Source organism: Cherax quadricarinatus, unplaced genomic scaffold, assembly GCF_038502225.1.
Source record: "Cherax quadricarinatus isolate ZL_2023a unplaced genomic scaffold, ASM3850222v1 Contig1196, whole genome shotgun sequence".
Taxonomy (NCBI): domain Eukaryota; kingdom Metazoa; phylum Arthropoda; class Malacostraca; order Decapoda; family Parastacidae; genus Cherax; species Cherax quadricarinatus.
Window position 1 is genome coordinate 1 of NW_027196222.1, and position 101,759 is coordinate 101,759.

Sequence of the window (101,759 nt, forward strand, 5' to 3'; positions counted from 1 at the left end):
AACTAAGCAATGATGAAATCAGTGATAAGACATTATGGTAAACAGATAACTATAAAATACAAATGAGTATTACAAAGACAGGTCATATGGTTGCTTGCATTGTTGTACATTCAGTAGAATGGAGTATTCTGTTAGGTAGTGTATTTAAAAAATAATAAAGTTAGATTGGGTTTTAGGTTTAACATTTATGTGATATAATTGTGAGAAACATTTAAGATATACAATTTATAAGGTTCAGTTATTCAGTATTTATTTGGTTTTGGGTGAGTAAGTGAACTTTGAGAAGAGACTTGAATTTATAAACAGGTAGTGTTTCTTTTATATTTACAGGTAATGAATTCCAGATTTTAGGGTCTTTTATGTGCATTGAGTTTTTGCATAGTGTGAGATGGACACGAGGAACATCAAAGAGTGATCTGTGCCTTGTGTTATGGTCATGTGTTCTGTTGAGGTTGGCAAGGAGATGTTTGAGGGGAGGGTTAATGTCAGAGTTAAGTGTTTGTATACCTTGTACATGTACTTGTATACCTTGTACTTGTACTTGTATACCTTGTACATGTACTTGTATACCTTGTACATGTACTTGTATACCTTGTACATGTACTTGTATACCTTGTACATGTACTTGTATACCTTGTACATGTACTTGTATACCTTGTACATGCACTTGTATACCTTGTACATGTACTTGTATACCTTGTACATGTACTTGTATACCTTGTACATGTACTTGTATACCTTGTACATGTACTTGTATACCTTGTACATGTACTTGTATACCTTGTACATGTACTTGTATACCTTGTACATGTACTTGTATACCTTGTACATGTACTTGTATACCTTGTACATGTACTTGTATACCTTGTACATGTACTTGTATACCTTGTACATGTACTTGTATACCTTGTACATGTACTTGTATACCTTGTACATGCACTTGTATACCTTGTACATGTACTTGTATACCTTGTACATGTACTTGTATACCTTGTACTTGTACTTGTATACCTTGTACATGTACTTGTAGAGGTAATAATAATAATATAATTATTACTGCCTATTTTTCGGGTTCGTCCCTGAAACTGAGCATTTCTAGCGCCTGGTTATAGCCTGTTGCCGACTCAGTGTTCAGGTCCAACTACACGAGACTTCAGTCATGAAATCCACGTTATCTAATTGGGAATTTATTATTCCAAAGTCTGTTCTCGATGAGAATTTCTGTTCCCCGCCAAATTACCGCCTGAATTTGGGAAATATTCCTTTCTCAAACACTGGCCCCGTAGCCTGACTGGCAAAGCTCTCTTTTCACACACGTAGGGTCCGGGTTCGATTCCCTGAGAGGTAGAAATATTTCGACGCGTTTCCTTACACCTGTTGTCCTGTTCACCTAGCAGCAAGTAGGTACCTGGGTGCTAGTGGACTGGTGTGGGTGGCATCCTGGGGGACAAGACTGAGGACCTTGGGTTATCCTGGGTGGCTAACACTCCTCACCCTGTGTTACCCTGACTAGCTAACCCTCCCTACCCTGTGTTACCCTGACTAGCTAACCCTCCCTACCCTGGGTTGCTTTGACTAGCTAACCCTCCCTACCCTGGGTTACCCTGACTACTTAAACCTCCCTACCCTGGGTTACCCTGACTAGCTAACCCTCCGTACCCTGGGTTACCCTGACTAGCTAACCCTCCCTACCCTGGGTTACCCTGACTAACCCTCCCTACCTGGGGTTACCCTGACTAGCTAACCCTCCCTACCCTGGGTTACCCTGACTAACCCTCCCTACCCGGGGTTACCCTGACTAGCTAACCCACCCTACCCTGAGTTACCCTGACTAGCTAACCCACCCTACCCTAGGTTACCCTGACTAGCTAACCCACCTTACCCTGGGTTACTCTGACTAGCTAACCCACCCTACCCCGGGTTACCCTAACTAACCCAGCCAACCCTGGGTTACCCTAACTAACCCAGCCAACCCTGGGTTACCGTAACAAACCCAGCCAACCCTGGGTTACCCTAACTAACCCAGCCAACCCTGGGTTAGCATCAGTACACAGTCAAGCTAGAGCTTCAGGGGCCCTCAAGTTAGAGCTTCAGGGGCCCTCAAGCTGCTCCGTCAACAACATCTGCTGGACCAGCAGCAAATATTTCATCATTTCTCTCCTTATTTACCATTTTTGTCCATATATCTGGGATCTTCTGGTCGCTGAAGTGAGTACCATTGTACCAGTGTTGTACTAGTGTTGTACTGGTGTTGTACTAGTGTTGTACTGGTGTTGCACTAGTGTTGTACTGGTGTTGTACTAGTGTTGTACTGGTGTTGTACTAGTGTTGTACTGGTGTTGTACTAGTGTTGTACTGGTGTTGTACTAGTGTTGTACTGGTGTTGTACTAGTGTTGTATCAGTGTTGTACCAGTGTTGTACCAGTGTTGTACTAGTGTTGTACCAGTGTTGTACTAGTGTTGTACCAGTGTTGTACCAGTGTTGTACCAGTGTTGTACTAGTGTTGTACCAGTGTTGTACTAGTGTTGTACCAGTGTTGTATCAGTGTTGTACTGGTATTGTACCAGTGTTGTACCAGTGTTGTACTAGTGTTGTACCAGTGTTGTACCATTGTTGTACCAGTGTTGTACCAGTGTTGTATCAGTGTTGTACCAGTGTTGTACCAGTGTTGTATCAGTGTTGTATCAGTGTTGTACCATTGTTGTACCAGTGTTGTATTAGTGTTGTACCAGTGTTGTACCAGTGTTGTACCAGTGTTGTATTAGTGTTGTACCAGTGTTGTACCAGTGTTGTACCAGTGTTGTATCAGTGTTGTACCAGTGTTGTACCAGTGTTGTATCAGTGTTGTACCATTGTTGTACCAGTGTTGTACAAGTGTTGTATCATTGTACCAGTGTTGTACCAGTGTTTTACCAGTGTTGTACCAGTGTTGTACTAGTGTTGTTCCAGTGTTGTATCAGTGTTGTACCATTGTTGTACCAGTGTTGTACCAGTGTTGTACCAGTGTTGTACCAGTGTTTTATCAGTGTTGTATCTGTTGTGCCAGTGTTGTACTAGTGTTGTACCAGTGTTGTACCAGTGTTGTACCAGGGTTGTACCAGTGTTGTATCAGTGTTGTACCAGTGTTGTATCAGTATTGTACCAGTGTTGTATCAGTGTTGTATCAGTGTTGTACCAGTGTTGTACTAGTGTTGTACCAGTGTTGTACCAGTGTTGTACTAGTGTTGTACTAGTGTTGTACCAGTGTTGTACTAGTGTTGTACCAGTGTTGTACCAGTGTTGTACCAGTGTTGGATCAGTGTTGTACCAGTGTTGTATCAGTGTTGTACCAGTGTTGTATCAGTGTTGTACCAGTGTTGTACCAGTGTTGTACCAGTGTTGTATCAGTGTTGTACCAGTGTTGTATCAGTGTTGTACCAGTGTTGTACCAGTGTTGTATCAATGTTGTACCAGTGTTGCACCAGTGTTGTACCAGTGTTGTATCATTGTACCAGTGTTGTACCAGTGTTGTACCAGTGTTGTATCAGTGTTGTACCAGTGTTGTACCAGTGTTGTACCAGTGTTGCACCAGTGTTGTACCAGTGTTGTATCAGTGTTGTACCAGTGTTGTATCAGTGTACCAGTGTTGTACCAGTGTTGTACCAGTGTTGCACCAGTGTTGTACCAGTGTTGTACCAGTGTTGTACCAGTCTTGTACCAGTCTTGTACCAGTGTTGTACCAGTGTTGCACCAGTGTTGTACCGGTGTTGTACCAGTGTTGTACCAGTGTTGTACCAGTGTTGTATCAGTGTTGTACCAGTGTTGTACCAGTGTTGTACCAGTGTTGCACCAGCGTTGTACCAGTGTTGTACCAGTGTTGCACCAGTGTTGTACCAGTGTTGTTTCAGTGTTGTATCAGTGTTGTACCAGTGTTGTACCAGTGTTGTACCAGTGTTGCACCAGCTTTGTACCAGTGTTGTACCAGTGTTGTACTAGTGTTGTATCAGTGTTGTATCAGTGTTGTACTAGTGTTGTACCAGTGTTGTACCAGTGTTGTACCAGTGTTGTACCAGTGTTGTACCAGTGTTGTACCAGTGTTGTATCAGTGTTGTACCAGTGTTGTATCAGTGTTGTACCAGTGTTGTATCAGTGTTGTATCAGTGTTGTATCAGTGTTGTACCAGTGTTGTACCAGTGTTGTATCAGTGTTGTATCAGTGTTGTACCAGTGTTGCACCAGTGTTGTACCAGTGTTGTATCAGTGTTGTACCAGTGTTGTATCAGTGTTGTATCAGTGTTGTATCAGTGTTGTACCAGTGTTGTACCAGTGTTGTATCAGTGTTGTATCAGTGTTGTACCAGTGTTGTATCAGTGTTGTACCAGTGTTGTATCAGTGTTGTATCAGTGTTGTACCAGTGTTGTATCAGTGTTGTACCAGTGTTGTACCAGTGTTGTATCAGTGTTGTACCAGTGTTGTATCAGTGTTGTATCAGTGTTGTATCAGTGTTGCACCAGTGTTGCACCAGTGTTGTACCAGTGTTGTACCAGTGTTGTACCAGTGTTGTACCAGTGTTGTACAACTGTTGTACCACTGTTGTACCAATTTTGTATCAATGTTGTTTACCACAAATTGACCTGTGTTTTACAAGGAATTCAGTGGAAATAAAGGGTCCCAATGGAAATAAGTCAAGGGTCCCAATGGAAATAAGTCAAGGGTCCCAATGGAAATAAGTCAAGGGTCCCAATGGAAATAAGTCAAGGGTCCCAATGGAAATAAGTCAAGGGTCCCAATGGAAATAAGTCAAGGGTCCCAATGGAAATAAGTCAAGGGTCCCAATGGAAATAAGTCAAGGGGCCCAATGGAAATAAGTCAAGGGGCCCAATGGAAATAAGTCAAGGGTCCCAATGGAAATAAGTCAAGGGTCCCAATGGAAATAAGTCAAGGGGCCCAATGGAAATAAGTCAAGGGGCCCAGTGGAAATAAGTTAAGGGTCCCAATGGAAATGAGTTAAGGGTCCCAATGGAAATAAGTTAAGGGTCCCAATGGAAATAAGTTAAGGGTCCCAATGGAAATAAGTCAAGGGGCCCAATGGAAATAAGTTAAGGGTCCCAATGGAAATGAGTTAAGGGTCCCAATGGAAATAAGTCAAGGGGCCCAATGGAAATAAGTCAAGGGGCCCAATGGAAATAAGTCAAGGGTCCCAATGGAAATAAGTCAAGGGGCCCAATGGAAATAAGTCAAGGGGCCCAATGGAAATAAGTCAAGGGGCCCAATGGAAATAAGTCAAGGGGCCCAGTGGAAATAAGTTAAAGGTCCCAATGGAAATAAGTCAAGGGTCCCAATGGAAATAAGTCAAGGGGCCCAATGGAAATAAGTCAAGGGGCCCAATGGAAATAAGTTAAGGGTCCCAATGGAAATGAGTTAAGGGTCCCAATGGAAATAAGTTAAGGGTCCCAATGGAAATAAGTCAAGGGTCCCAATGGAAATAAGTCAAGGATCCCAGTGGAAATAAGTTAAGGGTCCCAATGGAAATAAGGGTCCCAGTGGAAATAAGTCAAGGGGCCCAGTGGAAATAAGTCAAGGGGCCCAATGGAAATAAGTTAAGGGTCCCAATGGAAATAAGGGTCCCAGTGGAAATAAGTCAAGGGGCCCAATGGAAATAAGTCAAGGGGCCCAATGGAAATAAGGGTCCCAATGGAAATAAGTCAAGGGTCCCAATGGAAATAAGTCAAGGGTCCCAATGGAAATAAGGGTCCCAGTGGAAATAAGTAAAGGGGCCCAATGGAAATAAGTTAAGGGTCCCAATGGAAATAAGGGTCCCAGTGGAAATAAGTCAAGGGGCCCAATGGAAATACGTCACTTATTTTTTTTTTGTTGGGGGGTGAAGGTTATACTATATAATTTACATATGTTACCGGGTATGATATTTGTAATTATGTGTACATGTACCTAATTAAGCTTTTTTACTTACCTATTAAATACATTTGTGGATTGGTAGTGTCTTCACCTCACATACTTAGCAGTGTGTAGGTACCTGGGTGTTAAGTCACTTTATACCTGCTGTCACTCTTCACCTAGCAGTAAGTAGGTACCTGGGTGTTAGTCACCTTATACTTGCTGTCACTCTTCACCTAGCAGTAAGTAGGTACCTGGGTGTTAGTCACCTTATACCTGCTGTCACTCTTCACCTAGCAGTAAGTAGGCACCTGGGTGTTAGTCACCTTATACTTGCTGTCACTCTTCACCTAGCAGTAAGTAGGTACCTGGGTGTTAGTCACTTTATACCTGCTGTCACTCTTCACCTAGCAGTAAGTAGGTACCTGGGTGTTAGTCACCTTATACCTGCTGTCACTCTTCACCTAGCAGTAAGTAGGTACCTGGGTGTTAGTCACCTTATACCTGCTGTCACTCTTCACCTAGCAGTAAGTAGGTACCTGGGTGTTAGTCACCTTATACTTGCTGTCACACTTCACCTAGCAGTAAGTAGGTACCTGGGTGTTAGTCACCTTATACTTGCTGTCACTCTTCACCTAGCAGTAAGTAGGTACCTGGGTGTTAGTCACCTTATACTTGCTGTCACTCTTCACCTAGCAGTAAGTAGGTACCTGGGTGTTAGTCACCTTATACTTGCTGTCACTCTTCACCTAGCAGTAAGTAGGTACCTGGGTGTTCGTCACCTAACACCTGGGTGTTCGTCACCTTATAACCATCATCACAATCATCTCCCACGCATTTTATGACCCCTATGGATTTATTTATCAATAATATCTGTATTTTGTTCCTTTAAACTCTTGGTCAGATTTATGACCTGGTGGCCTGGTGGTTAACGCTCTCGCTTCACACGGTGAGGGCCTGGGTTCGATTCCCAGCCAGAGTAGAAACATTGGACGTGTTTCTTTCAACCTGTTGTCTATGTTCCCCATCAGTAAAATGGGTACCTGGGTGTTAGTCGACTGGTGTGGGTCGCATCCTGGGACACTGACCTAAGGAGGCCTGGTCACAGACCGGGCCGCGGGGGCGTTGACCCCCGGAACTCTCTCCAGGTAAACCAGTCACAGATGACCTATGTTCTCCTCATTGAAGCTGCGACCTGTGATTTACTTATGACTGACTTTGAGGAGTTTTCTTCCTTATGTATCTGGTCATCGTTCCAGCTTCCCTTTATGATAAAATAAGGTTTGTTTGGACTTTTAACCTGGGGTAGGTAGCATTAGCTACCCAGGATAACCTGGTCCTTGGCTTCGAATTATAGACCAATAAGCGTTACCTCCATAGTGGGAAAATTTATGGAATCAATAATTGCCGAAGCAATTCATAGCCATCTTGATAGGCACAGATTGATTAATGAATCTCAACACGGTTTTACAAAGGGGCGTTCCTGTCTTACGAATTTACTAACTTTTTTCACTAAGGTGTTTGAGGAGGTAGATCATGGTAATGAATATGATATTGTGTATATGGACTTCAGTAAGGCTTTCAATAGAGTTCCACATCAGAGGCTATTGAGGAAAGTTAAGGCATACGAAATAGGAGGAGAAATTTTTTCCTGGGTAGAGGCATGGCTGATAAATAAGCAGCAGAGAGTTTGCATAAATGGGAAGAAATCAGAATGGGGGCACGTCACAAGCAGTGTTCCTCAGGGGTCAGTGTTGGGCCTGTTGTTGTTCACAATTTACATAAACGAGATAGATAAGGGAATAAATAGCGACATAAGCAAATTTGCTGATGACACCAAAATAGGCCGTCCAATTCATTCTAATGAGGACACTAGAGCACTCTAGGATGATTTGAATAGACTGATGCAATGGTCGGAGAAGTGGCAGATGCAGTTTAATATAGACAAATGCAAAGTTCTAAATGTTGGACAGGAAAATAACTGTGCTACATATAAACTAAATAATGTAGATCTTAATACTGCTGATTGTGAAAAGGATTTAGGAGTTCTGGTTAGCAGTAATCTAAAACCAAGACAACAGTGCATTAGTGTTCGCAATAAAGCTAACAGAATTCTTGGCTTCATATCTAGAAGTATAAATAATAGAAGTCCTCAGGTTGTTCTTCAACTCTATATATCCTTGGTTAGGCCTCATTTAGATCTATGCTGTTCAGTTCTGGTCACCGTATTACAGAATGGATATACAGTGGAACCTCAAAAATCGAACTTAATCCATTCCAGGAGCTAGTTCTAAATTCGAAAAGTCTGAAACTCAAAGCAATATTTCCCATAAGAAATAATGGAAATACAATTAATCCGTTCCACAAAATTAATCCGTTCACACAAAAAATACATTTTATAGAGATTAATTACAGTTTTACATACAACAAATACTATAGTTTTTAATTATGTATAGTAATACATATAAAATAACATTTTTACTTACCTTTATTGAAGATTGGTGATGGCATCTGGAAGATAGGGAGGAGGAGAGAGGGAGTTGGGGTTAGTGTTTGGAAGGAGAATCCCCCTCCATGAGGACTTCAGGTGAAGCCCTCTCTGTAGTGTATGCCACTACGCTTCTTAAATCTGTCAAACCAGCCTCTGCTGGCCTTAAATTCACTATCAGCATCGGTTCCAGGAGTTTTCTGTACCAGATCGGCATGCAACTTTCTTGCCTTTCCGCAAATAATCGTCTCTGAAACACTATCACCTGCAATCTCTTTATCCTTGATCCACACCAGCAACAACTTCTCAACCTCTTCAACTATTTGTGGTCTTTTTTTGGTTAGCATATTAACACCTTTCGCAACATCAGCTTCCTTGATTTGTTCTTTCTTTGACAGGATAGAACTGATGGTCGACTTGTTTTTCCCATACATCCTGGCAAACTCAACAAGTCTCACACCACTCTCATACTTCTGTATTATTTCCTTCTTCACATCTATGGTGTTTCTCACTTTCTTTACCACAGGGGTACCACTAGCAAGTTTCTTTGGGCCCATGGCAGCTTATTTCACAGTCCCACAAGCACTATACACAACGAAATAATCGTAAAATGCGTGAATGAGAGTGCAGGTTAGTGTTCACTCAAGCATAAACAAAGCTAGACTGCTCACGGCGCCTGCGCGGGGACGCAGACAGAACGGGCGGCAGACAGGTCCCGTACCCGGCGGTCCGAAAATACGGGCGCGTTCGATAATAGGGACACAGTTTGTCCGAAAAAATGGTCCTATTTTCGAAAGGTTTGATATGTGATACGTTCGATTTTTGAGGTTCCACTGTAAATGCTCTGGAAAACATACAGAGGATGACAAAGATGATCCCATGTATCGGAAATATTCCCTATGAGGATAGACTGAGGCCCTGAATCTGCACTCTCTCAAAAGGCGTAGAATTAGGGGGAATATGATCGAGGTGTATAAATGGAAAACAGGAATAAATAAAGGGGATGTAAATAGTGTGCTGAAAATTTTCAGCCAAGACAGGACTCACAGCAATGGTTTCAAGTTGGAAAAATTCAGATTCAGGAAGGATATAGGAAAGCACTGGTTTGGTAATAGAGTTGTGGATGAGTGGAACAAACTCCCGAGTACAGTTATTGAGGCTAAAACATTGTGTAGTTTTAAAAATAGGTTAGATAAATACATGAGTGGGTGTGGGTGGGTGTGAGTTGGACTGGACTAGCTTGTGCTGCTGGGTCTGGTGCCGTGCTCCTTCCTTGAGTGGAGGTGACTAGACTGGGTGGGTCATTGGGCTAATCCGGGGGGGGGGGCGGGGGTGACATGGACCTGCTCCGCATGGGTCAGTAAGCCTGTTGCAGTGTTCCTTCTTTCTTATGTTCTTATGTTCTTATTGTCAAGGACAGTTTGTCTGATAACCATTGGAATTGTTTAATCTTGTCTCCCAGGATGCTACCCATACCATCTGGATAACACTCATATACCTGCTTGCTTTTCGGTGAACAGGGACAGCAGGTTTAAGAAAAGATACCCAGTATTTCCACCCAGCTAGGGATTGAGCCACAGATACTTGGTGTGTGAGGCTAGAGTGTTGCCTACCAAGGCAATACCAATATTGTACCATGGTACTGTGGTATAGGGGAAGTCTTCTCCCACTCTTTGTTAAACAACAGTTTGACATGACCTGCTTCTACTGTTAGGCCACACTCACCTGTGATGTCACCTCCAGCTGCTTCATCTCTTTTCTAGTATACGTAAGGTCTGGCTGCATGCCTGTGCTGTAGGCTTGAGGAACTGGAGTTTACCTGGAGTTTACCTGGAGAGAGTTTCGGGGGTCAACGCCCCCGCGGCCCGGTCTGTGACCAGGCCTCCTGGTGGATCAGCGCCTGATCAACCAGGCTGTTGCTGCTGGCTGCACGCAAACCAACGTACGAGCCACAGCCCGGCTGATCAGGAACTGACTTTAGTTGCTTGTCCAGTGCCAGCTTGAAGACTGCCAGGGGTCTGTTGGTAATCCCCCTTATGTGTGCTGGGAGGCAGTTGAACAGTCTCGGGCCCCTGACACTTATTGTATGGTCTCTTAACGTGCTAGTGACACCCCTGCTTTTCATTGGGGGGATGGTGCATCGTCTGCCAAGTCTTTTGCTTTCGTAGTGAGTGATTTTCGTGTGCAAGTTTGGTACTAGTCCCTCTAGGATTTTCCAGGTGTATATAATCATGTATCTCTCCCTCCTGCGTTCCAGGGAATACAGGTTTAGAAACCTCAAGCGCTCCCAGTAATTGAGGTGTTTTATCTCCGTTATGCGCGCCGTGAAAGTTCTCTGTACATTTTCTAGGTCGGCAATTTCACCTGCCTTGAAAGGTGCTGTTAGAGTGCAGCAATATTCCAGCCTAGATAGAACAAGTGACCTGAAGAGTGTCATCATGGGCTTGGCCTCCCTAGTTTTGAAGGTTCTCATTATCCATCCTGTCATTTTTCTAGCAGATGCGATTGATACAATGTTATGGTCCTTGAAGGTGAGATCCTCCGACATAATCACTCCTAGGTCTTTGACGTTGGTGTTTCGCTCTATTTTGTGGCCAGAATTTGTTTTGTACTCTGATGAAGATTTAATTTCCTCATGTTTACCATATCTGAGTAATTGAAATTTCTCATCGTTGAACTTCATATTGTTTTCTGCAGCCCACTGAAAGATTTGGTTGATGTCCGCCTGGAGCCTTTCAGTGTCTGCAATGGAAGACACTGTCATGCAGATTCGGGTGTCATCTGCAAAGGAAGACACGGTGCTGTGGCTGACATCCTTGTCTATGTCGGATATGAGGATGAGGAACAAGATGGGAGCTAGTACTGTGCCTTGTGGGACAGAGCTTTTCACCGTAGCTGCCTCGGACTTTACTCTGTTGACGACTACTCTCTGTGTTCTGTTAGTGAGGAAATTATAGATCCATCGACCGACTTTTCCTGTTATTCCTTTAGCGCGCATTTTGTGCGCTATTACGCCATGGTCACACTTGTCGAAGGCTTTTGCAAAGTCTGTATATATTACATCTGCATTCTTTTTGTCTTCTAGTGCATTTAGGACCTTGTCGTAGTGATCCAGTAGTTGAGACAGACAGGAGCGACCTGTTCTAAACCCATGTTGCCCTGGGTTGTGTAACTGATGGGTTTCTAGATGGGTGGTGATCTTGCTTCTTAGGACCCTTTCAAAGATTTTTATGATATGGGATGTTAGTGCTATTGGTCTGTAGTTCTTTGCTGTTGCTTTACTGCCCCCTTTGTGGAGTGGGGCTATGTCTGTTGTTTTTAGTAACTGAGGGACGACCCCCGTGTCCATGCTCCCTCTCCATAGGATGGAAAAGGCTCGTGATAGGGGCTTCTTGCAGTTCTTGATGAACACAGAGTTCCATGAGTCTGGCCCTGGGGCAGAGTGCATGGGCATGTCATTTATCGCCTGTTCGAAGTCATTTGGCGTCAGGATAACATCGGATAGGCTTGTGTTAGTCAAATTTTGTGGCTCTCTCATAAAAAATTCATTTTGGTCTTCGACTCTCAGTCTGGTTAGCGGCTTGCTAAAAACTGAGTCATATTGGGACTTGAGTAGCTCACTCATTTCCTTGCTGTCATCTGTGTAGGACCCATCTTGTTTAAGTAGGGGCCCAATACTGGACGTTGTGACATACTGATCACATCAAAACTATTGATCCTGCTTCCAATGTTGCATTTACCAGTACAGTGGACCCTCGGTTATCGGCCGGGTTTTGGGCTTCTGGTTATCGGCTGTTATTTCGCTTATTGGCTGTATGAGATGCATCAACCAGCCGTCCGCCACGGCTTGCGCATCAGTCAAGCTGTGTCTCTGGGTGAGTGAGGAAGATTGTGCTCGTTCATCCAAACATTTCCATTGTTTTGGGTTTTTTTTATTAAGTGCAACTGCAAAATAAGTTACCATGACCCCAAAGAAAGTTCCTTGTAAAGTTCCTTTTGGTAAAAAAGTGAGAAACACCATGGAATTTAGGAAACAAGTTGTTGAAAAATATGAGCGTGGCCTTTGAGTGCTCGAGCTTGCCAAAATGTATGGGAAAAACAAATCAACAATTACTTCTATCCTAACAAATCAAGGATGCTGATGTGGCAAAAGGGGTAAATGTGCTAACAAAACAAAGGCCACCAATAGTTGAAAATATGGAGAAGTTGTTGTTGTTGTGGATCACCGAAAAAAATTAGCGAGAGACAGTGTTGTGGAATCCATTATTTGTGAGAAGGCAAGACAATTGCATGCGGATCTTGAAAAAAAAAATGCCTGGAACAAGTGCTGATGTTAGTGAATTTAGGACCAGCAAAGGCTGGTTTGAGAGATTTAAGAAGCGTAGTGGCATACACAGTGTGGTAAGCCATGGCGAGGCTGCAAGTTCTGATAAATGTATGGCAGAAAAATTCGTACAGGAATTCCAGGGGTACATAAAGGCTGAAAGTTTCAAACCCCAACAAGAATTCAGTTGTGACGAAACAGGACTGCTTTGGAAGAAAATGCCAAAGAGGATCTACAGGAGGAAAAGGCAATGCCAGGCCACAAGCCTATGCAAGACAAGCTTTTCCTTTTGTTCTGCGCTAATGCTAGTGGGGATTTCAGAGTGAAGCATTTACTGCTATATCTCTCTGAAAATCCCAGAATGTTCTAGAGAAACAATGTCTTCAAGAGTAAATTGTGTGTGATGTGGAAAGCTAATCATAAGGCATGGGTCACAAGGCAAATTTTCAAAGAGTGGGTCAATGATGTGTTTGGCCCAAGTGTGAAAAAATACCTTCTGGAAAATAAATTGCCACTCAAGGTCCTCCTGGTACTGGACAATGCTCCTGCTCATCCTCCAGACTTGGAAGACCAGTTGTTTAGGGACTTCAGTGAAGTTCTTGCCTCCTAACACCACTCCTCTCCTCCAGCCCATGCACCAGCAGGTCATTTCTAACTTCAAAAACTCTATACCAAAGCAGTGTTTCTAAGGTGCTTTGAAGTGACGTCGGACACAAATTTGACCCTAAGAGAGTTCTGGAGGAATCACTTCAATATCCTCCACTGCATAAACCTTATAGGTAAGGCTGGGCAGGAAGTGACTTCCAGGACTTTGAACTCTGCTTGGAGAAAATTGTGGCCAGGTTGTGTCCAAGAGAGGGATTTTGAAGGGTTTGAGGCTAACCCTGAGGACTCTATGCCTGTTGTGGATTCTTTTGTGGCATTAGGGATGTGGAAAAGTTGGTGGACGACCACAGGGATGAGCTAACCACTGAAGAGCTGCAAGAGCTTCAACTCGAACAGCAACAGACTGCAGCTGAGGAACCTGCCTCAGAGGAGGAAGAGGGAGTGAAGGAGGTGCCTTCAGAGATTAAAGAGATTTGTGCAATGTGGACAAGGCTGAAACAAGCCATATCTGCAAATGTTCAGTGACAAAACTTTGTCCCACAGGGAAATCTTAAAGAGATGCCAGAAACAGAGCACTCTTGACAGTTATTTTGTGTGACAGGTGTGCAGCGGCTCTCAAGCTGGTCCTAGTGGCATTAAAAGACAAAGAAGGGAAGTAACCCCAGAGAGGGACTTATTACCTGAAGTCATTATAGAAGGGGATTCCCCTTCCAAACAATAACCCCAACTCCCTCTCTCCTCTGTATCTTCCATAAGTCAAGAAGAGTCATCAATAAATGTATGTAATACTGATTTAATTGTTAATGTATTTATTTTAATTCATTAATAAAGCATTATTTTTTGTGAATATTTTTGGGCATCTGGAATGGATTAATTGTACAGTGGACCCTCAGCTAACAATATTAATCCGTTCCTGAAAGCTCATTGTTAGCTGAAATTATCGTTAGCTGAATTAATTTTCCCCATATGAAATAATAGAAATCAAATTAATCCGTGCAAGACACCTCATAGCATGAACAAAAAAATTTTACCACATGAAATATTAATTTTAATACACACAAACTGACACTTACCTTTATTGAAGATCTGGTGATGATTGATGGGATGGGAGGAGGGGAGTGTGTGGAAGTTGTTATTGTTTAGAAGGGGAATCTCCTTCCATTAGGACTTGAGGTATCAAGTCCTTTTCCGGGGTTACTTCCCTTCTTTTAACCATTTGAGGGTTTCGGCCGTACTAGTACGGCTTACGATCCAGGGTTTGTGACGTACTAGTACGCCTAAATTCTAGTGCCCTCAAATCTAGTGGGAGAAAGCTGGTAGGCCTACATATGAAAGAATGGGTCTATGTGGTCAGTGTGCACAGTATAAAAAAAATCCTGCAGCACAGTGCGTAATGAGAAAAAAAAAACTTTGACCGTTTTTTTGGAATAAAACAGCGACTTTGCACTGTATTTTCGTATGGTATTTATTGTTGTATTCTAGTTTTCTTGGCCTCATTTTATAGAATGGAAGACATATTATAGAAATTGAGATGATTTTGATTGGTTTTACAATGAAAAGTACCCTTAAATTGAGCTCAAAGTAGCAGAAATGTTCGATTTTTACCAAAGTTCAAAAGTAAGCAAATCATGCCAAGCGTCCAATACACGTCAACTGGTGAGTCTAATATTCTTTTGCAAGTGCGCCAATATTATTTATACCATTTTTTACACTAATACAGTAGTCTGCATAACAGTAAATCTTCTATTTTTTGTGATAATAAAAATTCAAAGTGGAAAGCAAAAGAATGCAAGAGGGGCCTTGAGACGTGACTTATGAACAGAGGAAATGTCATTTTAGTGCCAGGAATGTCTTTCTTGTTTATTCTGGACCCTTTTCGGAAATTGGCATCTTTTGAAATTTGTGTGAAATTGGCAAAATTGCTAAATTCTGACCACTGTACTGGATAGTTGAAATTTATAAATGGGTGGTTTCTTGCACTCATTCAATAGAAAAAATGGAGTTCTAGCGAAATATTCATGTTTTTTGTCGACTAGTACAGTGGAATTGGCCGAAAATGGGGCTCAAAGTGGGCAAAATCGCCGATGCGTAAACATCGTCGAGACTGCTAACTTTGCGAGAGCATAATTCCGTAAGTTTTCCATCAAATTTCAAACTTTTGGTGTCATTATGATCGGAAAAAGATTCTCTATCTTTTCATATGAGAAAATTATTTTTTTTTTTAAATTTGGCCGACCCTGAGAACGAGTCTCCGAGAGGGCCTGTCGACCCTCAAAGGGTTAATGCCACTAGGACCAGCTTGAGAGTCACTGGACCTCTGTCGCACAACAAATCTGTCTATAGAGGTCTGTACCTCCCGTTCCTTTAATATTTGCCTAAAACGGGCCACAACATTGTCATTGTAATAGTCACCAGCATGGCTTGCAATAGGTAAGACACATATGCAACAGTTAGACAACTTTATTCCGAAACGTTTCGCCTACACAGTAGGCTTCTTCAGTCGAATACAGAAAATAGGCAGGAACAGTAGAGATGTGAAGACGATGTAATCAGTCCTTCACCCTTGTAGTCGTAGAATTTGAGGTTGTCAGTCCCTCGACCTCAAATTCTACGACTACAAGGGTGATGGACTGATTACATCGTCTTCACATCTCTACTGTTCCTGCCTATTTTCTGTATTCGACTGAAGAAGCCTACTGTGTAGGCGAAATGTTTCGGAATAAAGTTGTCTAACTGTTGCATATGTGTCTTACCTAACAACCTGTCGGTATTGTATACCATTTTGATGTTCATGGCTTGCAATAGCTGTGTTAGGGTGCTTTTCATCCATAAAGGCTTGCAGTTCAACCCACTTTGCACACATTTCCTTAATCTTTGAAGCAGGCACAATTGGTTCCACAACTGGCATAGGCATCTCAGGGTTAGTCCCAAACCCTTCAAAATCTTTCTTAATTTCCATACTAATTCTCACCCTTTTTATCACCGGATTGGCACTAGAAGCTTTCTTGGGGCCCATGGTGACTTATTTTGCAGGTACAATCACTAAAAACGCTGTGATAATATGAAATGTTCCAATTGTATACGTGGATGCGACCACACTGGCTGGCTTGTAAACACTGGCACCCACGGGACAACTGAGGCACGCTCAGGCCACATGTGGACGCGTCTCGAACGTATCACGTTGGGTGAGTTTTTTAGCGTTAGCTGAGGCAAAATTTTTGCGTTAAAATGTATCAGCTGGATTTAACGTTAGCTGATGCCATCGTTAGCTGAGGGTCCACTGTATTTACATTAATTCTTATGAGGAATATTATTTCGGTTTTAGGCCGAGCTTCTGGAACAGATTACGGCCGATAACTGAGGGTCCACTGTATTCTACTGAAGTAGTCTGTTGTGGAGAAAAAAAGTGTCATCAGTAAAATACAATTCACTGGTCAGCAGCCAAAATGTTTCTGAGACCAGAGTAGGAGTTTCCAACTAAATTTAGCTCATTGATAATGAATATCATGGTTAAAATTATTTGTTAGCTCTATTTTTCAATATACACGTGTCACAACAGGTTCCAACAGGCTTGCGGCAGTGTGTTTCTTACCACACTCACAGTCTCACTGACATTCAGTATTGTTCCAGCAGTCATAGAAGGTGGTTGTGCTGTGCAAGTTTATATTTTGAGGTGAAAGGTAGGTGATTTTCTTAGCCAAACATTTTTTAAACTTACAATAAATATTCACTGAGGAAGCTACTGATATGCATGTGAGGCATATTATATTAATTTCATTTTCCTACTGAATGATATAAATCTGCTTATCTGTCATGCTCTGTATTATAATAAATTAATAAATTTTCTGTTTGTCTTCTAATTGTTTGTTTTCTACTTTTAGACGCCTCGTACTTGTGTGAATAGGGCAGACAACTTCTGCTACATTTGTGGTGAGATGACCTTTGCATCACAGAAGCACTGTATAACTGCTATGGTTAGAAAGGCATATCACCTATATTTTGGATGCAAGATTGGTGACCAGGATAAGAATGGGGCTCCACACATATGCTGCAACAATTGTGCTACTATCCTTCGTCAGTGATTGAACAGGGAGAAGAAAGGAATTCCTTTTACTGTGCCAATGACATGGCAGGAGCCAACAGACCATACCAACAATTGTTATTTCTGCATGGTTCCTCCAGTACAAAAGGGCTTGTCAAAGAAAAAAAAAGGTCCATGGTATATCCAGACATTCCATCAGGTATTCGTCCAGTTCCACATGGAGAAGGTGTGACTTTGTCAATGGTCCAAGTCGGACCAAAACGTCGTCGTAAGCTTCTCTCTTTTATGTGCGGGTTATTTGTGTATCGTTCCAGTCACGGTATTGTGCCTTTTTTGTTATTTTTGGAGAAGGTCTACCTGTTCCTATGCACCAACTTCAGTATCCTTCGAGTCAGATGAAGAAAGTGGTGAGGAGGGAGAAGAGAAGACATTGGCAAGAAATGATTCTTCAGTACACTATAAGTGTCAAGTAAAAAGGCAGAGAGTAGGTACGGATTAGAGTTTAAAACCTACTGACACATATTGTACGTTATAATAAAATAATAAAATATTACATGTCTTGTATCTTTAAACCTATAGCCAATAAGCATATATCAAGGTGATATTTGGATTCAGGACATGAAAATACATCATTTAACCCTTTGAGGGTTGAGAGGCGCGCTCCCAAACTCGTTCTCGTCAAAAAATTTAAAAAAAAAAAAAAGAAATTTCTTGTGAAATGCTAGAGAATCTTTTTCTAATCACAATGACACCAAAAGTATGAAATTTGATGGAAAACCTATGGAATTATGGTCTTGCAAAGTTAGCGGTCTTGACGATATTTACGCATCGGTGACTTCGCCCAATTTGAGCGCTATTTTTGGCCAATTTCAATGTTCCAGTCTACTAAAATCATAGCTATTTCACTAGAACTCCACTTACTCTATCGATTGAGTACAAGAAATTGCCCATTTACTAATTTCAAGTGCCCAATAAAGTGGTCAGAAATTGGCAATTTGCGCAATTTCACACAAATTTCAAAAGATGCCAATTTCAAAATAGGGTCCAGAATAAACAAGACAGACATTCCTGCCACTAAAATAACATTTTATCTCTTAATGAGACATGCCTCCAGGCCACTCTTACATTACTTTTGCTTTGCATTTTGAATTTTTATTCTCACAAAAAATAGATTTACTGTTATGTATACTACTGCATCATTGTAAAAATGATATAAGAAATATCAACGCATTTGTGAAAGAATATTAAACTCACCAGTTGATGTGTATTGGACGCGTGGCGTAATTTGTTTACTCTTGAACATAGGCAAAAATTGAACATTTTTACTAATTTGAGCTCGATTTCAAGGTACTTGTCATCATGAAACTAATCAAAATCATCTCTATTTCTGTAATATAACTTCCATTCTAAAAATGAGACCAAGAAAACGAGAATACAACCATAAATACCATACGAAACACACTGGAAAGTTGATGTTTTAACCCTTTGAGGGTCGACAGGCCCTCTCCGAAACTCGTTCTCAGGGTCGGCCAAATTTAAAAAAAAAAAAAATTATTTTCTCTTATGAAAAGATAGAGAATCTTTTCCCGATCATAAAGACACCAAAAGTTTGAAATTTGATAGAAAACTTACGGAATTATGCTCTCGCAAAGTTAGCGGTCTCGGCGATGTTTACGCATCGGCGATTTTGCCCACTTTGAGCCCCATTTTCGGCCAATTTCACTGTACTAGTCGACAAAAAACATGAATATTTCGATAGAACTCCATTTTTTCTATCGAATGGGTGCAAGAAACCACTCATTTATGAAATTCTACTATCCAGTACAGTGGTCAGAATTTAGCAATTTTGCCAATTTCACACAAATTTCAAAAGATGCCAATTTCCGAATAGGGTCCAGAATAAACAAGAAAGACATTCCTGGCACTAAAATGACATTTCCTCTAGTCATTAGTCACGTCTCAAGGCCCCTCTTATATTCTTTTGCTTTCCACTTTGAATTTTTATTTTCACAAAAAATATAAGATTTACTGTTATGCAGACTACTGCATTAGTGTAAAAAATGGTATAAATATTATTGGTGCACTTGTGAAAGAATATTAGACTCACCAGTTGACGTGTATTGCACGCTTGGCACGATTTGTTTACTTTTGAAGTTTGGTAAAAATCGAACATTTCTGCTACTTTGAGCTCAATTTCAAGGCACCTTTCTTTGTAAAACCAGTCAAAATCATCTCAATTTCTGTAATATGTCTTCCATTCTATAAAATGAGACCAAGAAAACTAGAATATAACAATAAATACCATACGAAAATACACTGCAAAGTCGCTGATTTATTAAAAAAAAATGGTCAAAGTTTTTTTTTTCTCATTATGCACTGTGTGCTGCAGGATTTTTTTTAGACTGTGCACACTGACCACATAGACCCATTCTTTCATATGAAGGCCTACCAGCTTTCTCCCACTAGATTTGAGGCCGCTAGAATTTATGAGTACTAGTACGTCAAAAAACCCTACGCGTAAGACGTACTAGTACGACGAAAACCCTCAAAGGGTTAAATTAAAAACACGGTCGGAGTTTTCTTTTTCTCATGCACTGCGTACTTCAGGATTTTTTTTATACTGCATACACTGGACACTCAAACCTATTCTTTCATATGTAGGCCTGCCAGCTTTCTTCCACTGGATTTGAAGGTGCTAGAATTTATGCATTCAAGTATGTACGTGCCTGACCCTGGCTGTAATGACGTACATGTACGTGACCGACCCTCAAAGGTCTAAGAAGAATTCAATTTTAACCCTTTGACTGTCGCGGCCGTATATATACGTCTTACGAGGTACCATGTTTGACGTATATATACTTATAAATTCTAGCGGCTTCAAATCAAGCAGGAGAAAGCTGGTAGGCCCACATGTGAGAGAATGGGTCTGTGTGGTCAGTGTGCACCATATAAAAAAAATCCTGGAGCAGGCAGTGCATGTGAAAAAAAAAACTCCGGCCGTTTTTTTTAATTAAAATGCCGACTTTGTGGTCTATTTTCGTATAGTATTTATGGTTGTATTCTCGTTTTCTTGGTCTCATTTGATAGAATGGAAAACATATTATAGAAATAGAGGTGATTTTGATTGATTTTACTATAAAAAGAACCTTGAAATGGAGCTCAAAGTAGGGGAAATGTTTGATTTTTGCCAATGTTCAAAAGTAAACAAATGATGCCATTGTCCAATAAATGTCCAACTAGCCATTCTAATATGCAGTCATGAATGGGTTGATGTTATTTATACAATTATTACAGTATTGCAGTAGTCTGCATAATAGTAAGTCTTCTATTTTTTGTTTGAATAAAAATTCAAAATAGAAAGCAAGAGTAATATCAGAGGGGCCTGGAGACATGACTGATGAACAAAGAAAATGTTATTTTAGAGCCAGGAATGTCTGCATTGTTCATTCTGGACCTTATTTTGAAATTGTCATATTTTTTAGTTTTTGTGAAATTGGCCAAATTGCAAATTTCTGACCACATTATTAGGTAGTTGAAATCGGTAAATGGGCAATTTCTTGTACTCAGTCGATAGAAAAAATGGAGTTCTAAAGAAATAGCTACGAGTTTGGGCGACTGGAACAATGGAATTAGCCGAAAATAGGGCTCAAAGTGGGCGAAATCGCCGATTTGTAAAGAGCGCCGAGGTCGCTAACTTCGCGAGAGCATAATTCCGTCAGTTTTCCATCAAATTTCATTTTTTTGGTGTCATTACAATCGGGAAGAGAATCTCTGTCATTTCATAAGAAAAAATAATTTTTTTTTTGTAAATTTTGCGACACCAGGAGACACCTCAGGATTGGGGGTTGCGACAGTCAATGGGTTAAAAAATTGTCGACCAGTGATAACTTGCACATGTTAACCCTTAAATGCTCCAAACGTATATATACGTTTTTTCAACATTTGAAAGTATGTAAAAAAATGTACGTCATCTTTTGTTTTTTTTTTACATTTGAAAATGTGTAAAAAAACTTTTATCTACATTTTTTTGTTATATTTGAAAATATTTAAAAAAACATAGATCTACTTTTGGAGCACTACCGATGTGAATGTCGATCTATTTGGACCGTTTAAGGGTTATAGTGAAACTTATGTTAACGTTTTGTTCCGACTTGCACGGTTAACTAGTCACACGTTGGTCTAGTTAACCCTTTCAGGGTCCAGACCCCCAGTCTGAAACCTGTCCACAGGGTCCAAGAATTTTCAAAAAAAAAAAATTTGTTATTTTTTGTTATGAAATGAGAGAGAATCTTTTTCTGGAGGTAATAAAATGAAAAGTATGAAATTTAATGGAAAATTGACAAAATTACACTATTGCGAATTTTGCTTTGTCAGCAATGTTTACATATCGGTGATTCTGCCTAGAGTCCTAATGTTCCAATCGACCAAATTCCATTTTATTGATTGAGCACTATTTCAACTACCCAATAAAGTGATCAGAAACTGGTAATTTAGACAATTTCAAAATATTTCAATTTCAGAATACCTAGAGTATACCTGGAGGGTGTTTCAGGGGTCAGTGCCCCAATGGTCCGGTCCATGACCAGGCCGTGTGGTTGATCAGGGACTGAATAACCAGGTCCATGATGCTGCCCACTTCAGTGTTGTTACAGGTTTGTATGAGGGAACATGTCGTGCATCTTCCTCACTACTAAGTGAGCTAAATTTGTCTTTAGTAAAGTTTGAGGTACTGGAAGGAAGTCACAATGTCTGAGGTGTTGATATTAAACTCGTAGAGACTCGTATTTTTTCATATTGCAGTTATAATGCAATTTATATATCCCCCAAGCATAGGGCCCAAAATAAACATGCAGACTTTCCTGGCACTAAAATAACATTTCCTCTGTACATTAGTTATGTTTCTGGGCTTTACACATGAATTCCATTTTGAATTTTTACTCACACTAAAAAATAAAAGATTTACTGTTATGCAGTATTGTAATACAGTCCCTCCTCACCTAGCGATGTATTCATTTACCAAAGACTCGGACTTACGACAGGTTCTCTGACAAGTATGCATACCTAAATAATGTATATTAGAGCTGATTTCCTCTATTCTGTGTATTACAATATACAGTACACTAGTGTATAAGCATTTAAGAATATACCATAAGTGTTATAAATGGTGCAAAGGTGGCATTAAAACAAATCAAGCATGGTTGACACAAACCCACTGCCATTACAGTACGCTCCTCACTTAGTGACGAATTCATTTACCGACGTGGTCTTAGGAATAGAACTCTGTCATTAAGTAAGGAGCGGCTGTAATTGTATAAATAACATCAGCACATTTGTGAAAGCATATTAGACTCACCAGTTGACGTGTATAGGACACAGGATATGATTTGTGTACTCGTGAACATCAGCAAAAAATCAAACTTTCACTACTCTGAGCTCAATTTCAAGCTATTTTAAGTCCAAAAACCAATCAAAATTATGTTTATTTCTGCAATATATCTTCCATTCTATCAAGTAACACCAAGAAACAGTGAATACAACCATAAAACCATACAAAAATACATCACAAACTCACTGTTTTAAACAAAAAATGCAATTGCAGTTTTTTCTCATTTTACACCATACTGCAGGATTTGTTTTATATGGAGCACACTTACCACATAGACCCATTCTCTCATATCTATGCCCAAATTTACCACTCACAGCTTATATGAGTGAGCTGAGCTCATGGCATAGAACTACCACACTGACACTGGCTTCAAAGCTGTAGAACTACGGCACTGACCCTGGAAGGGTTAATGTTCCAAGTCAGACTATAACGTCATCCTAAGTTTATTCTCCTGTGTGCGGGTTATTTGTGTATTGTTCCAGTCACAGTATTGTGTCTTTTTATTTTATTTTCAGCAATAAAGACATGCAAGTGTTACATGTTTGTTATTCATTCCATTGTTGAGAACCTCTTGGCCAATACAGTGGACCCTCGGTTGTCGGCCATTTCTGTTATTGGCCAACTCGGTGATCAGCTGGTTTTTTGGCTCCCAGTTATCGGCCGTTATTTCGGTGATTGGTCGTTTTGGACACTTCCATCTGCCGGCTGGGACCGCTTGCCTGTCAGTTTGGCTGTCTCTCTCAGTGTGTGTTTTTTTTGCAGTGCAACTGCAAAATAAGTAACCATGTCTCCAAAGAAAGTTCCTAGTAAAGTTCCTGTGGTGAAGAAAGTGAGAAACACCATGGAATTTAAGCATGAAGTGTAGCAGACATGCAGGGAGTGTAGCAGACATGCAAGGAGTGTAGCAGGCATGCAGGGAGTGTAGCAGACATGCAAGGAGTGTAGCAGGCATGCAGGGAGTGTAGCAGACATGCAAGGAGTGTAGCAGGCATGCAGGGAGTGTAGCAGACATGCAAGGAGTGTAGCAGGCATGCAGGGAGTGTAGCAGACATGCAGGAAGTGTAGCAGACATGCAGGGAGTGTAGCAGACATGCAAGGAGTGTAGCAGGCATGCAGGGAGTGTAGCAGGCATGCAGGGAGTGTAACAGGCATGCAGGGAGTGTAGCTGGCATGCAAGGAGTGTAGCAGACATGCAAGGAGTGTAGCAGACATGCAGGAAGTGTAGCAGACATGCAGGGAGTGTAGCAGACATGCAAGGAGTGTAGCAGGCATGCAGGGAGTGTAGCAGGCATGCAGGGAGTGTAACAGGCATGCAGGGAGTGTAGCTGGCATGCAAGGAGTGTAACAGGCATGCAAGGAGTGTAACAGGCATGCAAGGAGTGTAACAGACATGCAAGGAGTTTAACAGGCATGCAAGGAGTGTAACAGGCATGCAAGGAGTGTAACAGGCATGCAAGGAGTTTAACAGGCTTGCAAGGAGTGTAACAGGCATGCAAGGAGTGTAACAGGCATGCAAGGAGTGTAACAGACATGCAAGGAGTGTAACAGGCATGCAAGGAGTTTAACAGGCATGCAAGGAGTGTAACAGGCATGCAAGGAGTGTAACAGGCATGCAAGGAGTGTAACAGACATGCAAGGAGTTTAACAGGCATGCAAGGAGTGTAACAGGCATGCAAGGAGTGTAACAGGCATGCAAGGAGTTTAACAGGCTTGCAAGGAGTGTAACAGGCATGCAAGGAGTGTAACAAGCATGCAAGGAGTGTAACAGGCATGCAAGGAGTGTAGCAGACATGCAGGAAGTGTAGCAGACATGCAGGGAGTGTAACAGACATGCAGGAAGTGTAGCAGACATGCAAGGAGTGTAACAGGCATGCATGGAGTGTAGCAGGCATGTAAGGAGTATAACAGGCATGCAGGGAGTGTAACAGGCATGCAAGGAGTGTAACAGGCATGCAAGGAGTGTAACAGGCATACAAGGAGTGTAACAGGCATGTAAGGAGTATAACAGGCATGCAGGGAGTGTAACAGGCATGCAAGGAGTGTAACAGGCATGCAAGGAGTGTAACAGGCATGCAATGAGTGTAACAGGCATGTAAGGAGTATAACAGGCATGCAGGGAGTGTAGCAGGCATGCATGGAGCGTAGCAGGCATGCAAGGAGTGTAACAGGCATGCAGGGAGTGTAACAGGCATGTAAGGAGTATAACAGGCATGCAAGGAGTGTAACAGTAATGCAAGGAGTGTAACAGGCATGCAAGGAGTGTAACAGGTATGCAAGGAGTGTAACAGGCATGCAAGGAGTGTAACAGGCATGCAAGGAGTGTAACAGGCATGCAGGGAGTGTAACAGGCATGCAAGGAGTGTAACAGGCATGCATGGAGTGTAACAGGCATGCAAGGAGTGTAACAGGCATGAAAGGAGTGTAACAGGCATGCAAGGAGTGTAACAGGCATGCATGGAGTGTAACAGGCATGCATGGAGTGTAACAGGCATGCAAGGAGTGTAACAGGCATGCAAGGAGTGTAACAGGCATGCAAGGAGTGTAACAGGCATGCATGGAGTGTAACAGGCATGCAAGGAGTGTAACAGGCATGCAAGGAGTGTAACAGGCATGCATGGAGTGTAGCAGGCATGTAAGGAGTGTAACAGGCATGCAAGGAGTGTAACAGGCATGCAAGGAGTGTAACAGGCATGCATGGAGTGTAACAGGCATGCAAGGAGTGTAACAGGCATGTAAGGAGTGTAACAGGCATGCATGGAGTGTAACAGGCATGCAAGGAGTGTAACAGGCATGCAAGGAGTGTAACAGGCATGCAAGGAGTGTAACAGGCATGCAAGGAGTGTAAGAGGCATGCAAGGAGTGTAACAGGCATGCAAGGAGTGTAACAGGCATGCATGGAGTGTAACAGGCATCCACGGAGTGTAAGAGGCATGCAAGGAGTGTAACAGGCATGCAAGGAGTGTAAGAGGCATGCAAGGAGTGTAACAGGCATGCAAGGAGTGTAACAGGCATGCAAGGAGTGTAACAGGCATGCAAGGAGTATAACAGGCATGCAAGGAATGTAACAGGCATGCAAGGAGTGTAACAGGCATGCAAGGAGTATAACAGGCATGCAAGGAGTGTAACAGGCATGCAAGGAGTGTAACAGGCATGCAAGGAGTGTAACAGGCATGCATGGAGTGTAACAGGCATGCATGGAGTGTAACAGGCATGCATGGAGTGTAACAGGCATGCATGGAGTGTAACAGGCATGCAAGGAGTGTAACAGGCATGCAAGGAGTGTAACAGGCATGCAAGGAGTGTAACAGGCATGCAAGGAGTGTAACAGGCATACAAGGAGTGTAACAGACATGCAGGGAGTGTAACAGGCATGCAAGGAGTGTAACAGGCATGCAAGGAGTGTAACAGGCATGCAAGGAGTGTAACAGGCATGCAAGGAGTGTAACAGGCATGCAAGGAGTGTAACAGGCATGCATGGAGTGTAACAGGCATGCATGGAGTGTAACAGGCATGCATGGAGTGTAACAGGCATGCAAGGAGTGTAACAGGCATGCAAGGAGTGTAACAGGCATGCAAGGAGTGTAACAGGCATGCAAGGAGTGTAACAGGCATGCAGGGAGTGTAGCAGGCATGCAAGGAGTGTAACAGGCATGCAAGGAGTGTAACAGGCATGCAAGGAGTGTAACAGGCATGCAAGGAGTGTAACAGGCATGCATGGAGTGTAACAGGCATGCATGGAGTGTAACAGGCATGCAAGGAGTGTAACAGGCATGCATGGAGTGTAACAGGCATGCAAGGAGTGTAACAGGCATGCATGGAGTGTAACAGGCATGAAAGGAGTGTAACAGGCATGCAAGGAGTGTAACAGGCATGCAAGGAGTGTAACAGGCATGCAAGGAGTGTAACAGGCATGAAAGGAGTGTAACAGGCATGCAAGGAGTGTAACAGGCATGCAAGGAGTGTAACAGGCATGCAAGGAGTGTAACAGGCATGCAAGGAGTGTAACAGGCATGCAAGGAGTGTAACAGGCATGCAAGGAGTGTAACAGGCATGCAGGGAGTGTAACAGGCATGCAAGGAGTGTAACAGGCATGCATGGAGTGTAACAGGCATGCATGGAGTGTAACAGGCATGCAAGGAGTTTAACAATCATGCAAGGAGTGTAACAGGCATGCAAGGAGTGTAACGGGCATGCAAGGAGTGTAACAGGCATGCAAGGAGTGTAACAGGCATGCAAGGAGTGTAACAGGCATGCAAGGAGTGTAACAGGCATGCAAGGAGTGTAACAGGCATGTAAGGAGTGTAACAGGCATGCAAGGAGTGTAACAGGCATGCAAGGAGTGTAACAGGCATGCAAGGAGTGTAACAGGCATGCAAGGAGTGTAACAGGCATGCAAGGAGTGTAACAGGCATGCATGGAGTGTAACAGGCATGCAAGGAGTGTAACAGGCATGCATGGAGTGTAACAGGCATGCATGGAGTGTAACAGGCATGCATGGAGTGTAACAGGCATGAAAGGAGTGTAACAGGCATGCAAGGAGTGTAACAGACATGCAGGGAGTGTAATAGACATGCAGGGAGTGTAACAGACATGCAGGGAGTGTAATAGACATGCAGGGAGTGTAACAGACATGCAGGGAGTGTAACAGACATGCAGGGAGTGTAACAGACATGCAGGGAGTGTAACAGATATGCAAGGAGTGTAACAGACATGCAGGGAGTGTAACAGATATGCAAGGAGTGTAACAGACATGCAGGGAGTGTAACAGACATGCAGGGAGTGTAATAGACATGCAGGGAGTGTAACAGACATGCAGGGAGTGTAACAGATATGCAGGGAGTGTAACAGACATGCAAGGAGTGTAACAGACATGCAGTGAGTGTAACAGACATGCAGGGAGTGTAGCAGACATGCAAGGAGTGTAACAGACATGCAAGGAGTGTAACAGACATGCAGGGAGTGTAACAGACATGCAGGGAGTGTAACAGACATGCAAGGAGTGTAACAGACATGCAGGGAGTGTAACAGACATGCAGGGAGTGTAGCAGACATGCAGGGAGTGTAACAGACATGCAGGGAGTGTAACAGGCATGCAAGGAGTGTAACAGGCATGTAAGGAGTGTAACAGGCATGCAGGGAGTGTAGCAGACATGCAGGGAGTGTAGCAGACATGCAGGGAGTGTAACAGACATGCAGGGAGTGTAACAGACATGCAGGGAGTGTAACAGACATTCCAGAAGCCAGCATTAGTCTTCAATAAGAGTATGTAATACTGATTTAATTGTTAAAAAAAATATTTTCTGTGAATTTTTTGTCTGGAATGGATTAATTGTATTTACATTAATTCTTATGGGAAATATTTCGGTTTTCAGCCATTTCAGTTTTAGGCCGAGCTTCTGGAATGGATTATGGCCGATAACCGAGGGTCCACTGTATAGCCATCACAGTCTGGTTGATCTAGCACTTACACAAATTTTATTTCCAAAAATATAAATCATTGTTACACTTGATAATTAAAAATTTTACATTATATTTCCAAAGCTACATGCTGTTAAGATTTTTCTCCAGTTTTTAACCCAGATGTTATCCATCCGATAAAGTCCATTAGTCATCTTGGATGGTCGGCCTTATTTTTATTGGGGTCCTTTAATCTTCATCCCCAGGGTGCAACCCACAATAGTCAACTAACATCCAGGTACCTACTTATTGCTAGGTGAACAGGGACAACATGTGTCGGGCAACATGCCCAGTGTTTCACCTGTGGCTTCAGTGATCCTTGGTCCTTCAGAATACAGTGGACCCCCGCCTAACGATATTATTTCAATCCAGAAGTCTGTTTGGGTGCCGTTATAGACCGAATTTGTTCCCATAAGAAATATTGTGAATTAGATTAGTTCGTTTCAGACCCCCAAAAATACACCTACAAAAGCACTTACAAAAATACACTTACATAATTGGTCGAGTTGGGAGCTGATGGTTAGGCGGGTTCCACTGTATTAGCTGAGGATTCAGTCAACTGAGCCACATTTGTATACAGTCAAATCTTAATTTAACAGCCCTCCATGTAAGAGATTTATTTTTATTCAGCGGACAAAGCTTTCTAGGTAGAAAATTATTCAGTTTTGTAGCTTTGCAGAGTTGCCAGTAAGTGGCAGCTCAGTTTGTTGTTGCCGACGCACTTAGAAGTAGAGTTGTTACTCAGTCTCTGTTTTCTCTGGATTTACTGTACAGGACGGCCCCGTGTATTTTGTACCCTCTTTTTGATGTTCCACATTTTTGTTAGTTTTCAATCGAGCCATCATTCATTATGTTTGGTGTTTTTTCTGCTTTTCTGCCGTTTTTGCACAACAGTTGTGTAAGGGACGGGCGACCAGCACCATATTTTAAGGTAAGTATTTTATGTGCTGTGTATTTATTTTATGTGTCTTTTTTGATGCCTAGCTATATTCAGCATTTAATAGATGATTGTGTAAACACATTATCAGGCATTTTAAACACATTGAATATTGAAAAAACTACTCTTTTTACACCTGCTGGCAATTTCCGCATATCAACAGAGGGTTGAGAACCCATAAACCATAGAAACATAGCCCTCTCTATTTATCTTTCTGTGTTACAGTATAAATGACACTGTCCTTCATCATGAGGGTGGCCCGGTGGCCTGGTGGCTAAAGCTCCCGCTTCACACACGGAGGGCCCGGGTTCGATTCCCGGCGGGTGGAAACATTCGACACGTTTCCTTACACCTGTTGTCCTGTTCACCTAGCAGCAAATAGGTACCTGGGTGTTAGTTGACTGGTGTGGGTCGCATCCTGGGGGACAAGATTAAGGACCACAATGGAAATAAGTTAGACAGTCCTCGATGACGCACTGACTTTCTTGGGTTATCCTGGGTGGCTAACCCTCCGGGGTTAAAAATCCGAACGAAATCTTATCTTATCTTATCTTATCTTATCTTATGACCTGTCAAGCAAGTTTAGGAGTTATGAGGAAGAAACCAAAAATGTCAGTTGTATGAGCTGCAGTTATTCTCATTAGTTACATCAATGTTTTTGACCAAAAAGATGAGCACTAACACATTTAACCCGTAAACGGTCCAAGCAGATCTACGTTCACATGTGTAGCGCTACAAAAGTAGATCTACGGTTTTTTTATATATTTTCAAATATAACAAAAAAAAAATGTAGATCAAAGTTTTTTTTACACATTTTCAAGTTAAAAAAAAAACAAAAAGAAGATCTGCTTTTTTTACATACTTTCAAATGTTGAAAAAAACGTATATATACGTTTGGACCGTTTACGGCTTAAACAAATTGTCATAAGCAAGCAGCATCAACCATTTACAACAAGGCTGACAGAATTTCACTGCTCCTTCAACTCAAAATAAATGCTCAACCCATGGCCAAAGATAAATACAATAAATACTGTACGTTTAACTCGTGTATTTTCAGTGCTTTGTGTCTGTAAATTGTAAGTGTTCCATAATTTACAGAAGCTCCTCTTCATACATATGAACATCTGTGTTGCGAACTTTTGATAATACGAACAATTTGCACTGAAGTCACATGACTCGGATATGGAACAGAACACCAAGGTTTCAAAAGTTGTCCATGATGCAGTTTACTGCTACCGTCTCATATATAAAGAGAAGAAGACCACCACCCACACAGTTCTAGACCGCTACTTCAAGAGAGTACGCCATGGTAATGAGTCTCCCCAGGAGCCTGAATCAGTGCCATCCACCTCAGATGCTATAACATTCAGGCCAATGCCTCACTGTCTGTTTTATTAAATTTATATTATTTACAAATGTTATAATAAATGTTATAAACTTTATTTAATTTATAACACGTTTGTTTACTAGTGTACAGTATGCAATTTTCTTGTGTTCATTTATACTGTATATGTATATATAGTGGACCCCCGGCTTACGATATTATTTCATTCCAGAAGTATGTTCAGGTGCCAGTACTGACCGAATTTGTTCCAATAAGGAATATTGTGAAGTAGATTAGTCCATTTCAGACCCCCAAACATACACGTACAAACGCACTTACCCTTACATAATTGGTCGCATTGGGAGCTGATCGTAAATCCACTGTACAGTGGACCCCTGGTTAACGATATCACTCCAGAAGTATGTTCAGGTGCCAGTACTGACCGAATTTGTTCCAATAAGGAATATTGTGAAGTAGATTAGTCCATTTCAGACCCCCAAACATACACGTACAAACGCACTTACATAAATACACTTACATAATTGGTCGCATTCGGAGGTGATCGTTATGTGGGGGTCCACTGTATATTGGACTTAAGAATGACTACTTGGAACTGAACCTGTTTGTAAGTATGGGAGTGACTGTACATGTACAGTTGACTGTTAATTAACACGCAGTCCTCTGACATGCTTACACTATTGAAAATTGCGACATTTTTGATGAACCCTGCATAGCACAGTGCCACTTCTGGAGAAAAATTTGGAGTGCCGTGAGCTGGCCCACAGGAGTCTTTCCCTCCATCTGGTGGCCTCACTGGCACCCTGCCTGTGGGTCAGACCATTGCCTGTTTTGAGAAGGCCTAGCTTCCTCCCCTGCCTCCTTCGTCCCACCTCTCACATCTCAGTGGTCCATACAAACATGTCCCATATGGTTCTCAGATCGTATGGGACAAACCATACCATGGGTGGGGATTGAACTTATGGCGTGTGAGTTGTAACACTCCAGGCCAGTGAGACTCACTCACCACGAGTTCAGTCCTCACCCATGGTATGGTTCGTTTGCAATAGTGTCATTACGATTTCATGAGTTGTATGGGACACATTTGTGGTTCTATGATAGTGTAAACATGTCAAGCATTTATGTGCATTTAAAAGTGAAAAAATGGTGACTCGCTCTATGGCGGTAGCCTGAAACCTAACCCACTGTATAAGTGGGGCCTTCCTGTAATAATCATACTGCTTGTCATATGTTTGCACATCAACTCTACCCATACTTTTCCATATCAACAAGGAATGACAGCTACATGGAATATAAATAACAAAAAAGGCACAATACCATGACTGGAACGATACACAAATAACCCGCACATAAAAGAGAGAAACTTAGGACAACGTTTCGGTCCGACTTGGACCATTTACAAACTCACACTGTGTGACTTTGTAAATGGTCCAAGTCAGACCGAAACATCGTTGTAAGCTTCTCTCTTTTTTGTGTGTGTTATTTGTGTAAATGGAATATGTTCTCCATCCTAGAGCAGCTTATGATACTTTACTATCAGCGACTTTCTGTATAGTAGTATGTCACTGATGTCAGCTATGGTCTGTATACCTTGTACATGTACTTGTAATGAATAAAGTATTGCAGGGTAAAAGAGACCAGAGACACAGAATTTCTCATTACTCCAGTACACCCAACAGCTGTAGTCCCAAAGCTTCAACCATCCACCTCAGCAAACAATCCACAAACAATCCACAAACGAACACCTCAGCCCAGTAGGACCACAGAATCCCTCACCACTCTGTTCATAAGAATCATTGACATACCAGCAACCGCAATTATAGATAAACATAATTTCTGTAACATTTATAGGCTTAAGGAATGCATTGAACATAATACACCACAACAATAAATTACACTTCCATTATTATTTTTATTTTTTTAAGATTTGCTGACCTTAAAAAGTTGTTTGGCATTTTCAGAGGGTACAAGGAATGTAACCCTATTTTTCCTGCAAGTTCTTCACTTTCTTTTACACTATTTTGTCTTACACTCAATTTTCAGGACTAAGTACCATGTTAACGCTTTCAGGGTCGAGAGGCCCTCTCCTAAACTTGTTCCGAGGGTCAAAAATTTTTGGGAAAAAAAATTATTTTTTCTTATGAAATGATAGAGAATCTTTTCCTGATCATAATGACACCAAAAGTATGAAATTTGATAGAAAACTTACGGAATTATGCTTTCGCAAATTTAGCGGTCTCCACGATGTTCACACATCAGTGATTTCGCCCTCTTTGAGCCCTATTTTCGGCCATTTCAAGTGTACTAGTCGACAAAAATCATAACTACTTCACTAGAACTCCATTTTTTCTATCGAATGAGTACAAGAAACTACCCATTTACCAATTTCAACTATTCAATAAAATGGTCAGAAATTGGTAATTTTGCCAATTTCACACAAATTTCAAAAGATGCCAATTTCCAAATAGGGTCCAGAATAAACAAGACAGACATTCCTGGTACTAAAATAGCATTTCCTCTGTTCATTAGTCACGTCCCCAGGCCCTTCTTACATTTCTTTTGCTTTCCACTTTGAATTTTTATTCTCACAAAAAAAATAGAAGATTTACTGTTATGCAGACTACTGTATTAGTGTAGAAATGTTATAAATAATTTCAGTGCACTTGTGAAAGAATATTAGACTCACCAGTTGATGTGTATTGGATACATGGTATGATTTGTTTACTTTTGAACTTTGGCAAAAATCGAACATTTCTGCTACTTTGAGCTCAATTTCAAGATACTTGTCATTGTGAAACCAATCAAAATCATCTCAATTTCTGTAATATGTCTTCCATTCTATAAAATGAGACCAGGAAAACTAGAATACAATCATAAATACCATATGAAAATACAGTGCAAAGTCGCTGTTTTAAACCAAAAACACGGTTGAAGTTTTCTTTTTTTTTCTCATTATGCACTGTGTGCTGCAGAATTTTTTTTTATACTGTGCATACTGACCACATAGACCCATTCTTTCATATGTAGGCCTACCAGCTTTCTCTCACTGGATTTGAAGGCGCTAGAATTTACACGTACTAGTACGTCAATAACCCTGGTGCGTAAGACGTACTGGTGCGTAAGACGTACTAGTACATCAGAAACCCTGAAAGGGTTAATTGATATTCTACTGTATTAGGTCGAGTAGCTTTTTCTAGTTTTTCTCGTTATCACGAACAGTCAAAAATTAATGGACAAACTCTTTCACTTATAGATCCACTAGATATTTTACTGTAGAACAGTGCATTATTTTTTTTTTTTTTTTGAAATCTCCTTGCTATGCGAAGCATTTTGGATAGAGATGGAAAAATTCCAAAATATTTACTGATACTGATACCAACACTTTTCCTATGTATATTTTTTATTTTTAAAATTATGGTAACTATGTTCAATATACAGTAACGCCCCGCTTTACAGTGTTTCGCCTTACGGCGATGTCAAATTATGACCAAAATTTGCTATACGGCAAGCGGTCTTTTAAATACGGCGCCCCCCACCCGGTTTGCTTACATTTTCCGTGACCACATCTATTATGTCAGGAAACTTTCCAAAGTTTCAAGTGTTTTAAAGTTACTGCATATTTTATATGTACTCTGATAATTATACTTATGTGTACCTGTATCTAAATATACTTACACACTGTGCTGGTGTGCAGGTACACATTAAAATCGCTAAATCTCTCTCTACTCATGACGCCAATACAGTGGACCCCCGCATAACGATTACCTCCGAATGTGACCAATTATGTAAGTGTATTTATGTAAGTGCGTTTGTACGTGTATGTTTGGGGGTCTGAAATGGACTAATCTACTTCACAATATTTCTTATGGGAACAAATTCGGTCAGTACTGGCACCTGAACATACTTCTGGAGTGAAAAAATATCGTTAACCGGGGGTCCACTGTACTACGTAATAATAATCACTCTTGGGCACACTAAATATCTTATTTTACGTCAATATAGGCATTTTTATTAATCCATCTATGATATTTTCCTCAAAATTATATATGAAACCCATTACATAGCATATAAACATGATACATACACTCAGAATAAAAATTGATGTAAATATGAGATTTGTTTACAAAGCAGCTGTGTAGGTAGTGTCGGAAGAATTACGTTTTCTCTAATCAAACACTGGGGGGTAACTGTAGAAAAACATTCTTTTTGTATGCCTTTACTCTATGTATAGCAATTCACAACCCTTGTGGGTTTAGTGCTTTTTATAATAATAATAATAATTATTATTATTATTATTATTATTAATATTAATAATAATAATATTATTATTAATATTAATAATAATAACAATATTATTATTATTATTATAGACTGTTGAAGAAAGTAGCAGCTCATGGCATTGGGGGAAGGGTGCTCTCGTGGATCGAGTCATGGCTCACAGACAGGAAGCAGAGAGTGTCCATAAATGGGGTTAAATCCGAGTGGGGATCAGTAACAAGTGGCGTTCCACAGGGATCAGTCTTGGGCCCGTTGTTGTTTATAATATATATCAATGATCTTGATGAAGGAATTACTAGTGATATGAGCAAATTCGCCGATGACACAAAGATAGGTAGGATAATTGATTCAAACGTAGATGTTAGGGAACTTCAGGAGGATTTAGACAAACTCTACTCTTGGTCAGAAAAGTGGCAGATGCAGTTCAATGTAGATAAATGCAAGGTTCTGAAGCTCGGGAGTGTCCATAACCCTAGCACTTATAAGTTAAATAATGTAGAACTTAGCCATACAGATTGCGAAAAGGTAAGCAGCAACCTTAAACCAAGACAGCAATGCCTAAGCGTACGTAATAAGGCAAATAGATTACTGGGATTTATATCAAGAAGTGTAAGCAACAGAAGTCCAGAGGTCATACTGCAGCTTTATACATCATTAGTAAGGTCTCACCTAGATTATGCAGCTCAATTCTGGTCTCCATATTACAGAATGAACATAAATTCGTTAGAAAACATTCAGCGTAGGATGACTAAATTAATACATAGCATTAGAAATCTTCCTTATGAAGAAAGATTGAAGACTCTTAAGTTACATTCACTTGTTAGACGAAGAATGAGGGGAGACCTGATCGAAGTGTATAAGTGGAAGATAGGTATTAATAAAGGGGATATTAATAAGGTCTTGAGGATGTCTCTCCAAGAGAGAACCCGCAGTAATGGATTTAAATTAGATAAGTTTAGATTTAGAAAGGACATAGGAAAGTATTGGTTTGGAAACAGGGTAGTTGATGAGTGGAACAGTCTACCTAGTTGGGTTATTGAGGCTAGGACTTTGGGTAGTTTCAAATTTAGGTTGTAGGTAGTAGGTTGGTAGACAGCAACCACCCAGGGAAGTACTACCGTCCTGCCAGATGACTGTGAAACAAAAACCTGTAACTGTTTTGCATGATGGTAGGATTGCTGGCTTCTTTTTCTGTCTCATAAACACGCTAAGATAACAGGGATATCTTGCTACTCCTACTTACACTTTGGTCACACTTCACAGACACGCACATGCATATATATATATACATACATCTAGGTTTTTCTCCTTTTTCTAAATAGCTCTTGTTCTTTTTTATTTCTTCTATTGTCCATGGGGAAGTGGAAAAGAATCTTTCCTCCGTAAGCCATGCGTGTCGTATGAGGCGACTAAAATGCCGGGAGCAATGGGCTAGTAACCCCTTCTCCTGTATACAATTACTAAAAAAGAGAAGAAGAAAAACTTTATAAAACTGGGTTGCTTAAATGTGCGTGGATGTAGTGCGGATGACAAGAAACAGATGATTGCTGATGTTATGAATGAAAAGAAGTTGGATGTCCTGGCCCTAAGCGAAACAAAGCTGAAGGGGGTAGGAGAGTTTCAGTGGGGGGAAATAAATGGGATTAAATCTGGAGTATCTGAGAGAGTTAGAGCAAAGGAAGGGGTAGCAGTAATGTTAAATGATCAGTTATGGAAGGAGAAAAGAGAATATGAATGTGTAAATTCAAGAATTATGTGGATTAAAGTAAAGGTTGGATGCGAGAAGTGGGTCATAATAAGCGTGTATGCACCTGGAGAAGAGAGGAATGCAGAGGAGAGAGAGAGATTTTGGGAGATGTTAAGTGAATGTATAGGAGCCTTTGAACCAAGTGAGAGAGTAATTGTGGTAGGGGACTTGAATGCTAAAGTAGGAGAAACTTTTAGAGAGGGTGTGGTAGGTAAGTTTGGGGTGCCAGGTGTAAATGATAATGGGAGCCCTTTGATTGAACTTTGTATAGAAAGGGGTTTAGTTATAGGTAATACATATTTTAAGAAAAAGAGGATAAATAAGTATACACGATATGATGTAGGGCGAAATGACAGTAGTTTGTTGGATTATGTATTGGTAGATAAAAGACTGTTGAGTAGACTTCAGGATGTACATGTTTATAGAGGGGCCACAGATATATCAGATCACTTTCTAGTTGTAGCTACACTGAGAGTAAAAGGTAGATGGGATACAAGGAGAATAGAAGCATCAGGGAAGAGAGAGGTGAAGGTTTATAAACTAAAAGAGGAGGCAGTTAGGGTAAGATATAAACAGCTATTGGAGGATAGATGGGCTAATGAGAGCATAGGCAATGGGGTCGAAGAGGTATGGGGTAGGTTTAAAAATGTAGTGTTAGAGTGTTCAGCAGAAGTTTGTGGTTACAGGAAAGTGGGTGCAGGAGGGAAGAGGAGCGATTGGTGGAATGATGATGTAAAGAGAGTAGTAAGGGAGAAAAAGTTAGCATATGAGAAGTTTTTACAAAGTAGAAGTGATGCAAGGAGGGAAGAGTATATGGAGAAAAAGAGAGAAGTTAAGAGAGTGGTGAAGCAATGTAAAAAGAGAGCAAATGAGAGAGTGGGTGAGATGTTATCAACAAATTTTGTTGAAAATAAGAAAAAGTTTTGGAGTGAGATTAACAAGTTAAGAAAGCCTAGAGAACAAATGGATTTGTCAGTTAAAAATAGGAGAGGAGAGTTATTAAATGGAGAGTTAGAGGTATTGGGAAGATGGAAGGAATATTTTGAGGAATTGTTAAATGTTGATGAAGATAGGGAAGCTGTGATTTCGTGTATAGGGCAAGGAGGAATAACATCTTGTAGGAGTGAGGAAGAGCCAGTTGTGAGTGTGGGGGAAGTTCGTGAGGCAGTAGGTAAAATGAAAGGGGGTAAGGCAGCCGGGATTGATGGGATAAAGATAGAAATGTTAAAAGCAGGTGGGGATATAGTTTTGGAGTGGTTGGTGCAATTATTTAATAAATGTATGGAAGAAGGTAAGGTACCTAGGGATTGGCAGAGAGCATGCATAGTTCCTTTGTATAAAGGCAAAGGGGATAAAAGAGAGTGCAAAAATTATAGGGGGATAAGTCTGTTGAGTGTACCTGGTAAAGTGTATGGTAGAGTTATAATTGAAAGAATTAAGAGTAAGACGGAGAATAGGATAGCAGATGAACAAGGAGGCTTTAGGAAAGGTAGGGGGTGTGTGGACCAGGTGTTTACAGTGAAACATATAAGTGAACAGTATTTAGATAAGGCTAAAGAGGTCTTTGTGGCATTTATGGATTTGGAAAAGGCGTATGACAGGGTGGATAGGGGGGCAATGTGGCAGATGTTGCAAGTGTATGGTGTAGGAGGTAGGTTACTGAAAGCAGTGAAGAGTTTTTACGAGGATAGTGAGGCTCAAGTTAGAGTATGTAGGAAAGAGGGAAATTTTTTCCCAGTAAAAGTAGGCCTTAGACAAGGATGTGTGATGTCACCGTGGTTGTTTAATATATTTATAGATGGGGTTGTAAGAGAAGTAAATGCGAGGGTCTTGGCAAGAGGCGTGGAGTTAAAAGATAAAGAATCACACACAAAGTGGGAGTTGTCACAGCTGCTCTTTGCTGATGACACTGTGCTCTTGGGAGATTCTGAAGAGAAGTTGCAGAGATTGGTGGATGAATTTGGTAGGGTGTGCAAAAGAAGAAAATTAAAGGTGAATACAGGAAAGAGTAAGGTTATGAGGATAACAAAAAGATTAGGTGATGAAAGATTGAATATCAGATTGGAGGGAGAGAGTATGGAGGAGGTGAACGTATTCAGATATTTGGGAGTGGACGTGTCAGCAGATGGGTCTATGAAAGATGAGGTGAATCATAGAATTGATGAGGGGAAAAACAGTGAGTGGTGCACTTAGGAGTCTGTGGAGACAAAGAACTTTGTCCTTGGAGGCAAAGAGGGGAATGTATGAGAGTATAGTTTTACCAACGCTCTTATATGGGTGTGAAGCGTGGGTGATGAATGTTGCAGCGAGGAGAAGGCTGGAGGCAGTGGAGATGTCATGTCTGAGGGCAATGTGTGGTGTGAATATAATGCAGAGAATTCGTAGTTTGGAAGTTAGGAGGAGGTGCGGGATTACCAAAACTGTTGTCCAGAGGGCTGAGGAAGGGTTGTTGAGGTGGTTCGGACATGTAGAGAGAATGGAGCGAAACAGAATGACTTCAAGAGTGTATCAGTCTGTAGTGGAAGGAAGGCGGGGTAGGGGTCGGCCTAGGAAGGGTTGGAGGGAGGGGGTAAAGGAGGTTTTGTGTGCGAGGGGCTTGGACTTCCAGCAGGCATGCGTGAGCGTGTTTGATAGGAGTGAATGGAGACAAATGGTTTTTAATACTTGACGTGCTGTTGGAGTGTGAGCAAAGTAACATTTATGAAGGGATTCAGGGAAACCGGCAGGCCGGACTTGAGTCCTGGAGATGGGAAGTACAGTGCCTGCACTCTGAAGGAGGGGTGTTAATGTTGCAGTTTAAAAACTGTAGTGTAAAGCACCCTTCTGGCAAGACAGTGATGGAGTGAATGATGGTGAAAGTTTTTCTTTTTCGGGCCACCCTGCCTTGGTGGGAATCGGCCGGTGTGATAATAAAAATAAAGTACATGAGTGGGAAGGGTAATAATAATAATAACAATAATATTATTATTATTATTATTATTATTATTATTATTATTATTATTATTATTATTAATATTATTATCTTCATTCACTCTAAAAATGGTGTGTTGCTGTTTGTTTATTCTGAACTAACTTATACAACTTGTACACAATGTAAGAGTATTTGTATTGTGAGGTAATTATTATTATAATAAAAAAATATTGAGGTAAATGTTTTACAAACTCTTACAAATGGACGTGAATGAACTAAAAGTAGACACATATTAATACGCATTTATTTCGCCTGACCAAGTGATCGTCCATTACCTGTTCAGTTTGTGTTCTTTCATTGTCTCAACTCTGTATTTCGTTCTCTCTCTCGTTTACTCTTTCGTTAACTAGTTGGCTCTCATTGACGATGGCGTCTAAGGTTAGCTGTAATAAAAAGAGAAGTCGTAAGCCTCTTGCTTTAAGTACCAAGTTAGAGGATGATGGTGTGCCATTCTGATTTTATTCAATAAACACCCTGCCACTCACCTCTCACACATTAATATTAATATTTTAAGGTAAGTAATAAGTGTACTCTGTGTGCATCTTACCTTTTATTGTGTTTTTAATGCCTATTTCTATTGCTAACTTAATATAAGTTAGTGTAAACTTGTTGTCTGGCATTTATTGCATATTTTATGTGTGCTCTGATAATAATACTTGTGGAGCCGGGTGGTAGCCAGGTGGAGGGACATTACGTTTTCTCTGTTCAGCCATCAGAGAAAACGTGTATGAATCTGCGTTTGGCCCAGCCACTCCCCCACTCTGCTTTTGTTTACAATTTTCGGCATGAATTATTCATTACTTCTACCTTCGTTTATGATGGCATCTAAAGGTAGTTGATAGAAATTATTAAATTCAGTGAACAAGGCATGTCGATGTTAATAATATGGCTCTGGGCCACAGTGTAGGTAGCCGGTAGGTGTAGCCCAGGCTACACCTACCGGCTACCTACACTGACTTTATACAAATAAATACTACTCACCTCTCTCCCTACATTAAGATTACAAATACTTCAAGATAAGTAATAAATTTACTGTGACTATTTTACTTTGTGTGTTTTTAATGCCTAGTTCTATTACTAACTTAATATAATATGCATTTATAAATGGAAAAAAATGGAGTTCTGCCTTCCGGCGATGTCTGCTTTCTGGCGACAGCCTGGAACCTAACCCGCCGTATAAGTGGGGCCCTACTGTATAAAGAAATGTTTATTGCTTAATAGATATTAATAGGTATTATTTATCTAAAACCTTAAAAGTGTTTTAAAAAATGAGAAACATACATTATTGTAATACAATGGTCTCGGTAGCTACGACAGGCTGGAGCTGTGATAATTTTGAGTTACAATATGCCCTCATAAAGGAATTTATTTTTGAGTTACGATGAAAAATTTGAGATATGCCATCTTTTATGTTACCAAATCATCTTGGCCTCTAAACTGCACAGTAAACAGGCAGTGTCTCTGAAGATCAAACACAAAATTGTGAAGAAACTAGCTACAGGCATTAGAATTAGTGCATTGGTGTGCGAGTATGGCTTTCCATAATTTAAATTCAAAATTTAATTTTTATATGACACATTGTTTGCACAGAAATGGGTGTCACTTGGTTATGCATATAGAAAGCCAATGTTGAGTGATCCTGGATTTGGGTGGGGGATGACAAAAGTTGTGTCGTCAGCAAAGAGAACAGGTCTGAGTTGTTGTGATATGTTTGAAAGGTCACTGATGTATAAGAGGAAAAGCAGGGGGCCAAGGATGCTTCCCAATGTTCATAAATAAGTCGAGAAAATCATCAGAGATAAATTCTTATTCTGTGTATTCCTTCACTAAAATTCTATATAAGTACAATCTCTCCTCACTTAGTGATGTACTTATTTACCAATGCCTTGGAGTTATGACGGGGTCTCTGACATTAAAACAATATCAATTTGGTTGACACAAACCCACTACCATTATAGTATGCTCCTCACTTAGTGACGAATTTGTTTACTGATGTGATCTTAGGAACAGAACCCCGTTGTTAAGTGAGGAGAGGCTGTATTTAAACTACACCTACCATCCGACTTACGACCAAGCTTGGTTCCGACCAACCGGTCGTAAGTCGAAATGGACGTAAGTCGAACCTTTGAAAATTGCCGACATATTGGGTAGGGCATAATGTCAAAACTTTGTATCTCTCTCTCTGTATCTCTCTCTCTGTATCTCTCTCTCTCTCTCTCTCTCTCTCTCTCTCTCTCTCTCTCTCTCTCTCTCACTGGTACACGTAAGTCAAGTCATCATACATATTATAAATTACCTAGGATAACCCAAAAAAATCCAGACAAAGTGCTATACAGTGGATCTGTGCTCCAGTGACCTAAATTAATAATATTAATAATCATTATTATTACAATAACACATATGTACTAATATTAATATTATTATTATTAAGCTATAATATAATAATCGTGTCCACTCATTACTTACCTTAAAATATCTGTAGTTTTAATGTAGACTGAGAGGTGAGTAAATAAGATTAAATGAATAAATGAGAGAGAAAATGTGAATGTAGAATGTTCACGAGTTATGTAAACAAACGTTGTTGTTGTTGTTGTTACCAGCCCTGACACGAACAGTTCCTGTTCACTGTCAAGCTGACCAGAAAAACATCTCATATTTGTTAATATATATGTTATGTAGCATGTTTATTATATAATTTTGAAAAAAAATCATAGATGGATTAAGCAAAATGTCTATGTTAACGTTTTATACACATTTAATGCACCTCAGTGATTATTATTGTTATCATTATTAATATGGCGTCTTCAAGACCAAGTACACTCTTAATGAGTGGCTCTGAGACAGACAAGCAGACAAAGACAGACACACAGGTAGACAGACAGACAGAAAGACAGACACACAGGTAGACAGACAGAAAGACAGACACACAGGTAGACAGACAGACACAGGTAGACATAAAGACAGACACAGGTAGACAGAAAGACACACAGGTAGACAGAAAGACAGACACATGTAGACAGAAAGACAGACACACAGAAAGACAGACACACAGGTAGATAGAAAGACAGACACACTAGTAGACAAACAGACACACAGAGATACAGACAGATATACAGGCAGACAGATACAGACAGGTTTATGTGCAACAGTGAAAAATAGAGAGTTCGAGAGTAAGAGTCTTTCTTGCCACAATCTCCAGTGCAAGATTCAGACTTCATCTTAGGGGCCATGGTGAAATTTACTGTCCAGTTAGTACAGTTAATACAGTTTGATGCTGCTGATAGGGCAGGGTTACTCAAACTGATGCTGCCTGCATGACGCATTGCCGCCGCGAGTATTGTCAAATATTGTACAGTGCTGTGCATCAGCCGGCCTAGCCCTACTGCCAGATGCACGGTCGTAAGTCGAGTGGACGTATGTTGAGCAGGTCGTAAGTTGGATGGTAGGTGTATTTGCAGTGAATATGTACAAGATGGTATACACGAGCAAGAGCCACTGTGAGGACAGTCTTCAACCAGAGGTCATGGAAGCCTGCTTGTCTGCTCCCTGAGTTGAAGACATTGCTTAACCCATTCAGGTTGCGACCCCTGCTCGTGAACTTGCTCTCAGGGTTGAAGAATTTAAAAAAAAAATAATTTTTTTGCTTACAAAAATGCTAAGAATATTTCTGCGAATGTCATAAAACAATTAAAAAATTTTGCCATCAGTATTTACCGAGATAGAGATGCACGAAGCTGACAGAAAGTGAACAGCTGATGGTAACATCATCTCCATATATGTTAGAACTATCACTTGGGAAGAGAAGATTCCCAGTTCACCAGGGAGTGAGGTATTTCTTACCACAAGGCATGTTAAACAAGGTGTACTGATATGGTATTACCACAATACACTGTGGGTGTCTTGATGTTCTGTATACTGCACACACTGACCACATAGACCCATTCTCTCGTATGTAGGCCTACCAGCTTTCTTCCGCCAAATTTGAAGCTGCTAGAATTTTGGCGTTGTATTATGGGAACGACACTGGCTTCAAAACCGTGATACAACAGGAACGACCCCAAAAGGGTTAATGAACAATTCTTGCTGCCCATGTCAGTCATCAAGCAATGGATGATAGAAATTGTTTAAAAAGTAGCAGTGTTCTATATGTTTAATGTAACTCAGGGCTTTATTGGAAGAGAAAGAAATGAATGAAATTATTGGGTCAGAAAAGTACTGCTAGAGGTGCACTGGTCAGTGCTGCTGAATCATTACTGGTCTGGGTAAGTGTGCTTCCCAGAAACTAGGAAACAGGTAAATATCATTGACTAATGTATCTCTTGCAGTGTTTAACTGGCCCAGAGTTGTCATACCTCAGTAATTTAACTCATCTTACCTCTTCCTTCTTTCCCATGAGTTTATAAAGATATTAACAGATCAAAACATTGTCCCAGTAAAAGTTTGTTTCACACATTTTTTTTTTTTTACTGTTATCGGTAGTATACCATTTAGTTCCAGTTTAATTATAATCCTGCTAATTTTTCGTTCTTTTTTTTCCAGCTCATCTTTTCAACAGACGAATTACAGATGCCAGTACCCAGTAAGTGTCGGAAGCTCAGAGTCAGCCATGTGGGATGTGATGCCCGGTACATTGTCAGAAATACTAAATATTAAATGCCAACAAGAGTACTTTAACTTCAGTATTTCCTTGAAATGCTATAGCATTCAGTGACCTTTTGGAAAATATTCTGGAGCTGGTGTAACTTTATTTACTGTGCCAGTACACTGTTGTAACCCCTTAGGATAATCATGTGTTCAGAAATCATTTGCTGAAAAGTTCCATTACACTGGCCAGGCTACAGAAGAGCCACAATCAATTTTTACCTTAGCAAGCAAGTTTAACATTAGAACTTATCTTACTTGGTGATGCAGACTTTTTTCTGCACCAGGAACAATTGAAAGCCATAGATAGATCATATCATTAGACGGTGTCTAAGTGATCTAGTAATACAACACATTAATCTGTGCCTCAAGAAATATATTAATGGATACTAACAAACGGAGTCTGAATTATTGAAAAGATTGTATTTAGATTTTGCCACCGAAGTGGGTTGTTTGTTGTGCACCTCACATCCATCCTGTGGACGGTCGTGCAGGAGCACGTGGATATTTCTAATAGATTATGAAATATTGAGTTAAGTAAATTATGTAATATACTTAATAAAATCTGACTTAACTCAAAATTCAAGACTTAAACATATGTTTATTAAGAGTTGTATAATCATTGACTTTTACATTCTTGTCCTTCTTTGCCTTACCCCCACATTACCCTTCATAATTACCTCTTTATAGATACAAGAGTAGAGCGTTGCTCGTGGTGTTCTCTTTTCAGTATTTACTGCAAAGTTTTTAAAACTTCCTCGTGTGGCATTAAAACTTCCTCGTGTTGCATTAAAACTTCCTCGTGTGGCATTAAAACTTCCTCGTGTGGCATTAAAACTTCCTCGTGTGGCATTAAAACTTCCTCGTGTGGCATTAAAACTTCCTCGTGTGGCATTAAAACTTCCTCGTGTGGCATTAAAACTAACTCGTGTGGCATTAAAACTTCCTCGTGTGGCATTAAAACTTCCTCGTGTGGCATTAAAACTTCCTTGTGTGGCATTAAAACTTCCTCGTGTGGCATTAAAACTTCCTCGTGTGGCATTAAAACTTCCTCGTGTGGCATTAAAACTTCCTCGTGTGGCATTAAAACTTCCTCGTGTGGCATTAAAACTTCCTCGTGTAGCATTAAAACTTCCTCGTGTAGCATTAAAACTTCCTCGTGTAGCATTAAAACTTCCTCGTGTGGCATTTACCGTCTTCTCACATAACTCATTATATTGTTTTAACCATTCTGTTTCGTTACTTCTTTATTTCATTGAAGATGTAACTTATTTTTTTAGGATGATAGTAGTGCTTATCCATTTTTTTCATGCTTTTATAGATTTGTTAGTGGTTATCATGTCTCGATTTTCATTCCTATCACCCAAAGATTTCAAATCCACTGCAATCAGCCTTTTTTAACCTTATCACCTCTGAGAGCCTTTTTCCTAGCTCATCTGTGGACATTTTCATGCTTATATGCCTTTTCATATGCATGAACTCAATATTATCACTACCTATTACAATTTTGGTCTAATATATTTTCAGGGGATCCGTCTTGTTACCCATTTTTAATTTCAGCATGTGGGCCATTTTCCATTTGTCACCCAATTTGCTCTTAGAAATTTCACTGATGTTACAGAGAGATTGACATAGTTCAGCTACACATTCTTCTCAGGCTAATGATATTACCTCATCTGGTCCTGTTGACAACATTCATTATAACCTCCACAAATGTTATAGCAAATTATCAAATTAAGCCTTCCAAAAGATTGTTCTTGCAAAAATTCCAGTTCCAGTTCTAAATAGCTGTAAGTTACTTTAGGCTGCCCAAAAAAATCTCTGCATAACCAAGGGCTTTCTATGAAGTATGTCAGTTATATCACCTTTCCTGAGCCATACCTTACAGAAATTAAGTTTATCATTTATTAACTCTTAGTTATTGTTAATTTCTTCGGATATTTCATTATCGGCATTTTCAAATACCTGTTTGGGAGGGTTTAAATTTGCAGCTTCTTAATATTCATCTTTTGTAAACATTCCGGTGACTTTTTTATCCCTCACATTCCCGTCTCAGATTGATAGACGTTTCTTTTTATCCATAGACTTTGCATTCTCTTCACCTTTTGGTGTTCTGCTGATGTTCGCTCATCTGTTATACAACAGTGATTAAGTCTTCGGAGTTTGGCACAATTTAATAAATTATTAAATAAACATAATAGTTTACACACAAACTCAGCGTTCAGATCATCAAAACATAGTTTTATAACACAAATCCCATCTATTGCATCACGTGAGGGCTCATACAGTAGAGATGCAATACCAGTGTTCAGAATGTTCAAAACAGTTCTCCCAAAAGTCAGATCTGACAAAACACTTACGAGTTCATACTGGAGAGAAACCATACCAGTGCTCAGTGTGCCAAAGAAACTTTTCCAACAAGTCGAATCTAACAAGTCACATGAGAGTTCACACTGGAGAGAAACCCTATCAGTGTTCTGAATGTCAAAAAAGCTTTACTCATAAATCAAATCTCACAATACACTTTAGAACTCATACTGGAAATAAACCGTATCAGTGTTCGAAATGTCAAAAGGACTTTCCTCATAAATCGCACCTAATTAATCACCTGAGGATTCATACAGGAGAAAAACCATATCAGTGTTCAGAATGTCAGAAGGAATTTGCTCAGAAATCTAGTCTAAATAATCACATGAGTGTCCATACAAAAGAGAAACAATATCAGTGTTCAGAGTGCCTGAAAAGATTTTCTCACAAAAATGATCTATTACGGCACTTCAGAGTTCACACAGGAGAGAAACCATATCAGTGTTCAGAATGCCAGAAAGATTTCACACAGAAATCCCATCTGATAAATCACCTTAGAATACACACTGGAGAGAAGCCACATCAGTGCATGGAATGTCAAAAGGTTTTTTCTCGAAAATCGTACCTAACCAATCACTTGAGAAGTCATACAAGAGAGAAACCATATCGATGTCCAGAGTGCCAGAAAGACTTTTCCCATAAATCAAATTTAATAAGTCACAGAAGTGTCCATACGAGAGAAAAACCACATCAGTGTTCAGAATGTAAAAAGCTTTTTTCGCAGAAAAATGATCTGTTAAGACACTTGCGAGTTCATACCGGAGAGAAACCATACCAGTGTTCGGAGTGCCAAAAAGACTTCTCTCTTAAATCACGACTGATAAATCACCAGAGAATTCATACAGGCGAGAAAGCATACCAGTGTTCGGAATGTCAGAAAGCCTTTTATCAGAAATCACATTTAACTGAACACCAAAGAATTCATACAGGAGAGAAGCCATATCATTGTACAGAGTGTCAGAAAGTGTTTTCTCAGAAATCGAGTCTAACAGATCACATGAGAAGTCATACAAATGAAAGGCCATTTCAGTGTTCCGAGTGTCTTAAAAAATTTTCCCAAAAAAAGAATCTCATTAGGCACATGAGAGTTCATACAGGAGAGAAACCACATCAGTGTTCAGAATGTAAGAAGGCATTTGCTAAGAAGGCATGTCTTTTAAGACACTTAAGAATTCACACGGGAGAAAAACCATATCAATGTTCAAAGTGCCTTAAGGCTGTTTCAAAAAAGTCACTTTTAATAAAACACCTGAGAGTTCACGCTGGAGCTAAACTACATCAGTGTTCAGAGTGTCAAAGTATTTTTTCTCATAAATCAACTTTGTTAAAACACATGAGACTGCATATAGGAGAGATGCCATCTTAAACTTTGTTTTTGTCAATTTGTTTATTTAAAAAATTCTGAGAATAGACATTTATAAAGCTGAAAAATTTAAGTAACTTTTGTATTTATGGATAATTGAGCAATATGGCAGATGTTGCAGATGTGTGGAATAAAGATTTTCACTGTGGACATTAGGGTATGTAAATATACAGTGATACCTCAGGGTATGAACTTAATTCGTTCAAGAAGGCCGTTCGAGTACTGTTACCAAACAAATTTGTTCCCATAAGGAATAATATAAATTAGATTAATCCATTTCAGACCCCCCAAAAATACACTTACATAATTGTTTGAGTTTTGAGCTGTTCGTATCCCAAGGTACCACTGTAATGTATAGAGATGTCAAAGAAGTGTGTGGGAGGCCTGGTCATGGACCGGGCCGCGGGGCGTTGATCCCCGGAATAGCCTCCAGGTAGGGTGTTGAGAGGTGTGGGATTAACCCGTAAACGGTCCAAATGTATATATACATTTTTTAAACATTTGAAAGTATGTACAAAAAGTAGATCTTCTTTTTTTTTTTTTTACATTTGAAAATGTGTAAAAAAAACTTCGATCTACTTTTTTTTTTGTTATATTTGAAAATATGTAAAAAAAACGTAGATCTACTTTTGTAGCACTACACATGTGAACGTAGATCTGCTTGGACTGTTTACGGGTTAAAGTTAATGAATTTGATGCAGACTGTGCTGATGGCACAGTTCTTTTTGGAAGATTCTGAAGAGAAGTTGCATTTGGGAGGATATATAAAAGTAGGAAATAGTAAACATAGGAAAGAGCAAGGTGATAAGAGTAAAAAAAAAAAAAATAGGCATTAAAAGACTAGATATATAAGGAAAGGAGTATGAAGCAAGTAAATGTGTTCAGATACTGGGCACAGACTTGTCAGTATATGGGTTTGTGATAGATGAGGTGAATCATACAATTGATGCAGTGAATATGAAAATTATATAAAATACCGACAGGTCGGTAAGACGTATTCAACAGTTAGGTATCTTTATTCCGAAAGGTTTCGCCTACACAGCAGGCTTCTTCAGTTAAGTACAGAGGAGTTAGCAGAAGCAGAAGAGATGTGAAGATGATGTAACCAGCCCATCACCCTTAACCCTTAAACTGTCCAAACGTAGATCTATGTTCATGTACGTTGCACTCCTACCTTTATTTTCTCCATTAGAAAACATGTAAAAAAAACGTAGATATAAGTTCTGAGTGCTACGCACGTCAATCTACATTTGGACAGTTTAAAGGTTAAAGACATTTTGAGATGGTCAGTCCTGCAGCCTGAAGAAGAGTTTTGTTCCATGGAGCAAGACTGTACGCCTTCAGAGTATAGTGACTGTACTCTGAAGGATGGGTGCGGATAATTGCAGTTCATAGGGTCATCTGAACTGTAGTATCAACTTGCCTCTGCCAAGACAGTGATGGAGTGAGTAATGATAAAATTGTTTCCTCTCTTTTGGGTCACCCTACCTCAGTGGAAGACAGCTGGTGTGTTATAAAAATTGTACATACACAAAAATTTGAGCACTCTGGACTAGAAGACTATATAGTAGAGTTTTGTATTATGCTGCACACATTCTCTTCTTGCAGTCACTTACACAATTATGTATTAATTTAACAATTTATAGCTTCCATGTGGTATAAACCTTGGTAATAAATACCAACAAGTTGGTTTAGAAAGACACATAAGCAAACATTATTTGTTTACATACCTTTCTAAACCATAGCTTTCATGTGACAGTTATGGTACTGTAACACTTGTGAAACTTATGGTACAGTAACACTCTTGTAACATATACAGCCTCTCCTCACTTAACGACGGAGTTCTGTTCCTAATACCACGTCGGTAAACGAATTTGTCGCTAAACAAAGATCATACTATAATGGTAGTGGTTTATGTCAACCATCTTTGATATTGTTTTATTGTCACTTTTGCACCAATTATAACATTTTTACCCCTCAAGGGAGGTTCCTTGATACTGGTGAGAGGCTCTTGATCAAGGGAATTGGATCTGTGCTCCAGTTCCCTAAATTGAGCCTGAATGCCTTCCATATCCCCCACATGCGCTTTATAATCCTACGAGTTTAGCGCTCTCCCATGATTCTAATAATGTAACATTTTTAGTATATTTTGAAATCTTTATACAGTAGTGTACAGTATAAGTGGACCCTCGAATTTAGTCGTGCCATTTCTGTATGCAAAACTATTTTTATTATCTATAAAATGTATTTTTTGTTAATATTTCCCATAGGAAATAATGTAAATCCAATTAAACCATTCCAGACACCCAAAAATATTAACAGAAAATATATTTTGTAGATAATAAAAATAGTTTTGCATTCAGAAAAGGCACGACTAAATTCGAGGGTCCACGTATTGTAATAAACAGAATAGAGGAAATCAGCTCTAATATACATAATTTAGGTATACATACTGGTCAGCGAGCCCATCGTAAGTCCAAGTTGTCGGTAAACGAGTACGTTGCTAAGTGAGGAGAGGCCGTATTGTACTGTAACTTTGATGTGGATTGTGGTACTGTAAATTTCTTGTGACAGTTATGGTATTGTACTTCTGGTAGATGGTAGAGAGGGTACCAGTGTTGTGGTACATGATGTACTCTTCTACCAGCAGAATGTAGAGAGTACCAGTGCTGTGTTACATGATGTACTCTGCTACCAGTTGAATGCGGAAAGGTACCAGTGATGTGGTACATGATGTACTCTGCTACCAAAAGAACATAGGGTACTAGTGTTGTGGTACATCATGTACTCTGCTACCAATAGAACATAAAGAGGGTATCAGTGTTGTGATACATGATGTACTCTTCTACCAGTAGAAGGTGGAGTGGATCCTAGTGTTATGTACATAGTGTACTACCAGTAGAAAATAGTACATAGAACTTAATATGCTCTATGACCAGTAGTGTGTACAAAAAATAATTGTCTTCTAAAATAAGATGCATTGTACCTTAGTCTAAAAATAAGTTTTCGCAGTTTTCAAAATGTACAAAGATTGTTCCAGAGTACTTCATTACACATACTGTATTATATTTATTTGTTCATAAAATTGTTTTCGTAAAGTTGGCCAAAAATCGGAATGGACTACGAAATACTGCAGATAAATTATTCTGATATTAAGCAAAATTATTGTACTTAAGGTGAGTCTTCTCTTATGGAAAACTGCTCTTCCTCACGGCACGCATAACGGAGATAAAACACCTCAATTACTGGGAGCGCTTGAGGTTCCTAAACCTGTATTCCCTGGAATACAGGAGGGAGAGATACATGATTATATACACCTGGAAAATCCTAGAGGGACTAGTACCGAACTTGCACACGAAAATCACTCACTACGAAAGCAAAAGACTTGGCAGACGATGCACCATCCCCCCAATGAAAAGCAGGGGTGTCACTAGCACGTTAAGAGACCATACAATAAGTGTCAGGGGCCCGAGACTGTTCAACTGCCTCCCAGCACACATAAGGGGGATTACCAACAGACCCCTGGCAGTCTTCAAGCTGGCACTGGACAAGCACCTAAAGTCAGTTCCTGATCAGCCGGGCTGTGGCTCGTACGTTGGTTTGCGTGCAGCCAGCAGCAACAGCCTGGTTGATCAGGCGCTGATCCACCAGGAGGCCTGGTCACAGACCGGGCCGTGGGGGCGTTGACCCCCGGAACTCTCTCCAGGTAAACTCCAGGTACTTCTTCACCAAAATCAGGAAATGTGCATCACACTTTCTCAACAGGAACAGTGACACTGAAATGGAAACATCAGCCAACTATATTGTTCTACTTGTTACCAATGTAACATCAAACATATCTTTGACATTGAGAAGCGATCAACTTAAAATAGCTATAAACTCTTTGACCACCATCAGAGATTTGGTAAGAAATAGACAAACTGACAATTACCAGCGTAGGAGTCTACATCATCCCTTGTGGAGGATGTGATAAGAAGTATGTGGACATAACAGTGGGCAAGAGTGGTTGCTCGTCATGTCATCCGTGAAGCTAAACACGATTTCTAGTGGGGTTATATTTCTACCATTACTTAGGCTTCCTCTCTGAGTGCAGTTTGGAAAAAGGTACAGAAATTGAGTGGCAAAAACTCTCTAGACCCAGCTCCCATTCTTCAGGTTGCTGGTGTCAGCATTGCTCTCCCATCTTCGCATCAGGCAAACCTGTCTTACTCATGAGTATCTCACCCAGTTCCACTCTTTGAGAATTGTCAGGTTCCAGTTTCAATTTGCCATATTCTGTTGAACTGTCCTGTCCTTCATCGAGCACTCAGAATTTACCTCTGACATCATCACCGCTTTAACACCCTTACTTTATCTTCCCTCTTTGCTGATGGTCCCACCTTTGACTCGGACTCCCTCTTCAACTTTCTGATGGCAACTGTTCTATCACATAAACTTTGATAATACTTCCTTTAGCACTCCTCACAGCCCTTTCTAACTCTACCTCTGTTATCCTCCCCACCCCTGAACAACCACTGCCCTGCAGTGCTGTATGACCCTAGTGGGTTCAGCACTTCTTTTTGATTAAAATAATCTGAGAGAGTTCAAAAGCAGCAACTGGGACAATGCCTATGCCTAGCACAGAAGCAGGCAGGGCCACCTCATGAAATTTGAAGAAGCCAAAATAATTATATGTGAAAATGACCCACTCCATCAAAAGTGTTTAGTAGAAGCCAAGATAGCCATGATAGCAGTAACCAGTACCATCCTACAAAATTCTGATAGCTACACCATTTCTAAAGTCTTGGCAAATCAATCTTTACCCAACCTGGACAACGCCTTTAGCTGAAACTAGCCAATAGCATCATGTATGCTACTTCCATTGTAAAAAAAAACAAGCTGAACCACAGAACGCTACAGCCTACTGGCCTATTTGTATTTGTCCAACCTTTTTAAATATTAACCAATATGCTACCTCTAACGTTACTTTTATCCTATGCTCACGTGACCTTCTCCACTGTACATACTGTTTCCTCTACTTCTCTGTATTAGTAATAAAAAAAGTCACTGTAAAAATATTTCCTCAATAAATGTCTTGAACTGTATGTGTGTCTTTTTCTGCATACTATTTGATTAGAATAGATTTTTTATTTTGACAAATTACATGGTTGTACAGAGGACTATAATACAGTGGACCCCCGGTTAATGATATTTTTTCACTCCAGAAGTATGTTCAGGTGCCAGTACTGACCGAATTTGTTCCCATAAGGAATATTATGAAGTAGATTAGTCCATTTCAGACCCCCAAACATACACGTACAAACGCACTTACATAAATACACTTACATAATTGGTCGCATTCGGAGGTAATCGTTATGCGGGGGTCCACTGTAGTTGGGTGTATATCTCAAAAGCCCCTCTGTATGCTGAGCATTTCGAGCAAACTTAAAGATTAACTTAAGAGTAGTAAGGCAATAATACTTAGTTCATATGGTCATTAGATGAGTTAGAGTGAGTACCGGAGAATTTAATATTATATCAGGTGATGCTAGTACAGTAAGTCTAGTTCAGACTTTTTATACAACTGAATTAGTTAATAAAGATTACAGTATTACAATGTAACAATTTAAAACAATTTACAGTGTGATGTCTTACAGTTTAGTACTATTTAAAACAGTGAAATTTTGGTAATACAGTGGATCCCCGCATAACGATCACCTCTGAATGCGACCAATTATGTAAGTGTATTTATGTAAGTGCGTTTGTATGTGTATGTTTGGGGGTCTGAAATGGACTAATCTACTTCACAATATTTCTTATGGGAACAAATTCGGTCAGTACTGGCACCTGAACATACTTCTGGAGTGAAAAAATATTGTTAACCGGGGGTCCACTGTACAATGGAGCAATTTACATTATGATGTACTGTATTACAATTTACTATTTAAAACAGTGAAAAGAACAGACATGCTAATTTCAATGTAGTAAGTGGTTGAGCATTCATCAGTACAATATGAATAGCTTTTGAGAAACTGGTAGTGGTTAGGTATGGTTTGTCTGGTTAATTTTGGGTGATGAGGTGATTTCTCACTATACCCATAGCCAACACTGGGGCAATCAGGGCCACTTAGTGAAGCTTAGAGAAGCCAAGTTAATTATATGCAAAAATTATCTGTGCCTCTGAAAATGTTTATAGTCCTCCATAATAATACAGCCTCTCCTCACTTAATGATGGGGTTCCGTGCTTAAGACCACGTCAGTTAAATGAATTCGTCACTGAGGAGCATACTATAATGATAGTGAGCCTGAGTCGACTAATTTTCAATGCTTGGGTAGCACTGAAAATTAGGTTGGGCAAATATTTTGTTAGTGGGACAGATTGTGAAGAACTTGCCTAGTATGGGCCAACAGGCCTGCTGCAGTGTTCCTTTTATCTTATGTTCTTGTGTTCTTATATGGGCCAGTAAGCCTTTTGCAGTGTTCCTCCATTACGAATGCAAGATGGAACTTAGTCAGCCATTAATGAGTGTGTTTAATGCGTCCATCCTTACTGGTGTTGTGCCAGAGATGTGGAAGATGGCTAATGTGGTTCCTATATTCAAATCAGGGGATAAGTCCATTCCTTCAAATTATTTTATTTTATTTTTATTATCACACTGGCCTATTCCCACCAAGGCAGGGTGGCCCGAAAAAGAAAAACTTTCACCATCATTCACTCCATCACTGTCTTGCCAGAAGGGTGCTTTACACTACAGTTTTTAAACTGCAACATTAACACCCCTCCTTCAGAGTGCAGGCACTGTACTTCCCATCTCCAGGACTCAAGTCCGGCCTGCCGGTTTCCCTGAACCCCTTCATAAATGTTACTTTGCTCACACTCCAACAGCACGTCAAGTATTAAAAACCATTTGTCTCCATTCACTCCTATCAAACACGCTCACGCATGCCTGCTGGAAGTCCAAGCCCCTCGCACACAAAACCTCCTTTACCCCCTCCCTCCAACCTTTCCTAGGCCGACCCCTACCCCGCCTTCCTTCCACTACAAATTACCGTTCAATAAGCCTGACATCTATAGTGGGCAAATTATTAGAATCAATTATAGCTGACATTATTAGAAATCACCTTGAAGAGCATAATTTGGTTAATGAATCTCAGCATGGGTTCACGAGAGGTCGTTCCTGCCTAACAAATTTACTGACGTTCTTCAATAGAACCCCCTCAAGGAAGGTTCCTTGATGTTGGTGAGGGGCTCTTGATTTAGGGAATTGGATCTGTGCTCCAGTTCCCCGAATTAAGCCTGAATGCCTTCCACATCCCCCCCCAGGCGCTGTATAATCCTCCGGGTTTAGCGCTTCCCCCTTGATTATAATAATAATAATAATAATTCAATAGAACATTTCAGGAAGTAGACAGTGATAAAGAATGTGATATTGTTTATTTGGATTTTAGTAAAGCCTTCGATAGTGTACCTCATAAGAGACTCTTAAGAAAAGTGGCAGCTCATGGTATAGGAGGTAAAGTTCTAGCATGGATAGAGGCATGGCTTACCAATAGAATGCAGAGTTTCCATTAATGGAGTGAAATCTGAATGGGGATTAGTCACTAGTGGCATTCCACAAGGATCAGTTTTGGGCCCTCTGTTGTTCATAATTTACATTAATGACCTTGATGAAGGAATTACAAGTGACATGAGCAAATTTGCTGATGATGCAAAGATAAGCCATATGAACCATTCTGAGGAGGATTCTAATGAACTCCAGGAGGATTTGGACAAATTAATGTCTTAGTCACTTAGCTCAGTGGTGACCTGTACTTAGCTCTGTGAAGATCTGTCCAGTGTGTTCTCTGTGAATCTGCACAAGATGTCCTCTCTTGAGCAACTCTACCAGCAGCTAAAAGAGGAGCATAGGGTTGCTAAGCTTGAGATACAGCAATTGACGGAGGAAAACAAGAGGATTCAAAGTAATCCTCCTGTTGTGAGTCCTCAGGTCAAGAGAGGAACCAGGTCAGTGGCCGGCCAACATGGAATGAAGCTGAAAATCAAGAAGACTGTTGGAGTGGCGGAAACAAGGAAGATCCAGAAGACTGCTGGTGAGACTTCCAATCCATTTTCAGTGCTATCCGACGAATGTGTGTTGTCTACTGGAAACGTCACAATGAGTACCAAGGAATCATTGGCAGAGGAGGGTGAGTCAACAACCCTTGAAACCCCAATGAAGACCATTGAGAACGTAACTATGAACTCCACCAGTGACGATAAGAACATTGTTTTAGTTGGGGACAGTCAAGTGAAATTTATGGATAGGGCATTTTGTCTTAGGGACAGGAAGAGGAGACAGTAATTCTAGGGGACTTAACTGTAGAACTTTAGTAATACTGATTGGAATTTTCTGACTGGGAATTTAGAATCTAACGACTTTTTAGAAGTGGTTTGGAATTGTTTCTTGAACCAGTTTGTGACAGAACCTACAAGGGGAAATAACCTGCTTGACTTAGTTCTGGCAAACAAGGAATCCCTTGTTAATAATTTAGAAGTTTCAGAGGAACTGGGTGCTAGCGACCACAAATCAATTACATTTAGCATTGAATGGAAGTATAATAGTAGGGATAACTCAGTAACAGTCCCAGATTTTTGCTTAGCAGATTACGATGGGCTTAGAGAACACTTATCATCTGTTGACTGGGGTAACGAAGAGAGCTATCAGAGTTTAAATCAATTATCCTACCCATCTTTGTGTCATCAGCGAATTTGCTCATTTCACTAGTAATTCCCTCAAGATCATTGATATATATTATAAACAACAACATGCCTAAGACTGAGCTGCCACTTTGTTTAACAGTCTTTGGTGTGGAACTCTATCAAAAGGCTTACTAAACTATGAGTAAATAATATCAAATTCTTTATCGCGATCAACAGCCTCAAAATCTTTTCTGAAGCAACAGAAGTCCAGTGGTAAAGCAACAGAAGTCCAGAGTCATACTGCAGCTTTATACATCATTAGTAAGGCCTCACCTAGATTATGTAGCTCAGTTCTGGTCTCCATATTACAGAATGGACATAAATTCGTTAGAAAACATTCAGCGTAGAATGACTAAATTAATACATAGCATTAGAAATCTTCCTTATGAAGAAAGATTGAAGACTCTTAAGTTACATTCACTTGTTAGACGAAGAATGAGGGGAGACCTGATCGAAGTGTATAAGTGGAAGATAGGTATTAATAAAGGGGATATTAATAAGGTCTTGACTTGGGAGTCATGGTGAGCAGAAATCTAAAGCCAAGGCAGCAGTGCCTCAGTGTGCGCAACAAGGCCAACAGATTACTTGGATTTATCTCAAGAAGTATAAGTAACAGAAGTTCAAAAGCTATTTTACAGCTCTATACATCACTAGTGAGGCCTCATTTAGATTATGCTGCTCGGTTTTGGTCCCCTTACTACAGGATGGACATAGACTCATTAGAGAACATACAGAGAAGAATGACTAAAATGATTTACTGTGTAAGGAACCTCCCGTATGAAGATAGACTTGGAAATATAAACACATATGCAGTATAATGTGATCCTTTATTGACTACGTTTCGCCCACACAGTGGGCTTTTTCAAGTCACAAACAGATCTACCTGGGGTGAACGAACGAACGAAAGTTCAGGTAAGATCCCAAATGGGACGAGAGGGGAAGACGGGACAGACGAAGAATAGTGCTGGAGAGGAGTGTTCTTAGTCGTAGAAATAGAGCCAGGGCTTAACCCAGCAGCGAAGGAGATCGTGGGACAGATACTGAGAAGAGAAATTCAGGCTCTTCTGTTGGGACTCCGGTGGGGTGAGCGGGGAAGAAGGGACATGCGACGTTTAGCGCTAGAGAGGAGTGTAGAACTGGGCCATGTCTTAACCCAAAAGCTAAGGCGAATATGGGTCAGAGAATAGTACCTGTCATAGAAGGTACCTGTCAGCGAATCTAAGGTTATTTGTAAATAGGGTTAGGAGCAGGATCATGCAAGGAGTAGAAAAGGTTGTGTTGGTTTGTGGGTCTGCGAATGTCTTCGTCAAGGAGAGAGGTCCAGTAGTCATGTCGTGTCTCAAGTTTATCTATCTGTCTGTCACTGAGCGTCTTCCAGTGCAGATTCAGCGCAGGGATGTCTAACTGGGCATGGAGAGAATCGCTTGTGGCGAAGTCCTCCCATCCGACATCAAGCACCCAGCGCAGTGCCTTGTTCTGGACACGCTGCAGTTTAAGTAAGTTTGTTTTTGATGCAAGAGAGAGGGCTAGAGGAGAGTAAGTTATCAGAGGACGTATTAGGGATTTGTAGAGGTGTAGTTTGGTGCGTTGACAGGCATGTTTCAGTTTGTAGAGGCCTGCAAGGGCCTTACTAGCTATTGCATGCCTTGAGTGAATGTGTCCATGTAAACGAAGAAGGTAGTCAAGATTAACGCCAAGGACAGTGACAGATTGTGTGATAGGGAAGTAAGTGCGGGTGTCAGCTGTTCTGAGTTCGACAGGTAATGGAGGATCACGTTTCCTGTAGTTAAAGTATGTAATGCTGGATTTAGCTGCATTGGTTTTGATCCTCCATTTTTGTTCCCAGATGGCTATCCTGTCGACCTCATTTTGTGTTTTGTGTGTGAGTGTATCTGTATTGGCATGAGTGATAAGTTGTGTAATGTCGTCTGCATAGGCTAGTGTGATGGAGTTGTGGTGTACAGGTGTTGGAATGTCGTTAGTGTATAAAATGTAGAGGGTAGGGGAGAGGACAGATCCCTGGGGTACTCCGGCATTTAGTGTGAAGTAGTCAGAGTAACAGCCTTGGAATTTTATTCTCATGGTACGGCCATCTAGGAAGTTGCAGAGGAGTTTACGAGTATTGAGAGGCAGGTTGAAGTTAGTGCAGAGTTTATACTTGAGCACTTGGTGCCAGACAGTGTCAAAGGCTTTTTCAACGTCTTTTGCAACCAGGGCTGTCCTGTTTCTTTGTTTTGTGTTGATGTGGATGTAGTTGAGAATGGTGTTAACGGCATCCTGTGTGGATCTGTGTGTTCTGAAGCCAAACTGGCCATCTGAAAGTGGAGAATTGTGTTCCAGGTATCTGCGAAGGCGATGATTAATGAGTTTTTCAAAGAGTTTTCCTAAAGTTTCGAGGAGGCTGATAGGGCGATAGTTTCTGGGGTCAGAGTGGTCTTTATTGGGTTTAGGAAGGAGGATAGCAGGAGCAGCTTTGAAGAGGGAAGGGAAGAATCCAGAGGCAAGGGAGGCATTGAGGATGTCAGCAGGTCCCTCTCTAGCCATTCGTCTCACCACCTTAGTTCCACTACTACTACTACCACCTCTAGATACAAAAGATGAGGTAATCAGTCCCTCAGCCTTGGAGGTGGTGTTTACAGCATCATGGTGGATCGAATCATGGCTCACAGACAGGAAGCAAAGAGTGTCCATAAATGGGGTTAAATCCGAGTGGGGATCAGTAACAAGTGGCGTTCCACAGGGATCAGTCTTGGGCCCGTTGTTGTTTATAATATATATCAATGATCTTGATGAAGGAATTACTAGTGATATGAGCAAATTCGCCGATGACACGAAGATAGGTAGGATAATTGATTCAAACGTAGATGTTAGGGAACTTCAGGAAGATTTAGACAAACTCTACTCTTGGTCAGAAAAGTGGCAGATGCAGTTCAATGTAGATAAATGCAAGGTTCTGAAGCTCGGGAGTGTCCATAACCCTAGCACTTATAAGTTAAATAATGTAGAACTTAGCCATACAGATTGCGAAAAGGACTTGGGGGTTATGGTAAGCAGCAACCTTAAACCAAGACAGCAATACCTAAGCGTACGTAATAAGGCAAATAGATTACTGGGATTTATATCAAGAAGTGTAAGCAACAGAAGTCCAGAGGTCATACTGCAGCTTTATACATCATTAGTAAGGCCTCACCTAGATTATGCAGCTCAATTCTGGTCTCCATATTACAGAATGGACATAAATTCGTTAGAAAACATTCAGCGTAGGATGACTAAATTAATACATAGCATTAGAAATCTTCCTTATGAAGAAAGATTGAAGACTCTTAAGTTGATAAATTAGACACATGTGCAACTCTTGGGTATCTTTATTGAGGAAACGTTTCGCCACACAGTGGCTTCATCAGTCCATTCAAAGGAGAATCTTGAAGAACAGGAGGAGAATGAGGTAATCAGTCCCTCAACCTTGAGTCGATGTGGTCAGTCCATCAATCTTTAATAGAATACGGCATACGTGCTGAGAAGGAGCTTATAAACCGTTGGCAGGAGAGGTGTCACATTTGTTCAATGTTGAAGTAGGTCGTGCCCAAGAATTAGGTAAGACACATATGCAACAGTTAGACAACTTTATTCCGAAACGTTTCGCCTACACAGTAGGCTTCTTCAGTCGAATACAGAAAGTAGGCAGGAACAGTAGAGATGTGAAGACGATGTAATCAGTCCATCACCCTTGTAGTCGTAGAATTTGAGGTTGTCAGTCCCTCGGCCTGGAGAAGTTCAGTTCCATAGTCAGGAGCTATCTGAAGATCAAGCGACAGTGCGGAGACTTAAATACTGTCGGAAGGAGAGGTGCAGAGTAGTAGTAGTAGTAGTGAGAATGTAACCACTGAGAGGTCATGTCCCTCTCAGATCCAACACTTCTCACTTGAAAAGCTTGTCCAAGGTGTTTTCTGTACCAAGATGCCATGTGTTGCAGTGTTTGACAAGATGAACATCAAAATGGTGAACTTCTCCAGGCTGAGGGACTGACAACCTCAAATTCTACGACTACAAGGGTGATGGACTGATTACATCGTCTTCACATCTCTACTGTTCCTGCCTACTTTCTGTATTCGACTGAAGAAGCCTACTGTGTAGGCGAAACGTTTCGGAATAAAGTTGTCTAACTGTTGCATATGTGTCTTACCTAAGAACATAAGAACATAAGAATGTAGGAACACTGCAGAAGGCCTACTGGCCCATACGAGGCAGGTCCTTATCAAAACGACATCTACCTAAAGCTACTCAAGAAACAACTCCCGCACCCCCCAACACCAATCAAACCCAGCCCCTCCCGCTCATATATTTGTCCAGTCTCTTCTTAAAGCTACCCAAGGTCCTAGCCTCTATCACCCCACTGGGAAGACTGTTCCACGCATCTACAACTCTGTTAGAAAACCAGTACTTACCTATGTCCTTTCTAAATCTAAATTTATCCAACTTAAATCCATTATTCCTGGTTCTTACCTGGTTCGACACCCTCAGTACTTTATTAATGTCTCCCTTGTTTATGCCCGTCATCCACTTATACACTTCAATGATATCTCCCCTCATAAGAACATAAGAACATAAGAATGTAGGAACACTGCAGAAGGCCTACTGGCCCATACGAGGCAGGTCCTTATCAAAACGACATCTACCTAAAGCTACTCAAGAAACAACTCTACGCCTCTCCAGAGAGTGGAGATTTAAGGCTTTAAGTCTATCTTCATACGGGAGGTTCCTTACACAGTAAATCATTTTAGTCATTCTTCTCTGTATGTTCTCTAATGAGTCTATGTCCATCCTGTAGTAAGGGGACCAAAACCGAGCAGCATAATCTAAATGAGGCCTCACTAGTGATGTATAGAGCTGTAAAATAGCTTTTGAACTTCTGTTACTTATACTTCTTGAGATAAATCCAAGTAATCTGTTGGCCTTGTTGCGCACACTGAGGCACTGCTGTCTTGGCTTTAGATTTCTGCTTACCATGACTCCCAAGTCTTTTTCACATTCTGTATGACCAAGCTCTACTTCACCTAGATTATAGCTTCGAGGGTTATTTTCATTACCAAGGGCAAGTACCTTACACTTATCCACATTAAACTTCATCTGCCATTTCTCAGACCAAGACATTAATTTGTTCAAATCGTCCTGGAGTTCATTGATATCCTCCTCAGAGTGAATTATACGGCCTATCTTTGTATCATCAGCAAACTTACTCATGTCACTAGTAATCCCTTCATCAAGGTCATTAATGTAAATTATGAACAAGAGAGGGCCTAAAACTGATCCTTGTGGAACGCCACTAGTGACTAATCCCCATTCAGATTTCACTCCATTAATGGTAACTCTCTGCTTTCTATTGGTAAGCCATGCCTCAATCCATGCTAGAACTTTACCTCCTATACCATGAGCTGCCACTTTTCTTAAGAGTCTCTTGTGAGGTACTCTGTCGAAGGCTTTACTAAAATCCAAATAAACAATATCATATTCCTTATCACTGTCAACTGCCTCAAATGTTCTATTGAAGAACGTCAGTAAGTTTGTCAGGCAGGAACGACCTCTCGTGAATCCATGCTGAGATTCATTTATCAAGTTATGCTCTTCAAGGTGACTTCTGAAAGTTAAGACACATGTGCAACATCTGGATATCTTTATTGTAGTAGACGTTTCGCCATCCAGTGGCTTTATCAATACAGATTCTAGGACATAATAGGAAGACAGTAGAACTATATACAAAAGATGAGGTAATCAGTCCCTCGGCCTTGGAGTTAGTGTTCACAGCATCGTGGTGGAGGAGAGTCTCCTCCACTTCCTACCAAAACCTAACCTTTTTCCCGGACGCAGTAGATGCTACAGGATGCCCTGGTGCCAGAGGCACCAGGAGCCTTTGGAGGAAGGTGTCTGAGGAGAGTTTTAATGTCTGTGTTGGTGAAAGGAGTGTCGAGTTCTTGGGAGGAGGTAAGAGTGTCTAGATGTATGTGGCTGTCTGGTGTTGTTTCTTGTGTGTGTGCAGTGTTCCAGTGTTCTATGTTCTGAATGTGTTGAATAACGTTAGGGTGAGGTGGGTGAGCGTGGAAGATGTTCTCCCAGATGTGTTTGAAGATGTTGGTAGCAGCCTGTGGGTCTGAGATGTGTGTGTTGTTGTGGGTGATGTGTTTGAATTTGTTGGTGGGAGTAGTGCCTCTGATTTTTTTGATAAAGTTCCAGAAGGCTTTAGTGTTTTTAACACGCTGCCTGTCCGCTTGTTGTATTAGTCGTGACCAGTGATTGTTGTGGTCTTGGTCTAAGCTGTGTAAAATGTTGTTTCTAAGGTAAGTGAGATCTAATCGGACTTGATTAAATCTATGTGTGTTGTAGAGGAAGCGGTTGTGGTAGCAGATAATTAGTCTTCTTGTTCTGAGTGACGGTTTGAAGGAATAACGAGTGGTGTGAGTTTTCTTTGGTATTGCGATGTTGGCTGCTTGTGTAATGGTGTCCTGGATGAGATCAAGTTGAGTATCGATGTCAGAGATAGGTTTGTTGTTGTAGTCATAGGTGAGGTTAATATTGTCTATGTGTTGTTTGAAAGCATCCCAGTCAGCGTTCTTGTAGGAGAATGAAGGTGTGGTTGGAATGAGGATAGGGTTGGAGGAGATGTGTAAGATGACTGGGATGTGATCAGAGCCTGTAATAGGGCCAGGTGAGATGTAGTGTTGAAATAGAGAACTGGCTCGGTTTGCCAGAATGATGTCTGGATTGCCTTGGCCCGTGTGGTTGAAGAAGGTATTGAAGTCTGGGCCAAGATGAATTAGGTGTTTATGGTTTGTGAAGTTGAGTAATTGGTGACCAAGTTGGTTGTTACTCGTGTGATGAAAGGCAGTGTGTTTGGCATTCATGTCAGCTAGTTGGTAAGTTGGTGTGTTGGTGTAGTTGAAGACTAAGGAGAGGTCGTGTATGTTGAGAGTAGTGTTTGGGCGAGCATAGGTGGTGAAAAAGATAAAGGGGCCAAGGTGGGTGTGTATTCTGACCGCAAGACAGTGTTGGTGAATAAAAGGGATTGGGAGAAATTCATGTTTTATGTTGGAATTGACAAGGATGGCAACCCCATCGTGGGGATCATAGGGGGACTGTAGTGCAGTATAACCATAATGGCGGATACATTGAGGGGCTTTGAGGCAGGTACTGTTTAGCAAAACAATATCTGGCCTCTCTGCTTCAAGGAGCTCGGCCAGTAGGTGTCTAATTGTAAAGTAAGAACGTACGTTGAACTGAATCGCCTTAAACGTGATTTAATGGTTTCGTCTTAGCAAAGTTAATGTCGGGGGAGGAGTTTGGATTAAAGCCCGTGATAGTGGTGCCATCAGTGGATGTGTGTTTGTAGGTGCTACGGACCCGTTTCCTGGAGGGGGAGGAAGAGATGGATCTGTTTTTATGTTCTTTGGTCTGTCCGTTAGAAGTTGGGGTAGGTTTAGGTTTGAGTGGATTTTGTCTGGAGGAGGTGGAGTTGGACCTGGATGAGGTTTTGGTTGTGGTGGAGTGGGCGAAGGTGGATGCAGAGGAAGTGGAAGTTTTGGTAAGCTGTGAGGAAGTGGAAGCTTTGGAAGGGGATGAAGTGGGTAAGGAAGTGGGGGGAGGGGTGGTCGTAGCAGTAGCAGTAGGGGTGTTGGTGGGAGGTGTAGAAGTAGTGAAGAGAGATTTTGTTGACTTGATTGAACTCTGTGTTAACTTCAACTGTTTTTCCTTCAATAACAAGCTCTACAAACAAACCTACGGCATGGGAATGGGGTCCCCAATAAGTGCCGTCCTAGCCAACTTATACATGGAACACCTAGAGTCTGAACACTTCGCCAACATCATCCCTTCAAGCGTCACTTGGTTACGTTACGTGGACGATGTCCTCGTAATAACTCCAAAACGTTTTGATGTACGGGATCTTCAGGCAAGGCTCAACGCAGTTGAACCAGCGATTCAGTTTACACTAGAAGAAGAGTCCAATGACAAGCTACCTTTCCTCGACGTCCTCATTCACAAAGTAGACAACAACCTAAGATTTCAGGTTTATCGGAAACCCACCAATAAAAATGATCTCACACACTTCTATTCCAGTCAAGATACCAAGACCAAAAGAGGCATCATCATCGGGTTTTTCCTAAGAGCATACCGAATTTGTAGTCCTGAGTTTCTTGACGAGGAATGTACTTACATTCACCAAACATTCACTGAGTTACAATTTCCTTCTTTTTTCATCAAAGACTGCAAGAAAAGAGCTCTTCAGATCATCAATTCTCCACGCATCAACACCGCTCCCAACAAAGTTATAATTCTTCCCAACAGCCAGGTTGCACTAAACGTCTCAAAAGTACTTTCACAAGCTAACACCAGAGTCGCCATCGCTTCTACCACTTCAATAAAGGATCTAACCAGGACAAAACCCAAGCACCACGAACCAGTCAATGCAGGAGTTTACACTATACCCTGTGGAGGCTGTGACAAGATCTACGTAGGTGAAACAGCAAGAAACCTCGACACCCGCCTCAATGAACACATATACGCATGTAGGAACGACAACTTAAACAACGCCTGTGTACAACACCGAAATTCCACCAATCATCTTATGAAATTCAGAGACGCCCAATTAGTGATAAAAGAAAATAATTTCCGCACACGCAAGTGCCTTGAATCAGCACTGATCGCTGTTTCGAATACAATTAAACAAAACAACGGCAGCTTCACCATCTCCGAAGTCTTAGCAAGAATCCTCCTGAAAACAGTAAACCCTGCCATCACATAGTCTCTCCTGTTATACTACACAAAGCACAGAGAGTGAACACTGAAACAAGCTGCCTCATTCCAGTTTATATTTGTCCAACCTATTTTTATGTTACCCAAGTAATAGCTTTTATATCCTTTTACTCATGTACGAATTAATTGCTTTTGTCACTACCACTACTACTACTACTACTACCACTAGTGAACATCGAAATGGTACCTCACTAGTATTCACCTCACTCTGAGCCTTTATATACCCTCTGTGTCCATGTATTGTTTGTAATGGCTTGATAAAGCTCCTGGAGAGCGAAACGTTGCCACAATAAATGTCACATTGTGAACATCAAAATGGTATACAATACCGACAGGTTGTTAGGTAAGACACATATGCAACAGTTAGACAACTTTATTCCGAAACGTTTCGCCTACATAGTAGGCTTCTTCAGTCGAATACAGAAAGTAGGCAGGAACAGTAGAGATGTGAAGACGATGTAATCAGTCCATCACCCTTAAAGTCGTAGAATTTGAGGTTGTCAGTCCCTCGGCCTGGAGAAGTTCAGTTCCATAATCAGGAACTATCTGAAGATCAAGCGACAGTGCGGAGACTTAAATACTGTCGGAAGGAGAGGTGCAGGGTAGTAGTAGTAGTAGTAGTAGTAGTAGTAGTAGTAGTAGTAGTAGTGGTAGTGAGAGGCCACTGAGAGGTCATGTCCCTCTCAGATCCAACACTTCTCACTTGAAAAGCTTGTCCAAGGTGTTTTCTGTACCAAGATGCCACGTGTTGCAGTGTCTGACAAGATGAACATCAAAATGGTATACAATACCGACAGGTTGTTAGGTAAGACACATATGCAACAGTTAGACAACTTTATTCCGAAACGTTTCGCCTACATAGTAGGCTTCTTCAGTCGAATACAGAAAGTAGGCAGGAACAGTAGAGATGTGAAGACGATGTAATCAGTCCATCACCCTTAAAGTCGTAGAATTTGAGGTTGTCAGTCCCTCGGCCTGGAGAAGTTCAGTTCCATAGTCAGGAACTATCTGAAGATCAAGCGACAGTGCGGAGACTTAAATACTGTCGGAAGGAGAGGTGCAGGGTAGTAGTAGTAGTAGTAGTAGTAGTAGTAGTGGTAGTGAGAGGCCACTGAGAGGTCATGTCCCTCTCAGATCCAGTAGTAGTAGTAGTGGCCACTACCACTACTACTACTACTACTACTACTACTACTACTACTATTCTGCACCTCTCCTTCCGACAGTATTTAAGTCTCCGCACTGTCGCTTGATCTTCAGATAGTTCCTGACTATGGAACTGAACTTCTCCAGGCCGAGGGACTGACAACCTCAAATTCTACGACTTTAAGGGTGATGGACTGATTGCATCGTCTTCACATCTCTACTGTTCCTGCCTACTTTCTGTATTCGACTGAAGAAGCCTACTATGTAGGCGAAACGTTTCGGAATAAAGTTGTCTAACTGTTGCATATGTGTCTTACCTAACAACCTGTCGGTATTGTATACCATTTTGATGTTCATCTTGTCAGACACTGCAACACGTGGCATCTTGATACAGAAAACATATTGGACAAGCTTTTCAAGTGAGAAGTGTTGGATCTGAGAGGGACATGACCTCTCAGTGGCCTCTCACTACTACTACTACTACTACTACTACTACTTCTACTACTACCCTGCACCTCTCCTTCCGACAGTATTTAAGTCTCCGCACTGTCGCTTGATCTTCAGATAGTTCCTGACTATGGAACTGAACTTCTCCAGGCCGAGGGACTGACAACCTCAAATTCTACGACTTTAAGGGTGATGGACTGATTACATCGTCTTCTCTACTGTTCCTGCCTACTTTCTGTATTCGACTGAAGAAGCCTACTGTGTAGGCGAAACGTTTCGGAATAAAGTTGCCTAACTGTTGCCTATGTGTCTTACCTACCAACCTGTCGGTATTGTATACCATTTTAATGTTCACAACACAATCTATTCAAGATTGATGGACTGACCACATCGACTCAAGGTTGAGGGACTGATTACCTCATTCTCCTCCTGTTCTTGGAAATATAAACACAAATGCAGTATAATGTGATCCTTTATTGACAACGTTTCACCCACGCAGTGGGCTTTTTCAAGTCACACACGGATCTACCTGGGGTTGGAAGGTACGGGAGTATTTATAGTTCAGAACGTTGGGGTCAGGTGAAGATTGCTGCATCAGATGATCTACCGGGTGGGGTTATAGAGTCTTGGGTAGCTAGGCGGGGATATTGGACAAGTTGTGAGTAGACCTTCTGCAGTGTTCTATGTTCTTATGTGGGATAGCGATGAAGAAGTTTCTTGGCGAGTGGTTCAGCTATGTTATAGAAGCCATTGTTGAAATTGTTGAAATTGTTGGTTATAGAGATAAACGATGATTCCAGGATTCTTCTGTATTGAGTGTTGTCTTCTGTGGCTATAAGTCTTGAGTTTCTGTAGTTAATTAAATGGTTGTGTGAATTGCGATGTTGTACACAGGCATTCCTTGTATCGTCAGTCCTGCTTGCATATTGGTGTTCTGAAATACGTGTTTGGAGGTCTCTTGATGTTTCGCCCACATATAATTTGTTGCAGTCATTACAAGGGATTATGTATACCCCTGCAGAGGATGGAGGCTTGTCCTGTCTACTACTGGTGATGTCCTTGATGGTCGTGGTTGTGGAGGTAGATACTTGGAATGATGTTTTGGCAAAGATGTTGGAAACATGTTTGGCAATGGAGTTGGTGGGAAGGACTATGTATCTCTTCTCGGCAGTGTCTTCTCTGGGTGTGTTGAAGATGTTTAATGCTCGCCGTCTGCAGTCTCTGATGAAGTGACGAGGATAGTGGAGTTTGGAAAATACTTGTTCAATTATAGTGCATTCTTCCTCAAGGAACTCGTTGCTGCAGATTCTGAGTGCACGCAGGAAGAAGCCTATAATTACACCACGTTTGGTTTTGGTGTCGTGGTGAGAGTAGAAGTGGAGAAGATCGTTTTGGTTGGTGGGTTTTCGATAGACTTTAAAGGTTCGCCAGGACTGCACTGAGTGGCGAACCCATGGGTAGTCCAAAAGTCTGCTGAAAGAGGTGATTTTCGAAAGAGAAACACGTAAAGCTAACACATAGTTCAACGAACCTATACATGGAACATCTAGAAGCCGAACGTTTCTCCACCATTATTCCTTCGTCTGTCACCTGGCTCCGTTATGTTGACGACATTCTCCTCATAACTCCTATACGCTTCAACGTTCAAGCTCTCCAAGACAAGCTCAACCAGGTCGAGCCTTCAATCCAATTCACACTTGAAGAAGAAGTCGACAACACTCTTCCTTTCCTTGATGTTCTACTCTGCAAAGCTGACCACGAACTTCGTTTTAAAGTCTATCGAAAACCCACCAACCAAAACGATCTTCTCCACTTCTACTCTCACCACGACACCAAAACCAAACGTGGTGTAATTATAGGCTTCTTCCTGCGTGCACTCAGAATCTGCAGCAACGAGTTCCTTGAGGAAGAATGCACTATAATTGAACAAGTATTTTCCAAACTCCACTATCCTCGTCACTTCATCAGAGACTGCAGACGGCGAGCATTAAACATCTTCAACACACCCAGAGAAGACACTGCCGAGAAGAGATACATAGTCCTTCCCACCAACTCCATTGCCAAACATGTTTCCAACATCTTTGCCAAAACATCATTCCAAGTATCTACCTCCACAACCACGACCATCAAGGACATCACCAGTAGTAGACAGGACAAGCCTCCATCCTCTGCAGGGGTATACATAATCCCTTGTAATGACTGCAACAAATTATATGTGGGCGAAACATCAAGAGACCTCCAAACACGTATTTCAGAACACCAATATGCAAGCAGGACTGACGATACAAGGAATGCCTGTGTACAACATCGCAATTCACACAACCATTTAATTAACTACAGAAACTCAAGACTTATAGCCACAGAAGACAACACTCAATACAGAAGAATCCTGGAATCATCGTTTATCTCTATAACCAACAATTTCAACAATTTCAACAATGGCTTCTATAACATAGCTGAACCACTCGCCAAGAAACTTCTTCATCGCTATCCCACATAAGAACATAGAACACTGCAGAAGGTCTACTCACAACTTGTCCAATATCCCCGCCTAGCTACCCAAGACTCTATAACCCCACCCGGTAGATCATCTGATGCAGCAATCTTCACCTGACCCCAACGTTCTGAACTATAAATACTCCCGTACCTTCCAACCCCAGGTAGATCCGTGTGTGACTTGAAAAAGCCCACTGCGTGGGTGAAACGTTGTCAATAAAGGATCACATTATACTGCATTTGTGTTTATATTTCCATTGTGTCGGTATTTTATACCATTTATTTCCATCCTCCTGTTCTTCAAGATTCTCCTTTGTATGGACTGATGAAGCCACTGTGTGGCGAAACGTTTCCTCAATAAAGATACCCAAGAGTTGCACATGTGTCTAATTTATCAACATGTCGGTTCTCTGAACCATTCATCTACAAAGACTCTTAAGTTTCATTCACTTGTTAGACGAAGAATGAGGGGAGACCTGATCGAAGTGTATAAGTGGAAGATAGGTATTAATAAAGGGGATATTAACAAGGTCTTGAGGATATCTCTCCAAGAGAGAACCCGCAGTAATGGATTTAAATTAGATAAGTTTAGATTTAGAAAGGACATAGGAAAGTATTGGTTTGGAAATAGGGTAGTTGATGAGTGGAACAGTCTACCTAGTTGGGTTATTGAGGCTAGGACTTTGGGTAGTTTCAAATTTAGGTTGGATAAGTACATGAGTGGGAGGGGTTGGATTTGAGAGGGACTTGCACATCGGAGCTTGTTTCTTGGGTGGCATTGAAAATTGGGTTGGTCAAATGTTTGTTAGTGGGATGAATTGTAAAGGACCTGCCTAGTATGGGCCAACAGGCCTGCTGCAGTGTTCCTCCTTTCTTATGTTCTTATGTTCTTAAGTATAAGTAACAGAAGTCCAAAAGTTATTTTACAGCTCTATACATCACTAGTGAGGCCTCATTTAGATTATGCTGCTCAGTTTTGGTCCCCTTACTACAGGATGGACATAGACTCATTAGAGAACATACAGAGAAGAATGACTAAAATGATTTACTGTGTAAGGAACCTCCCGTATGAAGATAGACTTAAAGCCTTAAATCTCCACTCTCTGGAGAGGCGTAGAATGAGGGGAGATATCATTGAAGTGTATAAGTGGATGACGGGCATAAACAAGGGAGACATTAATAAAGTACTGAGGGTGTCGAACCAGGTAAGAACCAGGAATAATGGATTTAAGTTGGATAAATTTAGATTTAGAAAGGACATAGGTAAGTACTGGTTTTCTAACAGAGTTGTAGATGCGTGGAACAGTCTTCCTAGTGGGGTGATAGAGGCTAGGACCTTGGGTAGCTTTAAGAAGAGACTGGACAAATATATGAGTGGGAGGGGCTGGGTTTGATTGGTGTCATGGGGTGCGGGAGTTATTTCTTGGGTAGCTTTAGGTAGATGTCGTTTTGATAAGGACCTGCCTCGTATGGGCCAGTAGGCCTTCTGCAGTGTTCCTACATTCTTATGGTTATGTTCTTACATGAGTTAATAGAATTATCAAAGCTTATTCCTTGGGTAGAACTGAAAATTGAGTTGGGCAAACATTCTGCTAGTGGGATGGATTGTGAAGGACCTGCCTAGTATGGGCCAACAGGCCTACTGCAGTGCTCCTTATGTTCAGTTACCCTACATGGCAGACTATCCCTAAACTCTTTCCTCCTAAATAACAAGCTGCCAGTTTTTTTGTGAGGATCAGTCCCATTATTGGGAGTGATTATGTCGGAGGATCTCACCTTCAAGGACCATAACATTGTATCAATCGCATCTGCTAGGAAAATGACAGGATGGATAATGAGAACCTTCAAAACTAGGGAGGCCAAGCCCATGATGACACTCTTCAGGTCACTTGTTCTATCTAGGCTGGAATATTGCTGCACTCTAACAGCACCTTTCAAGGCAGGTGAAATTGCCGACCTAGAAAATGTACAGAGAACTTTCACGGCGCGCATAACGGAGATAAAACACCTCAATTACTGGGAGCGCTTGAGGTTTCTAAACCTGTATTCCCTGGAACGCAGGAGGGAGAGATACATGATTATATACACCTGGAAAATCCTAGAGGGACTAGTACCGAACTTGCACACGAAAATCACTCACTACGAAAGCAAAAGACTTGGCAGACGATGCACCATCCCCCCAATGAAAAGCAGGGGTGTCACTAGCACGTTAAGAGACCATACAATAAGTGTCAGGGGCCCGAGACTGTTCAACTGCCTCCCAGCACACATAAGGGGGATTACCAACAGACCCCTGGCAGTCTTCAAGCTGGCACTGGACAAGCACCTAAAGTCAGTTCCTGATCAGCCGGGCTGTGGCTCGTACGTTGGTTTGCGTGCAGCCAGCAGCAACAGCCTGGTTGATCAGGCGCTGATCCACCAGGAGGCCTGGTCACGGACCGGGCCGCGGGGGCGTTGACCCCCGAAACTCTCTCCAGGTAACTCCAGATAAATATACGAGTGAAAAGGATTTGGTTTTATTAGGACCTGAGGCATTGACGTGGATTTAAATTGGATAAATTTAGATTTAGAAAGGACATAGGTAAGTACTGGTTTTCTAACAGAGTTGTAGATGCGTGGAACAGTCTTCCCAGTGGGGTGATAGAGGCTAGGACCTTGGGTAGCTTTAAGAAGAGACTGGACAAATATATGAGTGGGAGGGGCTGGGTTTGATTGGTGCCATTGGGTACGGGAGTTATTTCTTGGGTAGCTTTAGGTAGAGGTCGTTTTGATAAGGACCTGCCTCGCATGGGCCAGCATGAGAGAGGTTAGGTGCAATCTGTTCTATAAATGGAAGAGCGTCATCATCATTGTTTAGTGTTCTTTAGACCGTGTGTCAGGCTGTTAGTAGAGGACTAGGAAAAGACCAGAATGGTAGACATTAACATGAAGTCGCTTCCCAGCGTCCATATAACCATAGATCCCAATTATATTTCTGATAATGAAAAAACACTCAGTGACGCTGAATCATCCCGTTTAAATCCAGACTTCTTGAGAGGTGAGTTATATTTTGTGTATTTGTAAACTGTTCACAAAGCCAACATTTGCTAATGTTTATTGTTGTGACGTTTAACCTTCCCGTATGTTAACATAAGAACGTAAGGAGGAACACTGCAGCAGGCCTGTTGGCCCATACTAGGCAGGTCCTTTACAATTCATCCCACTAACAAACATTTGACCAACCCAATTTTCAATGCCACCCAAGAAATAAGCTCTGATGTGCAAGTCCCACTCAAATCCAACCCCTCCCACTCATGTACTTATCCAACCTAAATTTGAAACTACCCAAAGTCCTAGCCTCAATAACCCAACTAGGTAGACTGTTCCACTCATCAACTACCCTATTTCCAAACCAATACTTTCCTATGTCCTTTCTAAATCTAAACTTATCTAATTTAAATCCATTACTGTTGCGTAAGTGTTTCAACTCATCAGTTTTCGAAACCATTGATCACTTAATATTTTTCAGAGGAACCAACAACGTCACCTGCGGGAGGTAGCAATAACGATGGAAAATCTCTAGACCGAAATCCATTGGTACGCGTTGGTATACCTTTCTATGGTGTATACCGAGACGTCAGGGACCGCTACTCACAGTATCCCTCTGACATTATTGATGGTTTAAATGGCCAAGTTGTTGCTGCCGCCATCTTTATTTTCTTTGCCGCCCTTTCCCCTGCCATCACCTTCGGTGGCATGTATGGTAAGACGTCTCTAACACAACTCGTTCTTAACTCTCACTATAATTTGCATATTTTGTACTTTTTGCAAGAAAGTATTAGAATAATTTGTTTATTTTAATTAATTCCTGGTATACATTTTTTTAACCCAGCTGATAAAATGAATAACGACATCGGAGTTGGGGAATGTCTGTTGCTGTCTAGCGTAAATGGCGTCATTTTTGCCCTGTTTGCTACTCAACCTCTTCTGATAGTCGGCGCTACTGGTCCTCTTATGGTCTTTGATATCAGCCTATATACCGTAAGTCTTTCCATGTTGATAACAACACATATGTTCAATACTTGATTATCTTAATAACAACACATTAGACCAAATAACAAGACATTAGACCAAATAACAAGACATTAGACCAAATAACAAGACATTAGACCAAATAACAAGACATTAGACCAAATAACAAGACATTAGACCAAATAACAAGACATTAGACCAAATAACAAGACATTAGACCAAATAACAAGACATTAGACCAAATAACAAGACATTAGACCAAATAACAAGACATTAGACCAAATAACAAGACATTAGACCAAATAACAACACTCGTTGGTGATGGTAATAAAGTTGGTAGAATTACCCACAATATGTAAAGTAAAAGGACACAAGTGCAACTAATGTGACATTTTATTGTGTCAACGTTTCGCTTGACAAAGCTCCTGGAGAGCGAAACGTTGCCACAATGAAATGTCACATTAGTTGCACTTGTGTCCTTTTACTTTACAACACTTGTTGGTCCTTATAGCCATTTATCTACTCAGATAATTCTGTTATTTAAGTTATACAGAAATCTTGTAAATATTTTTAATTATATTGCCATGAAATAAGGAAAATGTAATTGACTTACGTGTTTTCTCTTCCTAGTTCTGCAAGACATTTGAGGTGGACTTCCTGTCCATGAGAGTGTGGATTGGTTTCTGGATGACGATCACTGCCTTGATAGTTGTTGCCACTGAAGCTGTGTTCCTGGTGAGGAACATCACCAGGTTCACTGAGGAGATCTTCGCCTCTTTAGTCAGCCTTATCTTCGTTTACGAAGCCATTGCGAAGATGGTGAGAATTTTCAAGGACCATCCGCTCCTGGAGAAGTATAGCCATGGTGATCATGGCTCTAATGCAACGTAAGTTATTACCGTTTTCGTGAATTTATCTGAAGTGATGGTGTTTAGATAGCAACTAAAACATTATGGTCAAACACTGTTGTTTGTTGAACAAATTTTAGAGTAATGAGCAATTCACACTTCCACACCCGGTCACAACTGTAGTGAGTTATTGGTGCAAATGTTGATTGTTGAGTCTCTCTCTCTCACACACACACACACACACACACATACAAATTCATACACACACACACATAAACACACACACACACACACACACACACACACACACACACACACACACACACACACACACACACACACACACACACACACACACACACACACACACACACACACACACACACACACATTAATGCTCTCAACTCATTAAGCATAAATTGTGGCATGCTTGTGTCAGAAGCCAGACACAGGTATGGTAGGATTGTGGACAGTGGAGTCAGAGTGCACATGCTGTGGATCCCATCTCACATTGGTCTTCAGATGCATGATAGAACTGATAAATTGGCTAAGCTGTATGCTTTCAAAGAGGGAGTAGATTACAATCTTGGCTTGTCAGGTAGTAGTTTGAGAACAATAATACGAAAAGAACTTCAGCTGAATTTTATGGACTTAAGGCTCAGGGAGATTGACACCAGTGAGTCCATCTATCATCATTCTATCATGCAGGAGTTTACATGTAGAGATTACAGAGTGTATCACATGTCTATGGTGCATCCAACAAAATAAGCAGACTCTTGGATGTCACTACCGCCCGGCTCCGGCTGGGTTACAAGTATCTTTGGCAGATTAAATCACCACCACCACACTGTTCGTGTTGTATTTATCTTCAGGTTTAACAAAACTCACGATTTTAAAGTATAAACATACAATATTTATATTCTTTTCAGATTGTATGTTAATAACAGCAGTGAGACGTCGCTACCTAACAGCATCAACAGCACTACAGAAGAGCTCCTGAAAGTAACTGCCCAGCCCAACACAGCTCTTCTTTCCCTTATACTCATGCTGGGGACCTTCATTGTCGCTATTAAGCTTAAAGACTTCCGCAACTCCAAATTCTTAAAGAGAGGCGTGAGTTGTAGTTAATTTCTATTCCTTACTGTTTATTTTCAACGCATAAAATTGTTAATGTATATTTACTAAGCCCGTTAATAGCCGTAATCAATATTATTCACATCCGTCAATATTCTTGTTGGACAGATACGTCGATCTCTGGGAGACTTTGGTGTTCCTATAGCCATTTTCCTCATGGTGCTGCTGGACTACCTCATTAAGAACACGTACACCGATAAGTTGACAGTGCCCGAAGGAATTCAACCATCCAACCCTGAAGTCCGTGGCTGGTTGATCAACCCAATGGGCCAGGAGAGTCCACTGCCGGTCTGGACGATGTTCGCCGCCGCTCCAGCTTCCATGCTCTTGTTCTTCCTCGTCTTCCTTGAAGATAATATTTGTCAGTAAGTTATGGTGTGTTTTAAAAGTGTATAAACGTGTAAAAGGTCGGAATATTTGATATGTGATAATTTGAATATATGATAAATTTAGATACAGATATATACTGGGATTAATTTCATACAGAGAGAATTTTTTGTGAACATCAATGGTTGTCCAGTAATTATTATTATAATCAAGGGGAAGCGCTAAACCCGGAGGATTATACAGCGCCTGGGGGGGATGTGGAAGGCATTCAGGCTTAATTCGGGGAACTGGAGCACAGATCCAATTCCCTAAATTAAGGAACCTTCCTTGAGGGGGGTTGTCCAGTAAAAAGACAGCAAATGCCCTTCACCGAAGTTGACAATGATAATTGCTATTCCAGAACTGTACAGTTTAATAATTTCTCTCTCTCTCTCTTTTTAGTTTGATTCTGAGCAAGCCAGAGCGCAAGATGGTCAAAGGTACAGGTTTCCATTGGGATCTTTTTCTGTCTTGTTTCATTAACTTGATTTCTGGACTCTTGGGAGCTCCCTTCATGGGACCAGCTTGTGTCAGGACTGTGTCCCACACTGCAGCTCTGACCATCACCACACCTGCTTCCTACCCTGGAGAATCTCCAAAAATTCAAGGTGTCAGAGGTATGTGAAGGTGTCTGGTGTGTAATTGTGAAGGTGTCTGGTGTGTAATTGTGAAGGTGTCTGGTGTGTAATTGTGAAGGTGTCTGGTGTGTAATTGTGAAGGTGTCTGGTGTGTAATTGTGAAGGTGTCTGGTGTGTAATTGTGAAGGTGTCTGGTGTGTAATTGTGAAGGTGTCTGGTGTGTAATTGTGAAGGTGTCTGGTGTGTAATTGTGAAGGTGTCTGGTGTGTAATTGTGAATGTGTCTCAATAAATCAGATTTAAATTGTGCATAATTTGGATAACTAATAATTATTCATTTGCTTAAAGTCAGTTTTAATCAGTCATTTTTTTTCGTGATAATATTAATATTAAAAGGGCAATAATATTAATATTAAAAGGGCAATACATTGTAAGGAATATTAGAATGTACTCGACATGTTTCTGTAATAATTTTTATCTGCCACCCCCCCCCTTTTTTTTTTCACAGAGCAGCGACTAAGCAGTTTTGTGGTGTCAATTTTAATAGGCCTATCTGTCCTGCTATCAAAAATTTTGAACCTGATACCAAAATCAGTTTTATTGGGAGTCTTCCTGTACATGGGTGTGGCTTCCACTGCTGGTATTCACCTCATTACAAGAACGATACTACTGCTGAAGCCAGTCAAGTACCATCCTGATACCCCCTTCGTTAGAAAGGTATTATACAATTCAGAATATCTATGTGGTATTCAGTATTACCAGGTTGCTGAAGACACATACGCAATAGTTAGGTATCTTTATTCCGGAACGTTTCGCCTACACAGTATGTTTCAGTCGAGTACAGAACTGTTTCAGATTTCTCCAGGCTGAGGAACTGACCACCTCAGAACTACGCCTTTACTAGTGATGGACTGATTTACATCTTCACATACTGCTTCTGCTAACTCCTCTGAAGATGCCTACTCTGTAGGCCTAAGGTTTCGGAATAAAGATACCTAACTCCCTCTCAAGAATAAGATAATTGTTCAATATTTAGGAAAACAGGGAACTAATTACTTCTTACTTGTTGTGTCGATAAACCCACTGGATGGCTAAACATTTGCAATAAACCCACATGTTGCACGTGTGTAATTCTTTATCGTGATGTTATTTACATAAATATCTGTGTAAAACTCCCGATTTATTCTTTACAGGTCGACACAGGAAAGATGCACATATTTACCATAGTGCAGTTACTGATGCTCGGCTTATTATGGGCAGTAACTCTGTCTCCAGCCTCCATCGCTCTGCCCTTCGTTCTCATCCTTCTCATTCCTCTGAGGCTCTATATTCTACCCCGTGTTTTCAGCAAAACAGAACTCAGTGCAGTAAGTTATCTTTCCATTTGCGTCTGATTTTATTTCTTTCTCGAAAGAATATTTCTTGATGCGACAAATCACGAAAGCCCCTGGAATTTCACTATTTTTTTTCACTGGATAGTTTGTATGTCGTGATTTCACCTGTTTACTGTTATCTTATTGCATCTCTCAGTCTATTAGTTACTAATCTTTCCTGATATCTTCTGCAATTCTCTAAAGCTTGATGGCACAGAATCAAACAGTGAGGGCGAGGATGAACCTGATTTCTACGAGGCTTCTCATGGACTTCCAGCCAACATCGACAACTGACCATCGCTGAGGTACAACAGACACGAAGTCGCCCCATCGCAGGAAGCATCGTTGAGAATCTTAGGCAAATCCCAAGAGAGCAATGTGTGATTTACTCCCTTTTAGGGCTCTGCTTTAGGTGACGACCCACAATAACTAGACTCACGAAATCGTAATGACACGATTGCAAACAAACCATACCACGGATGTGGCTTGAACCCGCGGTTCAAAACTCCAGACCGTCGCATTAGCGACGGTCTGGAGTTTTGAGACTCTCTAACCACGGGTTCAAACCCCGTATATTTCTGCTGCCCCAATCACCCCCCTTCCTTTTATGTTACATAACTTACCTCCTAAAGAATATATTAGCGAGCGAAAATCAATTGACAGCTCAACGAATTTATATTACATGGTAGGAAAGTAATGGAAATTTTTACGCTTAATTGTAGCAAGTCTGATAAGATTAGCGAGGTGTCTCACGATGGCGGCTTGACCCCTTTATCCTTGGAGGGGGCTCAGCCCCCTCAAAGCCCCCCAAATGAAAATAGCCATATTAGTAACACCGCTTCAAAACAAGTCCCTTAGCCCCTTTACAATCAGCCCCCAGAACTATCCCTTCCTATGGAAATTCCTGCGCCGCTCTTGGTATATTGTATATACCAAATTGACCGTATATACAGTTGTTGCATTATGTACATAGCCAGTTTATGTGAATCAGTATATATACGTTTTATAGGGTTTTTGTAAAAAAAATTATTTCAATTTATTCTGTCTTGATAATGTTAAAATTATAAATAAAAAAGTTATTTCGAGATTTTTTCTTTGTCTTTTTTGTGGGTTGACCACAGAATTAATGTCCACTATTTGCTGGTCAACAGCCTGGTTGATCAGATCCTGATGCACCATGAGGCCTGGTCACAGACCGGGCCGAGGGGGTGTTGACCCCTGGAACTCGAGGTATCTACAGGTATTTCCCACCTTTGTAGATGAATGGTTCAGGGAACCGATACGTTGATAAATTAGGCACATGTGCAACTCTTGGGTATCTTTATTGAGGAAACGTTTCGCCACACAGTGGCTTCATCAGTCCATACATAGGAGAAACTTGAAGAACAGGAGGAGAATGAGGTAATCAGTTGAGTAATAATTGAGTCGATGTGTTCAGTCCATCAATCTTGATGGACTGAACACATCGACTCAAGGTTGAGGGACTGATTACCTCATTCTCCTCCTGTTCTTCAAGTTTCTCCTACGTATGGACTGATGAAGCGAAACGTTTCCTCAAGAGTTGCACATGTGTCTAATTTATCAATTCCCACCTTCAGGACTCACGACCGGCAAACTAAATTGACTATATCTGTTCCTAAATTTAATCTCGGTTATGTATCACATACCTGGAACATCTTGTCTTCTGTTTATTCTCTCTGACTCACAAATGTCTACTGGAAGCTTAAATCCCTAACTATTTAATTGTTTTCTTGCATCTCAGCTGCCGACCCTTCATGAGACGACTCTTCCTAAGACGACCCCTCCTCTGCCTTAATTAAAACCTCCAGTTGTGATATCCGCTACTGGATATTCCAGTTGTGATATCCGCTACTGGATTTTCTAGTTATGATATCCGCTACTGGATATTCCAGCTGTGATATCCGCTACTGGATATTCCAGTTGTGATATCCGCTACTGGAATTTCTAGTTGTGATATCCGCTACTGGATATTCCAGTTGTGATATCCGCTACTGGATTTTCCAGTTGTGATATCCGCTACTGGATATTCCAGTTGGGATATCCGCTACTGGATTTTCCAGTTGTGATATCCGCTACTGGATATTCCAGTTGTGATATCCGCTACTGGATATTCCAGTTGTGATATCCGCTACTGGATTTTCTAGTTGTGATATCCGCTACTGGATATTCCAGCTGTGATATCCGCTACTGGATATTCCAGCTGTGATATCCGCTACGCGGATTCCAGGAGTCTTCCAGCCTCCTCCTTACTTCACGTTTATATATCTGATCTTTATATATCTGATATATCGGTTATATATCTGATCTTCACAGAACCAACGGCCAACATGTCCACCTCCAAAATTTGCATATTTTTAGTTTATCTGTCCTCGCTTTTGATTGTCTTACGGCTTTGTTGTCCTCATCTCTAAGCTGCTTTCTATGTCAACTTTTTTCTTTACACCTTCCCATGTTCCTCCACTGTTTGCAGTGTCTCTTCAGAGCCTCTATGTTCAACATTGTCAGAAAGAAATACCAACTGTAATAAAGTTGTTAGGTAAGACACATATGCAACAGTTAGGTATCTTTATTATGAAACGTTTCGCCTACACAGTAGGCTTCTTCAGTCGAGTACAGAAAAGTTGATAGAAGCAGAAGATACTTGAAGACGATGTAATCAGTCCATCACCCTTAAAGTTTTGAGGTGGTCAGTCCCTCAGTCTGGAGAAGAGCATTGTTCCGTTGTCTGAAACAATATGGAGATGAAGTGACAGAATGGAGGGAATGAGAGGGACCTGACCTTTCACCGTCTGAGTTCTTACCTCTCCTAGTGGCCTACGTCTCACCTCTTGGCGCTATAAAAAGCTCCATCCTGTCACTTCATCTCCATATTGTTTCAGACAACGGAACAATACTCTTCTCCAGACTGAGGGACTGACCACCTCAAAACTTTAAGGGTGATGGACTGATTACATCGTCTTCAAGTATCTTCTGCTTCTATCAACTTTTCTGTACTCGACTGAAGAAGCCTACTGTGTAGGCGAAACGTTTCATAATAAAGATACCTAACTGTTGCATATGTGTCTTACCTAACAACCTGTCGGTATTTTATACCATTTTAATGTAATAAAGTTGGTAGAATTACCGACAATATGTAAAGTAAAAGGACACAAGTGCAACTAATGTGACATTTTATTGTGGCAACGTTTCGCTCTCCAGGAGCTTTATCCTGGAGAGCGAATCGTAATGGCTTGATAAAGCTCCTGGAGAGCGAAACGTTGCCACAATAAATGTCACATTAGTTGCACTTGTGTCCTTTTTTACTTTACAACAAATATCAACTATAACAATTCCCACTTTGTGGCCCGGTGGCCTGGTGGCCCGGTGGCCTGGTGGCCCGGTGGCCTGGTGGCTAAAGCTCCCGCTTCACACGCGGAGGGCCCGGGTTCGATTCCCGGCGGGTGGAAACATTTCGACACGTTTCCTTACACCTGTTGTCCTGTTCACCTAGCAGCAAATAGGTACCTGGGTGTTAGTCGACTGGTGTGGGTGGCATCCTGGGGGACAAGATTAAGGACCCCAATGGAAATAAGTTAGACAGTCCTCGATGACGCACTGACTTTCTTGGGTTATCCTGGGTGGCTAACCCTCCGGGGTTAAAAATCCGAACGAAATCTTATCTTATCTTATCTCTTATCTTATTTATTCTCCCACAACATTACTGTCCAAGACCCACTGGAAAATGTTCCAGTTTCTCTCTCTCTCTCTCTCTCTCTCTCTCTCTCTCTCTCTCTCTCTCTCTCTCTACCCATTCCACAATACGATTTTTTTAAATTCACAAACTTGACAAATACACACCCTTCCATAAGTTGCAAAAATAAAAACTAGTGTTCTGCTCCTATCCAAATGAACTTAATTTACTATGCTAGAAGTTGTATTTAGCTATTATCGCACATACCATAATAGCTGTGGGACAAAATGATCGTACTTATGGTATAATTATCGTAAATAACAAACAGGCACAATACCGTGACTGGAACGATACACAAATAACCCGTACATAAAAGAGAGAAGCTTACGACGACGTTTCGGTCCGACTTGGACCACTGACAAAGTCACACTGTGTGACTTTGTCAATGGTCCAATTCGGACCGAAACGTCGTCGTAAGCTTCTCTCTTTTATGTGCGGGTTATTTGTGTATAATTATCATAAGAGTAGCAGCCCCAGGAGAGCCTATCCTACATAGCACTCTCACTATAAGCTCCACCAAGTGCTATTTGTTCACTTAATTCAAGTTCTATATAGGAGGACCATTATCCTGGTGACAACATCCACTACATCGATCAAAGCCCAACCCAAAAATGATCTAATTCTTCCCTGTGGTCGACACTGTAGACCGTGTAGACACTGCAGTAAAAATACCATGGGAGAAACTGGAAGGAAGTTGTCGATAAGACTGAACGATGTATGAGAAGAGTTTTTTGATCAAAACTAATGATTATATAGTTTAATTCAATACCAAAACATAGTTATAATGTAAGTTAAGTTATGAAAATATAATGTAAGCTTAGCAGTTACTAGTTGTGTAACACCATAACAGTTCAAGCTTCAGGGTTACCATAACAGTTCAAACTTCTGGGTCACCATAACAGTTCAAGCTTCAGAGCCACCATAACAGTTCAAGCTTCAGGGCCACCATAACGGTTCAAGCTTCAGGGCCACCATAACAGTTCAAGCTTCAGGGTCACCATAACAGTTCAAGCTTCTGGGCCACCATAACAGTTCAAGCTTCAGGGTCACCATAACAGTTCAAGCTTCAGGGTCACCATAACGGTTCAAGCTTCTGGGCCACCATAACAGTTCAAGCTTCAGGGCCACCATAACAGTTCAAGCTTCTGGGTCACCATAACAGGTCAAGCTTCAGGGTCACCATAACAGTTCAAGCTTCAGAGTCACCATAACAGTTCAAGCTTCAGGGTCACCATAACAGTTCAAGCTTCAGGGCCACCATAACAGTTCAAGCTTCTGGGCCACCATAACAGTTCAAGCTTCAGGGCCACCATAACAGTTCAAGCTTTAGGGTCACCATAACAGTTCAAGCTTTAGGGTCACCATAACAGTTCAAGCTTCAGGGTCACCATAACAGTTCAAGCTTCAGGGTCACCATAACAGTTCAAGCTTCAGGGTCACCATAACAGTTCAAGCTTCAGGCTCACCATAACAGTTCAAGCTTCAGGGCCACCATGACAGTTCAAGCTTCAGGGCCACCATAACAGTTGAAGCTTCTGGGCCACCATAACAGTTCAAGCTTCTGGGCCACCATAATAGTTCAAGCTTCAGGGTCACCATAACAGTTGAAGCTTCAGGGTCACCATAACAGTTCAAGCTTCTGGGCCACCATGACAGTTCAAGCTTCAGGGCCACCATAACAGTTCAAGCTTCAGGGCCACCATAACAGTTCAAGCTTCTGGGCCACCACAACAGTTCAAGCTTCAGAGTCACCATAGCAGTTGAAGCTTCAGGGCCACCATAACAGTTCAAGCTTCAGGGCCACCATAACGGTTCAAGCTTCTGGGCCACCACAACAGTTCAAGCTTCAGGGCCACCATAACAGTTCAAGCTTCTGGGTCACCATAACAGTTCAAGCTTCAGGGTCACCATAACAGTTCAAGCTTCAGGGTCACCATAACAGTTCAAGCTTCAGGGTTACCATAACAGTTCAAGCTTCAGGGCCACCATAACAGTTCAAGCTTCTGGGCCACCATAATAGTTCAAGCTTCAGGGCCACCATAACAGTTCAAGCTTCAGGGTCACCATAACAGTTCAAGCTTCAGGGTTACCATAACAGTTCAAGCTTCAGGGTCACCATAACAGTTCAAGCTTCAGGCTCACGATAACAGTTCAAGCTTCAGGGCCACCATGACAGTTCAAGCTTCAGGGCCACCATAACAGTTGAAGCTTCTGGGCCACCATAACAGTTGAAGCTTCAGGGTCACCATAACAGTTCAAGCTTCTGGGCCACCATAACAGTTCAAGCTTCAGGGACCCCATAACAGTTCAAGCTTCAGTGACCCCAAAACAGTTCAAGCTCCAGGGTCACCATAACAGTTCAAGCTTCAGGGTCACCACAACAGTTCAAGCTTCTGGGCCACCATAACAGTTCAAGCTTCAGGGTCACCATAACAGTTCAAGCTTCTGGGCCACCACAACAGTTCAAGCTTCAGGGTCACCATAGCAGTTGAAGCTTCTGGGCCACCATAACAGTTCAAGCTTCAGGGTCACCATAACAGTTCAAGCTTCTGGGCCACCACAACAGTTCAAGCTTCAGGGTCACCATAGCAGTTGAAGCTTCTGGGCCACCATAACAGTTCAAGCTTCAGGGTCACCATAACAGTTCAAGCTTCTGGGCCACCATAACAGTTCAAGCTTCAGGGCCACCATAACAGTTCAAGCTTCAGGGACCCCATGACAGTTCAAGCTTCTGGGCCACCACAACAGTTCAAGCTTTAGGGTACACATAACAGTTCAAGCTCCAGGGTCACCATAACAGTTCAAGCTTCAGGGTCACCATAACAGTTCAAGCTTCAGGGCCACCATAACAGTTCAAGCTTCAGAGCCACCATGACAGTTCAAGCTTCTGGGACCCCATAACAGTTCAAGCTTCTGGGCCACCATAACAGTTCAATCTTCTGGGCCACCATAACGGTTTAAGCTTCTGGGCCACCATAACGGTTCAAGCTTCTGGGCCACCATAACAGTTCAAGCTTCTGGGCCACCATAACAGTTCAAGCTTCTGGGCCACCATAACAGTTCAAGCTTCAGGGCCACCATAGCAGTTCAAGCTTCAGGGACACAAGACAGCTCAAGCTTCAGGGCCACAACAACAGTTCAAGCTTCAGGGACACCATAACAGTTCAAGCTTCAGGGCCACCATAACAGTTCAAGCTTCAGGGCCATCATAACAGTTCAAGCTTCAGGGAACCCATAACAGTTCAAGCTTCTGGGCCACCACAACAGTTCAAACTTCTGGGCCACCATAACAGTTCAAGCTTCTTGGCCACCATAACAGTTCAAGCTTCTGGGCCACCATAACAGTTCAAGCTTCTGGGCCACCATAACAGTTCAAGCTTCAGGGCCACCATAACAGTTCAAGCTTCAGAGCCACCATAACAGTTTAAGCTTCAGGGTCACCATGACAGTTCATGCTTCAGGGACCCCGTAAAAGTTGAAGCTTCTGGGCCAACATAACAGTTCAAGCTTCAGGGCCACCATAACAGTTCAAGCTTCAGGGTAACCATAACAGTTCAAGCTTTAGGGTCACCATAACAGTTCAAGATTTTGGGTCACCATAACAGTTCAAGCTTCAGGGACCCCATAACAGTTCAAACTTAAGGCCACCATAACAGTTCAAGCTTCAGGGTCACCATAACAGTTCAAGCTTCAGGTACCCCGTAACAGTTCAAGCTTCAGGGTCACCATAACAGCTCAAGCTTCAGGGTCACCGTAATAGTTCAAGCTTCAGGGACCCCATAACAGTTCAAGCTTCAGGGACCCCATAACAGCTCAAGCTTCAGGGCCACCATAACAGCTCAAGCTTGTGGCGATGCTCTGCTCATACCTGGAACATTAAGTAGTCAGTGTGCGACTAGTTAATGGTTTAGGTCGACCAGAAATATCATAATTTTCTTACTCCCATATACAGATTATTTATGTATTGTTCCAGTCACGGGTATTGTGCCTTTTATTCTTAATCATATTTACTAAGGAAAATACAAACCTAAAATCGTGTTCCAGTTGTCGTTCTTTCTGTGTCTCTGGAATGAGTCTGTCACAGCTCGATAAGACGTTATGTCTTTGTTTTTCCGCGTGGAATGACTCCTGGTGCGTTGGTGGGGAGTAAACTGGCGAGGCGTCTGGAAGCGAGGATTCCAGACTCCCAGCAGTTCTGTATTGATTCGTAATTAGGGATTTATTCCATTATTATAAGAGTCTGGTTTAGGGGAGATGTGATATCCGCTACTGGATATTAAAGATGTGGTATCCGCTGCTGGATATTCCAGTTGTGATATCCGCTACTGGATATTCCAGTTGTGATATCCGCTACTGGATATTCCAGTTGTGATATCCGCTACTGGATATTCCAGTTGTGATATCCGCTGCTGGATATTCCAGTTGTGATATCCGCTGCTGGATATTCCAGTTGTGATATCCGCTGCTGGATATTCCAGTTGTGATATCCGCTACTGGATATTCCAGTTGTGATATCCGCTGCTGGATATTCCAGTTGTGATATCCGCTGCTGGATATTCCAGTTGTGATATCCGCTACTGGATATTCCAGTTGTGATATCCGCTACTGGATATTCCAGTTGTGATATCCGCTACTGGATATTCCAGTTGTGATATCCGCTACTGGATATTCCAGTTGTGATATCCGCTGCTCGATATTCCAGTTGTGATATCCGCTACTGGATATTCCAGTTGTGATATCCGCTACTGGATATTCCAGTTGTGATATCCGCTACTGGATATTCCAGTTGTGATATCCGCTACTGGATATTCCAGTTGTGATATCCGCTGCTGGATATTCCAGTTGTGATATCCGCTACTGGATATTCCAGTTGTGATATCCGCTACTGGATATTCCAGTTGTGATATCCGCTACTGGATATTCCAGTTGTGATATCCGCTACTGGATATTCCAGTTGTGATATCCGCTGCTGGATATTCCAGTTGTGATATCCGCTACTGGATATTCCAGTTGTGATATCCGCTACTGGATATTCCAGTTGTGATATCCGCTACTGGATATTCCAGTTGTGATATCCGCTGCTGGATATTCCAGTTGTGATATCCGCTGCTGGATATTCCAGTTGTGATATCCGCTACTGGATATTCCGGTTGTGATATCCGCTACTGGATATTCCAGTTGTGATATCCGCTACTGGATATTCCGGTTGTGATATCCGCTGCTGGATATTCCAGTTGTGATATCAACTACTGGAAATCACACAGGTAGTTTCTTGATCACCGATTCCGCTAAGTAACCTATTAACGACCATTTTCCATCCCATCCGTTCGTGAATTCAATAACGAGGCTTCCGAGGCGGTATCACGAGTCATCACCAATTCTTCGTCTGGCCGCCCTCCAGTCTAAGAATTGAAACATGTTTGTGTTAAAGTTTCCTCCATTTTCCCCTCCCTTACATAATGGTATGATAATGGTGTACAATACCGACTTATTGATAAGATACATGAGCAACAGTTAGGTACCGTTAAGATTTTCTCCGCCTCACTTCAAAAGTACATAAATATCTGCCCAGGCTCCTATTTTCACTTGTACTTGTTTAGGTCTAGCAGAGGTAATAAATCTTTTTGCTTTTAATTATTTTAAATTATCATTTATCTATCTCATTAGTGAATAAAATGCCTCCCACTATGTGGGAGTTAGAGCTCAATGATGATCTAGATCCAACTTTATGTGGGTGTTTCTGGAGATTTTAAGGATGGTCTTCGACGGGAGATCCACGACACTCACAGTATCAGATCACTGATAGTCCGGTCTGCCGGTTTCCCTGAACCCCTTCATAAATGTTACTTTGCTCACACTCCAACAGCACGTCAAGTATTAAAAACCATTTGTCTCCATTCACTCCTATCAAACACGCTCACGCATGCCTGCTGGAAGTCCAAGCCCCTCGCACACAAAACCTCCTTTACCCCCTCCCTCCAACCTTTCCTAGGCTGACCCATACCCCGCCTTCCTTCCACTACAGACTGATACACTCTTGAAGTCACTCTGTTTCGCTCCATACTCTCTACATGTCCGAACCACCTCAACAACCCTTCCTCAGCCCTCTGGACAACAGTTTTGGTAATCCAGCACCTCCTCCTAACTTCCAAACTACGAATTCTCTGCATTATATTCACACCACACATTGCCCTCAGACATGACATCTCCACTGCCTCCAGCCTTCTCCTCGCTGCAACATTCATCACCCATGCTTCACACCCATATAAGAGCGTTGGTAAAACTATACTCTCATACATTCCCCTCTTTGCCTCCAAGGACAAAGTTCTTTGTCTCCACAGACTCCTAAGTGCACCACTCACCCTTTTTCCCTCATCAATTCTATGATTCACCTCATCTTTCATAGACCCATCCTCTGACACGTCCACTCCCAAATATCTGAATACATTCACCTCCTCCATACTCTCTCCCTCCAATCTGATATTCAATCTTTCATCACCTAATCTTTTTGTTATCCTCATAGCCTTACTCTTTCCTGTATTCACTTTTAATTTTCTTCTTTTGCACACCCTACCAAATTCATCCACCAATCTCTGCAACTTCTCTTCAGAATCTCCCAAGAGCACAGTGTCATCAGCAAAGAGCAGCTGTGACAACTCCCACTTTATGTGTGATTCTTTATCTTTTAACTCCACGCCTCTTGCCAAGACCCTCGCATTTACTTCTCTTACAACCCCATCTATAAATATATTAAACAACCACGGTGACATCACACATCCTTGTCTAAGGCCTACTTTTACTGGGAAATAATTTCCCTCTTTCCTACATACTCTAACTTGAGCCTCACTATCCTCGTAAAAACTCTTCACTGCTTTCAGTAACCTACCTCCTACACCATCCACCTGCAACATCTGCCACATTGCCCCCCTATCCACCCTGTCATACGCCTTTTCCAAATCCATAAATGCCACAAAGACCTCTTTAGCCTTATCAAAATACTGTTCACTTATATGTTTCACCGTAAACACCTGGTCCACACACCCCCTACCTTTCCTAAAGCCTCCTTGTTCATCTGCTATCCTATTCTCCGTCTTACTCTTAATTCTTTCAATAATAACTCTACCATACACTTTACCAGGTATACTCAACAGACTTATCCCCCTATAATTTTTGCACTCTCTTTTGTCCCCTTTGCCTTTATACAAAGGAACTATGCATGCTCTCTGCCAATCACTAGGTACCTTACCCTCTTCCATACATTTATTAAATAATTGCACCAACCACTCCAAAACTATATCCCCACCTGCTTTTAACATTTCTATCTTTATCCCATCAATCCCGGCTGCCTTACCCCCTTTCATTTTACCTACTGCCTCACGAACTTCCCCCACACTCACAACTGGCTCTTCCTCACTCCTACAAGATGTTATTCCTCCTTGCCCTATACACGAAATCACAGCTTCCCTATCTTCATTAACATTTAACAATTCCTCAAAATATTCCCTCCATCTTCCCAATACCTCTAACTCTCCATTTAATAACTCTCCTCTCCTATTTTTAACTAACAAATCCATTTGTTCTATTTTTTTTTTTATTATCACACCAGCCGATTCCGACCAAGGCAGGGTGGCCCGAAAAAGAAAACTTTCACCATCATTCACTCCATCACTGTCTTGCCAGAAGGGTGCTTTACACTACAGTTTTTAAACTGCAACATTAACACCCCTCCTTCAGAGTGCAGGCACTGTACTTCCCATCTCCAGGACTCAAGTCCGGCCTGCCGGTTTCCCTGAATCCCTTCATAAATGTTACTTTGCTCACACTCCAACAGCACGTCAAGTATTAAAAACCATTTGTCTCCATTCACTCCTATCAAACACGCTCACGCATGCCTGCTGGAAGTCCAAGCCCCTCGCACACAAAACCTCCTTTACCCCCTCCCTCCAACCCTTCCTAGGCCGACCCCTACCCCGCCTTCCCTCCACTACAGACTGATACACTCTTGAAGTCATTCTGTTTCGCTCCATTCTCTCTACATGTCCGAACCACCTCAACAACCCTTCCTCAGCCCTCTGGACAACAGTTTTGGTAATCCCGCACCTCCTCCTAACTTCCAAACTACGAATTCTCTGCATTATATTCACACCACACATTGCCCTCAGACATGACATCTCCACTGCCTCCAGCCTTCTCCTCGCTGCAACATTCATCACCCACGCTTCACACCCATATAAGAGCGTTGGTAAAACTATACTCTCATACATTCCCCTCTTTGCCTCCAAGGACAAAGTTCTTTGTCTCCACAGACTCCTAAGTGCACCACTCACTCTTTTTCCCTCATCAATTCTATGATTCACCTCATCTTTCATAGACCCATCCGCTGACACGTCCACTCCCAAATATCTGAATACGTTCACCTCCTCCATACTCTCTCCCTCCAATCTGATATTCAATCTTTCATCACCTAATCTTTTTGTTATCCTCATAACCTTACTCTTTCCTGTATTCACCTTTAATTTTCTTCTTTTGCACACCCTACCAAATTCATCCACCAATCTCTGCAACTTCTCTTCAGAATCTCCCAAGAGCACAGTGTCATCAGCAAAGAGCAGCTGTGACAACTCCCACTTTGTGTGTGATTCTTTATCTTTTAACTCCACGCCTCTTGCCAAGACCCTCGCATTTACTTCTCTTACAACCCCATCTATAAATATATTAAACAACCACGGTGACATCACACATCCTTGTCTAAGGCCTACTTTTACTGGGAAAAAATTTCCCTCTTTCCTACATACTCTAACTTGAGCCTCACTATCCTCGTAAAAACTCTTCACTGCTTTCAGTAACCTACCTCCTACACCATACACTTGCAACATCTGCCACATTGCCCCCCTATCCACCCTGTCATACGCCTTTTCCAAATCCATAAATGCCACAAAGACCTCTTTAGCCTTATCTAAATACTGTTCACTTATATGTTTCACTGTAAACACCTGGTCCACACACCCCCTACCTTTCCTAAAGCCTCCTTGTTCATCTGCTATCCTATTCTCCGTCTTACTCTTAATTCTTTCAATTATAACTCTACCATACACTTTACCAGGCACACTCAACAGACTTATCCCCCTATAATTTTTGCACTCTCTTTTATCCCCTTTGCCTTTATACAAAGGAACTATGCATGCTCTCTGCCAATCCCTAGGTACCTTACCCTCTTCCATACATTTATTAAATAATTGCACCAACCACTCCAAAACTATATCCCCACCTGCTTTTAACATTTCTATCTTTATCCCATCAATCCCGGCTGCCTTACCCCCTTTCATTTTACCTACTGCCTCACGAACTTCCCCCACACTCACAACTGGCTCTTCCTCACTCCTACAAGATGTTATTCCTCCTTGCCCTATACACGAAATCACAGCTTCCCTATCTTCATCAACATTTAACAATTCCTCAAAATATTCCTTCCATCTTCCCAATACCTCTAACTCTCCATTTAATAACTCTCCTCTCCTATTTTTAACTGACAAATCCATTTGTTCTCTAGGCTTTCTTAACTTGTTAATCTCACTCCAAAACTTTTTCTTATTTTCAACAAAATTTGTTGATAACATCTCACCCACTCTCTCATTTGCTCTCTTTTTACATTGCTTCACCACTCTCTTAACTTCTCTCTTTTTCTCCATATACTCTTCCCTCCTTGCATCACTTCTACTTTGTAAAAACTTCTCATATGCTAACTTTTTCTCCCTTACTACTCTCTTTACATCATCATTCCACCAATCGCTCCTCTTCCCTCCTGCACCCACTTTCCTGTAACCACAAACTTCTGCTGAACACTCTAACACTACATTTTTAAACCTACCCCATACCTCTTCGACCCCATTGCCTATGCTCTCATTAGCCCATCTATCCTCCAATAGCTGTTTATATCTTACCCTAACTGCCTCCTCTTTTAGTTTATAAACCTTCACCTCTCTCTTCCCTGATGCTTCTATTCTCCTTGTATCCCATCTACCTTTTACTCTCAGTGTAGCTACAACTAGAAAGTGATCTGATATATCTGTGGCCCCTCTATAAACATGTACATCCTGAAGTCTACTCAACAGTCTTTTATCTACCAATACATAATCCAACAAACTACTGTCATTTCGCCCTACATCATATCGTGTATACTTATTTATCCTCTTTTTCTTAAAATATGTATTACCTATAACTAAACCCCTTTCTATACAAAGTTCAATCAAAGGGCTCCCATTATCATTTACACCTGGCACCCCAAACTTACCTACCACACCCTCTCTAAAAGTTTCTCCTACTTTAGCATTCAAGTCCCCTACCACAATTACTCTCTCACTTGGTTCAAAGGCTCCTATACATTCACTTAACATCTCCCAAAATCTCTCTCTCTCCTCTGCATTCCTCTCTTCTCCAGGTGCATACACGCTTATTATGACCCACTTCTCGCATCCAACCTTTACTTTAATCCACATAATTCTTGAATTTACACATTCATATTCTCTTTTCTCCTTCCATAACTGATCATTTAACATTACTGCTACCCCTTCCTTTGCTCTAACTCTCTCAGATACTCCAGATTTAATCCCATTTATTTCCCCCCACTGAAACTCTCCTACCCCCTTCAGCTTTGTTTCGCTTAGGGCCAGGACATCCAACTTCTTTTCATTCATAACATCAGCAATCATCTGTTTCTTGTCATCCGCACTACATCCACGCACATTTAAGCAACCCAGTTTTATAAAGTTCTATATATATATATAAAGCAGACTGTAAACGGATGGGGTTGTAGGCGCCCTTATAAACACAAACATTAAAAATCAGGAACGTGACGGTAAGCTGTCCAATATACAAAAAGAGTTAGAAACAGAAATACAAATAGCTAGAGCTTCATTTAAGGTTATTAATATAATATTCAAGAGGTTGCTAGTAGAATTGCAGTAAATCAACCATTCAAATCATTATGAAGCTGTGTGTAGTCTGCAGTCAATCAAACAAACGGGCTTCCACATGGATAAATTGTCATTTTTGTGGAAATTGGTGTCACGCCCCTTGTGCAGATATCCCAGAACTAGCTACAAGCAGTATTAAAACAGAGAAGTGTTTTTGGGTATGCCCAAATGAGGAAAATCTGTGGACTAAAATCACAAGGGTATTAAAAGAGGATAACATCAAAGCTGCTTTCATAGAAAACCTGGAAGCTTTCTACAACAGATGGGAACATAAAAAGTCTGGGCTGAATGGTACTGCCCTTGATACTGGCCATGTAGTCACAAACTGTAAGGCTGGAGGTGATGTCCTGGTAGTCAGTAAATGTGGGGCTGATAGTGCTGTCCTGGGAGACAGTAATGGTGAAGCTGGAGGTGCTGTCCTGGGAGACAGAAATGGTGAAGCTGGAGATTCTGTCCTGGGAGACAGTAATGGTGAAGCTGGAGATTTTGTCCAGGTAGTCGGGAATTATACGCAGGAAGGAATACATATAAATGACCTCATAGAGGACAGGAGCCATAGTAGGGAAACAAGTGTAGTCAAAGATAAGATAAAACCAATATTGCAAACTAGAAATACCGCAGGAAATAGCAAACAAGAGGACTCCAATAGCAATAGTGAGGATAAATTACCAAAAACAACTGGTGGGAGCTCCATTGTTGGTGCTAGGGAGGATAGGAATAAGACAGGGAAACATGCACCAACAGGGAATACAGTCACAGAAACCCAAGGCAAACGGAAACCAAGCCTGTGCACATACTATGCACTTGGTATCTGCTGGCATGGGAAATCTGGAAAAACAGATGGGACATGCAACTATGACCACCCTAGAAAATGTCATGCCCATATGACAACAGGAAAATGCAAACTCCCTTCCTGTAAGCTTTTTCACCCTGAAATGTGTACCTCTTCAGTACAGGAAAGACTGTGCTATAACTTAAATTGCCAGGCATACCATCTAAAGGGGACAAAAAGATACAAAACATCCAGGCCATGGGAAAACCTGGGTAGCCACAGCCACTCAAGAGGGAGAGGTTTTTTAGTGCTAGGAAGGAAAAAAAACTGGCAGGAAATGGCAGAAATCGTACACCAAATCCAGTCATTCCTGGAGTGGAACCACAGTCGATGGCCTCCACTCCAAACCAACAGTTACAGATACTAATGCCAGAAAAAAAATCTCCCCCCAGTACGAACAATACCACCAGTCCGATAACATTCTTCTTTGCAAATATACAGGGTCTAAAGCCAGCAACAAACAACAAAATACCTTTCATCCGTGGACTGCTTGCAGAGGCAAAGGCAATGTTCGCGGCTTTCACTGAGACCCACATAAAGGATCACTTGGACAACGAAATATGGATCCCAGGTTACAACCTATACAGATGTGACAGAGTGAACAGGCAAAAGGGGGGGGGGGCGGTTGGCCTGTACATTGCAGAGTCACTTGTTTGCACAGAACTGCTTAATGCCTCAAATGACGTAGTGGAAGTTTTAGCAGTAAAGGTCGAGAACCAAAACCTAGTCATTGTGGTAGTCTACAAGCCTCCGGATGCAACATCCCAGCAATTCCAGGAACAGCTGTTAAAAATTGACCACTGTCTGGAAAATCTTCCAGCTCCTGCACCCAACATCTTGCTCCTGGGGGATTTCAACTTAAGGCACCTAAAATGGAGGAATATAGCAAATAATATTGTTGCAGTAATAACACCAGGAGGCAGCTCTGATGAAAACTCACACTCACACGAGCTTTTAAATCTCTGCACAAAATTCAATTTAAACCAGCAAATAATAGAGCCTACTAGACTGGAGAATACACTAGACCTCATCTTCACTAACAATGATGATCTGATAAGAAATGTCACCATATCAAAAACAATATACTCAGATCACAACATAATTGAGGTTCAGACATGTAAGCGTGGAGCCCCAGACCGACAAAATGAGACTAGTCACGAGGGAGCATTCACCAAATTCAACTTCAATAACAAAAACATAAAGTGGGACCAAGTAAACCAAGTCCTAACCGATATAAGCTGGGAAGATATACTAAGCAACACAGACCCAAACTTATGCCTAGAACAGATTAACTCGGTGGCACTCGATGTATGCACAAGGCTTATTCCTCTAAGAAAAAGGAGGAGTAGATGTAAAATAGAAAGAGACAGGCGCTCCCTTTACAGGCGACGGAAAAGAATAACAGAGCGGCTAAAAGAGGTCAATATATCTGAAATGCGCAGGGAGACACTGGTCAGAGAAATAGCAAGCATCGAACTTAAGCTAAAAGAATCCTTTAGGAGTCAGGAATCGCGGGAAGAACTAAAAGCCATAAATGAAATCGAAAGAAACCCAAAGTATTTCTTCTCCTATGCCAAATCAAAATCGAGAACAACGTCCAGTATTGGGCCTCTACTTAAACAAGATGGGTCCTACACAGATGACAGCAAGGAAATGAGTGAGCTACTCAAGTCCCAATATGACTCAGTTTTTAGCAAGCCGCTAACCAGACTGAGAGTCGAAGATCAAAATGAATTTTTTATGAGAGAGCCACAAAATTTGATTAACACAAGCCTATCCGATGTTATCCTGACGCCAAATGACTTCGAACAGGCGATAAATGACATGCCCATGCACTCTGCCCCAGGGCCAGACTCATGGAACTCTGTGTTCATCAAGAACTGCAAGAAGCCCCTATCACGAGCCTTTTCCATCCTATGGAGAGGGAGCATGGACACGGGGGTCGTCCCTCAGTTACTAAAAACAACAGACATAGCCCCACTCCACAAAGGGGGCAGTAAAGCAACAGCAAAGAACTACAGACCAATAGCACTAACATCCCATATCATAAAAATCTTTGAAAGGGTCCTAAGAAGCAAGATCACCACCCATCTAGAAACCCATCAGTTACACAACCCAGGGCAACATGGGTTTAGAACAGGTCGCTCCTGTCTGTCTCAACTACTGGATCACTACGACAAGGTCCTAAATGCACTAGAAGACAAAAAGAATGCAGATGTAATATATACAGACTTTGCAAAAGCCTTCGACAAGTGTGACCATGGCGTAATAGCGCACAAAATGCGCGCTAAAGGAATAACAGGAAAAGTCGGTCGATGGATCTATAATTTCCTCACTAACAGAACACAGAGAGTAGTCGTCAACAGAGTAAAGTCCGAGGCAGCTACGGTGAAAAGCTCTGTTCCACAAGGCACAGTACTAGCTCCCATCTTGTTCCTCATCCTCATATCCGACATAGACAAGGATGTCAGCCACAGCACCGTGTCTTCCTTTGCAGATGACACCCGAATCTGCATGACAGTGTCTTCCATTGCAGACACTGCAAGGCTCCAGGCGGACATCAACCAAATCTTTCAGTGGGCTGCAGAAAACAATATGAAGTTCAACGATGAGAAATTTCAATTACTCAGATATGGTAAACATGAGGAAATTAAATCTTCATCAGAGTACAAAACAAATTCTGGCCACAAAATAGAGCGAAACACCAACGTCAAAGACCTTGGAGTGATTATGTCGGAGGATCTCACCTTCAAGGACCATAACATTGTATCAATCGCATCTGCTAGAAAAATGACAGGATGGATAATGAGAACCTTCAAAACTAGGGAGGCCAAGCCCATGATGACACTCTTCAGGTCACTTGTTCTATCTAGGCTGGAATATTGCTGCACTCTAACAGCACCTTTCAAGGCAGGTGAAATTGCCGACCTAGAAAATGTACAGAGAACTTTCACGGCGCGCATAACGGAGATAAAACACCTCAATTACTGGGAGCGCTTGAGGTTTCTAAACCTGTATTCCCTGGAACGCAGGAGGGAGAGATACATGATTATATACACCTGGAAAATCCTAGAGGGACTAGTACCGAACTTGCACACGAAAATCACTCACTACGAAAGCAAAAGACTTGGCAGACGATGCACCATCCCCCCAATGAAAAGCAGGGGTGTCACTAGCACGTTAAGAGACCATACAATAAGTGTCAGGGGCCCGAGACTGTTCAACTGCCTCCCAGCACACATAAGGGGGATTACCAACAGACCCCTGGCAGTCTTCAAGCTGGCACTGGACAAGCACCTAAAGTCAGTTCCTGATCAGCCGGGCTGTGGCTCGTACGTTGGTTTGCGTGCAGCCAGCAGCAACAGCCTGGTTGATCAGGCGCTGATCCTCCAGGAGGCCTGGTCACAGACCGGGCCGCGGGGGCGTTGACCCCCGAAACTCTCTCCAGGTAAACTCCAGGTATATATATGCAAAACAACCACTCTGAAAGAATAGAGAAATTCCAAGCGCTTTCGTGACTACTCACATTATCAAGGAACTATGAAAGTAAAGCATCCAAGGAAGCTATATAAGGGGTCCGGCCAGCACCTCACTATCAGATCCCACAACGGTTAAACACCTGACGCGCGCCGACCCAACTTGGATAGGTCCTTTGCACAACTCACCCACAAACTATTCTACCCAAGAAAATTTAAAAATTATTATTTGTCCAGTGTAATATTAAATTCTTCCCAAATTCTATTAATTATAAATGGATCTAATTTATATAAACCAAAGGAAATATTCATATTATTGTCAAAACTGCTTTTTATGAAACAAGATTCAATTATATTCGTGTCGACCATGGACTTGCTTGATACTACTTTCTCAACTTTTTGAAAATCAATTGGATGGTTAAAATCTCTTACATGAATAAATAGAGCATTGGAATCTTGTCCAGTTCTAATGCTATATTTATGTTGTTTTAATCTTAGTTCGAGATTTTTACCAGTTTGACCGTAATAAACTTTATCGCAAATTTTACAAGGAATCTTATAGACACATCCATCAGCATTTTGGGAGGAATTCTTTATCAAAAGTTTTTTTACTGTATCAAGATTTTTGAATACAACTTTAATATTAAAAGTCTTAAGAAGAGAAGGCATATCAACCAAGTTTTGATGGTAAGGGAGAACCAACATATTTTTAGTTGAATAAGGCTGGTTGTCCCTTTTTGGATTGTAAAAAGTATTTCTAGCAACTTTAAAAGATTTATCAATTACGTTTCTTGGGTATTTTTGAATACAACTTTAATATTAAAAGTCTTAAGAAGAGAAGGCATATCAACCAAAAGAATCTTAGAAAACTTACCTAACCTTATCATAACAAGAACAATTTATTTTAGCCTAACCCAACTAAATATATTTTAGATTTGTTTACAATAATTTAATACTAAACAAACACAGTGAAATATATTTTTTTCGTTAGGTTCAGAATGATTTTGGCGAAATTATTGCATACACAAATTTTCACTTGTCCTATATGGCAAGATGAACGTTGCTATTTAAGCCAAGATCGCAAGTTCTGCCTATTCGGCACGACATATATATATATATATATATATATATATATATATATATATATATCTATATATATATATATATATATATATATATATATATATATATATATATATATATATACATAAATATATATATATATATCGTTGATCTCAAACTACCGTGGTTACAGACTTGTCTTAAATAAACAACGAACTAACTACGTTCGTGTGAATATCTTCAGCAGTTATAACTTCTACAACGAAGAGAAAAATTCTCACAAGACAAGAAATACCAATCCTTCTCCTTTCTAGTCTGTAGGAGTTACTACACTGTTCGTGGTGTTCCGGGGACATGTCTCGATATTTCTACAATGCTTGTGGTATTCCGAGGACATGTCTCGATATTCCTACAATGATTGTGGTATTCCGAGGACATGTCTCGATATTTCTACAATGCTTGTGGTATTCCGGGGACATGTCTCGATATTTCTACAATGCTTGTGGTATTCCGAGGACATGTCTCGATATATCGCTCGTGACTTGTGTTCAGGACGGGTCTTATGGTCGGCTCTCTTGGTCACTGTCCATTTGACTTGTCCCCAGACAAGGTACTTCCTGACCTGTACACATTTCCCTCTTAATCTCCGTCTAGTCTGCCTTTGAACTCTGTTCATTCCTCTCAGAACATTATCCAATATGCTCCTCTTCTGTTTATTTCTCTTCTGTCCACCATCCTGTAAACAAACCATACCACGGGTGGGGATAGAACCCACGATCGGAGAGTCTCAAAACTCCAGACCGTCGCGTTAGCGGGAGATTAGTCTGTAAAAGCTTGCATTTGTGGTCACAGTGGTGGCCCATGCTAACCTTCCTATGGTGTAGAAATATACCTAGTTGGATGAATCTTATTGTGGCTAGCTGGTCCAGTGGAGTTTTGTGACTGACTCATCGCGGGTTCTAACCCGCGATGAGTCAGTGTCATTACCATTTCGTGAGTCATCCTGTAAACACACGTTTAGTGGTGTTCGGAATTACTGAAGTGGTAACGAAGCCTGGATTCCAGAGTTTGAAATTCCTTTTGTCGGTATTTTTGCGAAAATCACACACGCTGGCAGTTGGGTTAGAATATATGTCTACGTTAGTGTATTTGTGCTGACTGGACGAGATCTCGAGGGTAACAAGAACCTTTATCAGTTTAACGTGACTGACTTCCCTATTTTAACTCCACAATGTTTTTGACCTGCGGTAAATTTTGGAGATTTGGGAAGATGCTGGTAAAATATTAACCACCACCGCTACTACCACCATCGCCGCTACTACCACCACCACCGCTACTACCACCACCGCCGCTACTACCACCACCACCGCTACTACCACCACCGCCGCTACTACCACCACCGCCGCTACTACCACCATCGCCGCTACTACCACCACCGCCGCTACTACCACCACCACCGCTACTACCACCACCGCCGCTACTACCACCACCCCCGCTACTACCACCACCGCAGCTACTACCACCACTACCGCTACTACCACCATCGCCGCTACTACCACCACCACCGCTACTACCACCACCGCCGCTACTACCACCATCGCCGCTACTACCACCATCGCCGCTACTACCACCATCGCCGCTACTACCACCATCGCCGCTACTACCACCATCGCCGCTACTACCACCATCGCCGCTACTACCACCACCGCCGCTACTACCACCACCACCGCTACTACCACCACCACCGCTACTATCACCATCGCCGCTACTGCCACCATCGCCTCTACTACCACCACCGCCGCTACTACCACCACCACCGCTACTACCACCATCGCCGCTACTACCACCATCGCCGCTACTACCACCATCGCCGCTACTATCACCATCGCCGCTACTGCCACCATCGCCTCTACTACCACCACCGCCGCTACTACCACCACCACCGCTACTATCACCATCGCCGCTACTGCCACCATCGCCTCTACTACCACCACCGCCGCTACTACCACCACCACCGCTACTACCACCAGCGCCGCTACTGCCACCATCGCCGCTACTGCCACCATCGCCGCTACTTCCACCATCGCCTCTACTACCACCACCGCCGCTACTACCACCACCACCGCTACTACCACCATCGCCGCTACTTCCACCATCGCCTCTACTACCACCATCGCCGCTACTACCACCACCGCAGCTACTACCACCATCGCCGCTACTACCACAATCGCCGCTACTACCACCACCACCGCTACCACCGCTACTACAACCGCCACCGCTACTGCCACCATCGCCGCTACTACCACCACCGCAGCTACTACCACCATCGCCGCTACTACCACCATCGCCGCTACTACCACCACCACCGCTACTACCACCACCGCCGCTACTACCACCACCACCGCTACTACCACCACCACCGCTACTACCACCACCACCGCTACTACCACCACCACCGCTACTACCACCACCACCGCTACTACCACCACCGCCGCTACTACCACCATCGCCGCTACTACCACCATCGCCGCTACTACCACCATCGCCGCTACTACCACCATCGCCGCTACTACCACCACCACCGCTACTACCACCACCGCCGCTACTACCACCACCACCGCTACTACCACCACCGCCGCTACTACCACCACCGCCGCTACTACCACCATCGCCGCTACTACAACCACCACCGCTACTACCACCACCGCCGCTACTACCACCATCGCCGCTACTACCACCATCGCCGCTACTACCACCATCGCCGCTACTACCACCATCGCCGCTACTACCACCATCGCCGCTACTACCACCATCGCCGCTACTGCCACCATCGCCGCTACTACCACCACCGCCGCTACTACCACCACCGCCGCTACTACCACCATCGCCGCTACTACCACCACCGCCGCTACTACCACCACCGCCGCTACTACCACCATCGCCGCTACTACCACCTCCGCTACTACCACCATCGCCGCTACTACCACCACCGCCGCTACTACCACCATCGCCGCTACTGCCACAACCGCCGCTACTGCCACCATCGCCGCTACTACCACCACCACCGCTACTGCCACCACCGCCGCTACTGCCACCATCGCCGCTACTACCACCATCGCCGCTGCTACCACCATCGGCGCTACCACCACCGCCGCTACTACCACCACCGTCGCTACTACCACCACCGTCGCTACTGCCACCATCGCCGCTACTACCACCACCGCCGCTACTACCACCACCACCGCTACTGCCACCACCGCCGCTACTACCACCATCGCCGCTACCACCACCGCCGCTACTACCACCATCGCCGCTGCTACCACCATCGCCACTACCATTATCGCAGCTACTACCACCATCGCCGCTACTACCACCATCGTCGCTGCTACCACCATCGTCGCTGCTACCACTATCGCCGCTACTACCACCATGGCCGCTACTACCACCATGGCTGCTACTACCACCATGGCTGCTACTACCACCATCGCCGCTACTACCACCATCGCCGCTACTACCACCACCGCCGCTACTACCACCACCGCCGCTACTACCACCGCCGCCCCTGCTGCCACCATCCCATTTACACCATTACTATCGGCACACCATCGCACCATTACCATCACCTGTGCTACAACCACAAGTATCACCACCCAATACTATCACCAACCCTCACACTCACCATTACAATAACTACTCCCAGCACCACCAAAATAACTTTTCCACCCCTACAACAACCATTATCACTCTCCTATTACCATCACGATCCTAAACTTAGACTTTATCCCATTTTACCGCCACCATATAAGCTAACTAGGGACGCCAAGCCCATGTTGACACTCTTCAAATCGCTTGTTCTCTCTAGGCTGGAATACTGATGTTCACTAACTGCCCCCTTCAAGGCTGGCGACATTACAGACCTGGAGAAT

General features: G+C 41.8%; 2 protein-coding genes across 3 annotated transcripts; both read left to right on the forward strand.

The window, feature by feature from the left end:
- Positions 1 to 2,071: 2,071 nt before the first annotated feature.
- Positions 2,072 to 52,907, forward strand: LOC128699925 (zinc finger protein 84-like). Of its 2 annotated transcripts, none has more exons than XM_070080890.1 (2): positions 2,072 to 2,208; positions 43,992 to 52,907. In XM_070080890.1, exon 2 carries the CDS (start codon positions 46,387 to 46,389, stop codon positions 47,824 to 47,826), a length of 1,440 nt encoding a protein of 479 aa, XP_069936991.1. In that variant the 5' UTR covers positions 2,072 to 2,208; positions 43,992 to 46,386; the 3' UTR covers positions 47,827 to 52,907. The 2 variants fall into 2 exon arrangements, 1 of the variants encoding a protein (XP_069936991.1); XR_011391299.1 differs by lacking the exon at positions 43,992 to 52,907 and adding an exon at positions 17,174 to 18,170 and having other exon boundaries at positions 2,095 to 2,208.
- Positions 52,908 to 72,340: 19,433 nt separating this feature from the next.
- LOC128699943 (band 3 anion transport protein-like) lies at positions 72,341 to 78,264 on the forward strand. The gene is made up of 10 exons (XM_070080889.1): positions 72,341 to 72,467; positions 72,939 to 73,172; positions 73,302 to 73,450; positions 74,072 to 74,328; positions 75,237 to 75,402; positions 75,532 to 75,788; positions 76,192 to 76,406; positions 76,875 to 77,083; positions 77,560 to 77,733; positions 77,944 to 78,264. The coding sequence occupies exons 1-10, from the start codon at positions 72,341 to 72,343 to the stop codon at positions 78,031 to 78,033; spliced, it is 1,878 nt and encodes a 625-aa protein (XP_069936990.1). The 3' UTR covers positions 78,034 to 78,264.
- Positions 78,265 to 101,759: the final 23,495 nt, after the last annotated feature.

Excerpts from the sequence above, each read along its gene's own strand:
- LOC128699925 (XM_070080890.1), top strand. The coding sequence starts at position 46,387 with ATGCAATACCAGTGTTCAGAATGTTCAAAACAGTTCTCCCAAAAGTCA.
- LOC128699943 (XM_070080889.1), top strand. The coding sequence starts at position 72,341 with ATGGTAGACATTAACATGAAGTCGCTTCCCAGCGTCCATATAACCATA. Across the intron at positions 75,789-76,191 it reads CTTGAAGATAATATTTGTCA|TTTGATTCTGAGCAAGCCAG; the intron begins GTAAGTTATGGT and ends CTCTCTTTTTAG. Across the intron at positions 76,407-76,874 it reads AAAAATTCAAGGTGTCAGAG|AGCAGCGACTAAGCAGTTTT; the intron begins GTATGTGAAGGT and ends TTTTTTTCACAG.